The sequence below is a fragment of the Watersipora subatra genome, chromosome 3 (assembly GCF_963576615.1).
Source record: "Watersipora subatra chromosome 3, tzWatSuba1.1, whole genome shotgun sequence".
Lineage (NCBI taxonomy): Eukaryota > Metazoa > Bryozoa > Gymnolaemata > Cheilostomatida > Watersiporidae > Watersipora > Watersipora subatra.
The window spans coordinates 21,159,997-21,304,175 of record NC_088710.1 but is presented as its reverse complement, the minus strand read 5'-3'; the positions used below and the strand labels follow the sequence as shown (position 1 = coordinate 21,304,175).

The 144,179-nt window shown below is 35.3% G+C and overlaps 5 protein-coding genes across 6 annotated transcripts; 2 read left to right on the top strand and 3 right to left on the bottom strand.

Moving 5' to 3' along the window:
- The first annotated feature begins 20,884 nt into the window (after positions 1-20,884).
- On the top strand, positions 20,885-24,231 carry LOC137390421 (uncharacterized). Its single transcript, XM_068076753.1, has 6 exons — positions 20,885-20,995; positions 22,666-22,746; positions 23,191-23,282; positions 23,386-23,557; positions 23,858-24,033; positions 24,132-24,231. Exons 1-6 carry the CDS (start codon positions 20,885-20,887, stop codon positions 24,214-24,216), a joined length of 717 nt encoding a protein of 238 aa, XP_067932854.1. The 3' UTR covers positions 24,217-24,231.
- A 14,365-nt stretch (positions 24,232-38,596) lies between these two features.
- On the bottom strand, positions 38,597-44,231 carry LOC137391994 (uncharacterized). The gene is made up of 4 exons (XM_068078573.1): positions 44,130-44,231; positions 43,621-43,814; positions 39,847-40,022; positions 38,597-38,756 (listed from the first exon to the last, which is right to left on the bottom strand). The coding sequence occupies exons 1-4, from the start codon at positions 44,163-44,165 to the stop codon at positions 38,686-38,688; spliced, it is 477 nt and encodes a 158-aa protein (XP_067934674.1). The 5' UTR covers positions 44,166-44,231; the 3' UTR covers positions 38,597-38,685.
- A 4,736-nt stretch (positions 44,232-48,967) lies between these two features.
- On the top strand, positions 48,968-52,174 carry LOC137390420 (tetratricopeptide repeat protein 28-like). The gene has a single exon (XM_068076752.1). It carries the CDS (start codon positions 48,968-48,970, stop codon positions 52,172-52,174), a length of 3,207 nt encoding a protein of 1,068 aa, XP_067932853.1.
- A 61-nt stretch (positions 52,175-52,235) lies between these two features.
- Positions 52,236-59,077, bottom strand: LOC137391587 (uncharacterized). 2 transcript variants are annotated; one of them, XM_068078100.1, is made up of 4 exons: positions 58,909-59,077; positions 55,408-55,598; positions 54,273-54,490; positions 52,236-52,527 (listed from the first exon to the last, which is right to left on the bottom strand). In XM_068078100.1, the coding sequence occupies exons 1-4, from the start codon at positions 59,064-59,066 to the stop codon at positions 52,522-52,524; spliced, it is 573 nt and encodes a 190-aa protein (XP_067934201.1). In that variant the 5' UTR covers positions 59,067-59,077; the 3' UTR covers positions 52,236-52,521. The 2 variants fall into 2 exon arrangements, with proteins under 2 accessions (XP_067934201.1, XP_067934200.1); XM_068078099.1 differs by lacking the exon at positions 52,236-52,527 and having other exon boundaries at positions 54,072-54,490.
- Positions 59,078-61,791: 2,714 nt separating this feature from the next.
- On the bottom strand, positions 61,792-135,934 carry LOC137391329 (sodium leak channel NALCN-like). Its single transcript, XM_068077768.1, has 36 exons — positions 135,871-135,934; positions 133,426-133,554; positions 132,428-132,520; positions 128,365-128,519; positions 125,801-125,929; positions 123,414-123,565; positions 123,053-123,195; positions 119,104-119,205; positions 116,908-117,135; positions 115,164-115,391; positions 113,439-113,585; positions 111,992-112,153; positions 110,417-110,566; positions 105,237-105,311; positions 103,313-103,386; positions 102,338-102,457; positions 101,745-101,879; positions 101,457-101,579; positions 93,462-93,521; positions 92,321-92,530; positions 90,807-90,986; positions 89,979-90,114; positions 89,048-89,182; positions 86,424-86,609; positions 85,783-85,985; positions 82,907-83,126; positions 81,017-81,166; positions 79,935-80,081; positions 79,242-79,475; positions 77,435-77,583; positions 76,016-76,239; positions 73,667-73,831; positions 69,100-69,220; positions 68,506-68,656; positions 67,486-67,665; positions 61,792-62,779 (listed from the first exon to the last, which is right to left on the bottom strand). The coding sequence occupies exons 2-36, from the start codon at positions 133,471-133,473 to the stop codon at positions 62,612-62,614; spliced, it is 5,283 nt and encodes a 1,760-aa protein (XP_067933869.1). The 5' UTR covers positions 133,474-133,554; positions 135,871-135,934; the 3' UTR covers positions 61,792-62,611.
- Positions 135,935-144,179: the final 8,245 nt, after the last annotated feature.

The window sequence follows — 144,179 nt, the reverse complement described above, 5'->3', positions numbered from 1 at the left end:
TCTCTGACTGCATTTAGATTTAATAACCATCAAAAAAGCATTCTACTTCTAGTTAATCACAAAATATATTATGTTATTTGATTAAACTTCACTTTACCACTATACATGCAGGTTTGTTATTTTGAGATTAAACTCTTTCTGGCTACACATTTGGGATATAGAACTTTCTTTTATGTACATAATTACATATACACATTAGTTGCATACATGATAAAAGGATATCATAACCCTGTAAACTGGTTATTGTATACCATAATATTAAGGGAGTTGTGCACTCATGTAAACATTCTGGTGAGTAATTTTCTAGGGAAAGGTATATGAGTGAATAGAACACATTCTGGGCTTTTCATTGATTACTCCTGTTAAAGCCTTTGCTTCTAAGGAGTTTGATATTTCAGAGGCCAAAGTTACAACAATTCGTATTTGCTCTAATGGTATAACTCGATATCCGTGCCAGTGGTTTCCTGGAAGTCGATGTTGCATCCACTCTCACTAATCCACTCAGGTCACACTGCTTATTGTCCAAGTAACAATGTCATTTGATTTGCCTATGTGATAATTAGCTCAGCCAGTTGGCTGTATGCCAAGTTTGGTGAGGAAAAGCTGAAGAAGAGTACACCTAACCTTTGCCTGTTGAGAGCGCAGTAGACCCTCCTATAATGTATACCTCCTGTAATGACAAAAATTCCAAATAACGTAAATAATTTGTGAAGTTTTTGCTTCGTGCTACATAAATAGTTCCATATAACATATAACGAGTTCTCAAATTTGATTTGAATGTTAATCTATCTCGCCCCATTTGCAAAAGAAAAAACCATGCGCGTATGGCGTTATATCTATTATAGCTGCGCTACCCGGCATTGCGTGGATCTTAAAAACTGCTTTTGGAAGGCTGTTTCTCACCACCTGGTTCAGCACTACCTAAATCATATACCCAGGTTAGTACAGAGTCAGTCACACTGCCCACTGTCCAAGGTCATTTGCTTTGCCTACATGAGATTTAGCTCAGCCAGTTGGCTGTATGCCAAGTTTGGTGAGGAAAAGCTGAAGAAGAGTACACCTAACCTCTGCCTGTTGAGAGCGCTGTAGATCCTCCTCTAATGCACTGTATACCTCTTATTAGTGTTGCCCCGATTTTGGTATCGGTATCGGTGCCGATATGGGTGTTAAGTACTTGAATCGGTATCATCCGATCTTTTCTTAAAAAATCTGGAACTTCTGATAATTTTTACAGATCAACTATTTAGCAAAAAACCATATTTTAGCCTGCTACCCTAATAAAAATCATCAACCGTAAGCTCCTTACTTTTACCTAATGAATTTCGGGTCTGCCACACAATTTATTTCATGTCTATAGCCTGATCAACACAGCAAAGGAAACTTTTTGCTTAAGCTAGGACCTAATCACAAAGTGTAGTATTTCTTAATTACACTGATAGGATTTATTGCAGTCAATCACGAACAAGATAACAAAGATGGAAGACAAGAATGCAGTGTAATATTTCTATTTACTAGCATTATGAAAGTAATTTAAACAGTCGATGCATAAAGTTGTCTATCACTCTCTTGATCCTGACGAAACAATGTATCGTTTGTATCGTACAAAAACGGTAACTCCAGTGCCTTATGGATATTTAGCCTGTCCTCCATCTTTTGGCAAATGAGTGCCAGCTTCAGCACGACTGGCTACATTGATAGTGATACAAAAAAGAGACTTCTTACTGAGATAATTGAATCACTAACGGTAATTAAAAGAAACATTGATTTGTTCTAAACTTGTACAGGAGCAGCAGTTCGTTCAGCAGTAGAAGAGATACTTCGTTATCACAGAGAGAACTGTACCACTGACAGTAATCTATGGCGCCTTACAGTGCCTCGCGTTGCGCGTTCACAACTCGAGTTGTACAACTCGAGTTGCCGTGTTGTCCAACTCGAGTTGCCGAATTGTACAACTCGGCCTGGGTTTATGACCTCGAGTTGTGTTACCTATACCCAAAACTAACACGGGTTCGTAAAGAAAGCAAAGTGAGTAATTGGGGTGTCTCATTTACAGAAATTTAATATTAATAATAATAAGGATTTAAATATGTATACATATTTAAATTATATATTGGCGAGATTTGCGCATATTCATTTTTATAAATATAAAGAGACAAAAACAATTGTAGAATGTAAAAAGCAAACTAAAAACAATCTATATGAGAACCGAGCAGCGAATTTTTTTTTTCCAAACAGGTTTACACACGGCAGTAAAATTTTGGCTCATGATTGGCTTTAGTAATCGAGTTTTGGTAATCAAAACCTACATCATTACATTGAAAGTCAATAGTTATAATTAGAGAGGAACACAGAATTCCAAAAATTTATTCAAAATGGCTTTAATTAATGAGTTTTAAGTGAGCGCCTCTTACGTTTAAACATCACTTTTTGAATGATAACATCAGTTTTGTTACGTTATTTAGAATTTTGTGTTCCTTTCTAATTATAACTATTGATTTCTAATGTAATGATGTGAGTTTTGGTTTACTAAAACTCAATTACTAACGCCAATCATGAGCCAAAATTTTACTGCCGTATGTAAACCTGTTTGGGAAAAAGAAATTCGCAGCCAGCCGGGCAACTTCTTTTTCATTTGAAAAAAAGGGTCATCTCTCTAGAATCTGACAATAAACTGAATGAACACCGAAAATGAACATAGAGATTATCTCAACGGCGTTAAATGATGCACCAAAATAAATTCCGCATATAGAAAATATTGCTAGAGAAAGTAAAGTGATGAGATGTTCTCAAGCCGAGTTGTTGAACTCGAGTTGCTGTTGAAAGAACTCGGCTTGGGTTTTGGTGAACTCGAGTTGTACAACTCGAGTTGTACAACTCGAGTTGCAGAACTCGAGTTGTACAACTCGAGTTTGTAAATATAACTCGAGTTGTACAACTCGAGTTATATTTACAAACTCGAGTTGTACAACTCGAGTTCTGCAACTCGAGTTGTACAACTCGAGTTGCAAACTCGGCACAGTATAATTCTAATAATTCGCTATTAGTTCTAGTTTTACAGTACTCACATAGTTTAATTTCTCTTTGCTAACGGGTGCCTCTTTATGTACCATCGTTAATATAACGATATCTACGGTTATGCTACCGTAATACCAATATATTGCACCTTACTTTTGAAAAGTCGTGTTGCGCGTTCACAACGCGAGGCACTGTAAGGCGCCATAGTAAATCCCTAAACCATAAACTATCTTGGAACAGAGTATCTACTGTATAAATATTGCTTTCACTATGAGGCATTTCAGGCTCGTATTCCCTGGGGCGGCTGGCTGGCTGAGCCGCCCCAACTTTTTAGGAACTTTCCGCGGCTAAGTACGGTCAAACTCGGATAACTCGCCCTCGGATAAAATGTAACATTTCATCTCAAACACAAGGTTAACTCAAACGGATTTGTTTGGTCTGTTCCCACGCAATGATAAATTGCTTCAGATAACTCGACCTCAACATCATTTATTCGAAAAGCTATTTGCCCAACGGATATGGAGACGGCTTTTATCGCTATAGAATATCACTTTGTGCTATTGCACTATGCCAAGCCATAGAGACAAACATCAACTTTTAGTAGTTCTTAGTTGTCATTATTATCATCAGTGGCAAAATATTCTTGTTAACGACTTTTAAAAAGGTTTGAAAACTATCAAGTTTTACCAAACATCCGCTTGGCCATGTCCCATCGAAAGCGTGGAAACCTCCGTATGAACTTAAAATAAAATCGGCAAAATTGATCTTTGTTAAAACGCTCAAAAGAAAAAGATGTCTTTTTGTGAGCGTTTTAACTGCGGTCAAGTTTTGCCTATTTTAATTTAAAAACATCTCGTCAGTCACATCACTTACAACAAAACAAATCTCAAAAAATATAAAAATGTTGATACTTTCCGATAAATTCTTTTAAAACTTCACATGAGAGGCTCAGCTGAGGCCCTACATAAGAGAAACCTGTTGGGGCTTACACCCCCCCCCCCTTCCACACCCCCAGGTGTTCATAACAAGTCGCCTAACATTAGCTGCCCCAACTTGCAACCAGTGCATACAGGCCTGAACCGCGGTCAAGTTTTGCCTATTTTAATTTAAAAACATCTCGTCTGTCACATCACTTAAAACAAAACAAATCTCAAAAAAAAGAAAAAGGTTGATACTTTCCGATAAATTTTTTTAAAACTTCACATGAGAGGCTCAGCTGAGGCTTTACATAAGAGAAACCTGTTGGGGGCTTACACCCCCCTCCCTCCACACCCCCAGGTGTTCATAACGAGTCGCCTAACATTAGCCACCCTAACTTGCCACCTGTGAATACAGGCCTGAGGCATTGAGTGGTTTCAGTTCTAAAAATAGAATGCAACTTGGTCTTTCTCACCTTATTGATATTTACTTGTACTCATCAGAACAGTAACAGACTATCTAATTATCAACTTTGCTTTCACTAGGAGACACTAAGGACAGTTTTATTACATAATATTACTGAATAATGTGGTTCTTACTAATTACTTATTGATTGCTTGTAATATTGATTTGAAATAACAAACTATCTAATTATCAGGTAATATAATAACTTCAGGTTGAGACCATCTTGATCATATAGGATTGTGGGTAACAGAGTTGTGACTATTACTAAAAATATTTTTGTTTGGATATCTCCGTATTCGAATTAGTAGTGCAGTAGCAGTAGTGAGCCATAGTCATGTGGTATGCAGTATAATTAAATTGCGTACTTTTACTAGTGAGCAGTAGTTAGTACACATGCAGTACAACTATTGTAGTTTCTAATGCGGAGTCCGTAGTATTAACGAAATGGTAACACCTACTGGTAACTACTGTACAGTGTGTAGTGCTGGATGTTATAGAAGTTTATTGTTAGCAATGACCAGTCGTGCTAGATGCATTACAACTGTGAATTTATACCAATTTTAGATCTATAGACTTTGGATGATTGTTATTGAACGATAATACTACTGAGAGTTGATAGTCATATTTTATCAGTAATAATAATGCAGTAAACTGTATTAATATTGATAAACTGTCCGACTCGGACATGTTCACCATCTTTTCAAAAAGGGCCAAAAAAACATTCGTTCTCCTTTTGCAATGCATTTGTGGTAATTTTCATGTCATTAGTTGATATACAATTTTATGATGAATAATTTGGTATCAAAATATTTTTATAAACTGTGTAGTTCATGAGTTATGACGGCTTATACTGGGCCTCGTCAAGTATCAGGTTTTACCGAATATGTAATTATACTCCGGTAAAGAAATTTATTTGGTAGCAAAAGATCTAATTGTTGTACACTTAATTATTACTCATGACAATCTCTCACACTGCACAGGACTGCTGAACATACAAGTGATGACAATTCTTGACCCACTATTCTGGAATGATATGAGAGTTGGAAAGGAAGTGAATGGAGCTTAGTAAACAGCATTTGAAAGTTTAGTACAATTCAGTAGAGACATTTGTAAACCCAGCAGCGTCAATTTATCAGCAGTACCAACTTGATACTGATGCGTAGTCTAGTCGCACTACACATGCAGTTTCAAATTAAAAAGAATACACACTCCCGGTATGCATGATTTGCTGGGTTTAAGGTAATGTGTCATGGAAGTGAATGCTCAGTCGAGCTCAGCAGGCAATTCAGGAACGCAGTTACAGTAGCAGCAATATGCGCATTAGAAAGTTGTAATGCACTGCCTTATTACACTGCAATGACGCAGTGCAGCCTGCAGTAATAAACAAGCATCTGCATTTGTTAACTCTCGAAATGGAATCCTGTAACACAATTCACACCATCAACATGTTACCTCTCCTGAAAGGAGGTAATATAAAGGGGTCGACTGTGATTGTTTCATCAGACACCGACTGTAAAACTTAGCAGTGATGGAGCGAGTAATGGCTGTGAGACACATAATGAGTGTTTGCATCTCACAGCCCTTTGTCTGTCTCACAGACATAATACTTCAATCAAGTCTTGACAACAGAGCAGTACAGTTTACTTCTGTTTATAGACAGAGAGGTGGACGGACTTGAAGGTGTTGTAGTAAATAGATGTAGTGCTTAGTAAAAGTAGTAGTTAGGATTTGACAGCTAGGATTTGACCGGCCAGTTAGATGTTGTCAACCTACCAATCTCACAAATTCCAGTTACTCAGACCAAGTTCTCTTTCCTTCATTTGTCTCAAATATCAAGAACAGATCGCATGGTAATCAGATGTTTGAGTTGTCTGCTTTTCTATACTGTGTAAAACCTTAGTAATTGGTAAATTGCCAAAAAAGAACATTGGATTGGCTCCGCCTACTGACTGATCAACAGCTCTGGGATCTTCTATTCTAGTGTGTATAGTATTTGAGGCGAATTAGTATTACGTCATTCTTGTCACCAGCGAACGGTACTACAGAAGACAAGCGGCTCTATCTGACGAAGTGTGTAGCTTGTTGTGAGCGACTGACTCTGACGAACTGTGATGCGCAAATGTTTAGACGCTGGAATCAGGAGTGAACCGCTGCTTAGCGCACAGACGTAATAGGCTGCGCACAGACGTAATAGGCTGCGCTTGTCAAATAAGAACCTTTTCTGTGGAATATCGTACAGTTGTGGACTATCCTCAGCGCGCAAACCCGCTCAACTAGACAATGACACATGGGGTTCTCACAACCCTTGTTGAACCTGTAACCAAGGTAGGTACATGTTTTACTGTAAAATAGCATTCATTAGTGACTCTAATAATTTGTATACAGACAGCACCTTTTTGGCAGCTTATTTAAGCACTTGAAAATCTGCCAAGGAAGATTGGAGACTATCAATAGCGATAATAGGCATGGTGATGTAACTCTTTTAGTAAAATCTCTTAACCAAGTCATAGTAGTAGTCAAATGGTGAATATGTTTATATCAGTAATTTGTTTCTGTAAACTTTTTCTTACTTATATTTCCCAGCATACTACAATGACAGTAAAAGGTTATTATATACACAAATCCCATTCCATATCATTGAAATGCTAGCTGTACTGAAGATGTGTAAAGTTCAAGGTCAAAGTAGTTGCTGAGTACATACTCCAGTGTTATGAACTGATTCCTTTTATTACTTTATAGCAGCAGTTGGTAGTATTTTCATATGTTCATCCGTGGCATCAGTCAGATGGACAGACATGGCTTTTATTATAAGATTTTATATCAGTTTATATTGATAAATTATTATTATATTATATTAATTAGCAAAGCTACTAAACAGAATGCCGGTAGTTCAAATCCTAAACGATGCAATCTTTTTCTCAGAGAAGGGAGTAGAGGCTGGCTTGACTCTATAATAACTAGCAGGTCAAGCAGTAGTAAATAGTAATTACTATTGTATGTTGTAGTGGACAGTACAGTAACTGTGAGATAGATGACACTGGAGAGAAGAGCACCTGCTCTGGCTAATCAATATTACTATTCGTGTTGTCTGAGGTTGGAAATGGTTCTGTTGTATTCAACAAATACATAAGCATTACAAATTGTGACACAAACCAAATGTCATAAACTCCTGTTTTTGGAAAGGGTGGCTTTTATAGATCATTGTAGAATAATTTTACTAATGATGTTGTCTTATTGATTTTATGATAACAGCGATAACAAAGATATCGTAATTCTTTCTCTTTTTGTATTTTGTCATCTGTATGCATAACTTTATTAATAAATAACAATTATCAACAATTATATTATTTTGATTAATCTTATGGGTTGGTTTTTTTTCCATAATTAGTAGTTGTATAACTAGTAATAGAACACTAATTACTAGCATCTCTTTTAATTAGATAATGCACTATTAATTTATCTAGATAACAGTTGTTATCAAATAGAGACAGTCACAGTAAGGGTGTAAAGGAGTTAGTTTGCCTAACAAAATTCATGACTTGTGACAAATTGTAAGTTTCAAACCACTTTACACCGTACAGTGTGCTCTTAAAATTTTTTTAGACATTTTAAATCCAATGAACATTGCAGCTTTTCTAACTTGAAATTTTGCATGAAACCTCGCAGCCAGCTTATCAGCTAGTATAAAATAAATGATCAACTTGTTAATCACTCTGTCTCGACAGGAAATGAGTGTTTTATCAAGTTTTGTAAACTTTGAAGGTGATGGAGAATGTCCCATCTCATCGCTGTCACAAGGCTCCATTTCTAAGTTCTGACATCAAACGGTTGTTCCATCATAAAGTTGATGGGTTTTACAAATACATCATTTTCATCGTCTTATTATTAGTGGTTAGGATTTGAGAGCAAGGACTTGACAAGCCAGTAAGAAATCTCCAGCTTACTATCTTGACAAATCCCAACTATTTAGACCCATTTCTACTTCCATGGTTTCTTAGCTCCTTGAGAAAGAACGGAACGAATAGAATCCTTGATGAGTTGTCTTTTCTCTCTGTCAAACCTGAGTTGCCCCAATTTATTGGAGAACTGCCAGAAAAAACTCAGGCCGGCCAATCAACAGTTCCGGATCTCATGTTCCAGACGTTTCTAAATACAGAAAGCAGTTAGTAGTCCTACTTTGTGGCTCTTCATGTGGGGGCCATATAAATATAAGACTAGCGGCTCTGCATGCCGGAAGATGTTGTGCAAATGGCAAGATCCGGAACTCGGAGTAAGGCGTTACCTAGTGGCCAGATGGGATAGGGCGGTGCTTATCAAATATGGACATTTGTTGTGGATACAACTGCACTGGACTAACATGGCTCTTAAAACATCACAAATGGACAGTGACACATCAGCAAATGGTATCCCTAACTCTATCTGAGGTATGTAGGAGTTATATTGCCAGGTTGGCTGCTTGGTCTTATGACTGTTTGTATGGAGGCTCATATTGATTTTTAAACAAGGTTTTTCACACGAGTTGATATTGTACAATAAATTCAATTTGATGCCTAAACTCAGTTATGCTCAACTTTTACTATATTAATTTAAATAATTCTTTATAATAGTTAAACCAATACTTTAAATTTAAAAGTGCATATAATGATAAATTTGGAGCAGACGCAACTGTCTAGGATTCAAATATTCTCAACATGGTGAGGCTACCGTAAAATCTTTATTTGAATGTCATGGTTGTCTATTTTTCAACCTTTCCCTTTAGTGCTTTATTAAAGTGACATTCAGAAAGGCCTAAAAGGTAAGGTTGTATTTTTCCGACACCTAGTCATTATGTTGAGAAGATCAATTTTACTCATTGAAATTTGAAGGTATATTTTTATTTTACAATTATATGTAACAAGGTTGTAGAAAAGCTCATTGCACTCATCGATAAGTTTTTTACAGTCCGCGGTCAAAACTGGATTTTTATATGCAAGTTACAGTAGTTACGAACATTAATCTATTTAAGCTGAGTTCAGATCACTACGATCATGCTATCAAATAATATGCTATAAATATGCAAATTTATAAGTTTAATAACAACAATAATCTCACAAATGCTGCAAATATATATCCGCAAACAAGTGACGTGAACAAACCGTAATTATAATACATGCAGCAAAAAAACTTTAATTTTAAAACAAATATTAACATTTTTAAAACAAAACTATTAGCATCTTTTGCTCGACCAATTACATTGATTGTTGCTTTCATTTAAAACCATTTTATTATCTTCTGGCTGTTCAGTACCTTCCACAGTGTTTTCTGACCTTAACTCCTTATGCACAGTTAAGCTAGTCGATAATGTACAAACAATTTTTAGCAGAGCAAAACTTTTTAGACGATGCCATTTTGAATAGAGACTTCTAGCGCAAATAAAGAGAAACCACGTGTAATAAAAATAGCCTCAAAGTATGTGGTACCACATTTTCCACTGTAAATGCGAACTTTTTCTAACATATATCGAAGTATAACTACCATATTGAAAAAAGACCTACTATTAGCCTGATACAGTTACTAATTATTTTTGTGGTGCTGCAACCAAAGTTTGTAATAAAATCATCAAAGACTTGGAGTTGAAAAATGGACTCCAATACGAACAGAAACAGCGAACGAATTAATTGTTGGTAGAATCGAGTCATTATCAGTACGGTTTTGTAGACACATTTTTACTGATCATTTGCAATTATGGGCTCATGAAGATTAAGAATGTCAAATAGTATCAGCCAAATAGAAGTGGCGTTCAAATACAGGTTTTATGATAGGTGTGCATTGGAGGTGGAACCGAGACACGAGACATCTCGAGTATCGACCTGCCTCGTATCGGTCTCGTCTCGACTTCACTATTGCCAAACTCGAGACAGGAAATAGAACTAAAGCGCCTGCGCACGGTTGTTAAAACATGGCTTCTTGATGTAGCAACAACTCCATATGTTGTAATGGATTGCAGGCAACTGCCTTTAAAGTTGTACCCGGTCCATTACTACCTGTTGCTATTGATTATGTTGGCCACCGAGTCTAATCATGTAGTCCGGACAACGGCCCTGTTAATATATTGTAGTTCTGTGTCCTTAAAACAGATACCGGGTCGTATCCGATATTGGATTATACCGGGATTACCCTCCGGATAATCCAATTTAATAAATAAGACTATTGCGGGTACAATGTTTGTATTTTATCGTATCGTGTCTAAACGCCAACTGCCCTTCATAGAATTCGGGCCTCCTCTATATACTACCAAATGCGGGTAAAACTTGCCCTGACACAGGGAAACGAACGAAAGGCCGTGTCGACCATGGTCCGTGTTCGGTTAACAATGACGTTATTGTTAGTTCAATATAAGAATATACATGTACATGTATATAGTAATTCATATAATGTCATGAGTACAATTTATATATAATTCACATACTACAGTTAATACACAAACAAAACTTAACATTAATGAAACGATAAGAATGAAAGTGTTATCGTGCATTCTTTTAGTTGCGGTATTTCTTTGTAGAGCGACGGCTATCGGTTTCATTACACATTGCATTAAAAAGTAAGACCTATTCAATAGATGGTAAAAATATACATGTACAAAGCAATATGTTTATAATAATTATTATCAATCAAGCTCAAAATTCTTAGAAATATATAACTTCGGTATTTTAGAGCTGTTTGTGTCACTTTTGTTTACAAAAACTACATGCATACCACTATTAAAATGTTGTAATTAAATTGTTTACACCAGGTGAAATTTCCATCTAAAAAGAGGTTTTTCAATTTTAAATATACCAAGTACGCTAGTACTTGTGTAGTGAAATCATCACCAAATGCTCATTATTTTACTGTGTCGTGTATCAAGTCTCGAATTTTTACTAGACTGTCTCGAGTCTGGTCTCGAACTTAAAAAACCTGTATCGTTCCACCTCTAGTGTGCATACACTATGTTACCTAGCCGAGCCAGCCTCAATCAAATGGCTGAGCTTATTCTCACGTAGGCAGGGTTATTGACCCCGTTGCTAGGAAGATGAACAGCTGTTGCTGGGCTCTCTGTACTAACCTGAAGGTTAGATCTAGTTAGTGCTGCACCAGCACCGAGTTTTTTGCCTAGTCGCGTTTTTTGAACTATCCTTCTTTCAAGAGCAGGCAATTTTGTCAACACACATAGTGAACTTATAATTTTTTGCAATGTGCTTCTTTCCAGAGCAGACAGTTTTGTCAACACACTGGTGAAATTATAATTCTTTGAAATTTGCTTCTTTCAAGAGCAGACAATTTTTGTCAACACACATGGTGTAGTTCTAATAGATAAAACTACTCACATTACCAAAGATAGTAGATATATGATGCTGTACTACAACAGTGTTTATAACTGTTGACAAGCATTGTCATATATGTTTCTCATTTAGTGGTACTTCGAGGGTTCTGTTTGATAATATTCAGTTGAAACAATCTGTTAAAACCTCAAGCAGTCATTTATATAGAAAAGCCAAGTTTTAGGTCCTCAGGCTATGCGATGCAAAAATATTGTGAAGATATGCAATCGTGCAGCAAACAGACTTACTATTTCATACTTACTGAGAGTTAGTAACCGGAAGACGGTCATGTTAGCAGCTATATGTACTAGTTACAGAGCACTCCCCCCCCCCCTCCTCCGTTATGGTTACCCTGTTATACGGTTTTTTGCCTTACAATTTGAAACGCGATGTTTTTTCTGCCCTGCCATATAACTGTTTATTCGCCATACGATATCAACAAAAACCTTTTCTTGAAATTAAAATTTGAAAATTGGTATGCTGAATACATCGAAAGAATTAATATGCTAATATTCTATTTGCCAATAATTTTTACCCACAATGCTTAAAGACATAGAATGCTCACTCTGTCTGAGTTCAATGCTATTAGTTATTAGTTATGGCGAAAACTAAACCGAGCACATATAGGTGATAAAACTTTATATGATGACAAAATTAATATTGTTTTGTTAATATTTTTGCATATTTTTAAGATAAAAGAAACTGTTTTCTGTTCGTAATAATTAGAAGCATTTATTTCTTGAATAACCGTGTGCGTGGAAGGCCATGGAATATGAGTTTATTATAAGACTAGGACTAAGCGTTTTAGTTCCAGCATGACTCAATCTGAAAATCGTCAGGTATGATATAAATCGCCATTACAGAATTATTTCGTTTATACGATTGGTGATTTTCAAATGGTCTATGTTCGAGATTCTTTGTTAGCTTTGTTACGAAACAATCGCGAAGCTATAATTGCGAAGGCCACATAATTGTAAGAATCTAGCGCTTTTTTAATGTTTTGTGGAATATATATTAATAAGGGAGGCTGTGATGTTGATAAACTATTTTCTCGAGTTTATGAAATAACTTATAGCCCGCAGTTTAGTATATTATTGTTACTAATAAAACATATAATAGAACATTTATCGAGAATGGTACTAAAATATGTTAGGGAAGAGACGAACACATCAGATTCATAAGTCCTAGGCATATTGATCCAACCATCTTCTAGAAGGTTCTGTTGATAGCACAAGCTACTTAAAATTAATTAGTTGTTTGTTTCACAGCTATGAAGTTGGTATTATTGATTTGTGAGTGTCTACCTGTTGTTGGTTGTCAACTAATACAGACTAGAAGACTACCAACTGTCAGTTTTCTCACACAGTGTTTTGTATGCCAAATATTTATATTTTAGTAAATTGGTGACTCAGGACTTTTGGTAGTTTTTGCGCCTTCGATTTTTACCAACTTTAGCTATACCCTGGTGCATATTTTAGAATTACCCATTTTATTGAGTTTTCTGTTAATATTTTCAATCTAATTCACTTTAGCAATAACTATTGTAAGTACACATGCTACAGTTTCACTAAATGACTGTAATTTGTGGAATAAGGAGGAAGATGAGGACTGAGGTTCCATTGCTTGTTGTTTCTGTGAATTATCTAAAAATAGACTGCTACTTGGGTCTTCTTACTTTATTGATATTTACTTGCACTCATTCAGCCGTATAACAGACTATCTAATTATCAACTTTGCTTTCACTAGGAGACACTAAGGACAGTTTTATTACATAATATTGCTTAATAATGTGGTTCTTACTAATTAGTTATTGATTGCTTGTGATATTGATTTGAAATAACAGACTATCTAATTGTTACATAATATAATAACTTCAGGTTGAGATCATCATGTTCATCTAAGATTGTATATAATACATTAATAACCATTAATATGGTATACTAGTATTATATATTAGTAATTTTTACGTATTAATTTATATCATCCATGTAATCAACATCTTAAAAAAGGATTTTTTGACTGAGGTGAATCTGACATGACAAATGTTTTAAACACGTTTTCTATCACGTCATGTTTGTGAGTTGGTGAACGGTATATTTATAACTTCATAGTGACATCTTTAACAGACTTGATTGAAATATTATAAACCCTGTACTGAGTGATGGTAATGATGAATACGTGTATCTTCAACTGTTACCTTCGGAAATAAAATCCTAGGAAATAATTGATATAAAACTCAAAGTTTCCTTGCCTAAGGGAAAGTACCCTAAAGGTAAAAGCTGTGATTATATCACTAAACACTAGCAGTACACCTCTATAACAATGGAGGGAAGCATGAGCTGCGAAATACATAACAATTGTGAAAACTTCACAATACAAGAGTGTTGTTCACTTTTGTCTATAGAATGACTTATAGACAGACTTGAAGGTGTCGTGGTAAATAGATTGAGGGGTTAGTAAAAGTCGTTTTTCGGACTTAACAGTTAGCATTTGATAGGCTAGTAGGATGTTTTCAACCCACTAACTTGACAAATCCCAACTACTTTGACCAGTTTCTCTTCCACCCTCTTGTCTGTTTTAGGATCATAAGCAGAGCAGACGCCATCAAAGATGTTCTTCTTATCCTTATTGTCCAGCTGCAAATTAATTGGTGAATTGCCAAAAAGCATTGGCTCCGCCTACTGACTAATCAAGAGCTCTGAAGCTGTATTCCTGCCTTGGGAAATATTCCAAGTGAGTTTTACTCATTCGTGTTACCAGCGCACAAGGCAATGCTGAAGGCCAGCACCTGTACCTGACGACGTCTGTAGTTAGAATGATTACTATCTTCAGCCACGCCTCTGACGAAATGTAATGCGCAAATGTTTAGAGGCTGAATCAGGAGTGAAACGCTGGTGGCGGCTTGTCAAATAAGAACATTTTCCGTGGAATATCATGAAATATCGTAGTTGTAGACTATCCTCAGCGCGCACACCCTTTCAACTAGACTCGTGATACATCAGATTATCTCAACCCTCGCTGAAACTATAACCAAGGTATGTACAGTGCCCCTTGGTTACCATGATCTTGTTGTACAGTTTTTGTTGTCTTTTTTTAAATACATGTTCTACTGTAAAATAGCATTAGTGAGACTGACAACTCATAAACGGACAACGCATTCTTGGGTAGCTTATTTAAGTCTTACCCTACAGGATGAATTTATTCGCGGAGTTATATTTCGCGAAAATTGTCTTTTCATGCATATTCGCGGATGAATTTATTCGCGGCTGAAAACTGCCACTCTCTAGGAAAAGTTAACTCTATTGCGGCTAGTAATAGATATTCCTACTCATGCGCACACCGCGTGTTCCGGTTTATACTTAGCTTTCAAATGCGAGGCGATCATGCTTCCAAATGTGAGGCGATTATGCTTTTCTACGGTAAACAATTTTTGTTGCGTCCAGAGGTTTTCACGAATATTCATCGCCTTGGAGGCCTTTGATAAGCCAACAACTTGTGGTAAGTAATTAGTTTTTTACATTAACTAAATTAGTTGAATTTTACTTTGGTTCATTGGTAAAACGCAATATTAATTTTTTTTCATCCCTACTGCTTCATTATTTGTTTTAGTGTGAGAGAGAGATTTTTCATCATACGCCGAAGAACAATGATTGCATGGGTGGTAGATGCCATTCTTAGAAGATCACCAATCATTCAGAGAGGTCTGGAAATTGAGGTTGAAGTGACTGCAGCTACTTGCGAGAAGAATATATCTGTTTATGAAAAGGAACAAAAACGCCTTTACGAGCACAAATCTTTGGCCAGCCGGCAGAACTTTGCAATAGTAAGCCACGAGGAGAGTTCTGATGATAACTTCCTTACCAGCCATGTAGTAGCGAGAGAATTGCTTCCAACACCTACCCAAGACGGTGACAGCGACAGAGCTGCTATTACCAAAATAACTAGTCAGAAAGCACCATTACACGCTAGTATTCACATATCAAGAGTACCAGTTTAATTTTATTGCTAGACAACCGCCATATGGACAAAACTGTTTATATTCACTCCATTCATCGTTTATAAAATTTTATTTGTATTTGAAATATTTTATTTGTACACTCAAGTTTGTAATAAATTATAATACATCTATACATGAAATAAAATATATGATTTGATCATGTTTGCTACAGCGATATCAAGGAGTTGTTGTCGATGAAGGGGTCTAAGTTGACTGGTTGCCTCTCTGCCAATATTCCTCCCTTGATGAATATTACTACTTGTCTCTAGTTTTCGTAATCGGAGTAGGTTGTTTCATTCTCAATCTGCAGTAAACACAAAAAGAAAAAATATTAACGAGTGTTGAGGAAGTACAAAAACAATAGCTGAAGTATTTGATGAAAGCGATCAGTTTTTGAACAAAAAATTTAACTAATGCAGTTGATTATGGAAAAACGTATCTGACTGCAAATCAAATACATACCATAATGTCCTGATCAGAATCATGATCGTCCTTGACTTCGGTATTGTAGAGATTGATGGAGTTGATTCTAATGTAAAAAGACTAGGAGAGCTTTTTTGCTATGCTGAAGCCATGCCGAATAACTTGTGAAAACCTTGAATAATTTTGTAAAGTTTGACGCAATGGCAATAAAGCTCGCAGCCTGGCGATTATTTAAAAGAAGTTTAGGAATTCGGCTACGTTTAGTACTTCTGCCTCGCGGCTATTTTTGTGATGACGCCATTCTGCATATCTTGTGACAACCCCGAATAATCTAAAGTCATAATAAGATCAAGTCGTAGCTAAATAATATAAATTTGAGTCAAGACAGTCTGCATATATGTAACTCCTATATTTCATCTTTGAGATGGTAGCTATACTGAATAAGTTAAGTTAATACCTTTAATACTGAATACCCGTTAAGTTAAAGAATTAAGTAGTTAAGTACATATTACAGTGTTAGCATGACCTCAGTCTATAATAACTAACTAGGTGATATATGACCTCAGTCTATAATAACTAAATAGGTGATACATGACCTCAGTCTATAATAACTAACTAGGTGATACATGACCTCAGTCTATAAAAACTAACTATGTGACACATGACCTCAGTCTATAATAACTAACTAGGTGATGCATGACCTCAGTCTTTAATAACCAACTAGGTGATATATGACCTCAGTCTACGATAACTAACTAGGTAACACATGACCTCAGTCTATAATAACTAACTAGGTGATACATGGCCTCAGTCTATAATAACTAACTATGTGACACATGACCTCAGTCTATAATAACTAACTAGGTGATATATGGCCTCAGTCTATAATAACTAACTAGGTGACACATGACCTCAGTCTATGATAACTAACTAGGTGACACATGACCTCAGTCTATAATAATTAACTAAGTGGCGCATGACCTGTACAACTTTTTCTTCATATGCGCGTATGTGTGTCTTACTTTCATGTTTTTGTCCAGATTTATTTAGTTTCATATAATTGAATGTTATAACCCAAGATAATAACAATGTTTTTTGTAATGCCTGCTTAGGAATATGGAAAACCTGCTACTTGCTGTCAATCTAACTGTCAATCTCTGAAGAGATCGGTAGGAGAGACATTTTTGTTGCGCTTTTTTCATACAAAAAGCTTGCTTTATGTGTAATCTAGGTGGCTACTTGAAGCTAGACTAGGAGTGTAGGAAGAAAAGCAAATGGTAACAACATGAATGCAATTAGCTTTTATGTAACACTGTTAATGTTAAATATAGTTATAAAATAGAAATATGCCTTCAAATTCAAAATGAAGTAAAGATTTGAAAGCTCTAACAATTTGTATAGTAAGGGAGACACTATAACACCATAACAGGTTAATTGCAAGATATAGTTATTAACTGGTAAAGATATTTCACGGTTTCCCAATGCAAATTTATTCAGATATCTCTAACAAGTTCGAGGTAAGTTGGCAGATTTATTGCATCCAAAACGTTTAATGGTGTTCCGCTCGAAGGAGAGTGCAAAATATAGGCGACATTCGCTTCACCCGTGAAAGGGTTACTGAAATTGATCTTCCCAAAATTCTGACGAGCCATTTGAAAAAAAAACAATCTCAGCCTTTAATTGAATGCCACCTCCAGTTGACTGCCCCTATAGAGTAAGGTTTAAAAACTAGAGAGCCCTTGCGTTCAAATAGAGGTTTTACGGTATTCTGGCATAATAAATGCTAATTGTGAGTTGTGTTCCCTTTGTTTTGCTTTCCCATTTAGAAAGCAACTCTTAATGTTTCAATATTAATAGACTAATTATTTGTAATCTGGTCCTTAATCCGGTTTTGTGTTTACAAGCTCATTGTAAATATAATCTACACGCATTCTAAACAGCTTCTGCTATGCATTCAAAATATTATGTAAAAAAACTTGTACATATTTGTTAATATTTTTGTATATTTTAATTTAAAAATAAAATGTTTTGTTTTTGTGATAATTAAAAGCATTTATTTCATGAATGAGCTTTGAAAAACATTGAGTCAGTTTATTATAAGACAAAAGGGTTCATGCAATGTGGTTCCAGTATGAGTATGAATGTATGAGTTCTTACTCATAATTCTCGCCATCAGCATTTCTGCTGCTACTGATGCTGCTTTCTTGCAGTGAGCATGTGCAAAGCTTTCTTTAACACAGCTTTGCTGTGATACCAGCACATCTGTTCCCTCGGCAGCTGGTTTTTGGCCCCACATAGAATTTGATTTTCTTCATGTAATAGTTGTCGATCACAAAATCCACACAAGCAGCCTTTTACTTCTTAGCATGAGCAATAAACACATAAATAATTGTATCAGCAAATTGTCTGAATAATGAAGGATTAACGCTGGTAGGCAGAGCTTGGATATGTGCCATAGCATCCACAATAATGGTCCCACATCCTCAATAGCTTGGAGCCACTGCATTTAGGGTAGTTCGATCATGTCTGCCATAGATATGAGCTGGTCCTCTAAACAGGTTTCTTACTCAGTTGTTCTCAGGTGACCTGGGCGGAAATATCTAAAAACTACAGTTAGAGGCGCAGCTCTCTGCTTGTCCCTTTACATAAAAAGTTCCAAGGTACTACAGGTAAAGGTTGAACAATCTTCTTAATTGATTGTGTTGAAGCAATACTGATCAATATTTTCACTATGTACGCAGTCGTGTATGTAACACGATGCAGATAAACACGCCATTACACCATGGTGATAATAACAAGGTGTATCATGAGTAGCAGGTTTCTGATGATTTTCATGTGGCTAAATAAATGATAGGACAAGATTGACTGGGAAAATAACTATCAGATAGTCGCTTAAGACCAATCAACCAGAATGAATACATGATGGTTTTTCCATTTGACAAACTATGGCAAGACTGAAGGCCTATGCACACTATCGCTCAAATCAGGGTTTACCTGTACGATAGACAGCAATGATTAGCTGTCGATGTCATCACTAACGATAAGGTGTACACACTAGTGCTGGGCACGGGTAGTGATACTCGTTGAACTCGCGGGTTTATCTTCTCTCGAGTATCGGGTAATAGATATTTCGAGTATTCCGGTCCTTCGGGTTCGGGTTTTGACATTCAAGTTCGGGTTTTGGTACACGGATCCGTCGGGTAGTGTTAACAAAAACTCGGTCTATTGCACCCTGCGTTCTTAGTCTGGGACCACAGGGCATTTCTGTGTCATCTTTGCTAAGGAGGCATGACAATGGGGTTTAACGAGTCTTTAATTTAATAGATATAATAAAACATACCATACCTTATTTACTATACCTACTAGAAATATTGTAGTCAAGCCGTGATTACTTGTCATTAAAAGGTGAGAAGAAATACTTACATCAAAATTTATTTGCGCATATAGCCAAATCGGCTTCGTAAACAAATCTATGCCTTTTTTAATACGGCGCTTGTTCGCTATCACCGATAACACATAGGTCCTTAGTCTGTTTCCGCTATCGCCTTGTTAGAAACGGTAAAAGCTAGTTCCCATCAGAAAAGTCGTGCGCTCTAGGTCTGCGGTATATACGGTAGTTTTTCTTTCCCATCAGAAAAGTCTCTTTTCCGCTTTAACTCGCTACAACCCACGAACATATTCCTTTCTCATCCCCACGCCATGAGTACTCGGTTGAGAAAATAATAAACAACGATTGTTTATTGAAAATTCATAGTGCATCATTTTCATTAATGGGTTAATTTTCTATCCGAGATGAGGCCACATGTACTGGAATATCTTAAATCAAGTTCAAGGATGCCCTTCCTGACAGATCTAATAGAAGATATTAGCCTAAAGACCTTGACATTGCCAATCACAAGCTCTTCCATGATGTTAGTATTGAATTTAAGTAGTATTCATTCCACAACTGAGATTATCATTGGATGTTTTCATGGAGTTTTCTTGACAGTACCTAAAAACCATGTGATCGATAATTTTCTTTCTGAATGTGCTCATGACCGAATTAATTTGTACTGATAATAACTAGGCCTAATATATGTACGGTGTATGTAGATTTTTACCAGTTACCATCGTCCTTATAGGGGTAGCAGCAGTGACCAAGATAACTGTGCCACTCTGGTAGAAAGCTGGTTAAAGAGACAGTGAAGGTCAGTTTCACTTCAGACTATGTAAGAGGCTCACAGCGCTTTCTGTTTGTGCACCACACCAGACCAACGTCATCTACTGAAGCGCTATGGTGATGAGCTACCGTACAGGATGAAAATATTCGTCGGTCATAAAAATTCGCGATTTCGTGAACAGTAATTCCACGAGTTATGAAATTCCGTGAATAATTAGTTCTATTTTTAATCACAAGAGAGAATAACTACTGCATCAAATTGAAAACTAGTCGCTAGGCTAGTTTTTAAACATAAATACTAAACGTAGTTGAGTTCCGAAACATTTTTAAAATCATTGCCTGGGCTTTGAGCTAACACCATTGCCAATGCATCACATTTATTTACAAAATTATTCAAGGTTGTCACAAGATATGCAGAATAGTTTCATAGCGAAAATAGCCACTAGGCAGAAGTACTAAACGTAGCCGAGTTCCAAAACTTCTTTAAATTCATCGCCAGGCTTCGAGCTTCATTGCCATTGCAGCAAACTTTACAAAATTATTCAAGGTTTTCACAAGTTATTCGGCATGGCTTCATCATCGCTAAAAAACTCTCCTAGTCTTTTTACATCGAAATCAACTCCATCAATCTCTAATACCGAAGTTGAGGACGACCATGATTCTGATCAGGACATTATGGTATGTATTTGATTTGTAGTGCAGATACATTTTTCCATAATTTACTGCATTAGTTAATACTTTTGTTTAAAAACTGATCGTTTTCATTAAATACTTCAGCTTTTGTTTTTGTACTTGCTAGACACTTATTAATATTTTTTTCTTTTTTGTGTTTACTGCAGATTGAGAATGAAACAACCTACTCCAATTACGAAAACTAGAGACAAGTAGTAATATTCATCAATGCAGGAATATTGGCAGAGAAGCAACCAGTCAACTTAGACCCCTTCATCGACAACAACTCCTTGATATCGCTGCAGCAAACATGATTAAATTATATATTTTATTTCATGTATAAATATATTATAATTTATTACAAACTTGAGTGCACAAATAAAATATTTCAAATACAAATAAACTTTTACAAATGATGAATTGAGTAAATATAAACAGTTTAGTCATTATGGCGGTTATCTGGCAATAAAATTAAACTGGTACTCTTGATAGGTGAATACTAGCGTGCAATGGTGCTCTCTGACTAGTTATGTTGGTAATAGCAGCTCTGTCACTGCATGTCTTGGGTAGTTGTTAAAGGCGATTCCCTCGCAACTACATGACTGGTAAGGAAGTTATCATCAGAACTCTCCTCGTGGCTTACTATTGTAAAGTTCTGCCGGTTGGCCAAAGATTTGTGTTCGTAAAGGCGTTTTTGTTCTTTTTTAAAACAGATATATTCTCCTCGTTAGCAGCTGCGGCCACTTCTACCTCAATTTCAAGACCTCCCTGAATGATTGGTGATCTTCTAAGAATGACATCTACCACCCTTGAAATCATTGTTCTTCCGTGTATGATGAAAAATCTCTCTCTCACACTAAAACAAATAATGAAGCAGTAGGGATGGAAAAAATAAATATTGCGTTTTACCGAAGAACTAAAGTAAAATTCAACTAATTTAATAAATGTGAAAAACTCATTACTTGCCACAAATTGTTGGTTCATCAAAGGCCTCCAAATCTATGAATATTCGTGAAAACCTCTGAACACAGCAAATAATTTATAGCTTAGCACGATCGACCCGTATACGGGTCGATCGATTAAGCCACCAGGAGAGTATGGTTTGGTTTCCTATTTAGCTTACAACTATAGTTGTAAGCTAAATAGGAAACCAAACGCGCAATGCGCACAACCGCGCATGCGTAAGGTTAACTCTATTGCTATACGTAATAGAGTTAACTTTTCCTAGGGAGTGGCAGTTTTCAGCCGCGAATAAATTCATCCGCGAATATGCATGAAAAGACAATTTTCGCGAAATATAACTCCGCGAATAAATTCATCCTGTACGGTATGTTGTTTGGATGCGACATATAAGACAACTGTAAGATTTTGCTGTATATCTCTTCTTCGTTGTGGTGAAAACCAATGCTGGCTGCTAGGTAATACAGTCATATGTCAGTCTTCTAACTAGTAAATATTGAAGTGGGTTGATCGTGAAGTGGTAACTGATCGTATTAACGTCTTGTTTCTTCTGATGGTTCACATTGTCTAAAGCCAAATTTCCACCTTTATTGCAGCATCTCGATGAGGCCACTCTATTTTGTGATGAAATGTACTTGTGTCAAAATTGATATCTCACTACACGCATACTAGTTGTACATCTTCAACAATGAAGAAAGCTTTTCAATTTTACACAGGTTGCTGCTACATTAGTAACAATGGACGAGACTCGAGGAGCTATTCAGGAAGCTTTCAGTATCGGGAAGAAATGGAATCCAGTATGATCGCCAAGGTCCTAGATCATAGATTATGCTCAGGCAGTGATGTCTGCTCTTGAACACCTCTTTCCAGGTAATAACCTTTTTTTAATGCATCTCTAAACTATAATGACTCAGCTAAAAGGAAAAAGCTTAGTGATAGGTGTATGTGTAGATGTAGGTATGCAGATTGTCAAGATATGCATGTACTGTATATGTACTTTTAGAAGAATGTCAAGTTGCGCTGATTTTTAGAAAAATGGTACGTCGGGCTGTCAGTGTTGTGACATATACTATTGTAGGTCTGAGACTCACTAATGTGGCATCACACTTCATAAACCAATATCAAAAAATGATCAAGTAAATAATAAAATGACCTAAATGAATACATTTCAAGTTTCCGATACATGCTCTTGAACTTTTTTAGAAAGCAAAGTTCTACTGTGTGCATTCCATCGTGAGCAGGCCTGGGACAGACAGTTGAAAAGAAGAGACAATGAAATCGGAGAAGAACGGCAGATCATACTCGCATCACCAAGGAAAATTGCACAGTCTAGGTTTGTCTCCTCATGTCCTATGTACACAATAAATCTGGATCTAATAAAATAATAGCAGTGTATGAGGTTCGGGCTCATGTCCCATGTACTTTTTGTGTAAAAGTATACAAGAGTTGATTTTAGTACATCTAGTTGTTTTTTTCATATTTCAGAACGGAGCAGTATGTGTCATCAAGGCAGCTTTAGAGGGGTGGGCAAACTGGTGGGCAAATTCCAAATCCCTCAAGATACAAGAGTACTTCCTAAACCAGTGGATGAGTGAGGATATGCCCAAGGTAGAATTATAGAAAAAAATTGAAAATTCACATCAGCTTTTTGTATCAGTAATTGACATAATTAATGTTGCTGTATTTTAATTAACAGTATAATTGAAATGTTTCAAAAGGTTTTGAGCATGCGCCGCTTCTTATTTTCGAATTTTCTGTCCACATACAATATAACATAATTCGTTGAGATCCTTTGGGTCTAAGACAATGTTGAGGAATAGCCTCCATACAGACAAGCCTCCATACAGACAAGCTCAATAAATTATTTTGATCTGAAGTTTATATCAGTTCATTTATGTATTATTGTAGAAGCGGATGGAGTGTTATAGGCATGATAGATTCCTGTTTAGTGTACGCACCAACAACGGCATCGAACACATCAACAAACGTTTCAAGCAGAACTTTTCACACTACAAGACCAACAACGGTCTCACCAGGGTGCTCCACATAATCGTGACTCACTTCACACACTTTCTCTTCGACAGGTACTATGCTCAAATTGAATTTGATTGGTGCTACATTAAAATTTCTATCATCGGCTTTTCTATCATTCTGTTAGCAAGCCAAGCTGTGTTCATTTTAGATATTCTGCACATGTCGAAGGCCTCATGACAACATCGATTTGGGCTCGCCTGCAGAGAGATGATATTGTGTGGCAGTTGCAATGAGTGGTTTCACCGCCGGTGCATAATTATGAAACGTACAGATTTTGACCATTTCACTATTGCTCTAGATCATGAATGGCGATGTAGAAGGTGTGATCCTTTAGGCTAGGTTTTTTATTTACATACATGATGCATGATCTACGTTATGGCATATGTATAAAGATGTATCAACTTGTTGTATATAGTCATGATGAAGTTTTAATTCTGCTTGTGTCAACAGGTATTGTTTGTTTATATTTTGTAACATCTCATTTGTGTGATAAGGGAGGTGATTTTTTTCTCTTTCCATCACGGCTGATAAGCACCAGAGACCATCAGTGCGGTATGTCTAATACTTTTGTGAGAGATATACCAATACTTGTTTATAGATTTATTCATATTTCAATTTCAAGCTTTTTTATGAGTGAGATAGTGAATGATCCCTTCCTCTTCATATATAAGACAATGTAAATATAACACAGATCTTGCGTCAGTTACGCTTGCCTAACATGCATATTCAATTTAAAGTAATTGATTTCGCATATATGCAAACAAAAAAACATTTGTAGATACTGTCTATTAAGAAGATGTATAGTTGTTGATAACGATATCATAGGTCCCAGGTGCTCACTCAACCTCTTGTTCGTCTCATGAGCCACAATATCTCATCTGCAACACAGTTAAAAATATATATTCTATATGACACAACGGAGCATAAGTTTACTGAGTGAAGCAGATGCCAAGATTACGCCGAAAAAACAAAAAGTAGGAATTCATTTCCTATATTAACAAAATATATATAATTTAGGCAAGAATAACAGACCAGTCTGATGCATGTAGAAAATTAGCATTGCTATAATTGACATCTATCGTGAGTGCAGTACGCCATCCCCTTATACGCAAAGATACCTCTATGTCACTCACTTGAACTTTGTATGGCTATTTCTTCCTTATATGTTGATATCTTGGCCATGTTTGCATAACATTATCTTTAAAACAACAATAGTACTTAGGATCTTTCCAATGGAACGCCTTGACCTCTTTGCAAAACTCTGTACTGAAAAGGTTGATCAAACAAAAAATTAGAGCACCGCAAACAAGCAAAGTTTGTTTATATATAAACCTTTATATATATAATATATATAAACCTTTACATATATATATAATATATATATACATACTTTGTGTCATCTTTCAAGGGTCCAATGATTCATTCAATATTAGTATCTAAACTAAAAAACCTAGTGTAATATCACTAAATAAAAACGGAAAGCTGATCAATCACACTTGCTATACATGCTATAAAATATGTAACTCAAGACTCAATGCTAGCCTGCGTAGGCCTGATTGACCATTATATATATATGTATGTGTATATACATTTAAACTGGTTTAAATGTATATACACATATAAATGTAACATGTTTTAACTTGTAATTAACCACAGTCTCAGAGCATACCGGCATTGAGTAGGACAGTAAAGCTCTCGTCTGGCTACTTGACCACATATTTCACCATGTGTCTCAGCTCATATTCTTTTATGTATTTTTGGAGATCACCTGAATTGCCGAATGCGCATACAGTATACACCGTAATGGAGTAGCCACCGTCTTTAAGCTGTAAATAAACAGAATGAGTACTGTAACAGAATTTTAGGCTGCTACTAAGAAAGATCTAGGCCTACTGCATATCTACTGACCCATGCCATCTTGTTTTAAAGGGTGATGCCGACAGGAAAAAAGGCACAAAGTACAGCTGCGGTTGTTTCAAGTAAATTAGTAATGTTATGCACGGTATAAATATGATACACTGTACTCACTTGTAGCTAGTAATCATATTATTCCTTGTTTTGGCTAGACCTGTGATAATTATGATTGACTGAGATTTAAGCTAACCTTCCGTCTTAATAAATCTAGGCAGTCACAATCAACAATTTTCCATCACATTCAACTTCTCACACAACAAATGACAATACTAACAAAGAGATAAAGGGTTGGGAGTTTGGGATATTAACGCAAATATATCGTAATAAAATAATTCTTGTGGTAAATAGGCCTAATAAACAAGAACACACAGAAAAACCAGCCCACCACGAAAGGAGAACACAAAGTTCAATAACAATGATGCCGAACTTTGTGTTCTTTTTCTGGAATGTACTAGCCTGTACACAAGCCAAACAGGGGTTTATATACAGGTTAGTGATGCACAGGTTGTTGTGGTTGTTTCATCAATTTACAACAAGACTCCACTCAGCAACTACTCACCTCAGGTTGAGCTAGCAACAAAATGAAGATGATGCACTATTCCAAACAGATCATGGTTATTCATTTTCTCAAACAATTACACACAAGAAAGGAGTGAAAAAATAAAGCGGGTTATTGCGAGTGTTTTATAAGCAATCACCACGTCTTCACTAGCTTGAAGCAGGAAGAAGAATGCTATTCAATTCACCCTTGTATATATATACTTAGGGGCCTCAATAAGCTAAAAAAGTTACAATAAGCTGAGAAAGCTACATAATCCTGCAAGCCTGTCTGAGAGACTTTTTCTTCCAAAGCCTAGCTGGCTTCCTTAACCTAAGTTCCTGTAATATAGTCAGGTACCCGAGATACGCGTGCATAAACGCAAGCGAGACTTTTCTGATGGGATATTTTTACCGTATATACCGCATGCCTAGGGCGCACGACTTTTCTGATGGGAACTAGCTTTTAGCGTTAGAAACAGCCATCAGCGTTGGTAGTAGCAGTGAGAATTTAATAACTCTGTTTAAATTGATTACCACAGTTAGCTATTATGGATTACATAATTAATTATAACCAAGTTTTACTAAGCCAACAAGCCTTACTAACGGAAAAAGCCGATATTGTAAAGTTTTTTATGAGATTTGGAGCACCATCTACAAAAAGTCAGAGAGGTACATAGAACATGCTTAAGTATTAAGCTACATGTACCATAGACTCTATCTTCTGCCACCTGTTGACACGAAAATGCCCTGTAGCCCCAGACTATCTTGACTGTTTAACAATCCACCTGTTAACGCTGCGAGTACGAATGTCAGTCGATAAAAACTGTGAAAAATGATAAATAAATTGAAAAGAAATATAATTGCTTTGTAAATTTGAAGATATATCTGTTTAGAAAATTTAAACATAAAATCCATATCAACAAACCCGATACCTGAAAACCCCGTAGGCAAAGAAATACCCGAGCCTAGCACTACTAGCTACCCGATACTCGAAAAACCCGAACAGAAGGGGATGGGTCTAAACCTGTTGACCAAGAAGTACTCCTGCCCAGCACTAGTACACACTATGAGCGATTAACTGTTAGGGATCACCAAACAACAATCCATAGAAATTACAAAATTGCATTCCTAATATTGTGGGCCCTTCTGTTATCTTTTAACCCTTTAGCGACCGAGCGGTTATGATAGAAAAACCACTAGAGTACCGGGCAACAACTGGCGTGATTTGAGTTTTCGACATGACCGCATAGAGACTGCAGTAACTTACAACAAAATTGTGGCAGTTACATAAATTAGTATGCATAAGAAAGCTGAGAAATTTCTCTACAAGCTGATGCTCCTTCTATGTAGATAACTCGCAAATACTTACCAACAAAAATCTCAATTTGCTGAAGCTATAAAATTTTTATTTTTGTGTGCTATTTTCAATTGTATTTTTCTAATTGAAATAAGTAATTGACAATGTTGTACAAATGATACAAAACTGTTCGTCGAAGAGCATTGAACACGGAGTTACAAGCTCCGTTGCAATGCAAGAACGCCTTTCGAAATTTTCAGCGCGTGACTCTAACAACCTGCGAATAATGGAGGCGCGACATGGTCGTCTAAACTTGGCTATAACACGCATGGAAATTTGCATGGAACTGTAAATGAATATGCATTTGAAAGCTTAGAAATTTTTCAACAAACAGCCATATATTCCCTGTACATTGGCTGGGAACACTTTAGTCACTAGTCAGAATTGACGAAGTTGTCACCCCTCTACCATGAAATTTTGATAACAAATACATTTTTAGAAGCAATATCTCTGCCAAAACCGGTTCATGATAAGCATTTGCATGGTGTCATATGTTTACAAGAGTTTGCAAAAAAATGGGTTGTCCAAGCGCATCAAAAGTTGAGTTAGGTGCTCCTGTGCATCGCGGGTGCAGGCCTACGAAATGCTCCTGACGCCATGGTGATAAGCAGTGCAGCAGTTACCGGACATGGCCCCTCAAACTCTGCTATAACTCTCGTGCAAATTGACATAAAACTGCAAATGAATATGCATCTGAAAGCTGAGATATTTTCCTACAGACTGAAATATTTTCCTCCAGGCAGCTTGCAAATACTGCAACTTCAGATCTATATATTCAGTTATTATTTTTTACTGTCAGATTTATATGCATTTCTTGAAACTATAGATTCATGTAACAGTTTTGCATATAAACTGATCGCATGGATGCATGTGTGCTGCAGCAAAGATTAACTGGTTGTGCACAAGAAGAATTGAGTGGTGAGCCTGTATTCACACAGTTGGTGAAGCAGCAAAAGACAGGAAGCAACATTTATTATGAGCAGAAACGGCAAATGATGGAGAAATCTTCTGCCAGATGGCAAAACAATATGAGAACTGAACTTTTTGATTAGATGTGGCCCTGAAGAGGGCCGTGGGCAACAAATACAACATAACAATGCACAACAACTACAATATATCATGACATTTCAGCAAGTGTATGTACAATAGCTAGCAACACAACAAAACATTTGCATAAACTTATTTAATTTAAATACAATTTGAAAATTTATTTAGCATGGTAAGGTACTCCACATGCTTGGCATTTAAATCTAGTTTCGTCTCGCTTATGGGTGTTGTCATCAGCTCGCTTTGGGCAGCGCCTACAAATTCTATATTTAGCTCGTTTACTTTTTCCTGGACTATTTAGCACTAATCGATGAGCGGAAGAAGTTGAAGCGCGGGGAACAGTATTTTTGCGGCAAGATCCAGTGTATTCGAATATTTGTTCAATTAATTTCTGTCGAAACTCTAAGTCAGTTATTTTACAACCGCTATGGATTCTATAAACTATGGCTGCATTGTACACACATCTAATAAATGAAAAAATAGTTTTTTGTACCATTTCATGGTTTTACGCGCAGCGTTATAATAATGCAAATTTTGATCAGATTTGTCAACTCCTCCCATGTATTGGTTGTAATCCAAAATAGCAGCTGGTTTGCAAACTTTATCCCCTTTATAGTTTACTTTGCCTGTATCTACGATATCCAAGTTTTTATGCATAGTTGAAATTACAGAAATATATTTCTTATCTCTCCAACAGCCAATCATACTTTCTTCATTAGAAAAGCTTGTTGTTTCACCTTTTTTAATAGCTTTTCCATTGCAAACTTTCAAATCTTTAGGAACACCTTTTCTGTTTGCACGCAGAGTTCCGCAAACATGAGTGTTATTTTTAATAAGTTTAGCTGCTAACTCTGGCGAATTATAATAATTATCCATATATAAACAACGACCCGAATTAAGCAAACCATTCATTAATTTCATCACTATGTTGTGAGTGATTCCTCTACCAGTTCCTTTGGCTTGTTCTCGCTCATCACCAATGTACACAGACAGCTTGTGCACATAGCCAGAGGCAGCATCGCAGAGAGCAAATAGCTTTATTCCAAATCTAGATCTTTTAGATGGAATATACTGCCTGAAGCTGAGCCGTCCTTTCCAAGCCAGCAAGCTTTCATCTATAGATATAAATTTACCAGGCAGCAAAACAGAAGATAACCGGTCAGATATCATGACTAAAACATTTCCTAGCTTGAATAACTTATTGCCAGCAGGGTTTTCCAAATTGTCAGTGAAATGCAAACTGTTCAAAACCATTAAAAACTTATTCCTCGAAATCATTTTACTAAACATTGGCGTTGATATTAACGGATTGGTAAACCAATACGACAACAAAGTAGGCTTCTTGACAATACCCATGAGCAAAACTAAACCAAAAACTCGCCAAATATCTTTGCCATCGACCGACTCCCATGCATCGCCATGTTTTTGAAGGCCATATCTATTTGTTTCGTTAACTATAACATTCATGATGGCCGATGTAATAAAAAGCTGTAAATAATTGAAAATACTTATCTGTCCAGTAATTTGACTTTGTACACCTGCCAAGCTCTCATTAAAATGCAGTTCTTTCGGTTTTAGATCAGCTCCTCTTTGAAATCCGAAATTATTCCCTGGTTCAACGTCGGTCGTTTCACTCTCACTTTCGCCATCAGATTCACTCTGTCGATCTTCTTTTTCACTTTCATCGTCTTCCCCACATTCTTCTGACCTGAAATCCTCTTCTTCACTTTCAAACCAGTCGATATTATCCTCTAAACAAACTTTTTTAGCCGAGCTCAGATAATCACGCCCGTCCATGTTGATCAGCTTTCCATAAAGAAAGATCAAATCTTTACAATGTGTTCTTTTTGCACATGCGCATAAAATTTATTATTTATAGCCTCAAAACAGTAGTAAAAAACTTACTGAAATTGCTCAAACTTTTAATTTTAATTTTTAACGTTGTTTTTAAAATAAATAAAACGTTTTAAAAAAGGTCTATCGAAAACGACAAAAATGTCGGGTTTTCGGTTTTGGTACGCTGAGACATTGCTCGTAAACCGACAAAGGTCGGTTTGGAACGCAAAGGGTTAACAATCGGATTACATAATTCATTATGAGCGTGGTTCTTTGCCATGCTTGCCAAATGTTGTCCACAAGCACACAATCAAGATGCTCACAGTTGGGATCATCGGTGTCAAAGTTCAAAATGTTAAAAGTTCATCGCATCATCGCTAGTAACAATTATGTTGGCTGTTCATCGGAAAATGACATCGTAGTAGCTCATCGTTGTGGTCTATCGCACAGCGAATCGCTAATTTGAGTAAAAGTATGCACGGGTCGTAATGGTTAAAGATGCGGTTGCGTCAAAAAGGTCGGTTTAATAAAATTAAGACCAATAAAAGGCTAAAACATCAGCTACAGCTTGATGTCATTTTGTCTTTGTAGACTAACCCTGTCCAGAGATATATGCGTTTGAATGAGGCCATCTTTTAAAAATCTCAGATTCCAGCGGATGCTTCATTCGTGACGTAACTAGTGATACATCTGAAAAGAGTCCACGGGCGATAAATATAGGATCGCTTCATTAGCCAATCATCAGCACAAAATTTTTATATAGGTCGTAATAAATGTTATCACTCGTAAAACGCGTTGTCTGTGATCTCAAATTTAGGGATTTTTCTCTATTATTAAATCGCATGGACATCGATATTTACTAAATTAATTAACATCGTTACTTTAATGAATTACTTGATCGACACGTTTGATTGACAAACAACAGAATTGCAAAAATTACTATAAAGTTACTGCGAAGGTGACTCCCGAGTTTTCTGAGCATCAGGTGGTTAAAGTCTCCTATAGATATACTGTTGAGTTTACATTCAGATTATATTTCCCTGTTTGAGGTTATAATGTAATTTCTTGTGCTCGTGTGCGAGATACGAATGTACAGTGAGTTCTTGACGGCTTCTTTTTAATCCATATAGCATGTAGCAATACAATGGCTTAGATTGATGAATATACTAAAAGTAATAATTGTAGTACAGTACTCATAAATACAGTTACTAATTAATAGAATTATAACTTTGCTATCACTAATCATCGTTTTATAATTTTTTATCGGTTCACCTAGCTATATTTGCATCAAATTTTCTTTCGCAGTTTCAGCTAATAAATTAGATTTATGATTTGACTTTAGATGTTCACTTCTCAGTTGAAGAAAGTGAAAAAAATCGATTGATCAATGCAAATCTTTAACTTCCAGAACCAAAGCTTTGAATCATTGGCTTGGCGTGTACTTATGCTTTTGTTAAACATTTATTCATTTTTAAAATTACACTCGCAATCTACCTAACTCCCAATTTGAAAGCTTTCAGTAGATCCCCGTTAGAATGACATATTTATTGCATTTGTTTTATTGATTACAGGATGTTTATGTGGTCCCACCAGCCGAAGCAGCTTTGTCAGTGTGGAAACTGGATTGTGTAGCTCAGTAGTTAACGGCGTGGTTCGAACCTTGCGATTACAATCACCATAAGTTAAAATCCAGCACGCAGTGAGCTTTAATTCAAGATTTTAATAACTATAGCTGGACAAACTGAACTACAGACGGACTTTGGGATTTATATAAAGATAGACTAGCTGTGCTACCCGGTGTTGCTCGGGTATTAAAATCAGCTTATAAACAATGAGAGGTAATGAGAGTTTGCTTGCTACTCGCTATTAGCCTGGCACATTGCCAATGCATAATTTGAGTAAGCTACTGATAGAGCAACCCTCTTGTCTCGGTGACCTTATACAATCACTCTGCATTTGCTCCCATATAGCGACATATATCGCAAGTTAAACAATCAAATTCGTGTGGCTGAGTTGGTATGGTGTCTGAGCAGTAAACCGGAGGGCCTGAGTTCAAATCATTTTCGATACGGAATCGTAATGTTCCGAGATATCAATAACTGGAGCTGGACGATCAAACTGATGAATACACATACCAAATTTAAGAAATATATATACAGGTTTTATAAACTATTTAGCTATGTTTTATATCAGCTCCTTGTATAATCTATTGTCACTGTTATATAAAAGTTAAAATAGACTCTAGATGACGTAAAACATTTTATATATACATATGTAGTAATTGAGATATAATGCATATTTAATAGTTTACATGTATTGCAGCTATCAATCAGTACAGTCCTTCCTACAAGAGGACAAACAACTCCTAAAAGACCTCAAAGCACTTACTGGTCATTATAGTGCTAATCATAGCAAGGAACTGGCTACTAACCAAGCTAACATAAACAGTGAACTGAACCTATTAGCATTTTCTGACAAAAATATCTAGAATATTCTAGAGCACAAAGAAAGCATGGTCGAACAAAAGTCACTCATTCTCCAGGCAGTGAACAAAGAGAACAAGGACAGACAGAGGTCGCTCATTCTCCAGGCCCTGAACAAAGAGAACAAGGACAAACGGAGGTCGCTCATTCTCCAGGTACTGAACAAAGAGACCAAGAACAGGCAAAGGTTGCTCATTCTCCAAGCATTGAACAAAGAGAACAAGGACAAACAGAGGTCGCTCATTCTCCAGGTACTGAACAAAGAGAACAAGGACAGACAGAGGTCGCTCATTCTCCAGGCACTGAACAAAGAGAACAAGGACAGGCAAAAGTCGCTCATTTTCCAGGCACTGAAATTGTAGAAACAGAATGCAGAACTGATATAAACATTTCAGCCATTGCTGATATTTGTGTAAAACCAAAAGAACAATCTGGTATCAGAAAATTGTTGTTCGGTTGTTTTAAATGAATTGTTTGTTTTTAATTTTTGTTGTAGTGTTTTTTGTACTGGTTGCTATAAAATAGAACAGATCTCTATACATGTGTTTTGTTAATAGCCTATGGTTGTCTATCAAATTAATTTTATCTTTCAATAATCAATAATAAAGCTACTCTATAAGTCGAGAGGATTAAGGATAACGATAACAGAGTTAGAGCTCTAATAGCATCAATGAGTAGATAACTCTCTGCCAGTAAATAGTACTCATGTCTAAAAGAAGTTGAAACGCAGCATCCAAATGTTGAAGCTAGAACTTGAGGTTGTTTACTTATTAAAAACAGTCCAAAGTCAATTTAGTAAAAGCAATTAGATAAAAATCATCATGTTTTGGTTGAACAATCTTTATGAAACTGATAATAATAAGAGATAATTATAATAAGTTTGTCCAAAGCCTCGGTATGCGGTAAAAAAGATATCGATTCAGAATTTAAACCCATATCAATCGCCATCACCAGCCAACACACTACCACCTGTGCCAATAGTTCACCCCGGTAGATGTAAGAACTTTTGTAAATATACGTGTAGGGATTCTATTATTTTACTGACACACCTGACAATCTCTACCATCATATGGAACTGCCAGGGTACTAGTAGATATAACATGTTGATGAGAGAGTCAATCTGTACACACCATAGACTACTTGAAGTGTCTCCAGGTTTACTGTGAAAACCAAAAACCGTAAACTAATTTAAATCCGTCATAGAGCTAAACTCAGTAACCAACAACATAGAATATGTTCTTAATGCAGGATTCTCAAACTCATAGCCTGAAGCCCATTGCAGCTTGCAGGAAGATAATTTACTGTTAGTACTGCCTACCTGCTTGATATGAATCACACTCTATATTGTTACCCATAGCTTATTGAGCCTACCAATCTTGATCAGATATAGCACAGGTGGGGGCGGAACATATGCCAGCATTGTTACAAACTTGCCATATTGCAAATAGTAGAAATTACATTCTCTATGCATCAGATGGACTCCAAAGCCACAACCTCAACTAGATACTGGCTTTAACGTGTAATAATATATTACAAAGGCCAAACTTGTCTTTTTAAATTTTTCCTAAATGGACAATGTTACCGATGAAGGAAGACAGTTGCAGGTAAAGTTTTAAATGCAGGATATCTTTGTTGAGCATAGGGAGACTTTTTACTTAGAGCAGTAAGGGGAGTCAATTCTTGCAATATATTCAGTTTATCTATCTCTCTACTTCAAAGGGAGTTATCCTCTTTATCAATAGCCTACTTTCTTGAGCATTCACCAAATGAACTGAGTAAGGCAGCTTAGACTATCCTATTGTATCTGAATATGGAAATATGCCAGATGTAGATCCTGAGAGACTTTGATTATCAACTCTGGTGCTAGAGAGAGATACATGATTCGAGCTATGTAATGTAGAATAATAGGTATGTTTTTCTCTGCTGACCATAGCACCAGCGGCATGCTCTTAAAATAGCCTGTGTTCTACATATAAGTTGTTAATAAACAGAGTCCTCCTCTGACAAGTACTCAAACTATCCTACTTTCAATATCTAATATGTTGATAGTCAGCAGAATTTAATACTGTTGATTATTTTAAATTATATAATTTATATAAATCATATAATATTTACTATTCCATGTAGTAGACTCTTCAGTAACTGATCACCATCCAGCGTTAGAGGAAGTGAACTAAACCATATCTGATAGGTAAGTGTTACTGTAGCCAATAATCGTATGACTACTGGTATATCTGGTGTTCTTATATTCCAGCATGTTTATATCTCTCCTTTAAGTGGCTGGTATTTTAACACCTTCTTCTTTTCTTTTCCTGTTATATCGTGTCATTTGAGAATGTGGTGTTGATTATTTTGGTGCATCAATCGTTCCTATCAATAACCAGAATTGTCTCGATGGCCGACATGTTTATCTGTTTCGAGTTAATAGTCTCAGGTGATGTTAGCAAAGTTCTTTTTCTCGACCTTCTTTTGATTTTCTTGTCAGTGCTACTGACAAGATTTTCTTATTAGTGCTGCAGATGATTCTAAGTTTAAACAACTGCTTGTATACATTCAACTAACCATTTTAAAAATGTGTGATAACAAAAGAAAACATCTCTCATCTTATACTTTGCAACGTCTTATTCACAATGTTTGTCACAATCTGCTACTAAACTGCCAAATGGCTAACAAACCGTAAGCAACTGGTTGGTCATCATTTGATGAACTGATGAATTTGGTCTGATAAGTAAAATATTGGTAGCAATAATGAGATTACACACGTGAAATGGGTTTAGAGATATATCCTACCACAGACATCGTAGAGAACTCTACAAATTTGTTAAGTTGTAACTATGAAAAGGTCTCCTCTGATTTATACGCAAGTTGAATCTTCTTTACAATGAGAATCAAGGAATGCTTATAACAGTTAAATATACATAGATATATATACCTAGACTGGCCAATAGAGAAAAAGCCTGTCAGACCTAAATAGCACGACGCAACGTCACTGTATTGTACCTCACGCTTGACTGCACTGCTGTTTACAATGAATCTAATGGGAAGAAGGTAACAAAATTACATTTATTTTCACATAAAAACCTTCTTGTATACATAATCCAGTAAACTAAAGCAATTCTGTAATAATATCTGATAACCACCATAGATTAAAACTATAAAAGCTATGAATTGTTGCACACAAATCATGAGCCATCATGAGCCATCATGGCTTTATTTGCAACCCTCTCTTATCCCCATTCTCTCTTTTCTCCTTCTCCAAAGAATAAGTTAGAAGGGGAAAAGAGAGAAGGGGAATGGAGAGGGGAGGGGAAATAGCCCACATACTCAAAGAGCCAGACCTTGGCTAGGTAAATAGACTAATATGCTGAACTAAACATGACTAAATATGATGAGTATGCAAGTATGCCTGAAGTCAAAAATGAGACAGAATGATTATTTTACAGCTGGCTAGGTCACCAAAGCTGAAGTGTAATGATTGTATCACTAGCATCGTGGATATTACCAACGTTGATGTAAACCAAGCAACGAATTCCCTAATTACAGTTAAGAATCAGGGTGGCTTGACTTTGTCTTCGCCTGTGGTGATTGAGGTTTGCAACCACAGCGAGAAAGCGACAAGAGTGTTGCTTAGTAGTGCTGGATTGATGAAAAACTTTGCCAGGCTAGCACTAATTGCCACCACTGAGAAGCCAGTCACGAAAGGACAATACCAAGTTATTTGTACAATATGCAAAAGCAAGTTAAAGGTTGACTTGCAACAAAATTCACATTGCAGTTATTTGGTATCATAAGATTCACCATGCCTTACTCTGTTGTGTTGTAGGTGTGAAATATATGAGAAGGTGATTACAAGCTCTTAAATGCTAAAAACTTATACAGTCATACTTCAACTTACGAGCTTAATGCGTTCCGAGACTGAGCTCGTATGTTAATATACTCGCATGTTGGTGCAATTTATTTATATATCGAACAATTAAATATATATTGCTTAGTTTCCATACTCTAAAAATGCAAATAAAACACTCAAAACAAGATATTGTAACAGAAAGAACATGTTGGTTATTGTCATAATTTACCACATGCTTCCAAAAAGCAACAATCAAAAAATAATACAAGGAAATGTGATTATTTAAAATGTAAAATTAAATACATACAATAGCAGCTAATGCTAGCATTTGCGAGAGAGGGAGATATAAGTTATCCTTCATTACATCAGTTGTCTTTGATAAATTTTGAATTTTATCAATGTCTTAAAAGACAAACTCTAATGTTGGTATGGTGTTGGCCTTCAATCTAGCTTTTTTCCCAATACCAGGTGATACTTGGTAGCTGTCACTAGTGAAGTGGTCTGAACAAAGTACAGAAGATTTACTTGGGGTCCACTGTTCTCGTCTCACTGCTTTAATCCAGGCATCCTTGCGATCAGCAGCAGTAGGAAAACTTAACAAGTAATAAAAGATACATGCAATTAGTGGTGTTTTTTGCTCATTGGATTATTGACTTTTTGCCTTTGAGAAGTGTAGCATTAACCTTGTCAAATAATGGAAACTTTTAAGCCTGATTATAGCCAAAGATAACCATGCTCCAAGCCATGCTCATGTAGTATGTTCATGAATTCTCCCAACGATTAGCAGGGTGAATGTTTGTTATATTGTCCTACCTGTGGAAGCTTTTCTCTGGGCATTTTCTTGGATAATTGGAACATCCAAAAGCAACGCAGCAATTCTTACTAGTCCTCTCAGATGACTGTGAGCTTGATGAATAATGGTGAGATCGCTGCCAAAATAGCAATGAATATGAATTCCATTCTGACTTAGTGATTTATAGCAAGATGGTATCCAAATTAATGACTCAAGCATCACAAAGTAGCAGTATTACACAAGCAGCTCCTTGGGCAAAGTTAAGGAAACCTTCCAAGAGAGAGTCAATCAGTTAATGAATCAAACAAGTTGAAGTTGATAGTAACTTGACAAACAATGATGTCTGCTGATTTGATTGTCTTCAATAATTTTTTCAAAGTGTCAAATATGGGGAAAATATGTCCACTATTGGTATGAAAACTGTTCTAGTTTTTACTATAAAGCCTTACAGCTGATATTTAGGAGTTCCAAGCCTATCTTTGATATTAAAAGTAGTAAAAAACTTACCTTAGTAGCAGCTGACACACTCTTCTCAGCTTCAGCCATTGTAAACTAATGATGAATCTTGCGGTCAGTCAAGCGTAAGGTACAATACAGTGACGTTGCGTCATGGCATTTAAGTCTGACAAGGCCACCAATGGGACTAGCTATTATTGGCCAATCTAGGTATATATATCTATGTAAATATATAATTTATTTAATAATCATTTATGATAAAAATAATATCTAATTAAATATGTAATATATAGAAGAAAATGTAACGTACACATCACAAATAAACCTTACATATATATCACCTAGAAAAGTATTGCTAGTATTAAGAGCACCCAAAGTTTATCCATGGAGCTTGTGGAGGCCCCACAGATAAATGACAATAAGAGGGTCCTATGCATCTTTAATGCGCTTTACATCTTCATTGGTAACAGGAGAACACAACTTTCTCTTTCTCCCAGCACCTAAAAATGTATGTAAAAGGTGAATGATGAAAGCGCTTGCTATTCGATCCAGCGCACCCCTCGGGTTACGATTATTTACTGTTTTTTGCCTTACGATGTGGAGTACTTTGCTATACGACATTTTTTACAACAACAACAAAAATATCTCTCATATTCAAATTTGGCAGTTGGTCTGCTGAATATGGCGGAGTAGAGGTCGGTAGAGTGACACCCTAACACTCACACCCAATAATTGTGCAGCTACTTATTATCTGTGCTATATCGACAGACCTGACGATGTCTCACGGCGGACTAGACTGCCACGAGACTAGTTTGTACAATAGAGATGAGTACCCTATACAATGCGCCCTCGCCGTATGATTTTAATCCATTCTAGAGCTGGCATAGTAATAGCGAAAATGTCGTATAGAGGGGTATAAAAACCCAGTAATTATATAATGTAAACATCTCCTGGTGAAAATCATCAAAGTTTTATGTAAGTACTGTACATATTAAAAATAAGTAACAAAATGGTATGATAACCTTAGTAAGTATAGTTAGTTGCAGTAACATCTCGGAATTTAGTGGTTATGATCGGCAATAAAATGTAATATTACAATGTACTACGTACGGTATTTACCATGGAGAGTTCTTACTTTCAAGGCAGGCGTGTAACGTAAACTTAGAATTTAACCTACATGAATTTAGCTTACTAAACACACACTTGAAGCCAAGTTTCGGTATATGTATGTCTTTTCTTAAATATTTTACTGAACTTCAACTGTTTCATCGCTATAATTTTATCACCCGTTTGTTTGTGGCTCTTTGAGTATAACTTTTAGCCAGCCTCATTAAAACCTTATCTGAATTTAGTTCCTGAATCTTCAGAAACTGAAACAAAGTCAAGGGAAAAAAGGTCAAAGTTTGTTAGACAAACCAGCTGAGCTCACCTAATCAATGTAAAAGAAACCAGAGAGCAAGTTGAGCGATAGAGAGACTAACAGACGGAACATGTCATGACTAACAAACCAACAACATTAAACAAAGTGCCTTATACAGTTACGCTACCTTGAAAGTAAACCAAACAGTATTGAATAGTGTCAACACTCACCTGGTGGTAAGCTCTCCTCAGAAACTGAACTGCTATCGGTGAGACCAGAGTCAGAAGTAGATGAGCTGTCAGAATGAGGCCAATAGAAAGTAGGACTAGAGCCCCTAGCTTCATTCTCAGAGACACGAGGTGAAGATGAGGATGTTCCAGAGGAATGAGGTGCCCTGGCTGTTGCGCTAAATAAAAGGAAATCTCATGAAAATGATAGCCTTTGACATGTAGAACTAGACACTTCCATATTGAGGCTTTATAATTTACGTTAGAGAATCTTTTTATCAATTCCTTACCTCTTCTACCACCAAATCGATTTCTTTATCGAGACATAATTACATATTCAATAAATCCTAATATTTGACAAAGGCGCAAAGAAATTGTCATAACTTTTTAACCATATGGTCATGAAAATATATAACAAATTAATCAGCATAATATTCAACATCAGCTGACGCCATAACATGTCACAAATGTGTTGCAGAATGAGCTGGGACACTTTTTTGTCATTTTTGCTATGACTGGGAAGAAATCTGAGTCAGACAATTTATCAATATATTATTAAAGCTTGTGGCATTATTATTACTGGTAAAAATATTATTTTTCAGCAGTATCTCTGTTCAATAAAAATTACCCAGTCCATAGAGCTAAAATTAGTGAAACGGTAGCAATGACCAGTCGTGTCTGACACGGCTGGTCAATGCTAATGACAAAAAACTTTTGCAAAGCGAAACTACGCTTAGGATGGGTTGTGAACATATTTTCTATTGGCTCAACACGCGCAGATAGTTGTTTCCTTTCATTTAAGTACAGATATGATAGTCTAAGCCACAGGTGTCAAACACATGGCCCGCGAGCCACATGTAGCCCGCCACCTCATTTTATGTGGCCCGCGAAGGCTTAATTACTCATTCGCACGAGACTCATTCTCCCGTAGTTATAACGTTGCTAGGCACACACCAACGCGAGTTATCTTGCCTCTGAAATTTATCTATTCCTTGTGTTGTTATTTTTACATTACAAAAGAATAATTTTTATTGGTCAGAAAAAAAGTTTCTGGCCAATCAAACAAACGTACATATATGCCTCAATGATCTCTCTGGTAAAAGTTATAACTAAATTACTACGCCCATTGCGACATCTAACTGAACCGAAAATCATCGCTGTCACTTTAAAGTTTATCATTCGCGATCAATTTTTTTCCACTCCAGAAGTAAATATGCAGATTCAGAAGGGGTAAGGCAGTGAAAGACTGCATAAATCAAATTGAAACATTATTTTTAATGTTTCAAAGTTTTTACTAACTTTTAATTTTGTCAATTTGAATCGTTACGCTCGAATAAAAATGCACTTTTTAGGCTGTCAACCGTAGTCAGACAAAAGTTATCATTCAATCTCGATAGGATCATATTCATTCTTAGAGCTGCCCCTGAAGTCTGAAAAGTCAAAAACAGAGTTACTGAACATATTGTTATTGTTTGAAACATGTTTATGGCAGCTTATTTGAGTTATATTGGGATGTAGATTTGCTATGCTTTGAAGATAATGCTCACGAGGAAAAATTTGAAATTATAGTTTCATGATTTTCATGTTCATGACTAACTGTACATGTATAAATAATATTCATAACTTTGTATTGTATGTAATAAAATATTACTAATTTTAGTCAAACACTGTATATTTTGTAATTTCTTTGGTGCAAGTCTAACTTTGTCTCAGCAAATAATTTTTTGATTTTTTGCTGCTTACATATTGATTTTGTGTTGCTGCTGTTGCAATTATGTAGTGTTTGCAGATTTGATGTGTGTATGCCAACAAATTCATGTTCTTAGCAGCTCACAATTTTTTATTTTACTGAAAGTATGCCCATGTTGATGGGTATTGTGTAACTTTTCTGATTTTTTTCAAAAACAAGTGTTCTGCATGTTTTGCTGTGCAACTGTTCTGTTTGCAACTTTAAGTAATAAAGTCAGAGTTGTTAAATATCAAAGACTAGTTTAAGTTATTTTACATTATTCGATTACATTTCCTTACAATTATAAGTTACATCTGGCCCTTTGAGGACAGCCATTACGCTGATGTGGCCCTCGGTGAAAATGAGTTTGACACCCCTGATCACTCTAATCAATCAACTACTAAAGCCGCACCACCCGGCCTTTCGCCATATGTGAATGCTTTGCTGAACAGACTAGTACTATGCGACTCGGGTGGCAAAAGAGCTAAAGGATCGTTTATTTCTAAACAATATACAGTGAAACATGGATAACTCGCCCTCGGATATAACGAACACATGGTTAACTCAAATGGATTTGCTTGGTCCGTTCCCACGCAATGACAAATGGCTTTATATAACTCGACCTCGGCACCGTTAACTCGAACAGTTTTTTGCCGAATTCACAAACGTGGTTTCCGTTCAATTTACTTCGAAGGAGTTTCCACTAGTCGCGGAGCTGAGACTACACTGCTTTCTTAATGAAAGCGCTTTTTATACGCGTATAGTGTACATATAATTTCCCCTGTACCGTATAATGGAACCGAAAAAGAAATCACATAAAAATGATTAATAGGGTCGCTAAGATGTTCGCTTAGTTACGGCCAAGCTATAAACGTTAGAAGGTATTAGCGATAAAAATTTAATAAAGATAGATACAGCATGCAAAATACATATTGTAACAGTGATTATATGCGGATACATAAAGATAAAATGTCACAAATAGGCTCGTGGCTTGGCGTCCGCTACAACAGACATCCGCTTTACGATGGCATCACGCAAGCAAAAAAAAGCGTGAAAACCTTCTGACAAACTTAAAGTACTCGAGGAAATCAAAGCAGGACAAAAGCTATCAGCATTATCAAAAAGAGAAAATTTTCCAAAAAGTACAGTGTCAACATGGATTAAACAAAAAAAAAGAATAAGATCGTTATGTGACCAAAATTCATCATGGCTAAGAGATCGTTCAACGTCGCACGATGATTTGGATGGTGTATTATTGACTTGGTTTAGACAAGTGCGTAATGAAGGCGTACCTATCGATGGGCCAATTTTGTTAGAAAAGGCTAACAAGTTTTTAAGGACTATAATAACTGTTTAAAATCTATTTCTACAATAAGTCACACTGATGATCTTTGTCAAAAAAATACCTTGTCACAGACTACACTCGATAAGTTTTTTAAATGAAACAACTGATCAGATGTAAAGCATGCGTTTTTGCATTGGTCATAAATGTTTACTTATGTCCAGTTTTAAAAATTATCAGAAAGAATAGATATTTTTCTATTAGGCTGAGATTTGTTTGCAGTTTTAGGTGATGTGAGTGACAAGACGTTTTAAGATTAAAATTGGCAAAATTGATCTCGAGTAAAACACTCAGAAGAAAAAATGTCTTCTGAGCGTTTTAACCGCGATTAGGTTTTGCCAATTTTAATCTGAAAAAGTTCTGGCAGTCACATCACATAAAACAACACACAAATCTCAAGTTTATAAAAATATCTATACTTTCTGATAAATACTTTAAAACCCTACATCAGATGCCCTTTAACTTACAACAAACAACCTATACTTTAGTTTTATATATACATGTAGTTTGTATATGTATCTATATACTGATAAATACATTCACTTGTCACTGTGCTCTGATAACTCGAACGCTCTGATAACTCAAACACTTTCGCTCGGTCCCGTAAAGTTTGAGTTATCCATGTTTCACTGTATATGTTATTATAAATAAGATATAGTCTCATAGAGTTAAAAAAGAAACAGAGGAGAGAAGATTTCTTACTCACTTTGCTCGAGTCTTTACCAACAGTTCTAGCCACTGTTTCCGAGACACTTCACTAATGGTATCATGAACATGTTCATTAAACTTGTTTCGAGGCTTTCTCTCTGCCATCCTATCAAGCGCAAGCCTTGTTGTGTTGTTCATTAGACGAATAAACCCTCTATCAGATATCTTAGCCCTATTACATCTCAGAGCAGCCTGTAACACAGGAAATATACAGAGAAATAGAGTTGCTTTAAAACATACACAGGAATAAATAAAAACCTTATTATTTAATAATATTGAGTGATTGTACAGATATCAACAGAACGCAAGCTTTACTTGACAACTAAACTATGTCATAATATAAACTAATTATGCTGTATTATAGATACTCAAGTGATAACTTTCTAGAGAAATACGTGCATTTGAAAAAGAACAGAACTTTATAATTTAACATCTTGGACTAGACTCTCAGGCTACAATAGTTGGAATATAAAGTATTCCAATGATAATAAAATAGACAGCACAAACCTTTATAAACCTCTGACTGGCCATCACGCTCATCATCAACACGTACACTTTGTAGTTACCTAGGTTAACATAGTTACCTACGGTAACTTAAATGCATTTTGTGGTTATGATCTGCAAGATAATATAACATTACAATGTAGGCCTACTACCTGCAGAACATACCGTGGAGAGTTTTTACCTTCAAGGCAAAAGTGTAATACAAATGCCAAATCTAATTTAAATGAATTCAGCTTACTAAACACATACTTAAAGCACATAAATTACATCATTTTTTTATCATATATTTCAATACATCAGAGTCTTGGATTTCGAATGACCCATTGTTTGACATAGTGAGACAGACATTGGTTGGTGTTTACAGGATTTCCCCAGAGCCCTACCGCAGAAATGTTCAATGGGATAGGCTCGAAAATTGTGACCTCACAATTTTCATATTCGGTATTTTGTGCTCTTATCGCTGATTTTATTGCTTACTGCATATATTTATCATCTACGATAATGACGCTAGTGGCAGGCAAAGGTAGGACAACTCCAGAGAACCAATGAAGATGACAAAAGAATCAGTGTCATTAGCTCTCCATGTACAGATTATTTCTATGATAAATAACTCAGATTTTAAGCACCATACTGTGTTTTCCCAATGATATTATGCACTAGCCTTCTCTTTTTATTGTGATGTTGAGGGGCATGACTGAGGCTAATTAATTTCAAGCATTGCGTGATCTCACGAAAGTCAATCTATATATCTAGGACTATATGTCAATCTCGCCATTGGCAGATAGTCCTAGGGCCACGCAACTGCAGGTCACAATTTAATCGATGTGATTTCATTACATTTATCAATGACAGTATATTTATTGAAGCATAATTAATTAACCCAGAACATATGTTTGTATTGGTCGGAGTTAGCACAATCCCCGGGCATTGTTGATTATCTAGAATCCTAGTTTATTATTGCCGCTCTTTGGGTTTAATAGCACAGATTGTCACAGAAAAGCGCAGCCTCAATCGCAGCGAAAGGGATCGACTACCTAAGGCAAAATAATAACTATGACATCACATTGTGGGAACGCAACCAAGTGTTTTTTTATTGCGAACACACTTTTGACACCCTGTTTTTCATAGTTCTATTATTCTTTGTGTATTGAATATAGGCTCATTCGAATGCCAAGACTCTGATGTATTGAACTATATAATAAAAGAATTATCCCACAACCAAACACGAGCGGAGCGATTGTTTGAGAGATTTATGATAAATGCATGTGCACACAACTCCTGAAAATTATTTATCAACATCGTCGCAAACCTTTGTACTAAAATCTCATCAACAAATTTAACCATTTTTCAATGAAGTCGTTTAAGTATAACAACGATACAAAACACTTATAAACCTATTTAAATATGTTACCAGGTTTTTGAAAATTGTCGACAATATCCTAAAACTTACCCATCTGATCGGATTATACACAAATAAACAAATTAGTTCGGCCTGAAATTGTTATTAAAACTTGACAAGACTTAATTTTACTAAAATTAAGACTGGCAAACGAAACGCCTAGCGACAGAGTATAGAACGATTAAGTCGTGCGCATTTCACGAAAAAAACTGCGCATTTCACCAGTCTATAGCATTGTCGAATTGCCGAAGGTTTCTAATATTTTCCCATTTTTAATATCTTGCAAAAATATTCAATTATAAGAATAATTATTTAATTTTATAAAACTATCATAAGAATAATTATTCAAATTTATTTGTCCGAAGGTTTCTGTAATAAACGTAGACGGTTTGAGACGTAGACCAATTTACAGGTACGAAATTGTGGTACACAGTCTATCAGCCTATGTTTTTTCCCAATTACCGAAGGTTTCATTAAATAATTTAAAACGTTAGTCAAAATTCTTTACATCTTATGTACAAGCTAGGGCCAAACTACAACGCCCTTTTATGACGAAAACATTTTTTTATTTTGCTCCAGTTTGCAGAAAGCTTCCAGACGTGTGAACGCTCATACTTGCTTTCTGCTAGATCGCTAAAAACCATTCTACCATCAACACAACCAACTTTCAAACTGTGTATATTACACAGCAGCTTGCCATTTTACTTCTAATATTGCATTTCAGAGATACAATAAACATATTTCGTTAATGCTGTTGTTAAATTACATACATTACAGTAGGTTAGGCCTACAGCTTTAATTAATATTCATTTTATTGTTGTAAAACATAGGTTTGAGATAGTAGTAGACTAGGTGTGAATTTTTTACAACATTATGTTTTGCATAATTGACCTTTTGAATTTAATTTCAAAACAACTTGACATCTATAATAGAATACAACTTCCCAGAACACCACGTCGTGGCCGACGCATTGGCCGTCCACGTGTCTCTCAATCATTACAGCTCAATAGGAGGATAAATAGAAAGTCTTCACAGCAACCATCAACATCAAATGCTAATATTCAACAACACCTATTCAAATTATTAACAACAACTCGTCTGATTCAGAGAGTTCTTCAGTAGAGGTTGTTGGCGATGTAAATGACATGGACTTGGCAGCCCCTTTGTTTCCAGATGATGATCATGATTTTATGGACATCGTTGACCATGAAAATATTGCACAAAACAATATTGCTCCTTCCATTGCTACCCCCCTTCATCACATTCCTCATTTTCAATCTTTTGATTGTCCTGATTTTCAAGAACTGCGTAACAACTTTCTAGGCAGACTGGACAACAACATATCACAGCTCACATGTACTGGATGTAATGAGAAACATTTCATTACATACAATGCTCAAATACAACTATGTCATAAGTGCCAACAAGTTCCCCGGTCAAATTCCTAGATTACTAGAATTTCCTTTTTGAAGTCGTGCTCCCTCAAATTTATTTTATATCATCTCGAACAACTCTCATTTACACTATACTCTGTCAATTCCTGCTGACAACTACTTTTTCAACAACCAGCACTACCCTTTCTTTTTTCCATTATCACTTATTCCAATATCAGGTCGTGGGCTGTATGACAGGGGAATTTCTAGTGTAATTTATGTGCTTTAAAGGAAGTTTGATTATGTATTGTAGTAAACTTCCAACTTTTAAATAAAATTTTATCTCTTTTTGTTTGCGAATGCATTTTTACCATAACGGATAACGCTGAACTCGCTATGGCGAGCAACGTGTATCTCTTAATAAAGTATATAAACACTACACAAATGGTCAAATTTTAACTTCGCGAGAGATTCGCCAAAGTATGGCGGAGACGAAAATGCATCGTGTTCTATAGAGTTGGGCGAAAAATATTTTATAACATGGGCATCGTAGGTATTGTAGTGTATCAATTAATTAATCATTTAGTGTGTGAAATCGAGAAAAGGGTATACAGTATAAATTAAAAGCAAAAGAATCGTAAAAGTCTTTGTAGAATTGTGGTTAGATGATTGTTTTATAAACATTGTAATTTTCGCGAGCTCAAATCCAGCGCGATGCAAACTTTTTGTTTCAAGATTTTAATAGCTATAACTGAACATACCAAACGACAGTCGACGAACAGACGACAAACAGGCAACAAACTTTGAAAAAAGTATATTTAGATGAATGCCCGGCATTGTCTGGGTAATAAAAAGTCTGCGTAGAAAACGTCTTTTCATTTAGCATTAACATATTATAACTTTTAAACTTCATATCATGAGAAAAGTGTTTTGTGCAGTTCAAATAGATTAAGAAAAAATAAAACAACTGTAAAGGTGTTTAATTGTGAAATATTTAACAAGTAATGGCTAGAGAAGGTATGATTTGTTACTATGAAAAGTGATACTGCTACAAATAAAACGAACTGAAAAAGAATCAAGGATATGTTGAATTAATAATAACAAAGAATACATAGAAATGTGTGTATAAAAAGAGTTATTGTTCCTGCAGAGAGTATCTATCAAAATTCTGAATACGATTTTATTGGTTTTATTTTATTTTTTACAAACGTAAAAAAGAGATATCGAAAGTAATTAGGGTACTTTGTTTGACCGAATTGAGAGAGAATGTAGAGGCAATTCCTACTCGAGAATGTTCATGTGAACATTTTTAGTTTTACAATTTGTAGCGGACTGTCTTTTTGCAATAACCGGAATTTGAAGATTGAAATTGTGCTTTTGCAGTTACGAACACTGTAACAGAACATTTGAAATGTAAACGGTGCAATCGAAAATTACGAACAAATAAAAAAGGATAATGGATTTTGAATAGTTTTCGAAAATAATTTTTCAAAATAATAACAAACGCATATGGTAATGTTAATTCATAAACAAACGAACATTTTTCGCTTTATTTGTGATAAGGATACTGTAGATGAGCTATATCAGATAAGAACGTTTGCATACATGCAATCGCAATCATAGCGAGTGCATTTCCAGCACGGTGGAAGATTTTCTCTGCCAGAATTTAAACAATGATAGCTGGACACAGCGATGACAGAAAACAAAAGACAAAAGTTGAGATTTATACATATATTATATATACATTTATTTATACATTAATATACATATGAATAAAAGCATAAAATCACAGTAACACAGACAATTACTTTATATGAAACACTATCTGAAGATTGCTCTTACCAAGCATGAAACTATTATTAGTATTAAAGTGTTTTATCTAAAGTAATATTTTGTTTTACCGATTTTATATGTATATACATATATACGTGTATAAACTTTATTTATGTTATATGATATAAACTTTCAAAGTATTTAGAAATTCAAAGCACTACTAGCAAAATATTTTACAAATAGTTGACATAACTGCATTATAATTCCACTAGTACGGCTGGCCGCTACCAACAACGATGGGCTCTACTGACCCGCTAAGAGAAGCTGAGCAGCAGTTAGAACAAGTACTTCAACGTCATGACACTCAGAATCATCCGGAAGTGTTCGAATGTCTCCGAAAAACTGGTAGGTTTTACAACTCCTGCGGAAACTACTGCTCAGCTCTGAAACTATTTGAAGAAAGTATTAAGATGGGCTGCTCACTTCCACAAATAGAAAAGCTAACACTTGGAGAAGCGTATGCTGATGCCGCCCGCTGTCTGATCAGACACGAAAAATACAGTCAAGCTACCGATCGAATAAATTCTGCTAAAACGATGTATGAAACGGTACAAGACCAACGATCAAAAGAACTACATATGGCTGACACAGAAAATCTTTTAGGAATTTTGGCACGAAGCCAATGCCAGTTTGAAGCAGGTATAAATCACCATATGGCAGCGATGAATATATTGCTAGGTTTGTACGCGGACAAGAGGCATGAAAAGGTCGGGCAGGCGTATAAAGAGTTAGGAAAAGCTTGTCACGAACAATCGAACTTTAAATCGGCAGTCCAGGCATACCAGCAAGCGTATAATATATTAGGGAAATTAGAGGGGCAGGAGAAGAACATAATCAAGTTGTTGCGCCGATGGGCATCGACGCTTGCCTGTCAAGGTGAATTTGACGAAGCCAATATAAAGCTTGATAAAGCTAATAGACTCATTGATAATCGGTACAACCAAGCTGATAAGGCCATACTAAAAGCATTGGTAAGAGGCTCCCAAGCTGATGTATCCTTACAATTAACTTCATATAAAGATGCTCGTGATAAATTGAACTTAGCACTAGCAGCTATGAAAATATTTTTCTCTAGTGAACATCCTGAAAGTCAATTTTTTGCGGATTTGTGTATCAGGCAAGGAGATAGCTTTGCCAAGAGACTTATGATAGATGAAGCGGTGAAACATTATGAAGAAGCAATGTCGACAGTTGAACGAATGTATTCTTGCAAACACTCGGATTATGGTCGAATAGTTAACAAATGTGCTCTCGCTTATCGTTACATGGGTAATTACAACAAATGTCTAGCATCCCACCTTACCGCTTTAGGAGTCTTTCATGAAGAGTGCCAGCAGAAAAAAAGCAAAGTAGAAGTCGCTGAAACGTATTCACAACTAGGAGAGCTTTATTGCGAAATACAGAATTACGATTTAGCTAAAAAATATAACTTCCAATCATTAGAGATGAACAAAAAAATTTATGGTGGCAATGCGCATAATTTACCGATATATTGTAACTATGTGAACCTAGCTTCTACCTTACTTGGTGAAAAAGATACCTCGCAGGCATCGCAATACTTAAATGATGCCATGGAAATACTCGAAAAAATATTGGATGAAGATACAACTGTACCTCTACTGATACGTTGGAGCAATCTCAAAGGTCTTGTTTATGTACAAGAAGGAAACATGAAAGATGCAAAATCTTTTTTCACTGAAGGTTTACATCTCTGTGAATTGCTTTATGGTGACAATCAGAACCATGTGGATTCTGGCAAATGTTTTGGCTATTTGGGAGCAGTTGCATTGGCGGAAGGAAATGTGGACGAAGCTCAAATACAGTACAGCTTGGCCTATATTCACTGTAAGACATTTGAAGAATCACAGGAGTACCGAGGTCTCGATAGTATTTGCTTTTTAATTAAATTTGCCGAAGTTTCATTGGCCTTACAAAATTATGATCAAGTCAAAGCACATTTTGATAAAGTTGAGGAAGATTTGAATAACTTACTTGGAGATCAAACATGCCACGATGCGGTTGCTATGAAATTGCAGTTATCGGCGGATTGGCACCGTAAAATAGGAGACAACTCCAAGGCTCTTGAGCTTTATGAAGAATCATTGTCTGTGAAAGAATCATTATACAGCGAAAGTTTAAACCGACTTGATTTAGCTGAACTTAATAAGTCTCTTGGGAAACTCTATGGTTATTTTGGGTTACGAATGGATTCTTTGACTTACTATCAGCGATCTTTAGCTATTTTTGGTAAAATCTATAAAGGCTCGTGTCACATGGAATTAGCTCAAGCTCTAGAAGCAGTAGGATTAGCTTACGACACACTCGAACAGCATAAAGATGCTTTACCATACTATAAAGCAGCATTAGAGATCAAAGAGAAAATCACATCCGACTATCGTAAAATCAAGCCAGAAATTATCAAAAGCTACCTCTTGCAAGGAAAACATTTTGCGACTCAAAACAAGTTTAATGATTCTTTCAACTGTTATGAATTGGCAGAAGAACTTTCTGAAGGTTTAGACAGCTCAGAGAGTGTCAGGGAAGACTGTTTGAATGAAATTGGAAAAACTTTTGGCCTTCTAGGGCAGTACCATGAAGCTGAGCTGATTCTCATTCGTTCTATCAAAGAAAGTCTAACTAAGTATCGGGAGATGTTGGAAGAAAAAACTCGAGGTTTATCTTTGCGCAGTCTAGTCGACAGAAAAACTTACCTGGAGCGGCTGAAACACGTCGAAAATTGCCATTATCATAGTTTGGGCCAATCGTGCTTATATATGGCTGATTTATACTACACACGAGCTCTGGGTATTGAAAGCATCTCTGCATCCGAGCGCAAACAGCGGAATACCTTAAGTCAAGCACTTTTTTGGTACCAGCATACGCTAGAAACCCTGTCAAAGGTTCTTAGCAACAAAGACGTACTCTTCGCTTGTATATACAGCAAGATTGGTTCCATATTTCGTCTGCAAGCCACATTCAATATCAGTCACGCCTTTGAAAACTGTGATAAAGCCCTCAAGTGCAGAAAGACGGCTTATGAAAATGTCAACAACAGCCATCCTGACCTAGTGATGAGTATTCTAGAAATGGGAAAGACACTAATTCTTGTTCCAAACCTCGAGGATGCTACTGCACATATAAAAAAGGCAAGAGAGCTTATTGATGCGAGTTATGGTGCCACTTCTTGCGTTGCTATTAAATATGATGCGCTAGAGGCTCTTGGTGATCTGGAGCTTGCCAAAGACAATTATTCATCAGCTCTTGCACGGTATAAAGAAGCTTATGTTTTTCAGACGGATAAATGCAAAGACAAAGATATCCTGCAAGTAGGTTTGTTCCGCAGCATACAGAATTTAATAAAAGCTTACAAGAAGCTTTGCCACTTGGCAGAAGTGGAGAAGTACGAGAAGATACTCGTAGGTCTAGCAAGCAAACATTCATGAACTAAATAGCGAACCCTCACAATTTATCAATAGCTTTATAGTTATATTTGAACTTGTGTAACCAATTTTAATAAAAGTATTTCAATTTATGACTAAGAATAAATTTACATTTGTTTACAATTTTTTCTAATAATTAGTAAAACAGTGATGATACAGCAATACAAGTTTCAAGTAAGAAAAGACAAAGCAATGAGTTTTGCATTTTTAAAATCCTTTGAAGTTGGCTCCTCCAGGACAGCTCTTTTAGGAAGACGTTGAGCTACAACAGCTTTCTGTGATGATCAAGCTACAGTGTTGAACACAAACATCATGGTAGCTAGCTTTAGGAGAGTTCAACTAGGCAGTTCTCAAACCTGCATCAATGCATTGTCAAATTAAAGTTATGTTGACAAGTATATGCTAAATTTTGAAACTTCAAAAAATATTTCGCCAAAATATTTTTGAGTTGTCTATTCCTGCACACATACAGTAGCTGTAAGCAAATATGAAAACTGTTTCCTGTAAGCTTAAGCTGTATAGTTATTGCTGTATTAGTTTAAAGGTTGACTTGCAACAAAATCCACATTACAGTTATTTGGTATCAAGAGATTCACCATGTCTTACTCTGTTGTGTTGTAAGTGCCAAATATGTGGAAATGTGATTACAAGCTCTTAAAAGCTCAAAATCTAACAGTTGATCGCATCCATCACAAAAACGCCGTAGATTAAAATCTCTTTCCAAAACGGCCCAATTGGGACGTATATAGTTGTACAAAATGGCCTCTGTTTACACTTTCACGCAACCTCATTCGTCGAAATATTTTCACAAATATACTTCACACATTCAATAAAACCATGTCTATTGTTCTTACGCGTCTATTTTATCGTCATTGTAATGCTGTCACTTTCAGCACTAATATCTTATAACTTACCATGAAAATTTGTTTAATTTTTTAACCTTAGCTCGAAGAAATACATGTCATTGTCTGATAATCATGATGAGCCTGTTGGTTACCTGTGATAATCAAAAAAATGATGCAAAAATTATTTGCAGAGTATTGGGTCACATGATCAGAGAACGACTTGACAATTACACCAAACCGAAACAAAACTGTAAAGTAGCGAGCATCTATACTTGATACGGGGTTTTCGGTAAAACCCGAAATGTTTGTCATAAACTAGTACTACGATAAGTTTTATATTGAGCTTTGTATTGGCCTTTCAATTCACGTGAGAACATCAAAACAATAACCACTAATGTAATGACTATGTCAGAGAAATAAACCGATTCCGATCTACGGCGGTTTCGTTTATGTTGCGATCAACTGTTCGTTTTTGAGCTTTTAAGAGCTTGTAATCACCTTTCCACATATTTGGCACTTACAACACAACAGAGTAAGACATGGTGAATCTTTTGATACCAAATAACGGTAATGTGAATTTTGTTGCAAGTCAACCCGCATATACTCGCTTACATTCAACTAACAATCATGCCGTGTGAGATAATGAGGTGAGAGAAGCCAACTCCTCTTTTCATTTAATCTTAATTTTCAATTGTTTGATAACAATTTGGTGCAGCCTGACAAAACTGTTAAAAACTAAAAATGCTTTAACTGAGTTAGGATAGCTTATTAACCTAATTGGCCTGTCATAATAGAGCTACTTTTTCAGTCAAGAAGTTTTAGAACAATGAAAATGGAATTGTAGCTTTGATAGCATCAATGAGTGGGTAACTCTTTTTTAAAAAAGACCACCCTAGCCTAACAGCTGGCTGTATTTTTGCAAGATTTAGGGAGAGTTTAAACTCAGCATCTAAACGTTTAAAGCAGAACTACTTTACGCAGCGACTCTGCTGTTTGAATATTGAAAGATATTATTAATACGGTAGATGACCTTGGGCTATTAACAAAAGAAGTATTTAAAAAACTGATCTATTCTAAAAAGAACATCAATAATATAACAAAAAATCAAAATAATTAACTCATTTAAAACAACCAAACAACACTTTTCGAATGCCAGATTTCTTTTTTGGCTTGACAGGATTGTTAGCAACGGCCGAAGTGTTTACATCAGTTCTAATCTCAATTTCTTCAAGTTTAGTACTTCGAGAAGCAGTGACCTGTGTATGTCCTTGTTCTCTTTGTTCAGCCATTGCTTCAGAGCACTTCAGATTTTCTTTATCTAGATACAATGGTAAAATCGGCTTGCTTTTTAGTAACATTTCTGTAGACAAAACTTCCTTACGCCTATCAGTGCTCTGATGATCGGTAATGGCCATGATGTCCTTTAGGAGTTGTTGGTCCTCGCTTGTAAAACCAGTTTTGTACTGATTGGCAGCTACAACATATGTTGACTGCGTAGAAACATGTGCCAACCTTCACTCCATGCATGTGTACGTCATGTTTGACATCAACTAGAAAGTTTTGTCACTACTTCATATTACCAAGCTTCAAAATACTTTTGGAGCAATTTTTAGAGATCTTTTTTGCCACAATTTTGAGAGAGGAGAAATGGAAACAATTAAGCCTAAACATTCTAATCACCAAATCAATGTATTTCAACTCTGTAATAGTAGGCCAAAGGTCAGTTCTATAACCAAGTGAAGGCAACTACCAAAAAAAACTTCCACATTTGTTCATATTCTCCAACATAGTTTTCATCTTATACCATAACCAGCCGTATGCCTGGCATTGCACAGGTATTAAAAACAGTTTATTTACAGTGACAGTTAGTGCAGCTGCCAACCACTTGCCATTAGCTTGGCACATTGCCAATGAATAACTTGTGTCCGCTACTATCTGTATGCTAAACTTACTAATAAGATCCGTGAGAGCAAGCTTTAGTGACATTGCGTAACCGCATAGTGCTATGTGTATTTTAACCTACATAACAGCTCACATCGCCTACTGAAATTATTGCATCTCACGTAGCTTAATTAGTAAGATGATTGCTTGGTAAACTGGAGGCTTTGAGATGAAATCGAGCACGAAGCAGATGTTTTATTCCTAGGTTGTAATAGCTACAGCTGGACAAACTGAATGATGGAGTTTGAGAGATACACAGATATATATTTAGCTGGCATTTAGTAAGACTAACTTTTTTGTTTGTTTTGTATTGAGATATAGCTACAGTTATTCTTTTACTTACACCATCACTTGCTTTAAGATTAAATATTCAAATATTAACTAAACCAATACATCACAATATTAATTAGACTTGAGCATTACTGTAGTTGTCTACACATTATTTCTTACCCAAGACATCACTCAGCTGTCTGAACTCCAATGATCTGCCTTTAGCAATTGGTCCAAACAACAGAACTCTTCTTTTATGGGAAACAATTCTTCTCACTTGCTTTCGAGTGACTCTTGTGGCCGGGAATGAAACTACTGCATCTCTTACAGGAAGGTTGACTAGACTCCTTGCACCATAAATGTCATAAAACCTGCAGGCACAAATCCAAACTTTACTGTCATGAGAGCCTTGTCCATCCTTCTGATTGTTTGTGTAATGCTGCCTCCCTTGTTGATTGTTGGAACAATTGATTTAAAACTGTTTGCTGCCTTCTTAAGTTAATAGCCTTAGTAGTTTAGCAACACAAAATTTCAAAAAATATCTAAAGTTACATAATTTATGGTAATTTATTGATTAAAAAGAAAGCGATCACTTGGTACTACTTTGGTGGTACTACTGTAGGCTGTTTCCTCTTGCGAATATTGATGTTACATGGTTATCTTTTCTTGCAGCTATATACATGTAAGCTTGAGTTGTTATCGAAAGACACTCCAAGATGTAGGAAATAAAACTTTAAGAGTTAAAAAACAGTTTAAGGTGCAAATCAGGTTCCTGAAATAAGTGTCTGGGGAATGTTATCAAAATGCTGTTTTTTGACAAGAAGTGCGATATTGGACACATTTAAATCTTTACTATAATAAGAGTCGTATCTGTCCGTCTGTCCGAAGCCACGCTAAGAATCTTACCAAAAAAGTTTACAGCACGCGGGAATTGAACCCAAGTATTCATACCACCAGCCAAGTGCGCTACCATCTGCTCCACTATACCACCTTTCTACACATGTTGCAGAATAATTGTGCACGTAGTTATTACACATGATGATCTCTCATGGCTAACTGGACTGTCAGCGTACTAGTATATATAAACAAGAGCACAACTTTAACATGTAAGGATGAAGAATTACGCTAAAAGCTGGGACCAAATCCTTAAATTGCCTAGCAAGGTAGAAAGAACATGGGTGAATTCTTGAGCTCTTCTTTACAAAAGCATCAAACTAGCATGTTTGTCTTGTATAATTTTACTCCAAGCCTAAGCTATTAAAGTTTTTAAATTTTTTAGGAAACATTTAAAATCAGTACTAACAGCTTTACACAATTTTGTAATCAACACGATTTTTGATTGGATAACTGTGTGAAGAGTTGCATATAAAGGTTGCTTGCCTCTCCCATTCTTTACATTGGCACTTAGGCTATAAGCATTGTGATAACTACCATAAAACCTCTATTTGAACGCCATGGTGCTCTATGTTTCAACCCTTCTCCTATAATGGCATTTAATTATAGGCTTCAAATAGAAGGTGGCGCAGTATTTTTCGACTAGCTTGTCAGGATTTGGAAAGATAAATTTAACCCCTTTCCAGGTGAAGCAATACTAATGCCGACCATATTTTGCATTCTTGTCGGGCGGAGTGATATTAATGTCATCAGCCTCAGCATTTCTGGTTAAACGAAGAACTACTTTGATTTTAAAGTATTAACGGGACATGGTTATTAACTATTGTGATGGTGTCACTTTCAAAGTTTTAAAGAAAAAGCAGGAAAGCTTTAGAGATAGAAAATGGACATAATGTTTTCAGGTTTTAAAGATGTTTTTAACGTTTCAATGTTAGTATACATCATAACAATGGCAGCTATTACGTTGTGCGGTGTTTCTAAAGTTTTTATCGTTCATCAAAGCGCTTTAAAGTTTTAGGGTAAGATGTCAAACTCTATTATGGTTGAATCTGAAAAGAATGAATATGATTTAGACCTTAGTGAATTCGAATCAGCGTGTAATTCTGATGATTGTGATGATCGATTTTCTCAGGTACACCGTCACTAAAACCATGGCAACCACTACAGCTAAAGCAAAAGAATTAATGGTTATTGATGTAACCAAGACACTATTAATACTATTTTGTGGACACTTCTACTGGTCACTCGCTATTATGGGTTCATTAAGATGAAAATTTCCAAAATGGCTGGTGAATAGGGGTGGTGCTCAATTAAAGGGTGGTACTGTATATTTCAATCTTTCTCCTACAATGATGTTCTAGTAAAGAAGGCATTCAAATAAAGATGGCATTCAAATATAGATTTAACAATATAATATATCAATATATGCATCAATATATCATACTGATGCAGCCCGAGGTCTTCCATTACTAATGAACAAATTGTTGAAATGTTTGAAATGAAGTATGCCTATAAAGTTTATGGCAGGTCAAAAACTAAGTATTTAAGGCTCAGAAGTGAGAAGATGAAAAGAGAGGTCTGTGAGGCATGAATGGTATGATACTGTACATAAAGGTGATAGAAGTGTTTGTAGTACATTTGTTAGTTAGTATTTAAAATGAGCAGAAACTACACTCGGGCACTGTGTGTAATATATAACTTGCATTTTAAAACTAAAAGAATCTACCTACATTGTACATGGTAATCTTATCTCAATTGCTCTTTTAGTAAATTCTACTAGATGTTTGTGTGTCTAGAGATACATAGGCTATTGAAATGAGCTACACATTTTACAAAATATATACTATTAATAAATACAACATGTTGTATTTGTAAATAATACAATTTATTTTTATTATGGACCTATACATGGGTCCATAATAAAATACAAATGTAAAATGAGGTATAGAATGATTTCAAACTTAACCTCAAATAATCAAAATTAACAAGCCTATCTAAGAATGCTGTGAGCTGATTTGAAGAAAAAAATGCCAATCACAAAAAGTATGAGTAGACAACTGAGTTCATTACTATATTAATCATCTGAGAGCCAGAGAGTGCTTTTTTTTTACAAAAGTAAGCACTACTGCATATTGTAGACACTGTGTAGTCTTCATACCCAGCATGTTCTCCCTATACTTATCATAGTAAGTAGTGTGTGAGTTAGCTCATTGACCCACTTGGCCATTTTTTCAGAAAAAGATTTGATTATGAGCTGACCAGAATTACTTGCTCTTCGGTTTTAGCTAATTATTCTACTAAGTTTCCCAATCAACGATGACTTTGACATCTGATGAGTCTGGTTTTACTTTAACACATGCTGAGTGCATATCGAAGATTTGCCATAAAAATTGTCAAGTCTCTATTAGTTGAAGCAGTGCTGCAAACCAGTTGGTCACAAAATAAGAAGTAGGCCTATGATGGGGGTTGATGGCTATTATACAAATATTAATTTATATTTACCGGTATATATTTATTCAAGTAGGTTAAATTTATGAACATATATTTATCACTTATAAACAATATGCACAACTATTGATGTCATTTTTGAAGAAGTCTAGGCACATCTTTTTCTTTTGAGCGTTTTAACCGCGATCGAGTTTTGTTGATTTTAATCTAAAAACATCCTGACAGTCAGGTCATCTCGAACAAAAAAAGACAATCGCAAATGATAAGAAAATGCCAATACTTTCTGATGAAATCTACTTAAATTTTGTTGAAGTTAGTTTTTAATCTACCAATACTCACAGTAATACACAGATTGCTGGAACAGAGATGAGCACGGCTATGACAACATCTTTGATCAGTTGTGATAAAAAATCACTAACTGCTATCGCAATGATAGCAAACAGACAATATCCACAGAGAATAGTAACCAGAGCTGAAGGAGATGGCAGGTAAACCATACTGACAGCTCTCGTTCTCTTTAGCAAAAGATATTTGATCGTTTCGTGATGTTGGATTGTGGGAAATTGTTTATTTAAACGTCTGAAAGGTCAGTTCTTGCAATGTACTGCGTGTAGTTAAATAAACATTAGTCATCAATTATATAAAGGTTTGAGAAGTCACTGCTACCCTTAGCTGCAAACAATAGGTTGGTGTCCAATTCCCAGAAAGGCCACTGATGGTGACAGGAATGACATCCATCCTTACATTGTTCTCTTCAATCGGGCATGTTTCCAGTAGTTGAAGTTCCCTTCCCACTGAGCTCATGCATGTCTAGCCAAGATTATAGAGATCCTTTTTATGCAACAGTGGCTCTTAAAACACCGACAGCCTCTGCTTGCAATAAGCTTTGTAGACATACCTCCTTGATCTTCAAGGGATTCCTCACATACTCGCTGTCCTTGACAAGTCTACTTCTGTCGCTGTTGACAATCAGATTCACTCATTAAAATGACTTGTTATTTTGTGACTTGACATTGAGAAACTCTCAATTTAACATAAACTTTGTAAAATTTGGCTTTATTTATAGATGCATATATTATACATAGGTTTTATGTATAAATTTATAGACTTAGTGGCTAACCAAGACAAACAACAAGTTGACAAGCCTATAGCCTGAGTACTTTGAAGAACCCCATAGTTTGCAGCAAAAATAACCTAAAAGGTTTTAGACACAACAAGCTATGTATAAAGTGCATGTATGCATAAAGCTATGTATAAAGTCCTTAGAGGTTGACTTGCAACAAAATTCACATTACAGTTATTTGGTATCAAAGGATTCACCATGTCTTACTCTGCTGTGTTGTAGGTGCAAAATATGTGAAAATGTGATTACAAGCTCTTAACAGCTCAAAAACGAACAGTTAATCGCAGTCATCATGAAACCGCCGTAGATTGGAACCAGTTTCTTTCTCTGACATTGTCAATCCATTTGGTTATTGTTTTGACACGTGATGTTCTCACGCGAACTAAAAGGTTAATAAAAGACTCAATATAAAACTTCTCGTAGCACTAGTTTATGACAAACACTTCGGGTTTTACTGAAGAGCCCATATCAAATATAGATGCTCCCTACTTTACAGTTTTGTTTTGGCTTCGTCTAGTCGTAATCTGATCATGTGACCTATACTGCCTGCCAAACAGCGCGAATAATTTCTGCAGCATTTTTCAATTATCACAGATGACCAACAGGCTTGTCATGTTTGTCAGAGAATGATATGAACTTCTTCGAGCTAAGGTTAAAACATTAAGCGAATTTTCACAGTAGGTTATAAGATATCAGTGCCGAAAGTGACAGCATGACAATGATGATGAAATAAGCGCATAAGGACAATAGACATGGTTTTATTGAATGCGTGAAGTATATTTGTGAAAATATTTCGACGAATGAGGTTGCATTAAAGTGTAAACAGAAGCCATCTCATTCAACTACATCCCATTTGAGCCGTTTTGGAAAGAAATTCTAATCTACGGCAGTTTCGTGATGGCGGCGATTAACTGTTCGTTGTTGAGCTTTTAAGAGCTTGTAATCACATTTCCACATATTTGGCATCTACAACACAACAGAGTAAGACATGGTGAATCTTTTGATACCAAATAACTGTAATGTGAATTTTGTTTCAAGTCAACCTTTAAGTAATAATTTATGTTTATATGACAATTTCTTTAATTTGTGAAGAAAAGTTGAATGTGTACCTAAAATGCAAAAATGTCATGCGTTTAATCTCTGTGTTCATAGTAGGTGTTCAGATGTTAAAAATCTCTTACAAATATTTCAGTTCTTTGTTTATAGATCATGTCATGTATTGACTTGTTGATGAAAGAAATGACATCAGTAAATTGCTAGATGTTTTTCTGCAAGCAAAGGTTTTAGATAAAGATCATCGACATAATGTAAAATAAATGTTCATAAAATACATATGCCAAGATTTGAGAGCTGTTAGAAAGTAAATAGGAAAATTTGCAAAAATAGCATAATCACTTTATGTGATGTGAAACTGTGGCCCGAGTGTAAATTGCCTTTTCCTACAACTAGACTAGCCCTCTCCTCCTCTCTTCCTCTCTCAGCAGTGATACTGAGTTTGGATGGTATCAGAGATTAACAGGAGCCACAAAATATGACCCCCGTTTTACTTAAAAACTATCCCATTGCCACCTCTATTTTAGTTAAAGAACTGCCTATGATACTAAAACCCAAACTTATTTTAGATGTTGGGTAGAAGCGTTTTTATATGCTTTATGTAACCTTTTTGATGAACCGAATATGGTTACCGGGCTTAAGAAAAGCTACAAAGTTAGGATGTAGTCAAACACTGTAGCAGAAAGTTAGACTATTATCTAGCAGTTAAACAAACTCTCGATAAATACATAAAGGTCTTTGGCTATGCAAAAACGATATATCAGAGATTAAAATTGGAGATGGGAGATCTCGGTAAATCGGTACACAGACGTGTCTCTCTTGCTATAAGCTGTCATCATTTGTAACAAAGTTCAGTTCAATCTTTTTCTCATTTTATTTAAAAGTAGACGCCTGAATGTGTCAAAATGTTATCATCTATCAAAGAACAGGCCAATTGGTAATAAAAAATGCACAAAGAGAAGATTTCTGAGCCTCGGATCATGCTGTACCTGGAACTAAGAGCTAGTGTATGCAACCAAATGGTAAACCTCTGAGCACAAGCTAAAGAAGACGTGATTCTGATAATATTTTACCCTGATGGTAAAATCTGTGTAATGAGGTTAATTAAATGAATGAAGATGCCCTAAAATATTATTTCCTGCCCAGTACATACATTCTGAAAATGTATACAGCGTTTTATTGATAAGTGCAACTTATTTAATTTAGCAAACATAATTTAATACAATAATGGCAAAATAATATGTTATGAAAACAGGAAGAATAAAGCAAGAAGATGACTAGTTAGTTGTTCTAATTGAGTCTATGATGATCTGATTTAAAGATTGTTAATTTACTAAAAAAACTAATATTGACAGAAGCGAAGAGAGATTAGGTAAGTCAGCAGTCGTCTTAGTCTGCTGCGAACTCTATAATATGATCTTTAAAATACTCAATAAATAATTTATATTATTATTCTAAAAACCAGTAGCTAGGCTTCAGGTCTATAAAGTAAGAAGAAAATAAAGATCAACAAATATATATAAATATGATAAAATGATTCAAGAATGGTAGAGTGATATGATCAAATCGTTTTAAAGCAAATACAAATATAACCATCTATTGTAGTCAGTCAACACTCTGGTCAATATACTCAAGTCAAGATATACTCAATATACTCACTGCACTCTGTCAAGAATGTCACACAATCATGACTACTCAAAAGCTCAAATGCTGATATACAAATAAATATAGAGATTCTACGTTTAATCATTGTCCAGCTTCAACAATAAAAATAAATAGATAAATTCACTACATTTGCTCTATCTCTGTAAAAATAATAAATTCAGTCCAATTTCAGTGCACCTTTGTCGCCAAATAACTGAGATCTTACATAGTGAACTGTTCACCCCACCATGTATCCACGTTAGATGATTTCTCTGTGGAGACGGTTTCATCCATACCCTCACTAAACTCTGTTCTGGTGCACAAGCTATTTTTCTTCAATCTTTCCTTAGCCTGGGAGTCACTGAGTGTGGTAGTCACCTTACGAGGCACCTGCAGACCATACTTATAAGTATTCTTGACATGTATGATTTCACCTACACTAGGTAAGTAACTAACAGATATGGGTATTTTTTACATGATATGATAATAAAAACTGGTGTCTTGCATACACCAGTGTAGTGTCACTTCAAAATTTTATGGTTTGATGCAATCAATGAGCCATGGTCTGGACTCTAAGAACCTGGTGAGTATAATAAAATAGCAAATAATTCACTCCGGTTTAGCTAATCTGATAAGCACTCGAAATACACCAAGATAATACTTTAATACAACATGTCTGTAGCAGCAAAAGACCGCGGAAAAAAAATTAAAATCATCGTTGACAAATGGGAGTAAATTGAGTAAATTTCGGTATATGAAAAACTTAGGGCATTTGAAAAAGTGAAATGTAATAAGCTTTGGCAATTTAAAATGCTTTTTGATAGAAAAGTGGGGAAAAATGACCTGATCAAACATTTTTTGAGAATTTAACCATTCTCCTACATAATATTAACTAATACCAGAGTCAAAGTACTCGTATAACGGAACTGTTCGATATTACCCAGAACAATATAATTTCAGATTTGTAACTTAATTAGAGTATATATAAAATATATAAAAAATAAAACAGAAAGTCTCGAAAAACAACCCTAGCAATACATGTATGGTACTAATCATCCAAACTGATCTTCATTCATTAGTCATTGGCTATATCTTGGGATAATCAGTAGAAACTATTTAAAAAATTTATAAATGAACCGGAAAATACTTTTGTGGACAAAAGGTGACAAATTTCAGCATTCTTTGGTACCAGAATCCTTAGTACAGTATGTTGCTTCAATAGCGAGTGGTGTGATCATATAGAAAGCTGACCAACCAGAGGTGAGTATGGAAGGGAGAACGAGACTATTTTAGTATGTGAGAAAGTATGATGAAAGTATAATGCAAGAGGGTGCTCATGCAAGAATCAAGAATAAAATCGATTAACACTAACTCATGCAGATATTATAGAACTAATGCTATCTTGAAAAGTGTGTTGGTGCATTTGGTTACATAAACAGCTTGCTTTTCAGTCACATGACTCATGTCAGTGACTGAATGTGGCCAGATCCTATCTAGTGTTGTCAATATTATCAAAAGGGCTGGGATTAAATGCTGTCTGGATAACATTCCCCAAAGGGCTAATCATAAAACTGCTAAAAAAGGTCGTCGAAGTTAGGAAGTGAACATATTAAGAGTTGTTACTACGAAATACTAGAACTAGCTTCCGCCTTGCCACTGATCGCTTCACAAAACACATTGAAAGCAAAAATTGCAAACAAAATATTTTTTTCTTGCAATTTATACATACATACATACATAACAATTTCCAATATAAAACTCGTATATACAAGAAAGTTGAGCACCTCTCACAATAATGCACTTCTTTATAAACTTTTCCAAACAGTTTTTATTTTGAGCTGCCTTATATTTTAAAATAACTCGGTTTTAGCATGGATTTAGAATAGAAATTAAAACATACTCTCTGAAAATCAGCACACCAATCAAGGTGAAGCGGCAAGAGCGCTAAAATATGCAAAGCTATTGACATTTACCACCGCGTCATTGGCAGCATTAACCGCAGCCAGTTTGTCAATGAAACCTTGCAATAGTAATTATCTAATGTACTTTTGCCTTCAATGTACGGCAGGGGTGCGCTGAACCACGTAACCGAAGCTTCCTTTCTCAGGCCAGCAAAACACTTGATAAAATGTTACTACTTGCTTCACCCTTGAGAATGACAAAAAAGAAAATATTAAACATGAAAAATTAGCTATCCGCTAGAAAATGCTGAAAAAGCAATCACACAGCATTAAAAAATCGACAGGTTCAAGTCATATAAGTCGAATGAAGGAAGGTGGCTTATATAATTCGCTTCGGAAAAATATTAGAGGCAGTCGATATTTATATTGAATTATTCTGACAAAATAAACCTTTCGAAAACACTTCAAGGTAAATTTACACTGGAATTTATTTCTAGAAAACAAACTTGTACCATTTTGTACATTAATTTCTAATGTCACCATGCAGCAACTGATTACCATGATTAAGTTTCGAGTGGCAGCCTTCAAGCATACACATATTCCTATGTTATGTAATGAATCAGGAATGAATTGGTACTTTGACATGGGGGATTGTTACAGTCAGGAAGACCAAACGCGAGAACTTTTGTGCAACCTTGCTTTTGAATCAAGGTTACCCTAGGGCACTTATATTTCGCTAGTATTTAGTTTCATGAGTAGCATACAGAGTAAAACTTCGCTGCAACTTAATTTCGCAGCTTTGATGAGTGCGAAAATATAGTGATGTGAAAATAAATGCAGTGAAACAAACATAATTAGATTCCTCAGGTCCAGTTCACTGGTAAGAAAAATTTTTCAATTTGGAACTAGTTTGTAATTGCGAACCGTAGGTAGAATTGTGCGGGCGAGATCGATAATGCAATTTGATCGCTTGCTGCCATTTGTTTCTTGGACTATCAATGAACAAAGCTATTTAAGTTCGCGTGCTCGCTCGTTCGTTATGATAGTTTAGTTTGCTCATGAAATTTTCGCGAGAGGATGACTCTGCGAAAACGCGAAAGTTAGATGAGGAGAATACATAAGTGTCCTAGGCTATACTAATACTGGAACAAGTTCGAAGAATTTGCTCCTACAATGCTCGCCCTTGCTGTAATAAGAAAAGCCCTACTAGTGGAGTATACCACACTCCTACTAGTACTTACTAAAGATTTCATACACTCAACTCTGTATTTCTCTTTAGCAGTGAACTTGGGGTTCTTTTGTTAGCCTAATAGAGGTTGCATTGATAGCCTGTGTGTATTACATCTGAGGGTGCTGGTTATAATTAGCCATAAAATAATAGTGCTAGCTGCCTTGCACCATTAAGGAACCAGAGCTGGGCTAGCAGGCTGTCTGAGGGCTAGCAAGGCTGAGAGGCAAATTATTTTTTCACTAAGTAAAAAATAACAAAGCATAGCATGCTCTGCAAACGTAGAGGTAAAGCATGAGTTGTAGGGTTATGAACTTGTCGTTATCAAGCTTAAGGTCACTCAATGAGCTTATAGCGACGATTCTTATGCGGCTAGGTGGAAGGGTATATGCTTAAAACACTCTAAAAGTTGACGCTATTATACAACTACTATCCAAATTAATAAAATGATGATTTTGTTAGTATTTATATATGCTATATAAAGTACAGTAGCAGTCACACGAGCTACTGACAAATGAATGCATTACTACCTCTACGGCGTAAGAACAAACTACCGATTTAGAGAGTTTGACAAAGCTAAGAAGATAACCTGAGGAAGGAAGGCTCAGCTAAAGGAACTGACTAGCAGGGCAACTGAAATCGGCAGCGCTGATTAGATAACAGAATAAAAGGAATCTATAATAAGTGACACTCTGACAGAAGACAACTCATTACCCTTTTCTGTAAGTGGAATACATAAAACAGATGAATAAAAAGTGACTTGGGTAAGTGAATTGGGAGTGCAAAGACAACAGCATAAAAGGGTTTAGCAATAAATCACAAAAAAGGTCAATTGAGAGCTGAAACGATTAAAATTTGTAAATTTGCTGCAGATAAAACAAAGTAACTGTGACTGTTTAACATAGCATCAAAATTTGAAAGAATAATGCGTGGATAAACTAAAAGAGAACCAGAATATATGATCATAGTTATGATATATCGAATACTCTAGTTAGTACAACTGTATCAGTCTGGTCACAGTTATGATATATCAGGTACTCTAGTTAGTACAAGTGTATCAGTCTGGTCACAGTTATGATATATCAGGTACTCTAGTTAGTCCAACTGTATCAGTCTGGTCACAGTTATGATATATCAGGTACTCTAGTTAGTACAAGTGTATCAGTCTGGTCACAGTTATGATATATCAGGTACCCTAGATAGTACAAGTGTATCAGTCTGGTCACAGTTATGATATATCAGGTACCCTAGTTAGTACAAGTGTATCATTCTGGTCACAGTTATGATATATTAGGTACTCTAGTTAGTACAAGTGTATCAGTCTGGTCACAGTTATGATATATCAGGTACTCTAGTTAGTACACGTCTATCAGTCTGGTCACAGTTATGATATATCAAGTACTCTAGTTAGTCCAAGTGTATCAGTCTGGTCACAGTTATGATATATCAGGTAGTCTAGTTAGTACAAGTCTATCAGTCTGGTCGCAGTTATGATATATCAGGTACTCTAGTTAGTCCAACTGTATCAGTCTGGTCACAGTTATGATATATCAGGTACTCTAGTTAGTCTAACTGTATCAGTCTGGTCACAGTTATGATATATCAGGTAGTCTAGTTAGTCCAACTGTATCAGTCTGGTCACAGTTATAATATGGCAGGTACTCTAGTTAGTGCAAGTGTATCAGTCTGGTCATAGTTATGAATGATATATCAGATATTTATCAGATATATCAAAAACCTTCTGTTACCGTAATTGCTCGTGAATTAAAAATGCAGTCATGTGTTACTCAGAAAATTCATTTGCTGTACACAAATAATTTCACTGACTAGCATATCATGTTCATTTACCAGAATCAAGCAGACAGTGCAAGTCTTAATCAGTCCATCATCTCATATAGATATGACGGTCATTATTTAATAAAGCCTGTATTCCACAGAACTAAACTCTACCAATATTCTCAACTAACCTGAAGACCGATGATTGGTTCACTGACATTTCTTGTCACAGACTTCTTTGATGGGCCGGGCAGATGCTCGGAATCCGGAGTGACTTCTATAGCCACAGGGTCAGCTAATGGCAGCTCATCAGCCTCAGTCACAATATAATATGTCTCTTGCGTTGACCTCTTCGACACACTCCGGCCATGCTACAATTAGAATCAGTTATGAATAGCCTGGTAAACATGTGAAATCCTCACAAAATGTTCGAAAGTGTGATTTTGCATGCCACCTATTGGTTCCATTGGCTCGCCATTGAATTTCCTGTACAGCTACACACCTTGCATATCAATTTGATTATTTACAGGATAGACACCGTACATAAAAACTACCATGAGTGAAAGCAGATATTCTCAAATGAACAACCCAAAATTTGTTTAAGTACTTTACATAGCTCAAAAACCTAGGATGATTCCTTAATACATACAACAAATATATATGAATATATACAAATAAATACGATTATGTACAGTTGCCTCTACACAAATATATACCGTTCGCATATATACGGTTATATACATGTAGCAATTAAATCCATCAACTATATAAAAGAGGTGTAGGAAATAAATAAAAAAAGAAGTAATTTATAAAGTTATGTTTTGCTGTTATTATTGTTATATGTTGTACACTTTTTTAAGTTTTACCATGAGAACATTCACTTTTACGTGTGAACTGTACTGGTTTGAGAACGTTTGAAAAGGTTGTAAATTCTCTTGGGTATAGAGTCAAATAATTGCCCGACTTCATGCTAAAGCTATCGCAAGTAGACGTTCCACAAGATACCAGTTGCTAGGAATCATAAAATGGTTGGCAGAAAATGAAACTTTGTCTATAGTGAATATTGCAAGAATTTCAACACAAAAAGGTACAACAGAACATGGAGGTTGAACAGCATAGAATAACATACAAATAAGTCAGTAAAGATAGCCCAGGTGAATTACAAACACTCACAATGAACTGAAATACTTGTGTACTGCACACAACCCTACCATTCGCATGCGCTTCACACATCGCGTCATCCAGTCAGAAATAAGCTTTTTAGCGACATCTTCTGCAATGGTCATCTCAAGGTCTTCCCTCACAAGAAACTCTTCCAACTGGAGACTCTTGCGTATATCCACTGACCGGTAGGACAGCATCCTGAAATGGCCAGCATTGCTTTAGCCGTGCTATTGGAAGCTGCACTTAAATGCACCAAAATTATGTTGAAACAACATTGAATACTAGTTTAAGTAAAGTGAAGACACATAAAATAGGCACTACAAATAAGACATAGAGAGTAGTTAGTAATAACTACACATAGTCAGAGAGTAGTTAGTAACAACTACACATATTCATAGATAGTAGTTAGTAACAGCTACATATAGTCATTGAGAGTAGTTAGTAATGACTAATCATAGTGAGTAGTTATTATTGACTACACATAAACATAGAGAGTCGTTAGTAACAACTAAACATAGGCATAGACATAGAGATTAGTTGCCATAAACAGAGTTGAAGGGTTGAATTGAAACAACCTTGCCCTTTCTTTAAGCCCGCTCAAACTGTAAAGGCAGAGCAGGAGATAAAAGTGAAATACTTACAGGAGCACATCATGGAAAGTGGCTTCTCCCGACTCTCCACCATGCAGATACTGAATCTCATAGCAGAGATACTTAAAGAGCATCTTTGTTGGTACTGATCTGATGTCCATCTTTAGTCTGCCTGTTAATCAGTGGAGCATTTGAACTCGGCTGTCCTTATATACAGGAATTCACTCTACTTTAGTTCAATATTACAAGTTATCATATAGTTTCTTGTGACGTGCTACGAGCATGATGGCTAGAAAATGTCAATTTCATTAACGGTTAGAATGCAGAAGTCGGGGCTGGTGGGTTTGTGGGTTTTTTAAAATTAGTCGCTTCTTCTCTGATGAGAGTAAGCTGTTTGATCACACTGTGGATATGTAATTGCTGCATTACTTTTACAGTAGAACATAGCCAATATTATTTGGCTATCATTGCTTCAGGTCTTGTAACACAGCAGAGACTATTCCATAAACCAACAGTATTTGAACTACAATTGCATAGATATATAGCTGTTTAGCCTGTTAAACTTGGTCAGCCTATTAGTGTGTAAATACTTAGAACAAACATCTCAAATAATATTGTTCACTCTTCAACATAGTTATAGCAGCTAGTTAGTCTCAATGTGTCATTATTATTTGACAAAAGCAAACTAATTAGTATATTAGTAATTTACTATGACATTAATATTATGATATTATGAAAAAAGTATTATGCATATTTCAACTGTTTTATGATTGTAATTGGTATTAATGATTCTAATTACCGCGCATGTTAACTGTCGTGCCACTTCCTGAGATTTAAATTACACTAAAAAACATTTAGCGCGCATTGGGTGGGCACCAAAGAGTACTAGAGGTCTGGTATAATCTGCTAAGAGTGGAAGAGTTCGGCACATCAAAAGTAGGCACAAACCATGTAGCCTTTGAGAGCTAGGATAAAGCCTGGGCTCCTAAAAGTCCTCATGACATAAGATATGATTTCAGCAAATAAAATGAGCCAGTCTTGCTGACCTAATGTACGCAAGTTTGTACAAAATAGTGACTCATAGGGAAGACAAATCCAAAGGATAGATTTTGGTAAATTGATAGATTATTTTTGAAAAAGTGCCGAGACTCGGAAGGCTTCAAATAAAAATTTAAACGTACTGAAAGAATCGCGACAATACTGAGATAAACATCCGAATTTTTTAAAAACTCCTTTACCACAAAACACGGCAAGCCCAAACCTATTGACCTCAATGCATAAATAATATATAAATAAAGAAACATCGCTTGGGTGTTTCATCAAAGCACCAGATAAAAATCAAACAGTTTACAAAAACTACTAAGTTTCAAGATTATATGTATGGAGTTTATTCAACTTTCATATTTCTGCTCCCACTACCACATATGCCTCCTTCAGCCCCGGCTGGATCAAATCTCAATACCGGTATGTATATTTACTAAAACCCTCAACCTGTATTCTGCGGGTTACAATGAAGAAATTATATGTGGCACTCACCAGAACAATTCTTCATGCAAAAACGGTAACGAGTAGGAAAACAAAAACAAGTCTACACATAGATCTATCATAGTAATTCTTGCCACAGCTACATGTATAGCAGGTGACCTACTATATGACTGTTACAATCTGACAACACGGCAAACATAGACATGGACTGGGCAGCTCTACGCATTACCGAATGTCCAACGTGATGTAGCAGCGTCGAGCATCAATGTCAATAAACTTGGTGTGTTGTCTACACAATACAAAGAAGGGATATGAGGAAGCGGGGTTGAGCTTACAGTCAAATACTTGTCTAACAATCGGTTGATGTAAGCATATATTTGGATGATGTGCAATGCCCAAATGGAAACACATAACTAGACAAACTTATTGGTCAATGCCAGATAGTTTGGTGTGAAGCAAAGAAAACAATGTAAAAACATTATTCCAAGATTTAAAAAATTTGACACAATAGTAACAAAAGCAGTATTTGTAAAATTCAAGTTTTGAAAAAGGAGTTCCAATCTTGGAAGCTTAAAATTGGGAATGCAGTGTCAATATCTAATTGCAGCTGGTAAGATGTTTGCAAGGCATGCAGTATTTCATAGAACCTGCTAGTAATAGATAACTACACATTACGGTTATACTATTACTTAATATAAAATACCAAAATTCCCTAAATTTATTTTAGACCTGTAAATCTTCTACAGCACTCATAATAATGGAAGATACTTGCTAACATTAGAAATACGAAGGAATTAGGTGAGAACCATTAACAAGTCAGCAAAATTATTAGATAGAGTTCTAAAGTTATTAAAATCTTATAAAAAATGTTTCCAAATTTCTAATTTTGGAGAATCTTATTGCAGGTGGATTAGTCTGCCAGTTTAACACACATTTCAAGTCTGTCACAAGTCATTGAGAGTAGTTAGTTAGCTAGCTAGTAGTTAGCTAGCTAGCTAGAGTAGTTAGCTCATATAGCAAAGTATTATTAATAAATAGAAGATTGTTGATGAAATAAGCAAATCAGTTTGCTATTTGTTGTATGACAGTGGTGAATTACTAGCCCTAAAAAAAGCTAGACTGCTGTCAATTATCAAAAGTATGCAACTAGTAAGTTTCTTCTGTTCACGAGATTTTTTTTGTAAACAATAAAAGGTAGTCGACACCGCTACACTGTAAATAATCTGTCCTGAAAAAGTCAACTTTATAGGAATTTTACATTACATGGAGCATTAAATCCATATAAATAGCTTAATCCGTTTCAAAATCTTCCCAAACTTAAAATGAACAAACAAACTTAACTTAATTTCATGACTGTACGGTAACTTTGGTATTATTATTGGTTCATATCGACAAATGTCCATAACTGATTATGATAATTTTACATCGAGTTAAGGAGAGCGACCACCTTCAATGTAGATTTAAATCAAACTTTTTCGCTTTTTTTCTCCACAGCACAGTCTATACTGCAAAGAAAAATAATTTATATGAATAAAATAAAGTAAAAAATATAATAGAGATATGTGGTTTGCTCTCTCAAGAGTGGCAGGAGAAAAACCTATACTTCTAGGGCTAAGTATTGGAATCTCATTATTCAAAATGAATTTGAGAACCTGTACCAATTTGACACTTTACGTAATATGTAATTTTTTGCGTAATGCAAAGCAAAACTTTACATAAAATTTTTACGTGACAGGAGGTTTACATTATAGAAGTGTCTACTGTAAAGTTAGATATCGTAAAACCTATATTTGAATGGCATCTTTATTTGAACGCCACCTCTATTTGAACGCCACCCCCATTTGAGCCCACTTCAATTTAAATGCCACTTCTATTTGAACGCCACTATTTGACATTTTTGGTCTCCACGAACTCATAATATCAAATGACCAGAAAAAAAGTGTCCACAAAACCATACAAATAATGAATCAAATACATCAATAACAATTAATTCATTCATAGTTTCTGTTCATATAGAAGTCCGTTTTCCAACTGTCTCGGGCAACGTTTTCCGTTTGCGCAAAAAGTGTATATTTTAACTTGCATCGCGTAAAGTTTTGCTCCGCTAAAAACTATTTGGACGCTAAAATATAGACTAGTTCAGCTGTGCAGAAAAGGAGTTTAGGTCAGAAGACACTGTGAAAGGTATTGATCAGCCAGAAGAATATGAAATGATTCCAAAGGAAAGCAATAATCAGAACGCAACTGGCCAAGCAAATGATACTAATATTTTTGTTTTAAAAATGCTCATTTTTGTTTCTGGATGTATTATACATATGGTTTGTTTATGACACTTGTTTTTGAATATATAATTGTAGCATTTAGTAGATTATTATTATATGCTGTAGCTTATAAATTTGCAGATTTTTAAAAAGCATAACAGACTATTTGATAGCATCATTGCGGTAATCTGAACTTGGCTTGCAATGAATCAACGCTTGTAACTTCTCTTCTATTGCACATGAAAAAACAGTTTTGGCTGCAAACTGTAGCAAACATATTGATGAGTGCAATGAGCTTTTATGCAATCTTGTTAAATACAGTTATAAAATGAAAATATGCCTTCAGATTTAGAATGAAATAAAATACTTGACGGCTCCAAAAAATTGCAACTCAGGCTAACAGATCATCATAGGTTAATTGCAAGCAATAGATATTAACTGGTAGAGACACGTATCAGCTTCCCTGGGCATATTTATTTAGAGATCTACAACAAGTCGGAGGTAAGTTAGCAAATTTCTTGCATCCAAAAGGGTAAATGTAGCGCCACTTAAAGGAGAGTGCAAAATATAAGCAACATTCATTTCACCAGTGAAAGGGTTAAATTTATCTTCTCAAAATTTTGACCAAACGTTTGAAAAATACAATGCCACCCTATATTTGAATGTCACCTCTAATATAGTGCCTCTATTATTAGGGGAATGGTTGAAAAATAGAGCGTTATGGCATCCAAATTAAGGTTTTATGGTAAGTACCATACCATGATCTCTCCTAACCCCCTAGTATACGAACAGACACCTTTAGTCAAACAATAGAAACGTTGGAACCTAAAACAGCTCTTGTTTGCCAGTACTGAGCAATGACTAGTCCTCACCAGTGAGTTGTTGAAGGAGGTCAGGGACCTTACTGTTTGGTATGGAGCCCTTTCTGGCAAGGTCCACATCATTCCACGTGTTCTGGTACATTCTGATGTCATTATAGCTCAGCAATGCATCCTCCTCATTAGAGTAAAAAAGAGAAAAGTTCTCCATGATGATAGCTAGTGGATAGAGAAAGCAAACAATGTATGTTTTAGTTCTGGAATCAGTCAAGCAGCAAAATGAACTTTAACAAATAAACTTCTGTCAATAATCACTAGTGAATAAATCATAATTGGGTTCTTAGATATAATCCATGCAACGGATTGCATAACACAAGATGATATTTACGACATAATGAAACAGAAACCAGAAATGAAACCATGCAGAATGTTTTTTTTCAGTCATGAGTCTCACTAATAACCAACTAGTCCTCAATAGCACATCCATGATAAACATAGTAGTCTGTTTAAACTACTTCTGCTCAGTCACACGATAACAGATGCATTCCCTACACATCATATGACATTATAAACTAAAAACTTCCAAATAAAAAGACTAATACTTTTGGTTCTGAGAAACATATTTCAAATATGTCTAGCAGTGCTGTAGAAGATGACAAAGCAATTAAAACTCACTGACTCAAACTGATTGAATAGAGAAATAATGACTATAACTCGAAATTATTGTCAGCGCGAGATGTCCTTACCTCTTTACATTTAGTTTTGACGAGAGTCAGATATTTAATAATAGATAATTTGACGGCTCAGGTAATATAATTATCATGGATTTATTTTATTAACTGTTTATTTAAAACTGAGCTTCAATATAGTCATAATATAATGAGTCAGAGATATAATCATTTATTTGATATAAATAATTATATTTCTTTTAATAAACCATATTCTACCCGAAAAGGTACTGTCGCTCCTCATTTTCGCTCGGACCAATTCAAGTTATCATTTTATAATAGAATTAGAGTTTTATTAGGTGGACTAGCGCAAGCGTCATCATAGTAAATTGATGATAATTCACTTGATAAAATAATTCCTTGTTTCATTTTAGTGAGAAAAAGGGAGGCCAATAAGGGAAAAGGAAAACCAAAAATTTTTTTTTTTAATTTATTTATTTTTATTTTAGTAAATATCCATTTAATGCCTAAGGGCGTAATGAATCACCCTGTATATATATAGTCACTTATCTTTAATAGCTCATATACTCAAACACGCTTTATTCAGTTAAAGGTTGACTTGCAACAAAATTCACATTACAGTTATTTGATATGAAAAGATTCACCATGTCTAACTCCGTTGTGTTGTAGGTGCTAAATACGTGGAAATGTGATTACAAGCTTTTAAAAGCTCAAAAACGAACAGAAAATCGCAGCCACACGAGACCGCTGTAGTTTGGATTCTCTTTCCAAAACGGCTCAAATGTGACGTAGTTGTGAGGGATAGTTTCTGTTTACACTTTCATGCAACCTTATTCGTCGAAATATTTTCACAAATATACTTCACGCATTCAATAAAACCATGTCTATTGTTCTTACGCGTCCATTTTATTGTCATAGTAATGTTGTCACTTTTAGCAGTGATGTCCTATAACTTACCGTAGAAATTTGTTTAATTTTTAAGCCTTAGCTTGAAGGAGTACATATCTTTGTCTGATAATCATGACGAGCCTGTTGGTCACCTGTGATAATCAAAAAGTGCTGCAGAAATTATTTGCGAAGTAATTGGGTCACATGATCAGATTACGACTTGTCAATTAGACCAAACCGAAACAAAACTGTAAAGTAGCGAGCATCTATATTTGATACGGGGTCTTCGGTAAAACCCGAAGTATTTGTCATAAACTAGTGCTACGATAAGTTTTATATTGAGTTTTTTATTGGCCTTTCAATTCATGTGAGAACATCACGTGACAAGACAATAACCAAATTTCATGGCTATGTCATCGAAATAAAGAGATTCCAATTTACGGCGGCTTTTCGTTTTTGAGCTTTTAAGAGCTTGTAATCACATTTCCACATATTTGGCACCTACAACACAACAGAGTAAGACATGGTGAATCTTTTGATACCAAATAACTGTAATGTGAATTTTGTTGCAAGTCAACGTTTAAGTAACTTTAGCAAAAAGCCGACAACTCTTGCCATTGTATGGTCATATTTTATTACAGCCAGTTGAGCTTAGGCAATGCTTGTCTGAATCAACGTTTTACAAACTGGTCAGTTTCGAGGTTCTGTGAGGAGTTCATGAATTCGCTGATTGATATTATTTAAATATGTTGCACTGACTACTGGAACTTGAAGCGAGCTGCAACTTTTTTTAGTATGTTTAATTACGCTGCAGCAAGTGACTCACCTACGAGAAGGTTGAGCATAATGTAGGTGATGATGACATAAAAAGTTCCAAAGTAAAAGAAGCTGAGGGGCGCGTGTCCGCAGTCCGTCTCCCAATAATTATCTCCAGGATAGCAGTTGGGCTTGGTTATCATGCAATCACGCATTATCTTATTCCAGTCTTCACCCGTCACAATACGAAATAGCAGACCAATGGCATTGCCAGCTGTACGGAAATTTGCATGCCTAGAATAATAAAAGGAAGTAGTGTCAGAACTATACACCTTCATAGCAGATAATGCAGGGCTAATTCATAACATTACCTAAAGCCTGGTTCACATTATACCGCCGTATGTTGGGGTTGTCCTCTCGGTCATCACTCATCGACTATGTGCTCCGGAAACTGATAGCATTAACGTAGTAACACAGATACATGGAGAAAGTTTGCAGCTGTCAAAATTTCTCAATATTTTGGCCGAGCATCAACGACAGCCTGTACAATGTGAAACATTTCGACGATAGCAATTCGCAATCGCGGATAGCGTGATTTATTTCCGTTTCTGATAGTTGCTGCGGGACTAGTATTAATTTTGAGCAAGCAAAAACAAAGAGGTTTCTTCATGAAAATTAGAAAAAAAAGAAAACACCACCTCAAGGAGTATTTGCTGATAATAGTTTGTGATAGTACATTTTTATCATCGACCATCACAGAGGTATTGTGGTATCACTGAGGTATTGATCCAGCCTTAAGTATTAAACAGTAACAAAACAAGGTGTCCAAATAAAAACATGTAAAAACAGTTAAATTCAAACTTGTATCCCAACTACAAATAAAGATGACATGTGAACATATCAATCAGATATTTTCTATATAACTGCAGAATTTACAAAACACTGCACTGTACAAATGCTTCTTTGAGCAAATTTATGAGGCTGTTCAGAGATGAGCTATTAATATATTATAAAGAACTTTAAACCATCCTTAAAAAGAGAGCAGACACTTCATTATGTTGCATTTTACTGCAGTCTTTCAAATTTTCATGAGCACCTTATTTAAATCCTATTCTAATTGACATGAAGCTTTTAGTGAAAAGACAGATTACGAGTTCTCCACGTGTGTGTTCTAGCTATGCTAGAACCACAACGTCATCAAGCATTAGCTATGAGCTTAAACTTTTGAATAAAAAGTTGACTTAACTATGTACAAAACTGGTGAATAAACGAAAAAGGCTGAAATGAAAAATGGAAAGTGATTGGCTGCCATCCATGCTTTATAGCGAACATTCTTGTTGATTAATGTGCCACTAAACAAAAATGAATCGTTTCACATCATAAATACCAGAATTCAGGTTTTGATCTGACAAACTAGTGAACTAGTGAACTAATATACAATAAAAAATTGCTGATCAAATGCTACCTGTGGTTTTCAGAGTAAACGTACCTGTTGAGGTTCTCACCGTACCGCACCATACCAAAGACGAGTACACCAGAGTATGCATAAAACAGCATCAAAAGAAACATTCCAATTATGAGAAAACAACTTTTCCACATAGACTCAGCTACTGTGAGCATCAGCATCTTGAGGGTAGCCTAAAAGCACCACAACAGTCATGAGAAAATAACTCCTCCATATGGACCCAGCTACCATATTAAAAAACAAGGCAACACAATCATTGAAAAGCAACTCTTCGACACAAACCTAGCAGCTGTGAGCTACATCTTAAGTGTAGGTAGATTAGTGACACCACAATATATAATATCGTCAGAAAAAATGGCATACTATGACAAATGGCGCAAATGGACCGCTATTCTATAAGTTAATGAAATGCATTTGGGCATGCATATAATAAAGGAATTACATTAGGGGAGGAGTGCTACTGTCTGTTATTATGAAATGTACCTTAGCATGATAAACAAATGATTTTAGAGCGATCCGGAAAAAACTCTCGAGCAATATGGGTAAATTAGTTGTGCTACCCAGCGTTGCCAGGGTATTAAAAATCAGCTTATAGACAATAAGAGATAATGAGAGGTAATGAGGGTTGCTTGCCACTTGTTATTAGCCTGGTACATTGCCAATGGATAATTTGTGTAAGCTTACTGATAAGAGCTACGGCTTCTCATGACTTTGCATCATGACCGAAAGCGTAGCGTATTTGCTCCCATATAGCAACAGATATCGCCCTAACGAATCTATCAAGCTTGTGTGGCTAAATTGGCAGAGCGTCTGACTGCCGAATGGGAGGTTCTGAGATCAAATCTTCTGCGTTACAAATTCTATATTCCAAAATTGCTATAGCTGGACATATATGACAGACGACCAACTTTGAGAAATATATATATATATATATACACACACATACACACGTATGTATATTTTATATAATATTTTAAGGCTAATTATGAGACCCTTGATATGCAAATTGAATTTGAGAGCTTGCACCGACTTGACCCTTTACATTATGTAGAATTACTTACAAAATACAAAGTAAAAACTACATAATTTTTTTAGGTTAAGTGGAATTTACATTATAAGAGATTTACGTTATAGGAGCTTCTAGTGTAGGGCTAAGAAAACCCTTTAAATACAGAGTGAAGAACAATTAGTAATATCAGAGCAACATTTCTAATTCTAGTGAAATACCAAAATATCTGCTAAGTTTAAAGGTTTCTAGAAAATTCTCTTTTAGCAGCATCTATATTAATAAATCATAGTTTATCATTGTGTGCGTGTGTGTGCGCGCGCGCATGCGTACATGCATACATGCGTGAGTGTAGTGAATATGCTGTGTGGGATGTTCAAGGTGTGTATGTGTGAGCGCGTCTGTTAGTCTGCATAAATGTAATGCATTTCCACATTTTTAAGTCGATTTCATTCGACCTTCACACGCCAATGCGCTGTGCATTCCACCAGTTTGTTAAAAATATTCAGTTTCAAAATTCCATATGGTGCCTAAGAACCAGCCTCTTAAACAACCACCTGCAGGCTACCATATTGAAAATAAATCTCAGGCATCACCGCACTTACTGCTAGTACGTTATATAGATGAAAAAGGAAATTAAGAGGGTGGGACATACGTCTGGAATTTTGGCAACAAACTGATCGGAATAGGTCAACCTGGAGAGGTGTAATCTGAAGGCTACAACCAGTTGAGCTGTCATCGTAGACTCTATGCACTGGCAATGATCATGATGAGAAATTATTTTGCTGTGATAAAACTACTATTCTATTCTGGTGCCAAACTCACATGTTTTCCAGTAATGGTGATGAAACGGAGAATGATTACAATGTAGCCAACAGTATCAACACCCTCCCTGTTTGACTGTAGCTTTGAGTAGTCTGGACTTGATGGTTCTGGCTTTTGGAGAGAAAAATGAAGAACAGCCCATATCACTCCTGCAGCAGTGATGAGGAGGTCAATACGGTTCCTCCTACTGTACCAGTACCCTTTGGGACTCAAGGCTATCAGCTTCATTGTAACCTAGTAACAGAAAAAGAGTGTAAGATTACAAATGTGTATTACGAATAAGTTCTTAATCTGGTTTCTAATGAACAGCAGGCAGAGTTTTTAGGGAAAGACTTTTATAACATGATTTGAGATAACAACTAAAACTTCGCAGCGATGAGTTGAGACGAGGACAACAATGACGTTGCTCATGAAGAACAAGATGCCATAAAGATGTTATAGATTTTACTGTCAGAGCTACGACGTAAATAACTTTACATCAATTATAACAGACTGCATTACAATTCTCAAATAATGTTTTTATTGCTTACTTTTTATCAGACAAATTTTTAAAGTTGCATTTTACTGGAGCTTTGCCTGGAACACTGTCCAATCAAAGTTTACAACAATTAACATGCAAAAACATTAAAACACCTTCATCTTATGGTATCTACCTATAAGTTTCTATGCGTATGTACATATCTAATAAATTACCTCAATGAGAAAAAGGAAGACAAATCCTACAGCAACATATTGCATGGGGGCAGTGGTGGGAGGCAGCGGTTCTCCAGTCGGGATGTTTGTGTGCCAAGGGACAACTAAGAGACACGCATTGAGTGCAACCATGACAGCCACCGTCCTCTACATGAATGTAATACTGATGACAAAAACAAAGAGGTTAGTTGATATGAGAAAAAACTACTTCCATGGTGTAACAATCCATAGAAGTACCAATGCGCAGACGAAACCTCAAGCTACTAGGCCATCAGACAAATGTTTGCTTTAGTTTAGTTGCTTGCTGACAAACATCAAAGGAGCAATAATCATTACTTCTTACTATTACTACAGCATTTTGGGTGAGGGCTACACAATTTCTTTCAATGTAGTACTTACCTCACGCAAGCACTAAAAAGTAACAATTTTGTACCTTTCACAATACTTGGAAAAAACTAGAAAAACACGAAGAGCTGCTAAACAAATTGTTTGACAGCTTCTGATAACCATATAGACCAGAGGTTCCCAACCTATTTCATTCAGTGCCCCCTTAATCCTTTTCATAAATTTGATTCCCCACGCACTCTTAACGCACATGACTAAAAATAACCGATACAAATTACAATCCCATTTTATTGTACATATCTAAACATTTAACAACATATTATTAATTTTTATACAGCACGCATACAACACAACAATACATGACTTTCGGCATGGCGGTGAATTGGTTTATGACTAGGTTAATTTACTATCCAATCAGAATTTGGATGAATGTGTTCACATATAACTGGGTTCTGACTAGCAGCTCATTATTAGCAACTAGTGTTATAGATAAAACTAAAATGTGAAATGATGAAACCCAAACGGCACTGCGGGACATAAAGTAAAAATTTAACCAATCAGACACCTCTCAGCTCCCCCTTGTTTATTCAAAATTCCTCCCTATGGGGAAATCTTCCCTGGTTGGGAACCCCTGATATAGACAAAGTGCCTGACCAGCAACAGAGCTATAGAACTCCAAAATATGTAGATGTTTTGAGTGCCGAGTTAAAAGTACGAATGGTCAGAGCAAAGAATACCTTGAAGAATCGGTGTTGTGTGACATCAAACATAAAGGCTCTTATTTTGTTGTGTTCAGGCTTAGGAGGTACATGCAAAGGTTGAGTGAGATTCACCCGTCCTTTAAGGTCCAGCCAGCGACGCTGGTCTACCGTCAGTAGTGCTGTGCCCTACAATCAATCAAGATGCGAGTCAAGGGCTTACTCTCCAACATGAAATTAGCCTAAATTAAACAAGCTTAAAATAAAATAAGCAAATCAAAAATTGAATGGTATAGATCTATGCAGTGTGAGCACAATAAAATCAAGTGCATTTTTATTTGCACCTTTTCCACCTTATTTGCACCCGATTGGCTTAGATTTGCCAAAAACTGAATTCTTTATTATACAATAATGCAACTCCAAGTAAACTGCATTTGCACCCATAAAATTGGTAATATATACTCAAGCTAAATTTTAATATCCTGAGTTTTAAAACAGAAGTGGATATATCAGAATGCTAAGGTCGAGGCTCAAAACATTTCTACAGGTCGTGCTTGTCTTACAGTTATATTGTGAGTACATACTACAAAAGTCCTTTGTCTGCATGCCTATTATATTCTGACTAGTAAGTTTTAGTGAAGGCTAAAAGCGATGCTTTCCGATTAAAACTTGACATTAGAAAAATTAAAACTATGTAATGATAAAGAGTTTCTAAAAGATGTTGAAAAACTAGCCCACTATTATACACTACTACTGCTACTACTACTACTACTACTACTACTAGTACTACTACTATTACTGCAGCTACTGCTACTACTACTGATACTACCACTACTAGTACTTCTCATACTACTACTATTACTCTATTAAGACCTCTACATCACAATTGAGCCTTGAACTCATCAAATATGAGAACTAGATAGACCAAACAAATACAAAAACTAAAATAGTAGGAAAGGCTCTTTATCTTATTCACTGGAACAGTCGGGAGTAAAGAAATCTGAGAGTTATCAACTAAAAGTCAAAGTAAGATTAACTTGGAATTTTATTGCTATCAATAGATCAGCAGAGAGGAGCAGACAGTTTCAGAATCCTTATCATACAATACATAAGATTGAAAGTGACAGAGCACATCAATTTTAGCTTTTTGTTTACAATTTGCATATATGAAATTTTGGAACTTTTCAAAATTTTGGAAATTTTGAAACTTGGGAAGCACGCTCCTGACTCCAATGTAATGGATGTAGAATGATTTTTGGAAATATCTTCATTAAATGTTTTTTTTAACATTTCCTTAAACAATGTTCTCAAGAGAAAGGAAATCATGTAGTAAAATAAAAATGATAGCAGAGAAGACCATCCCTGCCGGAGAGGTGTGACTAAAAAGTGAGCCGGCCACCCAATTAAATTTTATGAAAACGATATCTGACATAAGCAAGTCAAATAAATGCTTAATGATGAGTAGGTAGTAGAATTTAAATATTTGGCTAATAATGTACCCGTCAAACAATCAGTCCAAGTTGGACATAAAATTAGAAGGACTGTACATTCTAGCAAATAATCTAGAGGCTCACCTTATTCAGGCTGCAGAAAAAACATGCCTTGCTGTGACTATGGTTTGAGACATCAAATTTTCATACAAATAAGACATCCTATTCTGTCTGAAGTTGGAAACAATCACACCCATGCACACGTATGGCTTGCCTAACACAAATTATAGCTAAAATCTATTGCAGCCATACATGAAACAGACTCACCTTATTCTGAATGTAGCTGTAGATTACAATATGTAATCACATACCATATACATATAACTCACCTTATTCTGACTATAGTTAGAGATTACAATACTCACATATATACATATATGACTCGCCTTATTCTGACTGTAATTGGAGATTAAAATAATAACATATACATACGACTCACCTTATTCTGACTGTAGTTTGAGATTACAACACCCACAAAGAGTGTTAGCCCGATGAGTACGCCATTAAAGACAAATACATGAATGAATATCCACTCAGCGCTTCCAACTCTCTCAATAAGAGTGTCACGAATCTCCAGCCATCCTTCTAAGGAGAGGACCTCGAACAGAGCTCTCATGGCATTTATTATGTTGTCAAAGTTGAAACTGTATGGATTCGTCCTATAAAAAATTGCAAAGTTAGAGCCACGTTACATTCTTGGCTTTGAAACGCATCAAATGATTTGTGGACAAAAACACCTGACTGCTCAACTTTTGCAAATGTTGTTTGCAAGAACAAAAGAGTGGAATAGAAAAAAGAATATATTCTATGGCAAGACTTCATCATGTAGCTACAAATGGGAGGATTGTGGACACCAATTATAGAACGGTCAGTTCTTCTCACCCTGCTCTTGTTTAGGCCTGCACAACAATCTGCTTCCTACAGTACAGATATGACAACTTCTAAACCTTTGACTACTAGAGTAATACTACTAGAGTATTACTACTAGAGTACTACTACTAGAGTACTACTACTAGAGTACAACTGCTAGAGTACAACTGCTAGAGTACAACTGCTAGAGTACTACTACTAGAGTACTACTGCTAGAGTACTACTGCTAGAGTACTACTACTAGAGTACTACTACTAGAGTACTACTACTAGAGTACTACTACTAGAGTACTACTACTAGAGTACTACTGCTAGAGTACTACTGCTATAGTACTACTGCTAGAGTACTACTGCTATAGTACTACTGCTAGAGTACGACTACTAGAGTACTACTGCTAGAGTACGACTACTAGAGTACTACTGCTAGAGTACTACTACTAGAGTACTACAACTAGAGTACGACTGCTAAAGTGCTACTGCTAGAGTAATAGTGCTAGAGTACTACTACTAGAGTATTACTACTAGAGTACTACGCTAGAGTACTACTAGAGCACTTTGAAACAATTCATGACTTAAGTTAAGATCGTCCACTGGAGTTATTTACTGTAACAAGAATGTGTCTCACACTTACATACACTACTAACATGCCTAACATGGTACCCTAGGACACTTATGTATTCGTGTCATCTAACTTTCGCATTTTCGCGGTGTCATCCTCTCGCGGAAATTTCATGAGCGAAACTAAACTATCATAACGAACGAGCAAAAACGCGAAATTAAATAGCTTTGTTCATTGATATCCACAATAAAATCTTCATATTAGAAATGCAGGCAATTTTCGTCTGTGGTTGGGCTCAATGGGAAATTTCCGGTAAACTTGTTATAGCTAATACACCGACTGAGCAGCATGGCAAAGCAAATTAAGATGATATCAGTTTAGTCACCGAATTTGTAACTGATGAGGATGACAGTCTGGTAAGTGAAGTCATAAAATTGAAGAATTATTGTAATGATGAATTTTATTGCCAAACAAAAAAATATCAACCCTCACCAAGTCCAATCACATTATACAGTTTTGGTTGTGAACAGACACATTAAAGATAGTGCTGCTACTTTAATTATCTGTATAATCACAAAAAATCAAAATATTGATTTGCTATAATGTCATCAACAGCTAATTACCTGTTTTATGACTCGCGCTGGTAGTTAATGAACTCACAGAAAAATGTTCGTTTTTGGATTAGAAATTCTCAAACAAAAGTTTGAAATTGCTTCGTTGTTTTAGGCTGATTTTATAGAGAAATCTTCGGACAACAAAGTCAATTTCATAAAACTCTTAAAGACCGTGGCTTATGTGGTCAACGAATAATAAAATCAGGTTACCACGCAATTGCTGAGAAAGTCCAAAAATGCGTTTATGGCAGTGGCCCCTAGAAAACACATAAATGCGTTTATGGCAGCGAAAGGGTTATAAAGTTTTGGTTGTGAAGTTGGTTGTTACCTATCTATTTTTTTCTTCTTGGGATTCGATTGTGAAAGTCACGGCAGGAGGGACCTAGACGTCGTTGATAGTCCAAGAAACAAATGGCAGCAAGTGATCAAATTGAATTATCGATCTCACCCACACATTTCAACCTGCGGTTTACAAATACTAACTAGTCCCAAATTGATTTTTTTTCTTATTAGCAAACTGGACCTGAGGAATGTCATCTGTTTTTTCCACTGCATTTATTTTCACATCACTATATTTTCGCACTCATCAGAGCCGCGAAATTAAGTTGCAGCGAAATTTTACTCTGTGTGCTACTCACAAAACTAAATAGGCCTACTAGTGAAATAAAAGTGTCCTAGAGTACATATTATATTATGCATATTCGCTTATTTATTAGTGACCAAAGTTGCAGGACCAAAATTGCCTTTTATTTCAAATCTCTGCCCTTTCTGAGTGCAAGTCATTGACAAATTTATTTAGTTTCAAGAAGTAGTCTTCTCAGTATTAATTTTGTGAAATGTGTAAACTTTGTCACCGTCACATTTCCTCCAACTGCTGAAACATTTGTATACGATGACCAAGGAATGTTGCTGCTAACATTTCACCATGCCTTCAGCTCAACAATACCTATACAGTACGACGTGTTCCATTATATAGGCCTATTACGATAATTTATTTATGTAAACAATTCCGAGAATGATGTTGATTCACTTAAAACATTTTTGCCTTGAGTTGCACTGAATGCATCAAATCAGTTGTCATTCGCCGCAATGAGCATGCTAACATACACAATATCGGTGTACAACTAAAAGTTTTTACCTACCAATGCATAAAGCTTAAGGCCATGCCAGTACCATGAGTACACTAGACATGCTGAAAAATAGGTTTTAGTGGTTTGGACAAGTTCGCTGGTGATAGAGGGATGGTTACAAAACTTTATAAATGAATGCCTACCAAACCCGAGGTACCATATAGCCCACATTCTCTCCACCAGACAACTGCATATCAGTGACCTTGACACGTCGAAAGAACCGGCCTGTACAGTTTTCTTTGTCCTCACGAAACTGAGGATCATTGCACCCATAAAGGATACCACCATAACGTTGGACTCCATAGCTCGCGAAGACAAACATGAGCATGATGAGGAATATTGTTACCTACAAAGATGGCCACCTAATCAGCATTGGCAAGAAATATAAATAGGTCTTTATAAAATACTAATATACCAAATAGTATAACTAAGAACATGTAACAACATAATATAAATAATATCTATTATGCAATTTAGTATAATATATGCCAACATTATAATTAAATTTGTAATATAAAATAATAAAAATGTAATATGATACAACATGCAAAAAAACTATTGATTATATAATCTATTATAGAACAATATAATAGATTATTATACAATAGCTATAAATACTCAGTCAGAGCCAACCAAAAGCAGAGATTGCAGAGAGATCCCATAAGCATATTGGTTAGTGGGCTAATCAATTTATTTGGAGTTGCTTAACCAATGTTATTCATAATAAAAAAGTCCTCTAGCCAAGGAAAAAAAGAATAATGGATGAAAAGGTAAATTTTCTCACAAGGATGATCTCCTTGAAGCCTCGAACAAGCTCGTAGACAACCTTCCTGATGTGTGGTACTAGAATGAATATTCTGAGAGGCCGCATACACCGCAGTATGAGTAGGACATGCCCTCCAGACAGATAGCCTATGTTCCCTGACTCTGACTTGACTATCACCATTGTGCAAAGGAATAGCAGACTAGTCTACAAATAGAAATTAATTTAACAGATAATCTATTGCCTGTAGACGAGAGACAAAATTGCTAAAAATTGTTTTGACAGATCGACTTTCTTGAAGTAATCATGTTGACACTATTTGTAATGAGGTCGGTCACTAAGTCAATTACTCTGCTCCAGTTTTGCAGGTCATATGTAAACTCAAAATCTGCCATACAATTTATATCATCTTTTGCCATATTATTTATGGTATACACATTTATTATAATCTAGCTCCAAGATATGCCACAAATGATTTATTTTTGTTGCAAAAAAAAGTATTCCAGCTAATCGCAAATCTACATAACAGTCCACGGCATATCTTGTTCAACCCAAAGATTTTTAAAATTTTTTGCATCTTCTTACTTTAACTATACTACTTGTGTACGTCAATTAAAGATTTCAAGGTCTTTTAGGGTTTGTTTCCTCATTTTTTACATGACAGTTACAGGTTTTTAGCTCATTCCAACTTACCCGATATGAAAAAATTACATACAATATCTAACAATTACATGTACTTTGAAAATATTATTACCAGCTGCTTTAACAATCTTCCGCCTAATATCCGTTCTCTTAGCATAGAAACGTATTTTAAACACCATATATCAAACAATTCATTTGATTTTAGTGGCTGACTGTTGCCTTATTTTTTAGTTTTATTATTGTTGTATGACATAAATTGAAAAACACTTCTATTGGAAATGAAGTTATTGCCAATAAAGTAATCTAATTAAAAAGGATATGCAATAACCAACAAAGACGCAGTAAAGAAAGGGTATGAAGTACTGAGGAAAAAACAAGAGGTAAGAATGGAGAGAAGAAAAAAACAATAATGCAACAGAGTAAACTAAAGAAATACTATGAAAAAACTGTATATGTTATAACACTAGCCAAACTATGAAAACAAAGTTGTGAAGTAAATGTATGGTATAAATACAGACATGCAACTGTAGCAAAAAGCTATAAAGGCAGTGGAGTGGAGAAAAAGTAGTCAGTCTAGTCTTCTATCTATATACATGTACGTAAATATATATACGTAAATCTCAGTGTTTGTTTTTTTGTTTTTTGGTAAACCTTGTGTCCAGTTATAGCAATTAAAATCTAACAACGAAAAAACCACACGGTGGTGGATTTGATCTCAGGACTCCAGTTTTTGAGGTAGCGAACTTAACCATACAGCTACACGGAATACAATCGTTTATCTGGCAAATAGTCATTACATTGGTTAAGATAATCACGCTTAAAGCACTTGTTTGGAGCTCATAACTAACACTGTTTACCATTACGCGTGACGATTATTAAGCTGGCCCAAAACGCGGGTATTGTTTTAGTAAAGATTTTAGTAAAGATCCGGCTTTTTAGGTAAGTTATTCAAATTCATTAGGTAATTATTCTCTTACCCATGCAACGTCGAGGATTCGACTAGTCACTAATAACACTGAGCTTAAGCTTAAAATTAAAAACTAAACTTAAGTGCAATAATAATAATAACAGTAGTGTTAAAAAAGGATACGACTTTCTTAGACCTCTCATGCTCTCATAAAGTACCGCCCATCTGTCGCGGCAATAAAAAAACTGGAATTTACAAAACTCTTAACAAATAGCCACGAATCGTGCTATTACACCGCACTTGTGCAAAGGTGTTGGTCGTTAATAACTCATGACTATAGGGCTGACAATGTACTTATTATAACGTGAGACAGGAGTAGCAAATATGAGAATTGCTCCATTAGATTGAAATGAATCGTCCAGCTGTCAGCCAGTGTGAATGTAAAAATAAAGGAAGACATGCATAGCCTGACATGCATATCTATGCATGACTATTAATACATAAATCATTGATTTGCATCTTGTCATTGATTATTATTCGTTTCGTAAAATATTTATTGCATTTATTCTTAGTTATTATTTGGTTGAATGTATTAAAATCATAAAGTAGATAAATAGTTGGTCAGTAATTCAGTCTCTAAAACCAACCATTTAAAAATTCAGGCAGGTATTGAGTCATTAGCTAGAATTCCTCAACACCTCAAAAGATCATGACAGATGAGAACTGAAGAGGAAATGAAGGGGTTGTTATGCACTGCATGTCCTCTACTAGCTTTTACGAGTATGCATTCAATCCTTCAGTTAGGAGCATATCACTCCATTGATGCATAACCCAAAATACTCTTCGACTGTCAATAAACAGATCTCTTATGCTATGTCGTAGATTCCATGTGAAAACTTCCAGCCAGAGATATTTAAAAAAGCATGGTAAAACTTTAAACATTATTCAATAACAAATGATCGATCATGGCTGAGTCACACTGACCTTATAAATTTATAAACTTTATACATTTATAAGGTCAGTTTATATGGCCATAAAAGTTAATGCGATTGAGTCAGTTGCTGCCAGGCAGTTAGCGAAATGAGAAACAACTTACAAAGTAGATAAACATGTCCATGCCACCACTGAAGTCTCTGATGAGGGCATTCGGTGTGAAGAGGAGGCCGTTAGCAAAAATCTTGAGAGCCATCTCAGCACTCATCGCCAGAACAAACAGGTACTCTGTGACTCTCTGCAGCGAATGGAAACAATGTTATAAGCATATATTATCTTAATATGGAGACTGTAGTCTGTGACTCTCTAGACCCATCATAGACAACCCAGTCATGTTTAACTGACTATGATATTGTTATGACGCATTCATCATTGTAAAATATCTAAAATCAATAAAGTTAATTAATAGGATGACAAATCTCAAGTAGTCAGAAGCAAAACTAAAATGTGCCTAACAAATACGGCTCTGCAATTTATCATGCTATACAATAGAACAAAAATATCATGATAGCTTAAAAATAAGCAAAACTCCCAACTAAAACTCATACTGTGTGAAGATGAAAGGTTAGTTTGATTATCCTACTAACCATTGTAAAAATCAAGACCTGGATGTTAACTCATCACGATTTACAGAGTATACGGTGGAAGATTTACAAAAAAGTTGCTGTTTTATAAAAAAAAACGTTCACTTCAGTGTAAATTAAACAAATGTTCTCAGAAAAACAAACTTGTGGAAAAAAATGAAAGTAATAGGATCTTTAAAAATTGTTAAGAGATTATTAACAAAATAGACATAAAAAAATTGGTAAAACTGTCAGGATTTAATTATAACAAAAATGATGTCACACATGAAGTGTCTCAGGATGAGATAATCACATCATTGAACTATTAAAAACATGAATGAAAATGCTTTAAAGTAGTTAATGGGCCAAATAATCGAATGCTGTAGAGAGCATCTAATTTTTTGATATGGCATACTCGTGTAGGTAAATTTGTTTACCCCATTTTGGATAAAAATGTATATTCACACTCACCATGAATATGTGCATTGGGGTGTGTTGAAAGTCAGTGATTCGATTGTAGGGTGTCTCAAGGAACATCTCACCACATGACAGAATAGTCACAAATATCATGATCCAGTCAAGTACTGGTACGATGCTTAGGAACTTCCTGTAAAGAAATATTATTAGTAGTTTCACATGAACTTCTGTGTATTTTAGCAATCCTGATATTCCAACACGCTACAGCATGTTGGAATATAAACCTAAAAATACCATTGTTTAAATCAAAAGTTGGTCAATGTTGTTTGGATTACCAAGAGTCATTGCTATGGAATCTACTACCGGTTACACTGCGTAAATTTGTAAATGCTAATTCTTTCAAAAATGAACTGAAGCGCTACCTCAGACAACAAGACTAGACTAAACTAACTAGACAGACTACTGCTGACTCTACTTTCAGGTTCCGCGCATTGATTAGCCTAGCTATTGCGCACGGGGACCTCATCATCACCTTCCCTGGAGTGAAATTTTTTTTCTATTTCTCTTGACCTTTTATACTGTAAGAAACACTCTTCATATTATTTTTTGTAGTTATATTATAGATGAAAATAAACAAACAAACAAATATTAGGATTGCTAAAATACACAGAAATATCAGGAATATCATGCTACAGCATGACACAAATTTGGATACAATTTGGATACAAATTTGGATACAAATTATCAAACATTTCTATTAAGTAATGTTGAGGAATACATCTTCTAGTAGTGATGCTAACTACTTTAATCAACTTTTTAGAAATATACACTTATAGAAGGCTTTGAAAGATAGAAACCGCATAGACTCAATGTAACACTCACGCTAGTTTTTTGTATTTGACTTTGCTTTCTTGCCCCGTGACGGAGTCAATCCGAGAGTGAGAATAACGAGCCGTCACAATCATTCTGCAAAAGTTTCTGAACTTGCTTTCTCGTCCAACCATGAAAAGGGGAGTATCAAAGTAGGGGTGGTTTTCGCGAAGCTCGCTCTCTTGTTGGTTCCTAAGTGAACAAAGAATGACAATTGGTGCAGATTTACAGTTAACTATTCAACAGCGCGAGCAACATAGACAGAGCATTGAAGAAGCCATTGTAAAGGAGATTTGTTTTTACCACCGGTGGTATTGGCAAATAGGAGGTCCTATGAAACAACGAATCTTTCATCATTAGACTAAAAAAACAAAATTAGTAATTTAAAATTAGTCACAATGATATCATAATATTAATAAATTGAATGTGATGTTAATTTGTACACAGTTGACTGTTTGAGTGTGAAACTGCAGCATGGGCCTGCAGCAGGCATAATTTGTAAATTGATAGGTGAATGAGAGATTATTCTATGCGTCCAAACTCTTGCACTGCATAATCTACCTAGAGAGGATAGAGTGAAGCTAAAATATCCAGCTTTTGGACAAGGAGGGTATCTTACACAATACCCTTGAGATAAGCTATATCAATTTCTTACAGTCTTGAAATCTTTATGACCTTCAGCTACAAGAAGGGAACTACAACACTTGATACAGTAAGATTAGTAATATGATTGTATCTCTCTCAACAGAACTCCTCAACACTGATTGGCTGATTCATTAGATCTTCCTTTATGTTACTCAAACATTTGTCCTGAGAGGTGTAATTTCAGTTTTATGATGAAGAAGTCATGCATAGTTGAGTTAGAGCCATCTGCAAATGATTTTATATGAAAATCAGGCATCATTGTGTGTAGTGTCGTCTTTATATGGGTGTTAATTTTTAATAATCAAAACCTTTGCTGGAAGAGGTTTGCATCTACTGCCCATGATAATAAAACAGGCTAACTATGATGATAACAATAACAAGTTAATAAATTCATATTAGAATTGATTAGTAAAGTCTTGGGTACTTTGATATATTAGTTTTGACAATTGTCTACTTGGTGCTACATTTATATGCCAAAAATACACCCATATACCTAATAAGCATGCATCTTTACCCTTAAGTATAGTGTGTGAAACCTTCCCAAGCCTATGAGCTTTAAAGACCTTGAAAGTTTAATTTTCTTATGCGGCCCATTTACAATGGCTCCGAACACAGAAACTAGAATATCGATCGACGTAATTTCTTTTAATTTCTCTACAACTATCTTACAGCTTTTAAGAGGTAGCATCTCGCCAATGATCTTGCTGAACATGACTAGTGCGCAATACACAGCCTCTCAACGCAAGAATATATCATTTCTTCATGCTAAGAACCCATGCTAAGAAGGTTTTAGTTTCTTTACGCGAAAAAACAATACAATTGTGATTTAAACTCTTTCAAAAACTATATCTTCGTTTAATTTTCCTAGCCATCAAGGTTACCTTTTAATTTCCGCTTGTTGTTTTTTCTGTTGCAGTATTTGAATATCAATGTCATCACCAGTATTACTTCTGGCAGCAAGAGGCGCTGTTGTAGAATTCTGGGAAGGTAGCGTACCTGATACACCCCCATTTCGCTGCGGTTTACTGCCCGATGATTCAAGCAGCGTTCGTGGATTCCTTAGGTGAGTGTTGGAGCGAGCTTTGCCAACTCTAGAATACAACATATTATAACAACTAAACAAAGACAAAACGTTCAAACAACTACACAATAAGATATGACAACTAAATTGATACAGGTATTTTAAAAACAAACTCAAACGGATGCAAGCAAATTACATATTGAGAAGCTGATAGTTGTCTGAACACAATTATCTGCCAATACACCAAGCTAAGATTTCAAATATGCTAACTGGCTAAATGACTATACAATTTTCCATTTTTGTTGTTGCTTTTTTATTACTCGAACTCTTATAAGAAACTTGAAACAAAAATATGTAATAAAAATCTATTGAAAAGGTTATCTCTATATCTAAGACAGCAATAACATTTACTCCTTTTCCTCTGTGTTACACATGTCATTTTAGCAAACAATATAGAATGCTTGTCACGGAGACCCAAACTGCCCGAGCTCCATAGAATCTCCATAATTTATGTCACAGCTGTGTTAGACTTTAAATATTTGAAACCAGGTTGTATAATTAGATCCAGTTTTAAACTTGAACTGATGCTTGAAATAGCAAAATTTTAGCCGTGATTCATAAAGATCGCTAACAGAGCAAGACAGCAAAAGCGCCTAAGTTAACAAGCATAAAACAAAGACTTCCACTGAGGGTTTGATGGAGTAATACATACCATTTACAAACATTTATCCATTTTAAACTTTGCGCTTGAAAGCTCAACTAGGTCACAAAATTACCCTCAAAAACCATCTGGCCAACAACATTCATGATCCACAAACATTCAACCAAACACATTTTGACTCAGTAACACTCGAGTGTGTTTACGTAGATGACAATGACAACGGGCCCATAGTTCGGAGGCTACAAAAAGAATGCGTGAAGCGAGTGTGATACACAGCCGACATAATAAACAATGGCAAAGTGCGAGGTTCGGGGCATGGTCTCGAGTGTGTGTGCATTACCCAGCCATAGCGTTGATAGATGTCTCCTCAAAGGGTACAATAGCCCGGCTCATTAGAGCTCTGCAATAGCATGGTCACAATATGCATGAGTGAAGGGAAGGTGCGCACAAGGTCACTGAAAGGTGATCGTTGTGATGTGCATAGAAAGCATTGGTAGCAGTGACAAGTGGAATAAATTCAAAACATGGAATTAACTGATGCTTGCTAATGTTCATTTAATCAACTGTGAACAGAGTCATAATTTGACCATGTTACATGGAATGATCAGGGCATGACATATAAGAAAAATATTTTGGCATTGACCTTAGTAGGAACCGGCCATCTGGCTGAAGCTGGAACTGGAGAAGCCGAAGCAGCTCACCTTGTGTGAAGCAGAAAAGCGAAGTGAGCTATCGCATTTAACGTAGTTTATAATAATGGTAATCAATGAAAGAGCAAGCCTATGTACCACTGAAAGGAGTAAAAACAGTGCATTATTGCGATAAAAAACGAATCAAGACGCACGAGCTTGTAATGTATAGCCTTTAAGACTGAAGCACACTGGAATCACAATAAAAGGCAATAGAGTAACAATTACAAAGACAGCATTTGAAATAGCTGTAATATTTTTGTTAAAAGGCATTAATTTGCAGTCTTACAAACACTCGCCGAATGAATATCATAGAAGTATTCTTATTGCAAATGAAAATCGTACTACTGGTCGCTATATTTTAGCTCATTTCCTATCAAGATAACAAAATTTTGTCATCGTTGCCATTTTTAGTAATTGAATATCAAATATTGAGTTGTGATTAAAACTAAAAATGACATGAGTCGTTGACAAAACAGCCATATAAACAAAAGAGCAGCAACGGACACCGCTTTTCTCTTCTCGTAAAAAGTAGCCCCAGATAACCGGCTCACTCTGAAAGTGTTCCGACAAAAAGAGTTCAGAAAACTTTCAAGAAGCTGTCAAAGGAAAATACTTGGTTTTTTGTAAAACTACTTTACATCTATACTATTTCCTCCCATTGAGCATAGTGAGTCCATTTTTAGTAATACACAATCAACCTTTGTTTGACTAGAAATAAATGATAAAAGTATAAACTGTCTTCCTTGAGTGATAAAATGTTGTAGGTACAACAAAGTAGCTGCTTAATTGGTAATTGATTTGATTAAGAACAACAATATTATCTATAGTTTATAAAACAATTTGTATAAATATACTATTTATTAAGTAATTTAAATAACCAAATAATAAATATACTATTTAAAAGCTTATGCACAACAATTTCCCAAAAAATATCCTGCTTAAATTGGGTTTAAAAATGAAGCACACCCAAAAATGACATGCGATATATGTAACATCAACAAATCATTTTACCAGGTGGTGTTTGCGGTTTCACTTCATCAACTAGGCAAAGCCTTTTTAAAATAACCAGTATTCAGCTATTAGATGTTGTTATTGAGCGAAATGATTTTTAAATGAAATTTTAAATCATTTAATGTTCCTTTAACTCAATGCATTCAGACATGAATGGTGTGAAAAGTGCTTATCACCTCAAAACAATCACAACTCGATATTTGATAATTATGTGTCAGAGAACCAAACTTTTATTACGTATCTGCTGTTTTTACAATTTAAAACAAAACCAATTCAATAAAACACCGACCATATGTGATTGGATACCACACAGCAACAGAGCTAAAGCTTATGAAGTAAACATATCTCATTAAAGTTTTGTAAGGAGTTGAACAAACATGTCAAAAAAATAAACTGAAAAGTTTAAAGTCATCTTAGTCCGTCGCCTATTCATGTAGGAAAATACATAAAGAAGAACATTTCCCGTGTTATGAATCATAATTTAATTATTCATCCGTAAGGAAATAAAGTAAATATTGTATTTGCTCATAATAACCTGTCCAATAAACTGGCCAGACCAAATAAGGCATGACCAATGCTATTTAGTAGGAAGTTTTTACGATTAGATTATTTCAACTGCAACTGAAGATTTCGACATCGGAAGTTTCAGTCAAGTTACTCAGTGACCAACTTTTATGAATCCGATTACTACTTGCTCTTCGCAAGCACCATGAACTCTATCACAGTAATACTACTCAAGAGAAAAAGGTTATATCACGATGGATAGCAGGCACTATGCAATCACTGCATGTGATACGACTATGATATCTACTAGATAGCAACACTCAAGAGTTTCTTGCAGGCATCAATATGGTGAGCACATTTAACAAAAAATTGCTATTTACATATACACAAATCTGTTAATAAATGTAGCAGTACCATTAGAATGTGTTCACAACAACAGGGTAACAAACAGATAACTTAATTCATATTAAAATCATATGATCTATTATCTCTCATTTCATTACATCAGTGAACATAAGATAGCTTGATACAACCTGTTCTGCTGTAACTATATCACTGCCATCCTTCTCAGTTTATATCTTGTTAAAATATTGAGCAAAGAACTCTTGATTTTATAGTAAAGGCAAGCAATGATATGATCATAACGAGTTAATAAGGAGAGACTTTGTATTCCTCGTAAATTACTTGGCAGAGTGATTAGCCCATTTGGGGTTACATATTATAATTTAGCCATTTTGGAAATCTGCAACCTGCGTCTCAAATATTCCAGCCACATATTTTTAAAGTATTGAGTGTTCCTCGAATAATCGTAGGAGTATTTCTTTAATATGCTGAGTTGTCCACTCTTTCTCCAATGGCAAGTATAAAAAAGCAACTCTTAATTTTGCCAGGTACCGAACATTAGTAGTGAAATATTTTCAACTCACTAAACTGCTGCAGAAGTTTGCTTAAAAACCGTTCTTTAAGCAAGCCATAAGTTTTAGACATATTTCCAGGTAATGATTGATTGCTGTTTTAGTCCGGTCAAACCTCTAAAGAAATTTGCGACGTGTGATGTTCAAAGTTTGTCAATGTATTGCAGCTGTGTAAGCAAATGTGACAACGTTGGAGGCAGTAAAAATCAAAACAAATGCATAAAATTAATTAAACGATATATAAGACATTTAGTTTCAAACTTAATTAGACTAAAATAGACTCAATTAGACTGCATGTCTCTCTCTCAGCATCTCTACCTCTAAGACTGCATAACAGAGTCCTACACTGTCATTCCCCAGGATCAAGCAACAGCACAAATGTCCTTTATTGGTCATTAATCAAATTCTTTACATCAAATTTAGTTTATGTTATTTCATAAAATAAATGTAATGCCAATTGTTATTAACAGTAGCAAAAGAGTTACAATACGTTTTTAGACATTTAAATGTAGTTGCACTGTATTATTCTTATGGAAATATTTTCACCGATTTATCCAAGTTTTGGACACGTGGAGAAGATTTTGAGACAAATTAAGTTTGTAAGAAGTTCAACTACATGTGCTTTTTTCTACAGCAGCACTGCAAATTACATTGTAGATGTTACTAGCGGACCTAGTAGCCAACAGAAACTAAAGTTGCATTTACAGAGCTGATAGAATGTCACTGATTTTACTATTTTGAGTTGCTTACTAAAACACAGTTTTAGCAATTGGGTGTTCTGGTGAACAACCTTGTACTCTGGACAACTGAGCTGGCCTTTTTGAAGCTTTCTTACTTGTTTTCTATTAATAAAATAGTTTCACTTTCAAATTCAGTTTCAGCAGCAGTTATTGAGTAAAAGGCCATACTGTCTAGTAAACAATTTTACAAAATTACACCAAATAAACAATAAATGAAGGGCAAAGCTTTCATCTCATTTCTGAGCTCTCCCATTTCAAGTGATTCGTAACAAAATTTTGACAAAACTTCTCATGTGTTTTTAGCGAGTGTTAGTGATTCTCGACCGTTTTAACATTTGTACTAAACAATATTTCTAGCATTCTGAGATGAGGGCTTCCTGAGTCAAGCACGGTGATAGTATTAAATGGTAACATTTACTGCTCTCTTCAAAATGTTCTTCAGTTCAGAATTGTTCGAAGCTCGAGTTCGAAGCTCCAACAGAACCTTGTCAACCTGTTTATATCTTCAATATAAATAAACTTGATAAAGAATTAATTTTAAAAAATTTTCAACTTGCCTAATTAAAGAAAAAAGAATTGGAAAGCATAAAAATTAACTAACAAATGTATCTTTTAAATAAAAAAATTGTATCAATAGCCTAGAAAGGCTGAGAACATAGAGTTATCTCCCCCTAGAGTGATAACTACACGAGCGTTTCCGGTGCCAACAAGGAGCGTTTAGACCACGCCCCTTTTTTGTGCTAGTCAGTCGTAGTGATTGACTAGATCAATAACATCAGCCATGAGAAGGGTTAAACAAGAATAATGAATTTCCAGTTAAGATAGTAATTAATGCTCATATTAAAGAAATGATGATTATAGTTTATCACTCTAATATATGCTTATTATTTAAAGCAATTCAATACCTACCAGGGATCGCTAAACATATAATTATGGAAATGTTTACTTGTCCATATCCATTTCCATAAACATAAATATTTCCATAATTTTAGGGAAATGGATATGGAAATTTTATTTTAGAAATATGAAAATGGTATGGAAATGGAAATAATATGGAAATGAATTATAGAAATGCTATGGAAATGGAAATAATATGGAAATGAATTATGGAAATGGAAATAATATGGAAATGAATTGTGGAAATGTTATGGAAATGGAAATAATATGGAAATGAATTATGGAAATGGAATTAATATGGAAATAAATTATGGAAATGGAAGTAATATGGAATGAATTATGGAAATGTTATGGAAATAATATGGAAATGAAGTAGGGAAATGGTATGGAAATGAAAATAATATGGAAATGAATTATGGAAATAAATATAATCTGTTTAGCTATGATTACAATAAAAAATTATTAAATAAATAAGGTAATAAAAGTCTATTCTATTTTTATATAATAATTTAGTATAATTAAGTATAATTTATTTTTATTTAACATATAACAACATTTACCACTTTAACTTTCAAACTATATATTATGAGAAGTGTTTTGTGTAATTGAAATAAATGAAGAGAAGAGCAAAAATAAAAACAACTGTAAATGTTTTCAAGCTTTTTCAAATAACTACAACTTTTATAAATTTCATATCATGAAATAAGTTTTTTGTAGAAATGAATTAGGAAGAAAAATGAAACTGCAAATGTGTTTAAATGTAAATGTGAAATAATTAGTAAGTAATGGCTAAATATAATCTGTTTAGCTATGATTAAAATAAAAAATTATTTAATAAATAAAGTAATAAAAAAGTCTATTTTATTTTTAAATAATTATAATTTAGTATAATTTATTTTTATTTAACATATAACAACATTTGCCACTCTAACTTTCAAACTTTTTGCTTGCTTACATCAAGCAAAGATGTCCACTAACTAGTGGACATCTTTGCTTCAAGCTAGTCTATATATTTGATTGATATGTATTGAAATCTAATATTACATGCAAGGGCTGTTTTTGAACTGTGGTGTCAATGAATCACTCTATCACCATACAATGTCAATACTTTCAGTTGATGGCAGTTGATTAGCTTACCATCACACCAATGTAATACAACCCCAGTATGACTATCTATCTTATCTATAAGTAACCAATGATATACAGCCCCCATGTGGGGGGGGGCTGTATATCATTGGAGTAACTGATTGCATTAACTCACTTACTTAACACTATCTATTCAGTGACTTTGCAAGGCATGTAGGTATTGAATTGCTTTAAATAATAAGCATATATTAGAGTGATAAACTATAATCATCATTTCTTTAATATGAGCAATAATTACTATCTTAACTGTGGAAATTCATGATCATTCTCATGGCTGATGTTATTGTTCTGTCAATCACTACGATTGACTAGCACAAAAAAGGGGCGTAGCTTAGACGCTCCTTGTTGGCACCGGAAACGCTCGTGTTGTTGATGGCACAGTTATCACTCTAGGGGGAGATAACTCTATGCTTGAGAATATCACAGAATTGGCTACAATTGTTTTTGGTTGCGGTGGTTATGTAAAAGGTTTTAGCTACTTGCTTAGGCATTGACAGCTATGACAGGTGACCAGTGGTCATCAGTGGTCACCAGTGGTGACCACTGATGACCACTGGTTACTGCTAGTCACCACTAGTCACTACTAGTGACTACTGATCATCTCTAGGCCCTAGTGGTGACCAGTGGAACAGTCTCATGCATTGGTAAATTATGACAAAGTTTGGTGTTCCATAAAAGCAGACAAGCAAGAGGGAGAGGCTAGCTAAACATACACATTTAGAGTAGATATATATGCAGACCGAGAAACGCTAGGCCTTGACGTCCAATAAATGGGCAATCTAAAAGCGTAACAAAATAATGCAGGAGGATAAGCGTTCTGTTAGCATTTCCCCAAAATATAATTGCAATCATCAAAAACATTTTAAAGGGTTTTGCAGAAGAAATAAGCCTATTCAAAAAAGTGAGCAAACATTCCAACTGCTTTGGAGGAAACCATTAGGATAGCTCTAATGTGAAGTCTACTGGGACCCCCAAGAAAGCCTGAAACAAGTAGCAGCAAATTATTCAGGTTGAAGAAGCTTCCTATGCAGCTTTGCAACTCGGCTAAGGTGTGTTCCAAGGAGTGAGTAGGGAAGGCAAATGCAATGGGAAGTGCTTGACATAATATATTATCAGAATGCAAAAAGGAAAAAGGTTTTGGAGCTTCCTTCAGGTCTAGTGTGGAACTAAGTAGCTTCAAAAGCTCTTTCAGCAGAGAGGGAGAAAGAAACTAACGAGTCAGTACTAAAACAGGCATGTGATCAATAGAGGAAAGCAAGGAATATGGCAGGGAAGCAAAACTATCATTAAATATGACTTAACAAATCTGTTTGTTTCTTTATCGTTTTTGTTCCACTCGCAATTTTTCCAATATATGATTGCTTGGCCAAAAGAGCACCAAAACGGGATTAAAATCAAGTTGGCTATGCCAACATTTATTGGTTGTATAAAATTGGAGAAGGCTCTTTAACGAGGTGTACACTTTGGGGTTGCATAAAGACTTTCTGGCATTTTATAGCGAAAAGCTGCATGTACATTCATATATAATGAACAGCAAATGTTAAATGCTCAATACAAAGGGTAATCTGAAGCATGGAGGTAGTGTTTGAGAACAAAATCAACTCCTAGACAATAAACCTAATCTACTGCATCAAGCCTAAGTGTAAAAACCTTGAGCATACAGTTAACACCTGGAGCATACAGTTAACACCTGGAGCAGAAATCATAACATTATTGCCGAAAACAGGCAGACGATTCCTAGAGCCTATAGCCAATGCCTAAAACATCTGTACATTGGCTAAAGTTTATGCGGCCTTTTTCTAGCACATGCAGCCAATAGTTAATGCCTGGGGCTTACAATCGATACCTAAAAGATACAGGGCAATACCTACAATACCTAGGGCAAACCGTCATTGTCCAAAGAATATATTCACTGTCTAACAGGAATACAGTCATTGTACAGAGAATGCAATCATTGTACTGAGCGTACGTACAGTCCTTGTCTTAAAAATTCAGTCATAGCCTAGAGCGTAGTCATTTTACAGAGCATACAGTCATTGTCTAGAGCATACAGTCGTTGTCTAAAAAGGACAGTCGTTGTCTAAAGAGTACAGTCATTGTCTAAAGAGTACAGTCATTGTCTAGAGAGTACAGTCATTGTCTAGAGAGTACAGTCATTGTCTAGAGAGTACAGTCATTGTCTAGAGAGTACAGTCGTTGTCTAAAGAGTACAGTCGTTGTCTAAAGAGTACAGTCATTGTCCAGAGAGTACAGGCATTGCTCAGAGAGTACAGGCATGGCCTAGAGCTGACAGTCCTTGTCCAGAGCATACAGTTATTGTCTAGAATATATAGCCAACGCCTCGAGCGCATAGTGAATAGCTTGAGAATATAGTCGACACCAAAAGCCAATCTTAAAAATCATTTGTAGAGAGTCAATACACAGTCATTACCGCAGAGTGGAGCTACTGTTTCCTTGGTTGGCTGAGAGAAGAGACTTGTTGGCAGGTAAAGTTGCATTTCCTTTAGATATTAACGGATCGGAGGAATTCATCGTTCGTTGCTCACTCGAATCACTACCAACAATATGAGATCATATCATAGTTTAAGAAAATAAAAAATCTGATCAGCATGGCTGATAATCCAGAAAGAGATACAATTATACTAGTGCTCGAAGATGAGGGTGCTGAGTCTAGAGCTGGTCTGCTGAGGTCAGAGCTCGAGCCGCACGTGTGACTTACAAGATGAGGCCTGAGATCTCATCTCTTCTAAAGTCATCTCTAGTAGACAGAGAGGCAGGTTTGCCTGTCAGCAGAGATATGTCTGATAACTCTGAGTGAGGCATTTCCACTTTAGGCTTTCTATGTCTGACTCCACTAAAAACCCAGAATATTTCATGCTCAGATTATTTCTACAAAGTTATTCTCCCGCAATCATTTTCATGTGATCATTGTTTTTGTACAGTTACTACTGAATATCCGGCGTTGTTCTTATACAGTTATGTATGACAGCAAAATATGAATGAAAAGGGACATATAAAATATATATAAAAAAGGTTGTTACAAACTAAAAAAGCTAAGCTTTAAAGTAAAAACTATTATCGAAGCATCTCATATAGAATCATTTACACAAAAACAACAAGTTTGATCAAAGAACTTTTTACCCTTTTCGAACTCAGAAGATTTCAACCTTTTCTACAGCAGTTCTAATTATTATGACATCAATCTTATCACATGGTCAGCCACAACAATGTAGAGAAACTTTACAAATGTGTAAATAAAATAGCAATATAAATGTGGTTAGCTGCAACCGATGTAGTAGTTATCAAACACACCTGCTAGTGCTGTCACTAGACCCACTGTCAACAAAGCTTCTCATAAAACTCTCTCTAACTTTTGGAGCAGTAAAAATTGTGGTGAGCTTTTTGGAGACACTCACGAGCTGAGGCTGATTGCTGTAAAAGACAGAGAAAAAGCTACTAAGGTACAAAGTGATAAGCATAAGAAGTTAATACTAACTGCTAAGCGTTCGTTCTAAACACACGTTTTCTTTCTTAAGTTCATATGCTGTAAGTATGTAAAAACAATCTGGAAATACATACATGTATGTACTTACAACATGTTTCCATAAAGCGAAAGCGCATGTACATAGATGAGTTAAGTGTATTTGAAATAAATATTCAATATTTATTGTACATTTGTTGATATGTAAATGTGCAATTAAAGTGCAAATAGTGCGAGTATATGAACATATACATCATGTGTATGTAAGTATGCTGTATGTACACATACACATGCTGAAAGTTTGTGGATATATTTAAACATTTATATGTACATATAATAGAGACACATATTCAGGGGTAAATCCTGTGGCAGTGACAGTAAAATGCCCCAAACATCCGATAGACCTCGCCATTAAATTGCTGTTTCCCTACCAAACAAATAACGCCTCTCTGCAAACCTACACGACGTGATTGTTGAAAGTTATCCCTCTCACTTTAAAGTTTGTAGTCTTACCAAAGTGGTAATGTCGTCTTAAGTAATTCAAACTAACACACCTACAGATATAATTAATTTAAGCACATTTAAACACAATATTTCACCACAAGAATGGAAAGATAACTCCACAAACAAAAAATCACAACACAGATTTATTTACTTATTATTGTCAAGAGTTCTTGCTTATTATACGATAGATGAAAAATATCTATGTATGTATTGTTTAAGTACATATGATGTAAGTACATGTACTTGTACTGAAGGTTTATTATGTAAATTGTATTTATATAACATTTTTTATAAATACTTACGAGAACTTTTCAAATACTCTCAGCCTGAGTGGCAGGTTTTGTTGCTGCGCAGTGCTCATCTCTCTTGCCTTCAGCTGAAACACAAACAGAACTTGGCCAGATGGAGAAATGTTTAATTTAATCACAAATACATTTTTTAGTTTGAAATAGCTTTTGAAACAGACCACACATATTGTACAGGAAAAAATTACCAATAATACTTGTACATTTGTACTGGAGGGATTTGTTCAAGACAATCAACCGACATCAGGTGAAGATTGGCTTTGGCTGCAACATTTTCTCATTTGTTTGTGTTTCCATGAGATAATTCGTGCCTATTTGCAGGATCAATGATTTCTAACTTTCTAAGTATATGGGTCAATGCTAATGAGCATATGGGTTAATGCTCAATGTTAATGCAATGGTAAATGGTCAAGACTTATGAGCTAGGATAACCAAATACTTGCCGTGTAACAAACACATGTAATTAATGCTAAAAATGTTTTAGTAGATTTGTCTCGGGTCACTCTCTGATCGATAGAGCAATTATGGTGTCGATCAGCCATCACTAAAACCGACACGCAGAAGACAAATTCAAGTTTATCGATGTGCATACGCCTAAACATGTTTATTGATTACCCATTTAACGTTAAGTATTTTTTAAAGATCCTTTAACATGATTACCCCTCCGGCAATACAAGTGCACCTCTAATTGAAACATGAAAAATTTGCATTTATTGGTAAACTAGATGGATGCTTGGATAATAAAAAAAATCTTTGCCCAGAAATTTATTTTATTTAACAAATAAAACATTTACCGTTATAACTTTTAAACTCTATATCATGAGAAAAGTGTTTTGTGCAGTTCAAATAAATTAACAGAAACACTAAAACAACTGTAAAGGTGTTTAGATGTGAAATAACTATCAAGAAATAGCTAGATAAAGTATGATTTGTTACAATGGTTACAATAAAAAGTGAATTGATACTGATACAATTAAAACGAACTGAAAAAAGCAAAATAAAAATCATGAATATGATGGATTAATAATAACAAAGAGTACACAGAAACGTGTGTCCATAAAAAAGGTTACTGCTGGTGCGGAAGCCATGCATCAATATTTTGAATACGATTATAATACTGGTACCTCTCGATAGCTGATACTGGCACAAATGCAAAAATGAAATATCAAAATTAAATACACCAATGAAGCGCACGATGGTACTTGGTCTGACCGAATCGAGAAATGTACTGAAAATGTACAGGCAATTCTTACTTAAGGAATATCCCTGCGAACATTTTTTAATTTTACATTTTTAGCGATTGCCCTTTGCAGTAAATGGAAATCGGAGATTGGAATTTTGCTGTTACATTTGCACTGTGATGAAAAATTTGACATTTAACGGCACAATTGAAGACTACAAATAAAAAAAAATGACTTATGAATTTTGAAATGGCTTTAAAAAATTTCAAAGAATAAATGCAAACAACAATATGAATAATATTAACCCATAATAATAACAAATAATGTACATATTTAGTTTTAACCGTGATAAAGATAGCTAGACACAGCAACGACAAAAGACAAACATTGAGATTTATATATATTATATATATGGATGAGATGGTATGCTGCGAGTTATTTCCCTGTTTCTTGAAACATTGTATCGTAAAAACATTGATACCGCAATAGCCGTTTATTGCGAGTTACACGTCGGTGTATGACATTTTGGATAACTTGAAATACATTGCACTTCTAACTTAACATAATAGCTTATTGGAAGGAGATTTGTAGCTGTACATTGATAAAGATGTAACTGACAGTCGGTCTGCTTCTGTACTATAAGACTTGAACAAATGACTGTCTTGGCCATACGAGACTCAGTGTCGAGTAGACATCAGAACCCACACAAGGCATTGTCTTTTCATGAAACACACACTTACTTGTTTCAACTTCTTGATGTCTTCATCTAAATCCAGATTGTCAAGAATGACGGCGACAAAGAGACTGAGAATGATCTGCAATAGGAGAGAATGTTTCGCATAGACATCTAGGTCATACACATAACACTTCATATGCGAGTAACTTATGATGCTTATGAATTTTAAAGGAAGCAAAGATGGATTAGTTGATCAATCTTGTGCAGATAATATCATTAGTAAAAGAGCAAAGTATTTGAAGCAATAACTTTTTAAAAAAAGAGTAAATAGCAAATAAGAAACAGGGTAAAGAATGTTCAGTTCCATTAATAGTGTAAGCATTGATTCAGCAACAAATAAATCGAACCAACTTAACGCATCAACTAGTAAAATTGCAGAATTGAAAAAAAATTCAAAAATATATTAAAAATGTAAACGATTTAAAATTCCACCCTAGATTGAGCCCAACACAAACACTAAATTAGTATTGTAAGCAATAAGCGTTCCTCTACAAGCTAGCAAGTTCCGATCTGCGCATGGCTACCAGCAGCCATTTGCAAAGATGAGCTTAATACAGTGACAGCGATAAGAGATAGTGTGACAGCGCAAGAAAGCATGAAACACTTAACCAACTGGTACATTACCGTGTGACGTGTCAGCACCTCAGACACTGTGATTAAAGGTGATAGAAATGGGCACACAAGCTCGCACTAAATCTACTTACCACTGGAGCACAAAACAACACTAAACAGAAGGTAGACATGGGATTAGAGATGGAAAGTTGGGCAAATGTACAAATACGTATGAAAAGAAAATGCATTGAAGGCTATTGGGATTGCGTGATCACATGGCCAAAATGGCAGCTCTAACCAAACTTCATTCCCTAAGCCATATCAACTATTGCTAAAGTATAACATAAGCTAATCAAAACGATTTAAATCTCTCAACCAACATAACAGATGTTTACAGTCAAACAGAAAAGTCACTAAACTAAAATATTGATCATGACCTGGTCTTTAAAAATCTTTTAGTTTTGCTTATCCTTTTAATCGGTTACTCTTTACTGTGCATGATTTTTGAACGTCTAAAATCTGTAAAAATTGATTTTCATGTCTGAATGCAAACTTCAATAAAGAAATTGATATACGCGTATAAATAATATAGTGTATGGCAAGAGTATTTAAAGAGTAATGTTAGAATCTATAAATGGTACAACAACATTGTTTTAATTGAGGAGACAACGAAACTAAAGGGAGTTGTCTCTACCTACTTCAGTACAAAACTCCCACTGTTCGAAATGATTGTCTTTTTTAAGAACTATGTCCCTAGACTAACACAACCAAGAGACGTGTTAAACACCTCATCAGTGCTGATAAATATTAAATTACTAGCTGTAGAACCCGGCGTTGCCCGGGTAATAAAAAATCTGGTCAGAAGATTAGTTTGTATTTAACTTATAACAACATTTGCCATTATAACTGTCCAACTACATATCATGAGAAAAGTGTTTCGTGTAGCTGAAATAAATTAAGAGAAAATAAAGACAACTGTTAAGGTTTTCAAATTTTGTCAAACAACTTTTAAACTTCATATCATGAGGAAAGTGTTTCATGCAGGTCAAATAAATTATAAAGAATAAAGCGACTATAAAAAGGTTTAGATGTAAATTTGAAATAATTAGCAAGTAATAGCTAAATTAAGTTGGTTTTGCTATGATTACAATAAAAGATGAGTTGATAATGATACAATTAATACAAGCTGAGAAAACAAAATAAAAATCCTGAATATGCAGATTGATAATAACGATTCTTGCATGGAAGTGTGTGTATACAAAAGGTTACTGTTCCCAAGAAGCCATCCATCAAAACTTTGAATACGCAGATACGGAGACAATATAATTGTCCGCGCGAGAAGAATTGGCTTTGACCCCAGATATAGTATTCGAACCTTATGAAAAATATTTCTTAACAGAAGCATTGTAATGCGTGGCCGCGTCGGTAAAATAATCAGCGTGCGCTATAGCCGAAATGACAGATCCACATACACTCATACTTTGAGAAATATATATATAGATGATTTCATTGTTAGGACTTAAATAAATAGTAATGGGTTGTTTGTATGATAGTTCACCGTCTGCGTGCAGATCAAAATAAAGTGACTAGAATGAAAATATAAAGTTAAAGTTGTTTGCAACTTGTCTAAGTAGGGTATCACTTTACAAATCCTAATTTCAAAAAGATTTTTATAAACTGATGACAAATAATAATGCTACTTTTGATACATATTATAAATGCAACAAAAAAGCACGACAGCTTATAAGGACTTCAGGCCAGCCAAACTGTTTGCAGCTAGAAGACTGGTTTAATAACTTGACTTGAATGCAAAGTAAGACATTACAACACCAACCAAGTTATGTGAGAGTAGATCACTAGTGGTAGTTAGTAAGGGAAGCTAGCATTCATATATACACAAAATGAATGCGTCTACACAACTATTTAGATATAACTCACTGAATGCCTGGCGTTGCACGGGTAATAGAATTATTACCTAATGAATTTGAGAAACTTACCTGGAAAGCTAAATCTTTACTAAAACAATACCCACGGTTTGGACCAGCTTAAAGGTTGACTTACAACAAAATTCATATTACAGATATTTGGTATCAAGATGTTCACCATGTGTTACTCTGCTGTTTTTTAGGTGCAAAACATGTGGAAATGTGATTACAAACTCTTAAAAGCTCAAAAACGAACAGTTAATCATCACATCGCAGCCATCGCAAAAACCTCGTAGGTTGGAATCCCTCTCCAAAACGGCTCAAATGGGATGTACTTGAAAACGATGTGCTTCTGTTTACACTTTCATGCAACCTCATTCGTTGAAATATTTTCGCAAATATACTTCACGCATTCAATAAAACCATGTCTATTGTCCTTACGCATCTAATTCATCATCATTGTAATGCTGTTACTTTGAGCCCTGGTATCTCAAAACCTAGCGTAAAAATCAGTTTAATTTTTCAACCTTAGCTCGAAGGAGCGCATATCATCTTCTGATAAACATAAGGATCCTGTTGGTCACCTGTGATAGTCGAAAAATGCTGGAGAAATTGTTCGCATCATTTGGCAGGAAGTATGGGTTACATGATCAGACTACGACTAGATGATTAGACCAAACTGAAACGAACCTGTAAATTAGCGATTGTCTGTATTTGATAAGGACTTTCCAGTATAACCCCAAGAGTTTGTCATAAACTAGTGCTACGAGACATTTTATTAGCCTTTCATTCCAGGTGATAACATCAGTGTCAAAACAATAACCCCGTCGAGTTGAGTACGTCATTAAAATAAAGGATTCCAACAGTTTTCAAAGCATTTTCGTGATGACTGTGATTAACTGTTCATGTTTTAGCTTTTACGAGCTTGTAATCACATTTTCACATATTTTGCAGCTACAACACAGCAGAGTAACACATAGTGAGACTTTTGATACCAAATAACTGTAATGTGAATTTTGTTGCAAGTCAACAAAATTCTTTACAAGCGTTACGCAAAATGGTCGACAGTGCTAGCTATCAACCCCAATCAAGCACTTTAAGCGTGAGTATCTTAACTAATATAATGATTGTTTGCCCAATAAACTCGTTGTATCCAGTGTAGCTTAATAATCAAGTTCACCACTTCTACATCCGGAGGTCCCAAGATGAAATCCAGTACCATGCGGATTTTGCTTTGCTAGAATTTAATTGCTGGAATAACTTCAATAGCTGAACAAAAAGTTTAACAAAATGGCACAACTCACCATTTGCCCTCCTAAGATTTTATTTAATTCTTGGTGTAAATGATAACTGTCGTAAATTGGTCTGCTAAAGGAAACATATCAAGGTGACTCGCAAATATTGTAAACAAAATAAAACGATTTGGTACCGCAAATTTGGTTACTGTTTAGTGCCTAATGTAAAGTAACAGCTGGCAACCCATTCATAAACATATAAATGGTGTCGATCTAAGGCTTGTCAATCTCATAACAAAAGCCTTTTGGTAATTCATATGATTTTGCTCACTGTCTGAAGAAAATATGTTTTATTATTTTGAGAGCGACTCATGTTAAACAGCTCCATACATATGTGAAAAGCTATAACCCTATATTGACAAAAACAGCAACTCTTTGGAACTTGCGCAATCTTTACTATAATAAGAGCCATGCCCATCCGTCTAAATTTATAGTTTGTGGTTAGAAACTCATAACAATCGGCTTAATGAACAGACACATTAAGACCTGCGCCATCGATCACCTTCAGGTATTGTTGAATAATTATGCAAATAATTCTTTGCTTTTTTGGAATATCTGACGATCTCATACGGCACACTGAATTGCTATGGTATTAGTTATATTTTAAATGTAACTTCATTTCCTGCAATTGTATCAGGGTACTAAGCTAAACAGGTGCTACAGTCTCTAATACAACGAGAATAAGCAATATTGAATCAAAAAAACACATAAAATGACAATGTTTATACATGTGTCAAGGATAAATCATACATCAAATCAAATGAGCCTTTAAAACCACAAAATCTTATCACAAAATGAGATCAGAACTTCAGTGAAAAAGCTAAATATTGGAGGAATCTGTCATCGGCCACATGTGCTAATTGTAATAAAAGGTTAGAAATCTAAACTATTTCAACATATAAAAAACTTGAGAAATATGGATATCATTTTTCAGTTAAGTTTACCATTGATGGCACACTTTATTGCATTACTTTTTCTTGGTTTTAAAATAATTATACGGCAGCCTCAATAAAAAATAAAATCCAATTCAACAAATTACAGAAATGAATCACCCGCTTATGCTATCCAGAACTACGTCAAAAAGGTCGATCATTCAAACTATTATTTCTTCCGAGGTATACGTTAATAAGTCAAAAAAATTTTAAATGTTAAAAATGAAACGGTTTTATTTTATGCTAGTTTTTTTTCCAGTGTAAGGACGTGCCATAATATAACGATAGTAAAACTGAAAAATTCAACCTTTCGAAATAGACAATGCCAGCTAAATCTTGTTTGATTTGTTATTTTCTCCTAGGAAGATTATTTAGAATCCACACATTGTTGCATGTAAATAATTCTACTAGACGCATACTAATGCAGCCTTTTTCGTAAAAAAGCTGACCTCTAACAGACTAGCACACCCTTCAACTTACCACAGTAACGAGCAGGTGAAACGAGATAAAGTAAATGGCTACAAATGCAGTAGCGGCAGTGCCAGCGGTCAAACGAGCTTTCACCATCGTTTGGTGCATGATATCCGTCCAGCTTTTCTTCATCAGGATTTGAAACATAGAGGAGAGCGCCTAAACGTGCCCAGGCAAATGAGAAATACACACTAGCTAGCCATTTGTATGGTATATGGAAACGGCATGCATAAATGGACAGAAGGTTAGTAAAGGACAAGGTACAGCATAGCGATGTGGAGTTATGACACGCCAGCATCATGCTTGTCAGTAGGAACCAAGAAGACATGCTAGCAGACAACAGACAAAGGAACAAGCAATGCCCGCCACTGTTAGTAGCCTATATCAATGCTGTCAGCTGCCAGATGAAGGCAAATATTTATAAGTCCTGTGGCAGCCTCAGTTAAATGCCCCATACATCTAATAGACCTCCTATTAGATAAACCTAAAACAGATTGTTGGTTTTCTGCAAAACAAACAACAGCCTACAAAACTTGAATATGGAAAGTTGCCCCTCGCTTCAAAGTCATCGTTTACTAAGATGGTAATGCTGTTTTAGCTGAGTTCTATCATACCTACAGAAATAATTGACCAATACCGTTCCTGATTAATAATTTACTATGCAAATTGAGATAATTCCATAAGCAAAATTATTGCATGGGTTTATACATTACTGATCTTAATTTCTTGTGTATTTTATAAATGAATGGAAAATATTATACATTGACCTTTTATGCTAGCATTACTAAAATCTTATGGCATTAGAGCTGTGCTTGGCATCAAATAATTAAATGTAGAAGCAACAGTACCATCAAATATGCTGATATTTAAAGGAGGTAGATCGTGATTACCTTCATAAAAGAAATAGGGTTATATGTTGACATCTATAATAACAAAGCAAGTCAAATATAGTGACTTGTATATTATATTTATTGTATAGAAATAACTATTCAGTAATAGCAAGAACTAATTTGTCTCACATATAGGTAGGGAATTTATCAGTAGAACAGAATGAATAGAATAGCTTGTATCAGACAAAATTCCACCCCCTCACTTTGAATATAGACCGTGTTCCACCCCTCAATTTGAATGTAGACCGTGTTCCACCCCCTCATTTTGAATATAGACCGTGTCATAAGTAACATAAAATAGTTATAAAGAAGCTCTAGCTTTTCCCCGAATCCTAAAGCTGTATAAATTTGCATTCTTTAAGCTTGAGGAAAAAATTAATAAAACTCAAATGGTTCATTTAAAATGCTCTGTTCATACGCTCGGTCTTCTAGCTTATTTTCTGCCATATATCATAATATTATTATTATAATATTATATATTATATTATTAACTGCACGTATATCACAAAGGGCAGATTGAGGCGCATCAGGACAGCCTGCTAAATGCAAGTAGGTCAAATTAGAAAAGACCGGCAAGCTGACAGCATTGTCAGGTACGCGAGCATTGTAATGGGTTAAATAGCGAAGCCCTGTAAGTGACCTAGACCAGCCAGACTTGTTCACTGAAGTCTAGCCCACCCACGCTGTTACTTACAGACGTCATAATAAGATGAATGATGACAAAATAACCGGCGATCAGAATAGATGCCACCATGTCAGAATTGTCGGGCGACTTAAAGCTAACCAGTGTCATCAGAGTATACATTTCCTGCGACCAATTCTCACCGCATAAAATTTGGAAAGTAGATTGAAGAGCCTGTAGTGAGAGTACAACATGGCACACCGATCATCACAACAGCAGTACAACAGCAATACCACACCTGTTTTTCTAAAATAATCTCACTGCTGTAACATGATAAGTTATTAATAGCAGAACAATGACTTTACTACATCAATGCAATGGCAGCAGTACAGTAATACAACATCTGTACCACAGCAACATAGCAGTCAAACATTAGTCATACTATGACAGTCATAGAGCAGCTCTAGAGCAAAACCATAGAGTTAACCCACCCTTTTTCCTATATTGGGTCAAAAAATAATTTTTTGAAAACATTCTCAAAGTGTAACGGACATTGATAGAAAACGTGTGACAATTGATTTACCTCGATAATAAAACCTTAAAAAAAACAACCACTTTGGTTGCATTTTCGGGTTGGTAACATTTAGTAGGATAAGGAGAGGCAAGTAGAATATGTTAGTCTAATGCAATGAAATCCTTTCCTCAAACTAATATGGCAAATAAATATTTTCAACGAGTTCATAAATAGACACGTCAGTAACTATCAATATTAGCCAACCATTAGCCAACCAACCAGGAAAACTTCATGCCAAACACCAAATACCATTTGCATGCTAGTGTCAGCTACTGTGTTATTGCCCTACTCGTATTAGTTAGCTCAAGTCTTAGCTAAAGCTGACTTACTTTGTGACTCGTGGCGATGATTCATTGCAAAGATGTGAGCGAAAAAAGGTACATCAATGGTCAATACTTTCGTGACCATGATATAGCTAGGAAACTTGAGCTTTGATCGACTAAATTAAAAGTTTTTACACCAACAGTGTCTATGACCTTGAAAATTTACGAGTTTTCAAAAAACTGGACGACTGTGAGTGTTGCTGACTCTCTGAGAGTAACGAGAGATGCTGCATGACTGTAACCAACTAGGCTACTGATTAGCTGGATCGTGACTATGCTAAAAATAATATAAACAAATAATGGAGTGCTACGTGAACCAAAGAAGGGTACATCTATGGTAGTAGGTAGTTATTAGATAGCAGATCGAAGAGCTACCGATCACATTGACAATGTATTCTCAGCAATAGATTAATTGGACCGGGTTAGATCAGGGAGAAAAAAACCTTAATTCTTGATTATATACCAAACAATGTCATCATCACCATCATAACCTGGTCAAAAAAAAATTCTAAGCATAATAGTCGATTAAAAGCTGCCATCTATAATAATAAGTGAAAAAAGGAACCGCAAACAGCAGTTAACTATGCTTAAACTGAAGAATGGATAAGAAGTTTATAGATACCTGTGGAAAAGTAGAGAACTGCTGGTGGTAGGTGTTTTCATCAACTTTGATATAACAGAAGAGCTGGAGACTGATTCCAGATGTAATGATAAGCAGTGCCATGGTGAACAGTATTAAGGAGCCGAGCTTCTTCGTTGGTCCAAAAATCTAACATAGAAAACAATGCAATCACAGCCTGACCCTCACATGGATGTGCACTCTGATATATAAAGCAGTAGTGCAAATGCAGTAGTGCAAATGCAGTAGTGCAAATGCAGTAGTGCAAATTCAGTAGTGCAAATTCAGTAGTGCAAATTCAGTAGTGCAAATTCAGTAGTGCAAATGCAGTAGTGCAAATGCATAAGACAAATAACTTTCGCCTAGTAGTTTTACAGCACTCTTTAGAGTGTATTTAAAAAGCACTCTGAAAGAGTATAATACGTAATCATATGCAGCCATAGAACAATGTCATATAGTCTGATACACAGCAGAAGACGGTTCTTAAAGGGTTCTAACACAGTTGAGAAGCCCCATATCCTCTAATGCAAAGTATAATGATGCTTTCGTGGTGTGGTATACAATGTGAGATATATATGAAGGCCACTAAATATATAGTGAAAATCCTAACACAGTCTTCACTAATGCACCCAGTACAGTGTTAGATGTGTTCTAACCCGCATATATTCTAAGCGTTATGTTATAAACAAAAATCCGCATTTATATATAAGCAGACTCAAATATTGTACCATATACCCTACCGCAAACTTGAATGCATTTTCAAACGAACGAACTCTTCTAGCGGATAGTCATGTAATATAAAGAGATGATTCCTCTTTGTTCACTACTAAACACACAGACAGATGCACGACTACTCGTGAAAAAAAAAACATGTGACTTTGACCCAATCCATATTTATTGCTTTGCATCGTTATGGTAACCCATAGACCTATTAGCTATACCTTAATAGTTACATGTAGTTTAATAGTATAGTTAATAGGTCTATGTGGTAACCATTCAGCACAAATAGGTCGATGTTTCAACAGAGATTTTTTCACCACAGACTCAGATACGGCCAATCGCTACATTTTTATCGATCTTCTAATACACAAACCTTTTGTCAGTCCAATTGTATTCCATAATTGAAATGAAGATAAATTCTATTTTCATTTTGGGATATACGCCGCAACCCAATATAGTCTGATGCATAAAAAAACATTACAAACTGCTAAAATACTGAAACAATTAACTAATTATAAACAACTTCGAGTCTTGCTCAGCCATAGAAGAGAAATGTTAGGCAGCGAAGTAAAATTGTTAACCTTATATTCTAAAATCACACACACAAAAGTCTCATGTATTCGCCAATTGAGAATAAAAAATGGAAAAGCTGATGTTGTGAGAGTTGGCATTTTTATTGCGTGTTGTCTATTGTGAAAAGCAGAAAATAACTTGATATTATTAACTGATGTTTAGGTGAAGAGAAACTATTATCTTAAAGTAATCAAAGAACGGCTTATAAAATGTAATAAACTTCCTGTTAAATGTTAAAATCTTAGACTTTTTGTTATTAATTGCTGTAGAAAGAGCAAGTTTCTAAAAAAATTTAGTTAGTACTTAAGTTTAACGATACTTGAAGTAACTAAAGAAATTCAGTGTGAATATGGAGGAATAGGCCAATGTCTAAAGCGAAGATTTCTTGTCTAGTGTTAACACACAGAACTATCTAACATACAGTGGACAACTCACCTTCCAACAGAACTCCTCCAGGACCGGAGAAGCCTTGATCAGCCTAAAGATGCGCAAAACCTGTGCGTAGGTGAAGATTCCTCGGTAACATTCGGGTATCACATTCAATGTTGAAAAGAAAGCAAGCACAAACTCCCACTTATGCCTCATAGGGCGGAAGTATGCCCGTGGACCAAAGACCCAAAGCTTGAGCAGAACTTCCACCACAAACACGGCAGTAAAGGCAACCTACAGCAAACCACTTTTGATAAATTCTACAGTAATTTAGTGAGACCATCTGAATATGACAAAACAATAGAGCAGCAATTTTCAACAGTGGTTATGGTCACATGGTCATATGGTCATATGATCGCATGAAAGACAAAACAAGGATGTGCATTCATGACCTACAACAATGCACTATATACAACCACATAAGCATTGAATTATATCTGTCCTTAAGGTCCATTGACGAATGCCGCGGCGCCTTAGAAGTTTAGACTCAAAACAAAAAAAGCTACAATATCTATAGATATATATTAATAGCATTGACAAAAGTTTTTGAGTACATGACAGTATTTTAATGTGGAAATATGAAAATAACATACCGTAAAACCTGTATTTAAAAGTCACCTTTATTTGAAGGCCACCTCTATTTAAACGCCAATATAGGAGAAGGGTTGAAAAATAGAGCGCCACCCTTTATTTGAAGGCCACGTATATTTAAGCAAAACTTTGACATTCCCCCACGCTAATTAGTAATCAAAGATACCTAACAGGGCATATTGTATTAAAATACCAACGCGTTTTCGATGAACTTGAAGTTTTGTGGGCCAATATTAAATGCATTGATAACGCATCAAACAGGTGAATAAATACACCTGGATCATGGTGCCTGGAGATGTATCATTTGATTTTCAACAGTAAACATTTTATTATTTACCACTAGTCACCATGTTATTTTGTATCATATTTCTTGTAATATAATTGTATGTTGGTTGTCATTTTATCATTCATAATTTATTAAATTATTTTGTGTTAGAATATTTTGTTGGATGTTATCGTTCACTGTTTATTAAATTATCTTATAATGTTATGTTGGGTGTAATGTTATAGTTCATTACTCGCTAAATAAAATTTAACTTCCCAAAATCTTGAGCAGCTAGTTGAAAATTTGAACGCCACCCTTTTATTGAACGTCACCTCTAATTAAACGCCATCATAAAAGAAAGGTTGACAAATAGAATGCCATGGCGTTCAAATAAAGATTTTAGGGAATATGAATGGCTAGTACTCATTTAAGTCTACATGTGGGCTTAACTAGCCATGAGGTGCCAGTCTGAGAGACAAATACAAGCGTATACAGAGACATATAATACAAATATTGAAGCCTCAAAGAGATACAATTATTTTAGTAATAAAAACTAGCTTTTGACAGAGAAGAGAATCTGGTACATTTATTATTAAAGGGAAACAGATCATGACAATGATTTGCAAAACGAACTCAAGTAGTCTTTGTGCCTCAAGGGTGATGAGCAAGAGAGCTGCAGAAATAGCCAATCAGATGAAAAATACCTAGTTTAGACTTAAGTCTGAGTAAACAGTGATAATACTTAAAAAGTTTCGAGGATTCAACTGACTCTGCCGTCAGTCAAGGCACACGGTGTGCAAGTGAACAGACCCACACCAATCAGTGTACACACATGTATGCACACAAGAGTGAACACGAATGGTAGCACAGATACTTGTGAAGTAAATTAGCCACCTGAACATAGTACAGCAAGTCTAGTGGTGCCTTGCCAGCTTTTGGATCCCGCTCTGTCTTGGAATTACGGGTGGCTGCAATGACAGCGTCGAAAAAGATGAGGACCATGAACACCGTGTTGAAGTATGGTGATTTGACAAGTTGCTGCAAATACTGAGGAGCCAGGGCATGGGGTTTTCTCTCATCAAGCGATACAAGCTTCCAATTATCATCCTCACTCTCCAACACCTGCCCATAATTGTCAACATATACATGAACATATTATTGAGTAAAACGAGGTATAGAGTATTGTGATTCAAAATGAAACAACAACGAGAAAATTAAAACCAAACTAATCGGGTGCTAAAACCATACCCTAGTATAGTTAGAGGACCTGATGAGCGCAATTTTAAATTTTATTGAAATCTCTACAAAACAATGCTGTAGTGCAGATGAATTTTGGTAACTATATCTTGTTTTATTCTATCTCCCTTCTGAAGTTGAGCACTTTATACATGAAGTCATCAGAATTAAACTGGTATCATTGAGTAAAATCTATAGGATTGTTTCCTAACAATAAACCAAAAATTCTTTTAGCAATAATACTAAAATATGCAGAGTAGTAGGTGAGCGACCTTTAAACACAGTTTTAACTTCCTATATTTAACATTTAATTTGTAATAAAATGGTTTTACAATGAGTTGATGGATAAAAAAAATCAGCATAGGTATAGAAACAATAAGGTCCACTTACACAGTAGAAACAGGTGCTTCAATTACAGTGCTAAATATCTCAACTAAGGACTCTTTACAACAAATGTAACATTGTCATTTCAAATGAGACAGGCTTTTAATTAAGAAATGTTGAACAAAATTCCTGCGGCTGTTTAGACAATGTTCCCGATACTTCAAGGTTGACTTGCAACAAAATTCACATTACAGTTATTTGGCATCAAAAGATTCAACATGTGTTACTCTGTTGTGTTGAAGGTGCAAAATGTGTGGAAATGTGATTACAAGCTCTTAAAAGCTAAAAAACGAACAGTTAATCGCAGATATCACGAAAACGCTGTAGATCGGAATCCCTTTTCAAAACGGCTCAAATGGGACGTAGATGAACACGATGGGTCTGTTTACACTTTTATGCAACTTTATTCGTCGAGACATTTTCACAAATATACTTCACGCAGTCAATAAAACCATGTCTATTGTCATTATATTTCATCATCATCGTAATGCTGTCATTTTGAGCACTGATATCTCAAAACCTACAGTAAAAATTCGTTTAATTTTTTAACCTTAGCTCGAAGGAGTGCATATCACCAGCTAATAAACATGATGAGCCTGTTGGTCACCTGTGATAGTCGAAAAATGCTGCAGAAATTATTCCCGCTGTTTGGCAGGAAGTATGGGTTACAGGATCAGATTACGACTAGACGATTAGACCAAGCCAAAACAAAGCTGTAAAGTAGTGAGCATCTATATTTGATACAGGCTTTTCTGTAGAACCTGAAGTATTTGTCATAAACTGGTCCTACGAGACGTTTTATATTGAGCCTTTTATTGGCCTTTCAATTCAAGTGATAACATCACGCATCCAAACAATAACCAAAATGTTTGAGAATGTTATCAAAATAAAGAGATTCCAAACTACGGCGTTTTCGTGATGGCTGCGATTAACTGTTCATTTTTGAGCTTTTAAGAGCTTGTAATCCCATTTCCACATATTTTGCACCTACAACACGGCAGAGTAAGATATGGTGAATCTTTTGATACCAAATATCTGTAATGTGAATTTTATCGCAAGTATCAGCTAATTAGCTAGTAACTACCAGGTAAGCATAGCTAATTAGTTCATTACCAGTCCAACGACTGACATTCACCTAGCAAAGTTATAACAAAGGATTGTTCAGAACAAAACTGAATGAATAACTTCCTTGGTCGATATACAACCATCGCTAGTATTATGACTAAATAGCAATGATATATAAACCAAAAGCTTAAAAACCATGTTTGGCCTAGGCCCTAGTGAACCCTTGATGAAGCAATATTAAAACAATTCCTTTTGATGAAAATTTGTGTTTTAAAATATTATATTGAATAGTTATTCGATGAAAGATTTAAACATTAAAAGCTTTCCAATTTTACAAAACAAACAAAAAGGTCACAGCAAGTCTCCAAACACGGCAAATAAATGCAAATGAGGTCGAAAGATTACCATTGATGTTGTTTCTGAGGTTGTCTCAGGAGAGCCCCACATTTGTTGAAACTGTACACGAATCTCAGCAAATGTCTCTATGATGACAGCAATGAAGACATTCTACAAGTGTCAAACATTACATCTAATGTCCTTCAGCTTTTTACATCAACCACGCAAGTGATATCAACTACAGTAATCTCTCATTTTCCGCAATATGGGACCGGCGCCCGCCTCCACAGACAGTATTCACAAACAATTGCTGAGACTAGCAGCTGCTAACGAGTTATTTTATTCATATCATGAGCCCTTCTTGATATTCACTATTTTTGATTGGTGCAGAGTATTTATCTGAGATTGTAGTTTATCTTACCAGGCTCTCTTTAGCGTTGCAAATTTTGGCATGTTCATTCAAAACTAGAAATGGCAAAACCTGAATTGGTTGTGTTTTACTGCCAAATAAAATCTTCCATTTTCAGCTACTCGTTTTATAACTTATGAATTAATCAATATTTTCAAAGTTGCTTTTGAATTTATGGTTTTGTAGCATTTATTCCTAAGATTAAAGAGCTATCATTGATTTCAATCCAGCACATTGTTTTTGATGGAGTTTTTGGATGCGCAACTTCTTGCAACTTTGATCAAAATTTGAATCACTTCTTTATTCTCAAAGTTATGCAGCAGTTTGTAACTGAATGTAAACCTAAGACAGTTTGGTTAGTTATGCATGTTTGGGCCATGAGCCAAACAATAATAAAGTTAATTACAAAGAAAAAATGATTGTGAAACTTTTTAAAAGTTTGTAAGCTTTGTTCAGCCATTGGTGTGACCTAATCTACATTTAGTCTCCAACATTGATTCGGTTTCTATAAAAAGAATTTGTGAAAAACACTTTTATTAATGTGAGGAAAAAAAACATACACTTCATTTTACTACTACTTTATAATTTGCATATATACTATCCTTATGGCTAGCTAATCACTGCAGAAATACACTCACAATTTGGTGATAAGAGAGGCTTTATTTTAAAACTGAACAAAATGTGCTTGTTATTATTGACAAAGTTTAGCAAGAAGGCAGCATGTGTGAAAACTATAATTATCCTCAACTTAGTTCAAAAGATAGTTCAGCATGAGCTAGGAAAAAGTTGTTACAATGCTACCATTTACATGCATGAGTGTTTCTTGCCTAGAAAGTGTTTTGGTTTTTGCCTTGTAACTTGAGTATTGCATGTCAAATTGTGTGCTCCCTGTTAACTGGTGTGCTTCCTGTTAACTTATGTGCTCCTTGTTAACTGGTGTGCTCCCTGTTAACTAATGTGCTCCCTGTTAACTGGTGTGCTCCCTGTTAACTTGTGTGTTCTCTGTTAACTTGTGTGCTCCCTGTTAACTGGTGTGCTCCCTGTTAACTGGTGTGCTCCCTGTTAACTTGTGTGCTCCTTGTTAACTGGTGTGCTCCCTGTTAACTAGTGTGCTCCTTGTTAACTTGTGTGTTCTCTGTTAACTTGTGTGTTCCTTGTTAACTGGTGTGCTCCCTGTTAACTTGTGTGCTCCCAGTTAACTTGTGTGCTCCCAGTTAACTTGTGTGCTCCCTGTTAACTTATATGCTCCCTGTTAACTTGTGTGCTCCCTGTTAGCTTGTGTAACTGGTGTGCTCTCTGTTAACTTGTGTTTCCCCTGCTAACTTGTGTATTCTTTATTAACTTGTGTGCACTTGCGTGAGTTAAATAACTGTAATCTTGGTGAAATCAAAACTTAATTTTCTTGCAAAGAATTGTACGGGCTTGAATACGATTTAGGCAGGAATAAGTTGGATGGTATTTCAAATCTATAAAACTTCAAACACTTCAGATTTAGCTTTTGACTTTGGTAAATTTGAGACAGTTACAATAGTAGATACTTTGTCAGCGTGATTCATGAAGGCCTTTAAATCGTTAGGAAATGGTTAAAAACAATTACGTGATTCAGCGATACCAAATTTTTAATTAATGCAAATGGTATGAATTTGTTTATCAAGATTTGGTTGAGCCCGAGAAGACATTTCCAAAAGGACTAATATACTGATCCATACTGTAATGAAGTAGGGGTGGTGTACGTTAAATATATTAATAGGCCCATTGTCTTTGTCTCCGTTATTCAACAATAATTAATTTGCATGAATTTTTTATCTTATAACAACTCCAAGTTAGAACTAATTAAAGTGGCTAAAAGTTGGATAGCAAACTAAAGTAACAAGAAGTGAAACAAACTTTTTTTACTAGGAAACGGAAGAGGTAGACAAACAATGGGCGCTTGACAAGACAGCCGTAACTTGAAAGTAGTCTATTTTAGACTATAGTATAATATAATAGTACTTGTCAGTTACCCCCAAATTGAAGCCAATACTGAAGCTTGCTTATGCTATGAGGTCTAAAATAATAAATCAAGCGCATGATGAAAACTGTCAGACGTAACTGTAAGAGGATTTCAAGAACACCAACAACTCTCAGCAGTCTTAGCTAACACTAAATAGTAGGTATCAGTTAAAAAAAACTCTGAAAAATATACAAATTTCAAGAGGGCTGTATATACCTTTATATGCACATGTTTGGAGCAAACCTTCTCAGAAATAAAAATAAACTCTATGCCTTTGAGTTAGATATACAGTATATCGCACATTTAATAATAATGGTTAATAATAATCGTTTTAATGATAAATCAAACGATAATTCTATTTATGTGCAGGAGTAGTAAAGAAAATAGATAGACCCCTATATAACAGTAGCTTATGAGAGTACTTGCACAGCCACAATTCCAAAACTAAAAATAAACTTCTAAATGGTTCTTTCTCAGAAATACATTCTTTTACACTATTCATAACAAGTCACATTTTATTGTGGCAGTTTTGTGCAAGAAAACTTCTCATTAAATTTACAAAAAAATAAGATGTGTAAAATTATGCCTAAAACATGTACAGTCAAACATGGATAACTCGAACTTCACGGGACCGAGCGAAAGTGTTCGAATTATCAGAGCGTTCAAGTTATCAGAGCACTGTCACAAGTCCATGTTTTTACTTATTTATTAGTAGATACATGTACATATACAATCTATAATATAAATCAAAAGCACAAATGGCTTGTTTCAAATTAAATGCTTCTAATGTAAAGTTTAAAACGTTTTTATCAAAAAGTATAGAGATTTTTCTATCACTTGAGATTGGTTTGTTGTTTGAGGTGATGTTATTGCCAGGACGTTTTTTAGATTGACATTGCCAAAACTTGATCGTTGTTGAAATGCTCAAAAGAAAAGACATCTTTTTCTTTCGAGCGTTTTACCCACGATCAATTTTGTCGATTTTTCTTGAAGTTTATGCAAAGATTACCTCACTTTACCTTGCTTCCGAAGGGCGATCGCTAAGCTGATGTTTGGTATAAATCAAATTTCACCAAACCTTTAGAAAAGTCGTTGACAAAAATATTTTGCCGATGGTTGTAATAACGACGCTTATGAATTACGAAAAGTTGAGGTTTACCTCTATGGCTTGGAATAAAGTGATTTTCTAAAGCGATAACAACCGTTTCGGTAGCCGTTGGGCAAAAAACAGTTCGAGTTAACAGTGTTCAGTTCGAGTTATCTATAGCAATTTATCATTACGTGGGAACGGACCAAAGAAACCATTCAAATTAACCATGTGTTTGCGCTATCCGTGGGCGAGTTATCCATGTTTGACTGTATTTGTATCTACAATTCTACATCATATTGATTTTCGGAAATGGAGTGCAACTCGAAAGTAAACTTGTAAGATTTTATAATTGTTGTTATTCCAAGACCTTTTTCCAATAAAAAAATGAACTGTTTTTCAATTATTCATCAGAATGCTATCAAATGCGGTTTATGAAAAGAATGAAAACGGATAAAATCTCACTTAAACCATGTATTTAAATGCACTTTCTTCAAATCTAGACCTCTTATAAAGTTTGTAAGCATACCTTCACAAGCCAGGCAAGGAAGAATATCAAGGTTACAAAGTATATGCCTGATTTCCACGGGTCGAGAGTGTCTATTGTCTGATACATAACATTGCTCCAGCCTTCTTGTGATGCCGCATTGTACACGGAAAAGAAACTTATTACTGCAAGAACCACATACAAGAAATCAGGAGTTGCCATTTCTCATGCCAAATGGGATAACTAAAGCACAACCAAGCAAGTAGAATGCTGAAAGTGTATGTTGCAGTAGTAGTGTTTGGAAGTTAGAATTATCTCCCCGTGCTATGCATTGAGCTAATGAGTACAATAAAGATGAGAAAAAAGTCAATGGTGTGAAGAATTGTGTCACAGAATAGCTTACGAAAGTTGGAGAAGGTGCTGTAACCGGTCACTGAGGGGTCGTCTTTAATTTCCACACACTTCATATTAACAGGACACTTGTAACCATAATCTGAGTATTCTCTCGGAGAACATGGCGCATCTGGTATGGCCAGGTCATCAACTGTGATTTCGCTGTAACATTCAGCTAATAATGTAACTTCTTGCTAATATATCTAAGCCTGGCCAGCGTTTGCCACATCATAAACAGCACGTAGCTACAGCATGCATTTATGAGTGGCTGTATGCAGTATGCTATCAACCGTATTTATGAATGACCTGTGACAAGAGAACTTACGTTTTTTTTAATATTTATTTGATCTTCTAGTCTTTGTTAAGACCAATTTAAATTTAGCTTTAGTACAATAACATATTTAACTAGGATGAGCTGCACATTTTTCTAACTGAGAAGCAAGAATTATATAAGCCGGTGTAAAAAATTGGTTATTTATAGGCAAAAATAAGAAATTCCGATTTTTTACATGAAGCCATGTTTTAAACCGTTAAAACTAAGCAGTGACAAAATCAGGACTTTCAAAATGGTGCACCTTTTGACATCTAGATACAAAAATTCCTTTCCCATGAGTTGCAAGGATTGTGGCAACCACTAGAGTCGACTACTAGCAGTGCGTCAGTGAGCAATAAAGGACTTGTAAAGTGATTAATAGAGGTGACCAATGAGGTTAACCAACAGATGACAGCGACTATAAGATGCCATAGATTATAAAAAACAGATTATCTGTTAGAACAAGTATATATTGACTACTTTGTTGACTTGTACGTGCATTAGGCCATGCATTTTGCCAAAAGCCAAAAGCATTGTTAATGTACGACTAGCAAAAGCTGGATGCAAGTATGATGAGCTCACCTTGACAAACAAATGTACTCCAGCTGAGAATAAACCTACGACCATGAAGCTAACAGCCTTGAATCTAGCTGCTGAGATATCTGCCACACATCATTTACTTGTACAACAATATTCTAATAAATAAGTTAAAAAAGAGTTGATGCGATTTAGGTTTCCACGATGGCTTTCATAAATGCTGATGCGTAAGTCTCATCTCAGCTGGCTTCATATTAGGGAGCTCAGATACCAAAAGTTTTTTATAGCACAGTATAAGATGCGGGAGATGGTCAAAACAGCAGTAAGTGAACTTGACCAATCAAAAAGTATCACCAGCAGCTTGCAAAGGTCTATTGGCCAATTTTACTCATAAAGTATAAGCATGAGTAATTTACCATAGTTTCGATCAATCTGCTAAATCTTTTACAGGCTGCTAGCCATCACTTTTTAAAAAAGATTGGTGCAGATTCCTTGAGGCAAATGAAAATTAGGCTTCCTTGCGTCTTTAGGTCCATAACTTTAAGCCTGTTGACATTAATGGTCAGCCAGGTGTCAAACCGTGTTGTACTTTGGGAAATGTTTAGCTGGATCATATACGGTACATTCGCCCATATCATGCATTTTTTACAATAAACAGCGACAAACGTGAACCAAGCTTTAGATTCATGGATGTTCTTAAGACTCCTTTGTGTATGGAGTACACGTGCAGAGTGTGCCTACACTTCCAAATTGCAAAAGAATCAAGCAAGTGTTTCTCACGATTACAGTGCACCATTGTATGCAACAGTCCGCAATAATTAAGTTGAAGAGACCTCATAATCAATAGGAAAGTGCAACACAATTTAAAACAGCCCATTTTTAGGTTACAGTAACCAACTGTTTGCTGGATACCAGAGGCTAAATCTCTAATCAAGATGGATATTACTGCGTCAATCACATCTCGTTGAAAGTGACACACAGACGACAGCTCCAAGTCAGTTGCTACACATAGGCCTCAGCAATCGCTCATCACATCCCTCATTCAATTATAGATATTGAATCCTATGTGCCACTGAAAGGCACAAGTAGGTAGTACAGAAGTACCGAAAAATAAATTTTAACGCAGCCTGACACTAAAATCTTCAGCTAAAATTGAATTTGTCGCTGTTAGTTGTCCATCATAGGTATATATTCAAACTTTGGCTTGGAAATTTTTTAACAAAAAGAGAGTAAATTTGTGCAAATATTTGTCTCTACATGCGTATGAAGATATTTTAAATAAACTATGTCTAAAATCTTTCAGAAGATTTCAGTTTTTCAAGTAAAAGTAAAAAAAGCTAACAGAAACTTAACTAATATGTTTGTTTTATATTCTTTTGCTCTCTCACATGATTATAATGCTTCAACAATTTTCAATCATCATGTGATGGAAATGACTTAGTGAGTAGAGACAAATTTTCCATTGTAAACTGAAAAATTCCTATGCTGAGGTAATCACAAGATGAAGTTAAGTTTCTAATTAAAACTGAGAAAGTCTTGGCGCTTACCTTGTGTTAGTCTCCTTTAGCACACAATGGTACTTGAGAGCACCAAAGAACTGGACTCCAAGGATTCCATAGAAAGACATGAAGAAAAGGAAAAAGAGGGTTACATTGTAGATCTGTTGACTCGAGCGCCTGAGAAAATACAGCATATGTAAGTATACGCACTGTATCGTCACTGTATAGCTATTGTAAAGCTAGTGGATAGCTAGTCTATAGCTAGTGTATAGCCAGTGTACAGCAAATGTATAGCCATACATATAGTTATACTAATATCATGACTGTAGTACTAGTAGCTATAGCTATACTAGTATTATGACTATTATATATCGTACTAGTAGCTACAGTTATACTAGCATCCTGATCATGCTACTAGCAGCTTTTACCAATAGGTTGTTTATTATTGCCATATGCATTGTATTTTTGTTCTTGAATACGCTGGAATCCTTCTCTTACTCAGCAAACCCCCGATTCCTTACATAAGTGTATTACAAGACTCAATAGATGTCCTAGGTGTATACACGGACTCTACAATTACAAGAAACCAGTCCAGTAAGCTCATAGTTTATAGAGCTTGATAATCAATATTCAACTGCTGATAAGAGCGTTAATTGAAATAATTACAACGTGACGGCTAATAGTGAAGCAAGATTGTGTCCGACAACTCGCATCATCACGCAAGTTGTTGGAGCAATCAAATGCGACAGAGAGATTTCATGATATTGGGATAAATGTATTTAGTTTTGGCACACGTATAATGAAAAATTAGTCATCTTCGCTCCGTAAGAAATACTGACTTATCTTTGATACATTACTTAAAAACTTGTCAGTCACTTTAATTAATCACTTTATTAACCAATTTAAGGGAAAACAGTAATATTCTGAAAGCGATATGATAAGTACTGAACTCCCAGCAGAACACCAACCTAACTGCTTTTTAATGAGATATAATGAATAAAAAACAATTAACTGATCTCACCTGCTTATTTCAAGCAGACATTTTAACATATTATAAAAGCTATGGAGACTCACAATGAAGATGTACTACAGTAATATCAGATATTTAAACTTTATAATGGCTACTGTTACATGTGAATAGATCCGGTAATAGCTAGAGGTAACCGAAATCACTACAAACAACAGCAAGCTGTAATTTATAGCAATATGTTGTCTAAAGTAATTTGCTAGAATGGCGAGCTGAGACATTAGTGACAACTATAGCTAACATAAGTTAAAGATAGCTATGATTGCTAGCCATAACTACATGTATCATCTTCAGTCACTATAAATTTGAGCTATACAAGTGACGCAGTTTCAATGCAAGTTAACCACAAATGCACAAGTGTGGTTAGAATAACTAGCCATAACAGATTTAAAATGGAGATATAAAGTTAAAAACAAGTTTGCTAAAATAGCTAACTACAAAAAGCAAAGTGTAAGTTATGGCCACTAAACACAACAACTAGTTACAAAACCTAGATACAATTTGTAGCTGTAAAGCTGGATATAAAAATTTGTCAGAACCGTTTGCTAACAGCAAATCAAAGCCAAAATTATTAGTGGTAACCACCATTTGAAATGCTAGGCGGAACAGCTGACTATCTCAGGATGCCATAAAAGATTATCAGAACATTTTGCTATAATATCTCACAAGAACAGCTTTATATAACTGGTGACAAGAACAGGTTGCAGGGGCGGATTTACTGTGGTGCATATGGTGCAAATGCACCACCCTAAATATGGCAAAAAAATTTTTAAAAAGATTTAAAATCCATCAAGAATTGAGTGAATTACATTTCATTTCACTGAGAACATTCTTTGGGAGGAAACAAACAAAAATGGCCTAGTAGGGCTCGTTATAACGATCAAGTTTTAATAACCCCGACCTGAATTTGTTTAGCTTATAAACAAATGAGGGTGGTCCCAATAGACATTCCTAATTGAGCCACAACTTTTTTTAATGAAGTACTACAAGCAATTTTAAAAGCAAATTGTCTCAGATGTAAGGCAAAAAACAAACTTTGGATCATTTCTTTCAACAAAACAACTCCGAAAAGTAGGCCTACTATGTCTGTTTTTAAGATGGTTGTGTAGCTAATAGCTAATGTTATTGCACAATTGTTTGTTAACTTTCTGTTTACATGTGATCTTGATATACATAGTACAATAAACTTTATAAAACACCAATTTGATTAATCATATGTAATGGCAATTTTTACCTCTAAACTTGCTGTTTGCTGCAAACAAATGATTACACTTTTTGGACTCAAACACACCTCTTCATTCTAAGATGCCTAAATTTCAAAAAGCTCCGCCGTCGCGGGGCCAGACAATTAACACAAATTTTTCACCACCCACTTTTTTTTCTTAGATCCACCCCTGGGTTGTTATAATAGTTCACTATAACGACTTACTATAAAAGTACACTAGAACAGGTTGCTATATGAGCTGACTATAGCAACTTGCTATAATAACTGACTAAAGAAGGTTACTATGATAATTCACTATAGAGCTTTTTACAAAATCCAGCAAGTTTTGAGTAAGTAACTTTGCTTTCACAGCTCACTTACTTGAGGATTTGACTAATACGAGCTGTGGGAAGTTTTATGGTCAGCAGGAGCCTGAAAATCCTCACAAAGATGAGTGGTCGAGGAGATCGAGCAATACCAAACCACACAAACTTTTTAGTCACCTCCCTAGAACTGGCACTTTGAAAACCTATTATCTAAAAAGTGACAGGTTTGCCTTTTAGAAAATAAGCTTTTGCTATAAAATAGATCTGTATTCCACCAGCAATGAGGTGTCTGCGATAACAATAACAAATTTACGGTGTCATAAAAGCAATGAGTACTTTTACAGAAAAGAATAACCTTTACAGACATCGAAAAAGCTAGAATCCCACATAACTAGGAACAAACATTATTCCACATGACAGAGCTGTGATTTCGTGCTAAAGAGCAATAATTACTTTTACAGTGATGAACTATGTGTACTATCATGGCAAATAATTAATTGTAACCCCCTTTGAAGCCTTGAGGATCATTCTTTGCCCCACATATATGCCACCGTACACATGAGATTCAACAAGAGTGTCTCGCAAATAATTGTCTATTACCATAAAACTTCTAATTAAACGCCATGGCACTCTAAATCTCAACCCTTCTTCTCTAGTGGTGGTCAATTGGATGTGGCATTCAAACAGAGGCTCGCGGTATATTTTTCAAACGGCTCGTCAGAATTTTGGAAAGATAAATTTAGGCCTTTTACGGGCGAAATGAATGTCGCCTATATGTTGCCCTCTTCTTCCGGTGAAGCAATGTTAAACTTTTTAGATGCAATAAATCTGCTAACTTACCTCTACCTTGTCAAATATCTCTAAATAAAATATGCATTAGGAAGCCAAGAAATATCTCTACCAGTTGTGATCTATTGCTTGCAATTTATCTGCGATGATATTATAGCCTGTGTCTTGCAATTTGTTAGAGCTTTCAATTTTTTATTTCATTCTAAATTTGAAAGCACATTTTTATTTTATATTCATATTTAACAATGTTGAATAAAAGCTCAGTGCACTCATTGATATGTTTGATAGTTTGCAGCTGAAACTAGCTTTTTACGTGCAATAGGAGAGGAGTTATGAGCATCGATCCATTGCAAACCGTGTTAAGATAACCGCAAGGATGGTATCAAATAATGTTACAAATCTGCAAATTTATAAGTTATATAATGATATCTTGACCAAATGCTACAAATATATATTCATGACCAAGTGATATAAAAATGAGCCATACTTATTTTACATGCAGAGACAAAATTAACATTTTCAAACCAAAAATATTTGCATTGTTTGCTCGGATAGCGGCATTCTGATTGTTGCTTTCAATGAACCGAACGTCTTCTAGTTGTCTAATACCTTCCACAATGTCTTGTGACCTCAACTCCTCTTCTACACTGATGAACTAGTCGACATTAGCGTCCAAACAAATTTTTGGAAGAGCAATACTTTTACGCATTGCATTTACCACAAATGCAATGCATAAAAGTTTTGCTCGCTAAACGCAACCTTGACCCTAAAACTAGTTGTTCATCTACCATCATAAATTTAAACCATTTTTTATATACCTACATGTACTTTTGAAGTATCAGGACGGCGTTAAACAAGAACTACTATTAGCCTGAGACAGTGATTAATTATTTCTATAGCAATGATTTCAAAGTTTTCACGAAAAAAAAATGAAAAGATTTAGAATTGGACAACGAGAGAACTAATTTTTATTGATATGAACAATTCATTATTAATACGATTTTGTGGACACTTTTCTACTGATCAATTGATATTTTGGGCTCGTAAAGATAAAATAATGTCAAGGTGGCGTTCAATTAGAGGTGGCGTTCATTTAGAGGTTTTATGGAAACCTGACTATTGTATATGGAACGCGATTATTTAATACTAAGTGAAAAACTTACATCAAAAACATGACAAACAAACCACAGAAAAATAAACAGTGTCCAGAGTATTTTCTAAACAAATAGCAAAATAGATTGTTACAAATGTTATCCGATTCTTCCAGCATCCTATAACAAGAATTAAGATAGCATTTCACTTGTTACCAAAAGCAAGCAATTTCTGACAAACTAACATGAAAAAAACATTAAAAAATATACAGTATAAGCAAATAAAGTTTATAAACTTTGCAGCAAACAAACAAAAAACTGCATGGTATCGTCTCAACTTTTTCTTGCACTAAACACTAACGGTTTGAGAGCCACTGCTTATTACATAATCAGCTATATTACCAACATGCAGCTAACAGCTACATATAATAGTCGAATATCAAATATAGCAGTCAAAGATATTCTTAAACACCAACTAACAGGTGCATGAAGCAGCGAATAGTTCTAGTGCTCTTTGTTGCCAATGCTTTGCTGCCAATGTTTTACTGCTAACTCCTTTTGCCTCAAAGGCTACTGCTTAACGCCAACATAAGAGAAGTTTTGGTGGAGAATGAAAAATAGCTATTGATATGTTGCTCAAACACCATGAGAATTGTCATTCAAATCCTTTGTCACTCTATTGATTTTAGTATTTATACCTAGCTATCACGTCTACGAAATTTCACCAAGAGTCATTCTTGTTATCTTCTCGGAGACACATAAATATCCATAGTGACAGAATTTTGGTTTGCTCAATATTGTTTCTTCCATATTAGCTTATGTGTAAAAACCAGCAAACTTGAAGTTTAAACTGAAGAATTCTAAAAGAGAGTAAAAAGCATAGTTAGTCAGTAATGATAATAAGTGAAGCCAAACCGCGGAGTGCAAAAAGATTTGGACCCAAAATAATTAGGAGCCAAAAGATCGGGGTAAAAGAAATGGGACCAAACCAACCCATTCCAGAAGTAACCTAATTGTATTGATTAAATTGTTTTAACCAGAAGTCAATAAAGATAAAACATTTTATAAAATCTATATATAGCGGTAACAAGCAATGAGAGTTTTGTATTAATAAAAAATGATACACAGTAAAGATGCTGTAACTCTAAAAATTTCCTTTATTGTTCAACTTGCTTCAGAATTTGCTAGTTTTAGCCTCACAATATCTAAAATATGCTTTTATCCAAAAATTAAAACAATCAAATAATTTTAGCTGAAAATAAAATTGTGTTCAAGTCATTTGAAAAAAAATAGGTCCTTAAACCTAAAACTGTAATTTATTATGCTATCAAAGATATAGAGTTGAAGCTCGCATGTAATACTAGTAACTAGAACGAGTGGGGCATAAAATACGTCAATTACTATGTTTCTATACAGTGAGACACTCTCATATGATGTCCCAACGCCATCATAGAAACAGTTGGGTCACTCACATTCTGTCATGATTCAGTGTCGCTGTTTGGAAGTGAAAGACCCGCATGATGTGCCATAGAAATGGTCTTAGCGACCCACGGCCTCACACTTGTGTGTTTGCATACGTCATCTTATCCTGTTGTTTCATAGGAATACATATGGTTGTGCGATGCCCTCAAATAAGGCATCGCACAACCATTGCTCTGCTATATCACCCTATGAACACATGATCCGTCATCCAGGTGTCACTGCACTATCGCTGTATGGGGAACTACCGGTAAGTATATAACAGGCTTAAAAACTAATGTACGTGTGATGCAAGAGTACTTTCATTCAGCCAGCTAGCAATGGCCAACAGCAAGTGAAGTGCCTTTCTTTTTTAGCGAAGAATTTTTCATGAACAGCATTTTCGAAGTGTTTAACCTATCTCGAGTCGTTCAGCAAGGATTTTACAAAGGTTTTGTAGCATCGATTCATTAGCCACTTTTGAAAAAAGACCTTTATCCGTTAAAAATCTCATTTTGAATTTAAAAAAATTACATAACAAATAAAAAGTTACATCCAAAACTAAAATTATTTTAAATAATCGAAGATTGCATTTTAAATAACAAATTACAGTTTAAATAATTATGTATTTGGTTTCTATTGAAACTTAGTGCATATATTTATTGCAAACTAGGATGGTACAAGTGGATCTAATGCAGCCGTTTTTAATTGTGATTCACTTCAGTAAATCGATACAATTTCTACAGTGTTATGTAAAAAAAACTTTGAGAATTATGTTACCTGAACAACATGTAGAACAACAGAGATGAAGAGAAACAAAACCATTGTCGTCTCAAATCTGCACCAGCGATCCCTGAGATATGCATTTTTACCCTACAAAAGCAGATAACTCTTAGGTTTACAGGCTTGTTTTGCGCACATACAGTCAACCTTGATATATGAAGGATATCTGCTTCAACATTATCTGTTTGTATGTTGGAACCATTGCAAGTTGGAGCAAATATTCATATCGGAATACTTTGTATTTAGTGTAATTGGTTAAAGAGCCAGAAGTGCGACAATAACTGCTTCAAGTAATTACATATAGAATTAAAACAAATGCATTATATAAAACAATGTTAGAAACTATATATATAAACCTAAATTTTATATAAAACTTAAATAAATGAAGTTATAATCAGTAAAAAAGGTTATTATTGCGAGTTCTCTTTTGAGAGACGTGAACTAAAGCCTACTAAAGTGGTACTGCTCAGAATCGGTGACAGAGTGAGTGTAAAAGACACGCAGTATAACATACCCTAACTTACCCTAGAAACAGACTGAATAGATTAATTTGTGTCTCTATTATTTTTAACTATGATTTTCAATTTCGACCAGATTGTTTAACTTTTGCTCACAAAAATGTAATGCGTCCAGAACATTTGGATGTCATATGTTGACAATCATTTTTTATATTAGGACAAATATTCGGGCAAATATTGGCTCAAACTTTTTGTCGTATACAAAAGAATTGTATATAGAGAATATTGCAAACTTAGGTTTTACTATTTCAGTATTAAAAAATTAATTTTGAACCAATACATTTAGCAATATTTGACGCACATCAAATTCAAGGAATGCACAATGTACAAGTCTTTTAGTTCAAACAACAGAAAATAAAAGCACACTCTATGGGTAAATTTAAGGGGCGATTGAATATTCTCCCATTTCTTGAGCTGTACCAAAGGCTACAATTTCATAGAGCTCATTGTATGACAGACCAACATGATGCCCCTTACCTTGATTCTTGCAGTGATGAGACCAAGCCGAGAGATCTTCACAACCATCTCGCAAGTAAAGACAGCGAGTATGACGATGTCAACAGCAAATGTGATGTAAATGAGTTTGTATTTGAGTAGACTTTCTTGCTGCAGGCAAATAGTTGTTAGCCATTAGCACATTGGAGCAAAGGCTATTCAATCGCATCTTTGAGCAACATAGTCTTGCAACAGAGAGACAAGTATTAGTCATTCACCTATGGAAGCAAAAGCTATGAATGATAACAGATGAAAATATTTTGAAAAACAAAGGCTGCCAACTTTAATTAAATACTGATCTTATAAATTAAGTTTAGTTGAAGTTATGAGGAAGGAAAAAGACTAAATTTGAATGAAAATGGACTTAAAAAATTATTAAAAAGGAAACTTAAGCAGTCTGACAAGCTCTTGACAATTCATTCAGGATGATAAAGTAAACTCATGCTTTTTACAGGAAGTTAAAATGCTGGGATGAGAAAAATTTAACCAATTCAGAAAAAATTTCACCTAATTTTTAATCAACCATCTTTGAAGACACTGCTAGTCATAAAAAGTGGTGTGACAATGCACAAGTTTATAAACTTTTACATATGCCAATTTATGCGAGAGTGGTGTAATATTGTTCCTATTGATACACAGCAGCAGTTTATAAACTTTTACATATGCCAATTTATGCGAGAGTGGGGTAATATTGTTCCTATTGATACACAGCAGCAGTTTATAAACTTTTACATATGCCAATTTATGTGAGAGTGGTGTAATATTGTTCCTATTGATACACAGCAGCGGTTTATAAACTTTTACATATGCCAATTTATGCGAGAGTGGTGTAATATTGTTCCTATTGATACACAGCAGCAGTTTATAAACTTTTACATATGCCAATTTATGCGAGAGTGGTGTAATATTGTTCCTATTGATACACAGCAGCAGTTTATAAACTTTTACATATGCCAATTTATGCGAGAGTGGTGTAATATTGTTCCTATTGATACACAGCAGCGGTTTATAAACTTTTACATATGCCAATTTATGCGAGAGTGGGGTAATATTGTTCCTATTGATACACAGCAGCAGTTTATAAACTTTTGCATATGCCAATTTATGCGAGAGTGGGGTAATATTGTTCCTATTGATACACAGCAGCATTTAAAAGACTTGGATTTTTGAAGTTCTCCAACATTCAGCTACAAACTACCATTGTAGCATGATTCGGTCACATGACAACTTAAATAAATTTATACAAAATCCTTGGGCAAAAGAAAACAGCATGATATCAATGCATTGTTAATAGCATTTAACTATATAGCATTTAGTTTTTTTTAGTAAGGCAAGTAGATAGTCGACTACAGAACTATAATGATATGATCGTCGTTAACTGGTACTACTGCTCATGCGTAAACATGCCAAATGAACATGAATTGTCCCATGAGAAAATTACTCCCGTTTAAAATAAAGTTTTCTGTCCCGTAATGAGTTTCACATAATGCATAGACATTGTGATTACCCCGCATCATGGACATAATGTGAAATCATTTATAAAGTGGCTACCAAAATCACTAACAAGTCACAGTAATTCATAAAAACCTATTAATCGGTTTAATTTTTTAATTGTTTGTACTAGTAAAGCCCACAAAAGATTAGAAAAAAAGATGGTGAAAAAAAGAACATTTAAACAACAAATAATATGAAAAGCTCTAATTTTAATAAAATGGTTATCAATGAAAAATGTTCTTGTTGTCACGAAGCCTTTACAGTAACGAGAGTTGAATTGAAGTGTTGCTATGGTTATACAGGAAACAAGCAGTGCATAAATAGAGGTTGCTATAGAGGTATGAAGCGGGTCTAATTCAGACTAATCCAACTTCATAAATTAACATAACTTATTTATTTTAGTTTTAATATTTGATTTTTTTAATTATATCTTTAATTATCATGGCAGCCTTTTCACTTTCATTCTATCCCTCTTCATGATTCCTGACTTCTCAATTCCTCCTCCTCAATAATTACAAACATTTTTAAAGAATATATTAAATGATGTTTGCATGTTTTGGTCTCATTTACTGCTTCAATTCCATGTATAAAAAAAGCACAGCCATTTACGTTTTATCCAAGTAAAACTTCTTGCGATTGTTCTTTTAAAATCCATGGTCTAAAAACTAAAGGTATGTGGCACTATTAAACACTATTCGGGCATCACAAAGCCAAATTGATCCGAGGAAAAACTGCATACGTAACGTATGAACTGATTCATAAAACTGCCATGTTTTGAGAAACTTAGTATGTTGGAAGTTACTTCATATGTAGAGACAAATACATGTAGTTGTTTACATTTTACATCGTATGTTCAAAAATTGCATGTTAGGGTGTAAAGCAAGGTTTGGCTGTATCATATTACTAGAACTGCTCAATAAAAATTGGTTTTACCTCAAAGGTCTTTGGTGTGTTGCAGCAGATGGAAACAAGACTGAGAAAAGCGCAGCAGTGAAGAACCCACTGAATAGCCGGATGTGCATACCACGAGACTGGTGCTGGCTTGGCGACTGTTACAGCAGCGTCATCATCGAATGTGGCTGAATGGGCCGTGTCAGTACCACCTGGCACCGTTTTACTCCGCCTCGAATGCATCTGTGCGTCAGCTCACTAAACAGCCGTAGAGACTAAACACTGAGAGATATATTCAAAAACACTTTTAACAAAACATTCATACCACAAGAACATCAATTGAAAATAATTTTTCTGTATGTACATGTAATCCTTTCATAGCGCAAAAATAAATATGGCTTAGTGACAAGGAAAGAGAACTGACTTGTTAAAAAGCACAATTGTGCTTTCTAATTGATAAAAGCTGCATCTCTTTGTTGTCATAAATTAACAACCATCAAAAACTTGTATATTCTGTTAACCTTGTAGCTGAGAGTATTATAATCTAAATGAGAAAATGGTATCTTTCACATGAAAGCTTCAGCATTATTTCATGAAATTAACTTTGCTATCGCTTATAAAATGGATTCCACAGCCGCAATACATAAAAAACCATGTAACCTCTACCATCAGAAGGTTATTTTTCATAATTTATCGTATAAACTCCACGAAAAGAACGTAGAACAATAACCAATAGATCTTAGTTTGCCTTATGCGTTATCATAAATATGTATGCAATAGAAGTTGAAAAACTGGAATAAAATCTGCAACTACACAAATACGTTAGTTTGAGCAGCTTCCAACCTGCAGCCTACTAACCTGCAGCCTACTACCTTTCAGTTGTAAATTATTCAAATTTTAATTTTATTATGGGTCTTAATTTTAAAAGTATAACAATACCAAGAAGAATGCTTTTAACATTTTAAGGATGAAATGAAAGAGCTCGACATGAACTGCAGTACATCATATGGTTGTTGGCAGATTATGCAGATCACTCATAATTACGTAAAGTTAACTCATTGCGAATCAATACACCAACAGCCTTTTCAACTAAGAAATGATAGCGCAGCAACTGATTGAGCTAGCCTACTTGAGTCATGTTTTCTCCATTCTTCAGTTGCCTACTTGACCTCATACCTCACGCCAAACTAACATGTCAACATGACACCAACATGTTAATTACTACATGGTGAAAAAACAAACTGATCAAGGTATTTCTGTTCAAAAGTAAAAAGTGTATGTAAATAAAATTTCGGTGTATCCCATAAAGTTTGACTAATTTCATACCTCCATTCTGTCGTGTCTCATGCCATTACTTTATAGAGCAATCCTGACGTTAGCTCTGCGTAAAACTTTCAGCTGAAATCTAATAATTGAAGTTAGTCAAACATAATAGCAGTAAAAACTCCCCATAAGCTATAAATCTTGCTTTAGACTTGACTCTCTCAATATAACTATGCTTAGATTAAACAGGACAATTGTTACAAGGATATGATACAAAGCATTTTAGATAACAAATAAGTGATGAACAAAAAACTTGAAAATAGGTTATAGATTATTAGCTTTTTATATTTCGCAGCTTAAGGCCTACAGTTTCCATATAATAAATTTATAATATTCTGTAGCCTACTGGTCACTTTTCTGGCTAATGTGGTAAACAGATGATTCAATAAAGAACTTTTCACAGCAATTCTATCAAAAGTGTAACCTGTTACAGATCAATAACGGCCAATAACAGAAGGCTATTGTTTCCCCACAGATTTCATCTCAACCAGATTATCTGTTCATGTAGAGCTCATTAATCAAATCAATTACTGGACCAGCTCACTCAGTCGACTTTAATCAAAAATATTTTACATATCGATTATGTCACGAACCATGAGCAAAATTATTCGTGCTTTTATATTTTTACAATATCCAAAATTATTAGAAGCAAATTTTTTATAACAGTTTGGCAAAGTTGACTAAAGCTTTCAAACTGTCGCATAAAATAAAGTTTTATTATATGAAAATTTTCGACCCGAAATTCATAAGTTAACATTTACAGATAACTAATGCAGCTGATCTACGGTCATTTTTCATAACACGTCCAAGATAACGATGCATGATACCATCGGATGAATGGCTACACCAGTCCTGCCGTCATCAACTCTAGCCTATTACTACAGCTTCATAGTTAGTTTGAACCAAGCTTTACTGAATTCATTGTGTTTCATGCAACATGGCACTTACAGATAGTTTTTTTTATTTCATACTGGGATACAAACACAATAAACAACGAGTACAACCCCAATGCAACCCTAAAAAAAACAATGAAAGCGGTAGATTTTAGTATCTCACAATATCTGAACAGTTTTCAAATTCATAAAAGCAGACGCAACAAGACACATTGTGACAAGTAACGTTGAAGAACGATTACCCCCCTATCAATTACCTGCGCCTTCGAAGCAAATTATTATTAGCAGTTCCTAGCTAGCAAGTCGCAGACGGCAGCTGAGAAGCAACTTTACTACAAAAGTTGCCTAAATTCTACATCTGAGAAATTGTAAATAGTCGAGCGGTATTTCGTCACCGAGTTTATGGGCAAAGAAAATGAACAAACCTTGACCTCTGTGTGACCTCAAGGCAACTTTTGTTTTTTCGAGCAGCGACAACTCCTGATAAAACAGCAGTGTTTTTAATCAAGGGTTGTCTTTTCTTGTTAAAGCAGTTTGGAACAATGCTATCCTAATTTTAATCACAATTTGCTCACGAAGAATCTCGAAAAAAATAAAAAAGCGTAAAAACTCTACGCTTTCCTGTGGCTATTATTTTTATTCATCCTTCTATTTTTGCTTTTTTAATTTCATTTGCTACTAAATTATTGTAACCACTAAAACATCTTCTGGGGCTCCAACATTCGACCTTTTATCCTACTTAACACAATTTCTAGCTCCCCAATAGAGTGAGGCCAAAAAAGAGTTAAAAAGCATTAGTTCTAGTTGCAGGCCCAAAAGGACCCTCAGGTTGTCTCGTATGAGGGTCTTTAGATGAGGTTGTCTTTAGATGTATCTAGTAACGTATCTATTATGCCAATATTACCCAACCCAACCGGCTTCGGCTCAAGTAAATAATGTAAACCATTGCTTGCATCTTCACTCCTTCAACAACAGAATATCTACATCCTGTTTTAACTGGTTTGGCTGACTATGTGGTTTAATCTAAAAATAAACCGCAGAGCTCGGTTTTACATCTTTTCTAACCTGTCTATGTCACGTTTTAAGTAGGGATCCCACTCTTGGCAGCCATACTCTAAGACTCGCCTAACTAGGGTTTCATATGCAACTTTTCATTTTTCATATCAGTATTTTTTAAAAACCTGTCAAACACTCCTATCAACCTGCTTGCATTGATAATGTATTTTATCTAAATCTGTACTAGCACGCTCTACACCTAGGTATGGATGGTTTCCATTGTTTGTATGTTATTTGTAAGAAAGAACTCCTGTACAGAATCCGTTTCATTAACTAATAGGACAGGGCACTTAGAAGCAGTCATTTGCAGCTGCTAGGTAAAGGCCCAAGACTGAAGTTTGTCCAGATCTTCTAGAAAGATATGAGAATTTTGTCTTGTAACACCGATAACAAGTTTTGATACAATTCCAGTACAAATGACTTCAAATAAATTAAATTGATATGGACTGTTTAACTTGATGTTTTCATGTTAACCTCATGATTTTTTAAATAGCTTATGCATTTTGGAAATAGTTTGCACTTTCAAACTTTTGTTCTGTTATGTGTTGTTATTCATAAGTGTAACCCGTGGTGTTTATGAACAATGCAGCTAATGAATGTCATTAGAATAAAATAGCTCATATGTTTGTTCAGTTTTAAAGCCAGATACCTGTTTTGTCCCCAACTCACACACTGAGAATGTTAAGGTTTGAGATGTTGCTTTTTTGTCGATTGGTAGTCACCAAGATGAATGAACTCTCTCTCCCCCCCCCCTTTCTCTCTCTTTCTCTCTCTCTCTCTCTCTCTCTCTCTCTCTCTCTCTCTCTCTCACTCACTCTCATTCTCTCTCTCAGGTGAGAGTCTTGGTAAGTCTTGGTCAGTCAAGATGACCAAGACTTCCCATTGTTGTGGCTTATGTATGATAGCAGATCTTCACTCAGCTCCATGACAAATAGTTGTCTGCCATGACTTTGTATTGACCTGCTCCCATTTGAAATTACTCTTGGTTACATCTTTATAGTGGAGTCTAGGCCTTCCCTGATTGTGCTTACCGTCACATAGTTGTGAGTATAATAGTTGACATAGGAGCTGATCTTGTTGCATTCTGTGTACATGCGCAACTTTATCGCTAAAAAAAGTAATAATTGCACCAGGTATTTATTTAAAAATATTGTGTTTAAAATTGATTAATATATGGTTTTCTCACTGACCAGTAGTAAGCTCTTGCTATTTTTTGATGGAGTTGGTAATTACCTCTTTCTCGCTGACTGCCTCAGATGTTTTGCAAGAAAAGAGTAAGATAGTTTTTAAACTACAGCATCACTAGGCTTTTGGTATTAGTTCAAGGTACCTTAGATGCTTCCTCAGACACAAATATTTCATGGTGCTCCCTGCATGCAAACAGTGACTATCAGTTGGCAGAGATAGTCCAAGTCTAGCAATTAGGAGAAGTGAATGAAGACCAGCTCACTACACTCGCACTCATCACATCGCAAAATCTTTGAACATATTGCCTCATTCCAAACTTGCTCATTTCTGTATTTGTATTACAAGTTTTGAAATCTTGCGTAAACTATGTCCTAAGTATTTGTATTTAACCTTCTAAACATATAACAAACATCGTTTTCTATTCTGTGACACCAACATACTACATAAAACACTGTTTGCTTCCGTTTATGAACTTTTTTGTTTTTACAGTTTTCAATTCACTATCCAACTCCTCTGCAGTACTGTTAGATTACCGACTTTTAAAACACTTTTGTTTAACTCTCTCAATAATTCCTTATTTTCGTCCTCTAATTCATTCATTTCTTACTTCTTTTGGCAAGTAATGAAAAACGGAATTTTATTAATCATTGCTAATAGCAATAAAAAAGTTATACTTACAATGATACATACCAGAATAAGAGAGTATCAACCACAAACGAGCATTTTGGTGATGGCTGAAGTCTAGTTTTAGAATGAGGCAAAAGCAAATATTTGGGATACTGATGAGCAACAAACTTTCACCAGCTAGTTTTGTAATCTATGTGACTAAACAGACAAAAACAAAAATGAAGCTAAAGATTCAACTAATTCAAGTTTTTGGGTGACAATTAGACCAAGTTTGTTAAAACAAGTTGGATGCAAAAAAGAGTTTTTGAACAATCTGAGCAACACAAAGAAATAGACGAGGCCTGCGGCAGCATTTTTTCAACTTCCTGGTGCATTCTCTAGCTCATGGTTGATAAAGCTGACAAGGTTCTAACACACCTTCACACAAATTAAACATTTTTGCTGTTATTAAAAATGCTTATTTTATATTTTAGGCAAGGACTTCTCTAAATTGCTAAATGACTCTGCATTTAAAATTAAATTAATTGATTATTACTTTTTTATAGAATTTTTTACCAGTGATTTTGAAATATAATTTACTCTTCCATTTATTTATAAAGCACAGTAATGTAAAGTAGTAGAACCAAAAAATACAGAAATGCATTTTAAAAGGTTTGTATTTCTCTTTGGCATATTTCATGAAAGCACTTCTCTAATTTGATTTCAATACATCTAAAAAGTTGCTAAATATTATACATTGAAAATTTAATTTATTTAAAAGATTTTTATAAAAATTTTCAATCAGTGTGATGTTAAATATAATATACATTTTTATTTATTTATAAATGACAGCAACAAAAAGTAGTAGAAACAAAATGAAATACTAAAATGCATTTGGAAAGGCTTTTTCATACTTAAAAAAATATTATTTGGCTACAAGAAAAAAATTGGCATCGCTGCATATAAAAATCAATGCAGCAAGCAAAAGACTAAACAGGCAGTTGCCTCTGATAACAGATAGCATCTGAGCGCACCAATGGAAAGTCAATGGCAGGGGTACAATAATCGTGTCTCGGTACTAAGTATTCTCCAAAATTGCTAACTGTAATGTTGTTAGCCTTCATAGGTGGGTTGTAGACTGGTTTCACAGATTTTTCTATAATTTTCTTTATCTTTCCAATGATCTTTAATACTATCTCTGGTTCTTCGTCAAACAGGTTCTTCATTTCATTTGGATCATCTAAAATTTACAGGAGAGAATACCTCTTGCAACAACAAAGAGTAAATTTAAGGCGCAATGATCTACATTAGGTGAAATTCAGCAATATATTGCTAAAAGTTGAAGTGTGCTAGATGCTATACATTTTCTCATTCTCTATTAAAACTGATGGACTGGCGCAGCGTCCTCCCACAAATAAAAGCAACACTTCTATAGAATCTGATGCAACAAAACCAATTTTTTAGTGATTTTATAAATTTTACTTGTCAATCTAGTGATCAAATTTTATCAAGTTTGCTTATTAACCAAATACCTTTTATTTGTAAACAATTGCTATTGTTTGCAAATAAATGGTATTGTTATTGTTTGATTGCAAGGTGTACACAGCGATTAAAAGTGTATTTGTTTAAACTGCTCAAGTATTATTAGAATCAAACTGTGCAGTCCCATTGTGTCGGTATATATAAGTCTTTTATGAGATTTTTAAATTGATATTTTCATTTTCTAAAGCTAGTTGCTTTAACAATCTTCCACTTAATGTCCGTTCTTTTAGCAGAGAAAGGTTATTTTAGCAGAGAAAGCTATTTTTATACATATATACATAAACTTATAAATAAATTAAATCTATATGGTAAACTTTTATATACTGCTATATAAAAAATTATATAGCAATATAATTTATATATATATATATATATATATATATATATATATATATATATACTGTATATATACAGGAAACCTAACGGCCAATACAGAGTCGCTAATCATGGCAGCCCAGGAGCAAGTGCTTCCAACAAGGCAACTCCAAACGAAAATCTATCACACTAGAGACGATCCTAGATGCAGACTGTGCAAAGATGCACCTGAGACCATCCAACACATCATCAGTGGATGCAAGCAGCTAGCAGGGAACGCATACACTGAGCGACATAATCATGTCGCAGGTGTTGTGTATAGAAGTCTACGTGATGAGTATGGCCTTAATAAACCACAACACTGGTGGGAAGCTCCTGGTAAGGTAAATGAAAATGACCGCGCTAAGATCCTCTGGGACTTCTACATCCAAACTGACAAGCATGTTCTAGCAAACCAACCAGATATAGTGGTGGTAGACAAGGAGAACAAGAGGGCTACTATAATAGATATAGCAGTACCCAATGACTACAATATAGCCAGCAAAGAAAAAGAAAAGGTAGAGAAATATCTCCCTCTTGGAGAAGAAATTGAAAAATGCTGGAATGTAAGAACAACTGTAATCCCAGTAGTCATTGGGGCACTGGGCGCAATAACACCGGCGCATAAAATGTGGCTTGCCCAAATACCAACAACAATCAACTCAGGTGAGTTGCAGAAAAGTGCGCTATTGGGAACAGCTAAGATCTTGAGGCGAGTGCTCAAACTCCCAGGTCTCTGGTAGGAGACCCGAGTTAGAGCAGAATTTACCACCCATACGGGGTAGCCGGGGTGAGGAAACAATTTTTATACTGTCTATATATATATATATATATACACTGTATATATATCTATTATAGAGATAGAGCAGAAATTACCACCCATATGGGTTAACCAGGGTGAGGAAACAATTTTATATATATATATAATATATATATCATGCAAACAGCAAGGAGAATTAGTACCCCACCTTTCACATTAAAGAGACATCGGACTACTCGTTTACCATCCACAATTCTGTGACAATCGTCTCCTGTAACTTCTGGAAGGTCTGGTGATTCCTCTGGTTGAGGCCACTCAGACTTCAGCGTGTCAGGATCCACCAGGTAGTACTGGTCACCATAGATTAGCTTGTAGTCTCTCCATCTAAAGTATGTTATACTCATTTATTCTTTTTATACCGATGGAATGGGTATTATTCATTTTTAGTCAGTACTTAGACTGCTCGTCTGGTACTTTTACCTTCTACCGGATAACCTTGAAAACGGATACAAACTGCATCATCAGTTGGATCGCTTGTGACTAAACTGGTAACATCTGCTTTAAGCTGGGGCAAATCTGGGCATCCTGTCGAAACCAAGTGAATACCCAAAAGAGTTTGACTAGACTTC

What these genes read in the sequence shown, in the direction of transcription:
- LOC137390421 (XM_068076753.1), top strand. Translation starts at nt 20,885, where the DNA reads ATGGCTTCATCATCGCTAAAAAACTCTCCTAGTCTTTTTACATCGAAA. An exon ending in ATTCTGATCAGGACATTATG is followed by an intron (nt 20,996 to 22,665) that starts GTATGTATTTGA and finishes AATTTTACACAG; the next exon opens with GTTGCTGCTACATTAGTAAC. An exon ending in AGGAAAATTGCACAGTCTAG is followed by an intron (nt 23,283 to 23,385) that starts GTTTGTCTCCTC and finishes TTTGTGTAAAAG; the next exon opens with TATACAAGAGTTGATTTTAG.
- LOC137391994 (XM_068078573.1), bottom strand. Translation starts at nt 44,165, where the DNA reads ATGATGAGCGTGATGGCCAGTCAGAGGTTTATAAAG. An exon ending in CCAGTCAGAGGTTTATAAAG is followed by an intron (nt 43,815 to 44,129) that starts GTTTGTGCTGTC and finishes CCTGTGTTACAG; the next exon opens with GCTGCTCTGAGATGTAATAG. An exon ending in TTGGTAAAGACTCGAGCAAA is followed by an intron (nt 40,023 to 43,620) that starts GTGAGTAAGAAA and finishes CCTTTTATTTAG; the next exon opens with CGCAACAGCCAGGGCACCTC.
- LOC137390420 (XM_068076752.1), top strand. Translation starts at nt 48,968, where the DNA reads ATGGGCTCTACTGACCCGCTAAGAGAAGCTGAGCAGCAGTTAGAACAA.
- LOC137391587 (XM_068078099.1), bottom strand. Translation starts at nt 59,066, where the DNA reads ATGGTTTACCTGCCATCTCCTTCAGCTCTGGTTACTATTCTCTGTGGA. An exon ending in CCAGCAATCTGTGTATTACT is followed by an intron (nt 55,599 to 58,908) that starts GTGAGTATTGGT and finishes TTGTGCCTGCAG; the next exon opens with GTTTTATGACATTTATGGTG. An exon ending in ACAGCTGAGTGATGTCTTGG is followed by an intron (nt 54,491 to 55,407) that starts GTAAGAAATAAT and finishes CATATGTTGTAG; the next exon opens with CTGCCAATCAGTACAAAACT.
- LOC137391329 (XM_068077768.1), bottom strand. Translation starts at nt 133,473, where the DNA reads ATGGTTGTGAAGATCTCTCGGCTTGGTCTCATCACTGCAAGAATCAAG. An exon ending in TCCTTGCCTGGCTTGTGAAG is followed by an intron (nt 119,206 to 123,052) that starts GTATGCTTACAA and finishes TGACACTTGTAG; the next exon opens with AATGTCTTCATTGCTGTCAT. An exon ending in GCTTCAAGGAGATCATCCTT is followed by an intron (nt 85,986 to 86,423) that starts GTGAGAAAATTT and finishes CCATCTTTGTAG; the next exon opens with GTAACAATATTCCTCATCAT.